This window comes from Mya arenaria, chromosome 4 (genome assembly GCF_026914265.1).
Source record: "Mya arenaria isolate MELC-2E11 chromosome 4, ASM2691426v1".
Classification (NCBI taxonomy): domain Eukaryota; kingdom Metazoa; phylum Mollusca; class Bivalvia; order Myida; family Myidae; genus Mya; species Mya arenaria.
In genome coordinates, this window is record NC_069125.1 from 32,278,782 (window position 1) to 32,417,397 (window position 138,616).

The window sequence follows — 138,616 nt, forward strand, 5'->3', positions numbered from 1 at the left end:
GTCATCAGCTATACAATGTCTGCAACTAAGAGAACCGTGTTTGGAGCAGATATTTTTTTTTACTTTATTGAAATGGCTCGGGCAGTGTTCAGATAATCCTATTTTTAAATGCGTTGGTAGGAGAGTTTAAACAGATGGCATGCCATCACCACTGAGTACAAATGGTCTTGGGTGACCTTAAGATGTTTATGGATTATTATGACACAGCTTGAGCAGAGATATTCTTTGCAGTTGATACAGAAGCCTTTCACGGGAACGCTACCGCCGCTTTTTAACAGGGGCAACAGTAGATTGTCGCATCAGCCGACGAATTCTCAATATCATCTTTATGGTCAATACCCTTGAGTTCCATTATTAAAGCAGAAATAAATCATACTTCGAAATGCGTTTTCTCTGAAAAGTGCAACCAATTCAAGTATAATGTATACAATAGCCATTTGATCGCAGTACATGTCACATAGAACTTGTTTGATTTGTTTTTCTAAAATATTAATAAGATAAAGGCTTCCATATTTGCAGTTAAATTTATATCTTATATCAGGTTGTTATAACATTTAGTTTAAACTAAACATTCCATTTACAAGTGGTTGCAATGTCACATTCAGAGTGCGTGTTTTGAATTAATAATCAGTAATTACTTTATGGAAAAGAGTAATACATGTATTTGAACTTCCGTGTTTGTATTCAACTAGTTTTTATAATTATGTTTGACATGCAAACTTGTCCTTTATAGGTCTATGTTCTTCACTTTGAATGTATACAGACATAACTATTAGGTCATATTTTTTCTATACACTCATATGTTAAAAATCTAGCTTTTGTGCCCGCCTTCTTCAACAAGAAATACTATTAAATTTTAATACAACTAAAAATTGGAATGCAAAAAAACACTATATAAGTTAATGTCACTGAATAGAAGTTAAAATATGTTGTGGGACTAATGTAAGATAGCGTGCTTTACGAGAGAGTAAACATATATTAAAACATCATACTGAGTTTTAGACTGAATTTGTATTATTTATTTGTTATTTATGTAATTTATACACTACTATACATTTCTAATCTATAACTGCTTATATAAATACTTAATGATGTCCTTAATGGAAGGAACAGTAAGTATGTGGGATAAATGTTAATATCTTTAAAAAATCATGGATAAATCCTGGACTTTGCGTTACAGGTAGTGCGACACATTCCCACATTAGACCCCAGACACCGTAAAGCAGTGTTTCATTATGCCCACAAAATATCAATTGGTCTTACCTTTTTATGTTTAGGTAATTTTTCTTGTGATTTTCATGTGGTGAACTTTTTTCAATATGTGTGTTGTTAGTTGTTGAAAAACAACAACAGGAGACGAGCGTTTGCGTGCAATTTTTATGGGTTTTTTGTTTATAGACATTTTGGTGACTTTCAGGTCAGGTTTTTGCGATAGTTATGTGTAAAAATCGGATAATGTTGATTTCTAGGTCAAGGCCAATCATTGATGTGAACAGAGTGAAAAGTTCTCGTCAATATTTATGCAAAAAGCTAAGAGGCCGATAACTTTTGATATATTGCTGGTACGTTATTACGAATAACTACCCTTTGGTATGAGAACTGTGATAAATAAGGGCATGTTTCGTGTCATGATATCTTCTTTGTCGTTGACCATTTTATTGTAATATGATTTGAATAAACAAAAACACAAAACATCTGTTGAATAAATTGTTAAATCTTTCATTTCTGTTTTTTTTCTTTCTAACTCCGTAGTAAAGATATCAATAAAGGTATATCGAAGTAAAGGTATGTAGTTTGTTATAATTTTATGTGAGCAGCTGTAGCCTTTTAGTGCATATAACACTCAAATCCATTTCCCGATTTGAAACCTGTTCCTGCAAGGATACGAGAAGGGCTTTGCATTCTTGCATTCTTCTTTGCATTTTTATGTTCTTTGTCAATTGAAAAATTGACCAATCGCATTTTAATTTTACCAGACCGGCCTGGTGGACCAGAGCTTTGGGATTTTTGGTACTAGTTTGACTAAGAATGTGTCCATGAATAGTCTGTATTAATATTATAGACTGATTGAATGCCCATCAAGGTAGAGAAAAGTGAGGGTATACATATATAGTAATTGACGCCTGATCCCTTCAAGTCACCGGTATTAGCACAGTAACAATGTTAACAAGTTCAATGTTGGTGAATTTCTTCATCTAAACACATTGATTGAATTTTACAACATATACACCTTTTTTCTTTTTGCGATTTTCGGAACTAAATATAAATTTCCACATGCCTTATTACATAACTTCTCGATGTTATCTAGAGCTATCACCGGATGTGTTTAATATCCCCACTACACAACCTCCTTGTAATAAGAAGTATCACATGGAATGACGTTTGTTCATAAAACATACAATTTACAAGATATACGATATAAGAATCTTTATTTAAAGTCGAGTATATGTTACACCTTTAACTGCTTACTAAATATTACATTTATGAAAAAAAATATTAATTACTGATAACAAGATGGCAGCCGTGAATTTAATAGCTGAAAAGGCAAAATATTAAATGATTGGTGAATGCTAAGAGATTTAATTTGATCTACTATCGTCTCATAAGGTAGAAATACTGTGTTTTCTGCACCTTTCTTTCAAATTAAACACAGTATCCTTCATAAGAACCATTTTTTTTAACATTTATTAATCCTTTTTGGTAAATTAAAACAATTGTATTAAATATGGTAAATCTTATTTGGGAGTAATAGTGCATCTTTAAGTATATTGAATTGTATTATTTCTTTAACAGACTTTGAGCCAACTGAAATAACTTGAAATATGTTTTGATTTGTTTGGAAAGAAACCAATTTACCAAAATGTTTCTTTCGTCTTCAAGAATGCCCTATGAAGATAATGGCTACTAGAATAAGAAACTACTAACATCTGTGGAATAATGCATGAATCTTCCTTTTTTGCTTTTCACAGCATAGCACAGTTTTTAACTGAGTTGACTGTTATAATAAAACAAATTGCACAGTACTCCTCCTGAACACAATCAATATGTGTACGAAGTTAAAAGTCAATACCGAGAATGTTATGAAGTTATGGAGTGAAGAAAAATAAACGTGCAAAAAATACCATACATGAAATAATGTTTCTTATGCACAGCACTTCAGCTTAACACGGTTAATATGTGTACAAAGTTTTTATGAATATGTATGCAAAAAACTACAGAAACAAGCTCAGTAGCAAAAAGTTAAAACATAAACATAAACGCCAAAGACATAAAACATAAAAACAAAAAAATACAAGCAAGAAACATGGAAAAATAGCCAATACCTAAAAAACATATTTAGTTTTAATATGGAGAAAAGTAGACTTGTCCCGATGTCCCAGGACGGACAGAAAGAAGGACCGACGGACGTACGGGACAAGGTGATTCGTATATAGCCCCAAATGGTAAGGGCATAATAATGACATGTTAATGACTAAAAAACTGATTAAAATGTTTAATTCAAATCTAAGATGTTCATGTCATACAATAACTTAAAACGGAGTATCAACAAAGTATATATAGTATACATTGTTTAGGATTTACTTTAGTATAGAATAAAAATACATACAGAAGAACAAGCTATAAATGTTTACACAATCACAATGAATTATGAAAAACAAATTTTAAAGCGTCTGTTTTTTAGGTCAAGCGATTGTCTATGGACTGGCAGAAGGGTCCGAATTCCAGACGTGTATTGCTTATGTTAAGTTTGTTGTCGAACATTTGCCAATTAATTACCATAAGCAAACGCAACACCGGACATATTAATATTAACATTTTCAACACCACCACCAGAAACATTAATCCGCACTACAATACCACCACCAGAAATATTAATCAGCATTATCAATACCACCATCAGAAATATTATTCCGCCTTATCAACACCACCACCAGAAACATTTATCCGCACTATCAATACCACCACCAGAAATATTAATCAGCATTATCAACACCACAACCAGATATATAACTACTATTAGTAACACCACCACCAAAAAAATGAATAACTATTATCGACACCACGACCAGAGATATAAATTAGCATTATCAACACCACCACAAGAAATATTAATCAGCATTATCAATACCACCACCAGAAATATTAATCAGCATTATCAACACCACAGCCAGATATATAACTACTATTAGCAACACCACCACCAAAAAATGAATAACTATTATCGACACCACGACCAGAGATATAAATTAGCATTATCAACACCACCACAAGAACTATAGATAACTATTAGCAGCACCAACCCCAGAAATATTAATCAGCATTATCAACCTCACCATGCAGGTTCGACATATCAATGAACATTATCAACAGCACAACCCGAAATATTAATCAGCATTATCAATCTCACCATGCAGGTTCGACATATCAATGAACATTATCAACAGCACAACCCGAAATATTAATCAGCAATATCAACACAACATCCATAACGTATCACATGTCTACTTTTAAATGTTAATAATTACCTGTACATGTGAGAAAATAAACTGACTAATGGTTATTGATAAATTCATACAGACATACTTAATACATTCCAAATTAAAGTCTTGGATGGTATTCAAAATTGGTCTCAACTGGATCTAAAAACGATATACTAGCTAATTGGATTGTGTCATGTAAATAACGGACCTAAACAGTGACTGAAACTAATGATGTATGACCATAATGTCATAAGTAGCATATTGAATAGCATCCCTTTTGTGCACATTTTATACAAAACACAACAACAAATCTTCAACAAGGTATGGTGTGATGATTTCCATTTATCTAGAAAAAAAGTAACGACATTGTTTCACACAAAAGTGGAGACCATTTTGTAAAGTGTATCACAAAAACGAACATTGTTATTTTGCTTTTTATTTTCGTAACAACTCGACCATTTCCGACAAACTTCGAGATAGACCTCGTAAATACAATGGTAACAACTCGGCCATCTCCGACAAACTTCGAGATAGACCTCGTATATACAATGCTAACAACTCGACCATCTCCGACAAACTTCGAGATAGACCTCGTAAATACAATGGTAACAACTCTGCCGCCCATCTCCGAGGTGTTTCGATTCATTTTTTGTGTAAGGAACTAATATAAAATAACATTATCTGGTAATATTTCTTGATTTTATGATAGTTTATTGAAGCAATATTATGCTTTAACCCGGAATTCCGGTCGGAATAACTACCCACTTTTGGTACAAAACAAATTGTACGTGAAGGATTTGCCATATCAAAAATAGTAAAAAAATCCGTCAACCTTCAATTATTTTGACTATGTTGTCATCGTGCTAACAATGCAACACTCTGTGAAGTGTCGTCTCTGGGAAAAGCTACATAGCTTTGAATGTTAATGTCTTAATATGATCATGCCCATTGCCTCCAACGAACAAGTTCTGCTGACTCCGGGAGAAGCAAACACTAAATGGGTTATCCAATCTACTGGTTTGTGCAATCCAACCTTTGAACCCAGCAGTGTTAGTTAACTCACATACACACACGCACGCACGCACGCACGCACGACCCACACACAGCTAGTTGGCTGTTCCCTAACACATCCTGTTTGGCCATGCGGAAACATCACAATAGGGTCTTGATGTTTAGCCCGAAAATTTAATACACGAGAGGAAGTAATCTCTGTTCTGGCTAGTTAATTTGTTTATAACTTTATATGGACCATAAAATATATGAATATCAGTTGAATTCTTTCTGCTGATATATTCTCTTTACCCTACTGACGAAGCTTTCCTCTAAAGCCTATTCAATTATTCGTTCGAATGTAAATATCTTGACATAGTTACCCTTCTTGCTTCCAACGAACATTTTCTGCTGACTACGTAAGAAACACACGCTGATCGGTTTTTCTAATCCATCATTTGCACCAAGCAGTGTTTTCATCGTACCTGCTGCAGTGTCGATGAGAACAATATTGTTGGTATCTCTCCCGCAAACAGCAATGTCACCATTCCCTATCAAGTCTAGACCATGTGGACATTTCAAAATGGGGTCTTGATATTTAGCCAGAACACCCAACGCAAGACTAAGCTTAATTACTGTGTGGCTTTCTCTGTCAACAACAAAGACACATGGTGACTTCTCTTTCACGATTCTTACATTCAATGGACCCATAAATAACTCGTTTCCAACTGATTTGTTGTCAATTTTATGGATCATGCTTCCTTCGAGGCTCATGGCTTCGATTTTCTTAGCATTTTTGAAACAAACATAAAGCTTCTTATCGTGATAATCCACGCCTCTGCAATCTCCATCTAGCTTGATTTCTCCCTGGATGGCAAGTGCATCGCCATTGATTTCTACAAATTGAATTGTTGCTTTTCTAGGCAATGTGACTGCAGCTTTAGTTGGGGTCACAAGGCATAACTGCCATGGATAGGAATCCATTTGCAATTGAGAAACAGTTCTATTTCTCTTCGTGTCCAATATTTTTACAGAACAACTCCCGAACCCATAATCAGCGATAAGTATATTGTCTTCTGACAGAATCTTCAGTCCACTCACCCAGCAGGGGTAGAATGCGCTATCTTGGGAGGACCATGCAACGATTTCAGCTGATGAGGCCTTTCTGAATGGGAAACCTGTGGAATACAGTAACATACAATTGCGTATCGCACATTAAAATTTACTTGAAATGATGGGTAACAAGAGCGTTCTTATACAGAGAATCTGTTCCGTTCTCGACTAATATTTACGTGCATGTTTTATTCTTATATTTATGCTTAGCAATGGCTTTTGAGGTACTAGTAATTGACTTACACAATTATACGAAGCATTGAATTAAGATGTCACAACTGAAGATATAATGTACTTGTAAAATACTAGTATAATATTAGAAACTATTGTGATGCATCATTTCAAATGCGTATACCTACAAAAAATAAGCTTATTAGGTTCTTTACCTTAATATAATGAACAAAATAACAAACTATTTCAAAGTATAATTTGATCAAATATCCTTGTAAACTTCAGTAAAACATGCTTTTATGGCAATTAACAGACAAACCTTTCATTGTTTGCTTTTGTAGTGGCATTCTCTTGGTTTCCTTAATAGTCCCTAAGGCTGTTGTTGCATAGTCCCCAACGAAATTGGAAGTCAGCATTGACATATTTGAGTTTATGTCATCCAAGGTTGTTTCGATTTTCTCCAGCTGACGTTTGGACTGTTTAGCCACAATAAATAACTGATTAATGTTATTTTCATGTGATTCTAGACTGGATTTGATTGCGTTCATTTTATCTTTTGCAACCTGGCATTTCTTTTTAAAAGATCGAATATTTTCATCATTGCTTTTCTTGATATCATTCACCTTGGCTAGCAGCTCTTTTTCTCTCATGTCGAGAAATGCAACCAATTCCTCTCTGAGCGCTCTTATTTGGTCGAGTTCTTCGGTTACCTCTTCATCTACAGTTTTCAGACATGTTTCAATCAGTTTACCACATTTTTTTAAGTCGCGGTCCACTTTTGCAATGTTGGTATTTAGCCTTTCAAAGCCCTTGCCCTGCACAAAGTCTTTAGCGATGTTTGGTATGTTGTCAGTTTTGCATGAGTTATGGTCATCAGCAATACAATATCTGCAACTAAGGGAATCGTGTTTGGAGCAGAAAAATTTGATAACTTCATTAGAATGATTCGGACAGTGTTCGGTTAATCCAGTTAATCTTTTCTTACCATCTGTCCTGATAGAAGAATAAAAAGAGGGCATGCCATTATCACTGACTACAACATGGTCTTGTTGATGGACTTTGAGACAGCTTAAGCAGAGGTGTTCTTTACAGTTGTTACAGAAGCCATTCGCGGGAACGCTACCACCCCCTTTTTCACAGGGACTACAGTAGATGGTGGCATCAGCCGACGAATTCTCAACATTATATGTATGGTCAATACCCTGGAGTGCCATAATTAAAGCTGAAATCAAGCATATTAATTCAAATAACGTTATCACTTGAAATGAGAACATGAAAAGTTTGGCCAAAATATGATAAAATATTAAAAGTAAGTCATGCAATGTAATGCTTAGAGGTCTTAAAAAGGTCTAAATACATACATGTACAATAATTGAATGATAAAAAGGTATAAAAAATAGCAATTTAATAGACTTTGTAGGTTGTTTATGCCATAAAAAGCATATGTCTCCTCCTCTGCCAACGGTTCAGGCGATTTGGTGCAAAATATTGTCATATTAAAGTCATATAACCTTTGACCTCTGAGTATGACCTAAAATCATTCAAACGGCTTACGAGATATGGAGCGGACTCCAATTGTAGGCATATGACCTTTGACCACTTATTGTGACCTTGAACTGAGTTGGTTGTAACATGCGCTCTGTACTTCATCTCAATATGGTGAACATTATTTCATAACCCTTCAAGCGGTTTAAAAGAAATGGAGCGAATAAGATTTGTGATGGATGGACGGACAGACAGACAACTCGAGCAATAACAATATATCGCCTCATCTATGGGGGAGGCATACATATCATACAAGTATGGAAAAAATCAAATTGCACTTACCTATTTCAAATGATATGTTTTCGCTGTGCGCATTGTTATATGAAGATAACCTTGAGAGTGCGGTGTTTTGAATCCTTGATTTGTAATAGCATCACTTTTAAACTTCCTTGTTTGTTCTTTCAGTATTCAACCAATATATACAATTATGTCCGTGTATTCAAGTGGATGTCTAGAAGATTTTTTTCTTTACACCCGAAAGCTTAAACATCTAACTTTTGTCAACCAAGCACAATAGGTGCTGCTGGCCGTCTGTTTCTGCAATAAAATAATATAAATTCTATTCACAGCATTAACACAATGCGAAAAAACAATTTTGTTTATTACAGTTATACAAATTTAATGTAATACATTATTTCATATATTCAGTAATCAAATGCCTCATTTGCCATCATCAAGCAAGTAATTATTAGATCAATGCAACAACTTTGTCCTTGATCCATAAAAATGTAATTAACAAATTAAACAACACATGTCGACTATGCAGGCGTAACAAGTTGTGAAACTGACCTTGCGTTGTTCAAAAACCGTAGCAAGGTTGTACAAAAATCGTAGCAGCGCTCGCTAGACTAACTTTTATAATAATTAAGGTAGCACACCCCTTATGGGCAACATTTCGAACTGTGATCAGCTTGATAATTTCTTAATGTATATCATTTCCTGGATTCAAAAACAAAATTTAAACAAAAATTACCGTCAAGTAACAATTTTAATTAAATTTGAATTACCCTACCTCCATTTCAGAATTGTCGATAAAAACGACATCACCTGAGAGACAAGAACAATCCTTTATTTTATTTATTTTTCAACATTTTGGTAATAAGTTGGTAGCAGAGTAACAAGAAATATATTATTATTGATCACATCACCAACAAATATAATCATTTTATACTGAAATAGACATATGGTATTTCAATTTAAACATACTGTTTTGACCGCGTAAAATTGGAACATCGATGTTTAAAAGCAAAAATAACAAGTTCTAGAAATACTCATTACCTGTTCTTTATTAATAATTATCTTTAATCTTTTAGGAACATTATGCCAAATAATCAAAATGTTTTTAATTTAAGATCTCTAATAAAGGGTTTGAAATGTATTCAATGTGGCAATTAAAATATCTGAAGTATCATCACCAGGGGGTGAAAAGACTGAGGGATTGAAAGTCTTCATTTTGATAAGGGGTTGAAAAATTGTGGGGATCGACGAAAGTCCGACAGCCAGCATTGCGATAAGGGGGGTCGATAAGGTCAATTTTTCGAAATTTCTTAAGTATTTTATTCCATTTAGCAGTATTACTTACATAAATATGATTGTATGAAACAACAATTAAGTAGTTTAACTAGTTTATCTGAAATAGTTTTCCTTTAAACAAACTCAAAACTCCTTAAAAAGAGAATATTACACAATTAGTACCAAACCAAAATAGTGTACTGAGCTTGATCCTGTTACAAGGGATTTAAGATGTTTCGAGAAATATGTTTCTATACATGTCAATGGCTTGATAAAAAGGCCAAGGTTTCATAAAAATAATCCTCTTGACTGTCAAAAATTGCTGTGGGTTATTTCTTTAGTATTATACTAAGGGTTGAAATATTTTTAAGATGAAAACGAAAAGAAGAAAAGTCTGACAGCCAGCATTGCAATATGGGAGGTTGATAGAACCATGTCTACGGCTCGATATACATGATATATATAGACATGGTTTCATCATCCTCTCACATAAATATGATTATCTACCGTCAATGGCCGTTTGAATCCGATTAAGCAAACGCCGTGTTGACTAAATTGGGTATTCCGGAGTCGATGCTATTTATAGTTTTGAGATAAAAATAGAACAAAACAGGTAAGGGTACTCGGAAATGAGTTGCATTCTGTCGCACGTGAAAAACAAAACATAAATAAAAACAAAGTACTGAAAATAAAGTGATTTGTGGTGTTTTAGGTCGTTTAGTATCAAAATTTACGACCAATAGAGACAGAAATGTGAATTTTTAAATTCGTTTTTAAAGGAGACTCCCCTATATTCTAAATTTATCAACATACAAAACACGAATCGGGTGTGAACGACAGCAGAACGAGGTCAGCTGGTTTGGAATGATTAACTCAGCCAAGAAATTTTGTTTGTTTTATTTACCTTGAATTTTCTAGACTTGCTTGACATTACCGGAAGCACGAATGACGGAATACAAACTTGTAGTCGTTGGAGGTAATTAATTGATTATGCTTTAGTACCTTGCATTAGTTATAAGTTTTGACAGACAGTTGTTAATTGGTTACCCCACCCACCAATTTGACATTATAAATTACAGTATTTTTCACATTTAGCTCGTTTGTTTTTCTTAGGACACATTTCTGGAACAGAGTAGGTACACTTACTTCAATTAATGTCAAATCTGTTTTGTATTTCTTGCAAAATCTATTGTGATTGGTTGATAGCGGTTTGACAATTCCAAAATTTCTGCTGATCAAATGACAAACTTCATAATAATGGCTTGTGAAATTTTTACTTAATGAAGAAAATATTTATTATGAATAATAATTTCTATTTGCATTTGCAACGGTCTTAACAATGCATCTTTCTAGTTAACTATAATTCAACAGTAATTCTTTCGCATTACGGAGGTTTCGTCGACTCTCCAGTTCGTCACACTTGTTCTATATAATAAATTGCCAAGATGTTTCGTCACACCTATACGCAGTTTCGTCAACTTAATTGTTTAGAACTAGTTCACACATTTATGCTAAACCAATTAGCTTAAACATTTGAAGACCTAATTGACCGCACATGTCAGCGATGTGTCTGAACGTTGGCAACATCGTAAATGCAATTCAGGTGTATCTGCTCAGCAGTACCAACAGATGGTAAAAAATGAGCTAAATCTGGCATGCAGATGTGATGAATGCTAAATGGATGTCGACGATCAGTTCATTCTACGGCATCGATAGTTATAACTAAACCGGCTATGAACATCAGTGCATCGCTGATACGCCTGATGTCTACAACATTTGTCATCAGAGCAGCCAACGAAGTAGCAGACGACGACGCTGATCACGAAGTAGCCGAAGAAGGAGCAGACGACAAAGCCAACGCAGTAGCCGCCGCCGAAGAAGTAGCAGACGATGCCATCAGCACCAACGCCGCTGATGGTATCCTGGAAGACCGGTTTGACATCTCGAACAGGACCTTCGATCGACCCCATCATCCACTGGATGAGTCGCTACCCGACAGACCCCTAGAGGTTCCTGCTGATGTACCGGTGCAAGCGAGGTGGCCAGAAGCTCGTCAGTAGTGCCAGATACACATACACAGCTCGCCGTAACAAGGGTGGTCGGACTTACTGGACGTGCAGTATAAGAAGCAAGAAGATGACTTGCCACGCAAGCGTCAAGCAATTAGGTGATATGTTCACTCCAAGCCTCGTCGGCCATGTCCAACTGGCCGATCCTGGTGCATCATTTATTAACAATGCTATTTTAGCCACAGTCATGTATCACATAGATAAATAAAACATATGCAAAAACACTGTTTTGAGTAATAAACGATTCCACACACTCCGCTTGTCAACATACACATCAAAAGGTAAAATATTCAATAAAATGGTCTACTGAAATATTCCTTTCTTCCTAAATTGGTGTTTGCTCACACCTAATAAATTGGACATAATAGTTGCATTAATTACCAATTATAATAAGGTTGACGAACTGTAAAAATATGTTGATGAAACAACTACCCATTTTGTATTATAAAATAAGGTAAACGAACTGGTAAGGTGACAAAACATCTGGTACCCATTCTTTTCTATCAGGTTGTTTGATCGAAAATTATTTAAGACAAAGATGGCCTATCAAAGAAAGTTATATTATATACTGGATTGCAAAAAGCAACAAATCGCAAGTTTTTGCGCACCAACATAAGTTGATAGACCTTTTATGATAACCTTCGTAAGATTGTTTGCCTAAATGTCAGACCATTACTGTCTCATTTCACTTTTTTCATTACCGCTATCCTCTCAAGTTTTTGTCAAAATTAGGACTCCCTTTGATGTAAATGATATACATGTGAATATTTGATTATCGATCGTTGATAAGTTTAATTCATCTGATAAACAGTAGTATAATGGTCTGATTTTCAATACTATAATTATGTTTAACATATTCTTCTACTATCACTATCTATCTATTTCTTATAGGTTTTGTCAATTTTGGGAGAAAAAGATTGTCAGATACTGATCAAAGCAAATTTCCTTAAGGTGAACCTTGACCACAGTCTTAACCTGGTTAAAAAATCTCAGAGTTGTTATGATGCCTTTAAATTTAATTGATGTATGACTGTAAGAATGTTGTTAACTCTTCAGTGTTTGTCTTTATTTTTACAGCGGGTGGTGTTGGCAAAAGTGCACTGACCATACAGCTTATACAAAACCAGTAAGTTATTCAAAGCACAACCTTAAGTGTTTGTCTTATTTATTACAGCGGGTGGCGTTGGCAAAAGTGCACTGACCATACAGCTGATTCAAAACCAGTAAGTCATTCAAAGCACGGCCTTTAGTGTTTGTCTTATTTATTACAGCAGGTGGCGTTGGCAAAAGTGCTCTGACCATACAGCTTATACAGAACCTGTAAGTCCTGCAGTGCTCAGCCTTAACATGCTCCGGCAGCATCTATATACATTTAATATTACAACTGACTCCATTATGGAGTTGCTGTCCTCTGGGAAAAAACTGATGATCGAGTATTGTTAAAAATTGATAGTTTAAAATTGAGTTCAGAAATAATCGTTTGCATAATCTTGGAATGTAGTATTGCAGTGTCTGTGTGCTGTTGTAATTTCTCTGAAAAAATATGGTATAACACCATGACTTATTCGTTGTTCGTTTAAAAAAGCTCAAGCTGTCCAAATAACAAAAATATAGCTTATTAATAAGTTCATTTAAATATAACAGTGTTATTGTTGTTTTAAACCACTTAAGTGAAAGAAATGACTTGACCATTATTTTTTGATGATAGATTTAAAAGTGGCCGTCAAAACATTACACCTCCCCAAAATAATTTCAGCACTTCAGCTGCACGGTGGGGTTTCTTTTTGGGTATTTTGACCGATTCTGGTACTTAAAAAATGTTTGACCAAAAACTTTTAAAAATGAAGCTTAGTCCTCTGTTAACATTGTAACACATTGCCACTGTCAGGGTAAGGGAAAAGTCAGGGAATTTTTAAATTAGTCAGTGAAATTTTGGAATAGGAAAAATTCAAGGAAATTTGAAACCTAAGATCGATGGCCGTGGAAACAATTTGTAAATAGCAGTAAGAAGAAAATAAGGCAAAGGCAGTTTCTTACTTCCTTGCTGAAAAAAGCTAATACACTCCATAAGAAGAAAAGGTATTAAGGGTTGGCTGATGGGGAGGATGGAAGCCAACATTATTAATTATGCTCATTGATGACCTACAATGTATTAAGCTCGCATGATCGAACACCGATAGTTTGGTCAGGGAAAAGTAAGATTTGGTCAGGGAAAAGGCTCAGATTTTATTTATTTATGATTTGCGGGAACTCTGTGTAATGACAAACAAATTGTTTCCTGTTGACATCTTGTGTATAATCCACAGTAGTAAGTCTTGGACACCACTTTATTGTATTATTAAAGTGTTTTTTCCCCCTTCTTAGGGAATGGTGATGGGGTTCATCAATAGTTAGAAAATAGTTTCATTATGGCGTAAAGGGGAAAACTGCTAACATGATTCATCTAATGTTCAACTTTTGTTCAAACCTTTTGTTTAAAAGGGAATAATACTAACATGATTCATCTAATGTTCATCTTGTTTTCAAACCTTTGTTCAACAAACATATGGTAATATTCATGAATGGGAATATATTGCTGCTATTGCTAAATGTTGACAGGTCAATGCTCTTCAAAAAAAGAGTATACTTTTTCCGGAGGGAAATTGGGCCCGAAAAAGGGTAGAAAAATAACACAGTTTTGTAAACAACTATATTTTGGTTCATAATTAGTGTGCAAGGGTTTAAAGTTTAACACACACACCTTTGCATCAGTCTGTTTATTTGATAACTGAAGTTACTGAGTACATGTATATTAAGATATTAAATCAAAGTTGTTGGTTTTTAAAAGCAGATAACAAAAAATTAGTAAACATACATATAAAGCATTTAAATTGTGCTACTGCAAATAAAGGTATAATTTTCTCTTTTCAGCTTCGTGGAAGAATATGACCCTACAATAGGTATGTTAACTATTAAAGTGCGTTAAAATATGATAGATTTGAAAATGGTTTGTAATATTGTAAGGCCAAAAAAATTGGTTTGGTTACGTTTACCATACATCTTTTCCACAAAGGGTAGGTAGGCTTTTTATTTATTTTTGGTAGGCTTTATGTAAGGACGTTATTGTCAGCGTTGGGGTATGGCGTTAAAGTAATATTTTGTTTAAAACTTCAGAGGTTTTTAAACAAAATAGTAAAAGACAAAATAAAAAGATTTTTTTGATATTTTTTTTCCAACAGACTTTAAAAATGGTAGGGTTGGCTACTATTTCGTAGGGTAGGGTCGGGTAACCGGAATCAAAGTTGTTGGTTTTTAGGCCTTATGATACACAATATGATTTAATGAAAAGTAAAATCAAAGCAACCTGTATGTGAATACATACATATTATTGATATTCACAGCACTGCAGTTTTTATGAATGGTATAACGGCATTGTATGTGGAACAAGTCGAATAACTGATTGAAATAGTTTTCATTGAGTAAAGCCTATTGATTCAATAAGAAAACAGATGAGCATTGGCACCTTTCTCTCCAGTTTATGGTTGAAAGACACCCAGACTTAAAACTTGTCTGGTTAAAATCAGAAATTGTCTGAGGGCGTCGTTGTGCAAAAATGTTTGCTTCAACTCTCTCAGTATTCAAGATATTAAACTGAAACTTGGTACACATGAAGTCCCAGAACACTGGCTTTATTATTGTTGAGTTATGCCCCTTGGTTAAATGGTGGTCGTTTTGTTATCATTGAACCAACTCATTACCAGGAACAGTTCTTTTAGGGAATAGATTAGTTTCAAAGGCTGAACAATTTCTTAAGTGACTTATTCCAACTTCAGACATAGGGGTAAAATAACCCTCAAGGGTGTTTTTGTTTTATATGGGCATTAGGCCGATTATTGAGCCATATATTGTGTGCCTCTGTGGGCATATTTACCCATTGGGTAATTCTCGTCATATTAAAGCTGCACTCTCACAGATATACCATTTTTACAACTTTTATATTTTTTCTCCTGGAAAGAGCAAATTTTTGAGTAAATATCTGTCAACCAATGATATAATGTTTCTGACAAAAAATCAGATCGTAATTTTTCATATATCCATTCGAATTAAATGTTTTATGGCTATTAAGGTTTAAGAAAAATGCATTAAACATCAATTTTTGAACTTAAATATAAAAAAAAAATTGTTAGCAGTCTTATATAACTGGTTGCCATGGATTTTTGCAAAAGACGGCTCGTTCCAAGACAAAAAATTAAAAAGTTGTCAAAACGTTCAATCTGTGAGAGTGCAGCTTTAACATGTAAGCATGAATATTTAACTACAGTGAAGTCCACATGAATAGGAAATTTTGTCTCTCTCTATATATATTTATACATTAGTTTGGCAATATACCTTTCAGTAATAATCTAGACGAGTTTGTTTTGGCACAGGTAACTGCATTGTTTGATGGTCGAAGTAGGTTGACAGCTGCCTTATCTCACCTGTTTCAAGTTTGTTCATAGAAACTTGATAATGTTTCCCAAGACAAATGAGTTTCTCTCACTCTGATTAAAATCATATCCTGAATACTCTTTGCATGAGGAAGACTGAATACTTTTAATAGTCGGATTGGAGCAGCACTTTCTTTCACCACTTTAAACTGTGTCTTTATATCAATTTGTTGGAGAATAGTATTTTTTTTTGTTTCATCATCTTTGAACAAATTACTGGGTGGTTACAATCTTCAAATAGCAGTATGGTTTAAATTAAATTTCATGCACTGATGGATAAATGTTTCATCTTTAAAAAAAAAGAAAAACACTATTAGTTCAAAGCAACTTGTCCTCCATAGTAATCTAACTGTCAGGTAATAAAGCAATTACAAAGTAATTTTTCTTCAATTACCAGCTGTATATAGGTATATTTAAAACCATTGATTTTTTTGCAAAACAATGTTAAGTCTGGAATATGGCATGTTTTTGTGGGAAAATCTCAGTCAAGGACGCTATGATCAATAGGTTTCCAGGCCCTGCTGTTCGAACAGATACAGGACATTCCCCAGTCATGATTCACATATAACACACATGCATTCAACAGGCGGCTGGTTTATTTCGGTTGATGTACTTAAAATGTAGGAAATTAAGTCAAGATATATAACAATAACAGCTTGACAAAAATAACAAAGAGCATGTTACTGTTAATACTTAGTTTGCAAGTTTTTTATTGCTATAACACTCAAGATCTGAGTGTGGTAAAGCGAAACAATTGATTTTTCGTGATATGATGTAAAAATTACCCTGGCAAGTCCTAGAAACCTTTTGAAATCTCTTGCCATGAATGGCTTTCTGTTTAAGTAAGAGTCTAATTCCCACCGTTGTAGAATTGTACTGCCTCAGGTCAGCTGAGAGGTTAGAGTTTGATATAAAAAATATAGTATTTGCATAAAGAAAAATTAAATACACACAGCCTTGGCATTGAAGTTAGGCTTATAAAAAACTTATGGATTGGGTTACCCAACCCTACCAACACAATAGGCACCGACGCTACTTTTTTATAGTCTGTTAGTTAGTGGTTATTTTTGGTTAGTGCATATTTAATATGTAGTTATGCCCCCACAAAGTGGCGGCATATAGGGTTGCCCTTGTCCGTACGTACGTCTGTCTGTCTGTACGTACGTACGTCCCGAAGATTGTTTCCGATCTAATTCTTGAAAACCGTTTGTCCAATCCTCACCAAACTTTAAACACATGTTTGTGACCATAATATCTTGATCATGTTCGATAGTCATGGAAATCGCTTTAGTCATTTAGGAATTACGGCCCTTTTTTGCCAAAAATACTTCAAAAATATATGTTTCCAATCTAATTCTTGAAAAGTATGTGTCCAATCCTCACCAAACTTTACATACATGATTGTGACCATAATATCTTGATCAAGTTCGATAGCCATGGAAATCGCTTTTGTCATTTAGGAGTTACGGCCCTTTATTTGCAAAAAAAGACTTGAAAAATACGTCCCGAAGATTGTTTCCGATCTAATTCTTGAAAACTGTTTGTCCAATCCTCACCAAACTTTTAACACATGTTTGTGACCATAATACCTTGATCAAGTTCGATAGCCATGGAAATCGCTTTAATCATTTAGGAGTTAGGGCCCTTTATTTCCCAACAATACTTAAAAAATATCTTATCCGATCTAATTTTTGAAAAGGATTTGCCCTTGTGCAGATTATCCTGAATAATCATTATGGCTTATTTTCTGTGACAAAAAATCGAAGTGGGGGCATCCGTGTCCTATGGACACATTTCTAGTTAAAAAAAAGGTTTATAATGAAGATTACTTTATCGCAATTCCCCAATGATGACAATTATATTCTTCATAAAGCTTAATAAAAAATAAAATAATAAAAGCCCACCCACCCTACCTTTTTTTGGACAAGATGTACCCCTAACCACACAATTATTTTGTTTGGCCATAGAAGAAATAAAAAGAGTTTTGCTGGTTGTTTATATCGAGGAGTAAAAAGTGAAGGACTCTATCTGCCTCATTATTTTATGTCAGTTAGAACTTTTCTGCTAGCTCCCCTTGCTACATAATATGTTAATGAAATCTGAAACCAATCTGTAATACAATAACCCTTAATGGTTGTAAAATAGTTTACATCAATGCTTGAAGAGTATTGATGTTGAACTAAAGTTACATCTAGTAATGCGAATACAATAACTAGCAAATGACATGCAAAGTGAATGAAGAAATTGACGATTTAATACTTGCGAGCGTCTTTATGGTATCCGTAAAGGCGATATATAAGTCACGCTGGAAACTATAGTAGGGGCTAGCTTTCCATACAGATTAAAATTGGATATGGGAGTTACAGAAAGTGATGAAAAGAGGCTGAAACCTTCAATAACCTGTTTCAATAAGATATTTTAACCGTAAACATTACTCTGCCTAAGAGTGCTCAGGTACACCTGTAGAGTTATGGGAAGAATCTTGGCAATAAATTTCCTTAAAGATGTTTTTTATTGAAACGCAGTTTATGCCCAAAACCAGGTTACGCCTAGAAATGAAAAACAATCTTGGGCCTTATGATCTTTTATTAACTGGGGGCTTGGTGCTTTTCTTTACACTGGACTAGAGAGGGTGGAAGCAACAGACAGAAACTAAAATTTCTCTAAAGGTATATAAATTGAAAAAATATATGCAGGATTCATGCTAATTTTTTTTTATTTGTATCACACTGGGGATCCTTCTGGGTTTGGAAAGATGTCGCCATTTTTTCAAGGAGGTTGAGGTGGCTCCAGGCAGCACCCTTGTGAGGGATCAGAGGAGGCAAAGCTTGTATATTCATGTTTATATGAGACAATTTGGAACTATATCTGACTAAAAATAGGAATATCATTAACACTTTATTGTATGAATAGCACATTTTATTCACCTATTGTCATGCAATTGCATATTTTTTTTTAATAAATGGCATATTTTATTAGCATATTGTGATTTAATTTCATATCCATTTCTATATCGACATAATATATGGGTAGATATAGTCAATTAATTCAGAATTTCTAGGACCTGCTTCAGAAAGTACACTTATCGTGACCACACTTACTTTCTGTCACTTTCTCGATTGTCTGTATGTAACACTTTTGCTACTAAGTTTACAAGCATTAAAGGATGTCATTGTTAAACAAAATCCATAAAATTACAAGGAAATCAACCAAGTCGTGACTGCACGCCCCAATTATCGGATATGTCACAACAGTGGCTCGATTTATTTTCTGCAGAGACTGAATCGATTATCATTTAATAATGAATTATGAAAAATCATTGTCACCAAATTTGAAAAATTGCCGACATTTTGTTGCAAAATGGCGACAATGGCACTCGCCCTCATGAACCCTGCTTGGTCAGATACAACCTCGAAAATAAAGTTAGTTTGTGTTACAGGTACTTTTTTTTGACACTTTTAATTTACAACTTCTGTGCTACAATATGTGGCTTAATCCAAGTTGTTTTAGTAGACTCTGTTACACCCCCATCCCCATCCCCCCTTATGGTTTTGCCATATGTTGCTTTAAGCTTACAAGAGGTCATGCCCACCTGAGACCACCAAGCTTACACCGCTGGGGCCCGTTTAAATAAAGATCATAAGGCTTAATATCGTAAATTTCCAGTCGTAACTTCGTTTTGGGCGTTAACTTTTTTTCAAAATATATATCGTAAGGACATTTATCGCAAAGATGTCCGTAACTTTAAGGGTGAACATGTACTTTTAAGCAGAGTAAGGTTCCCTACTAAAATATCTTTCTGCGAAGGGTGCCCTGGGGCCCATTTCATTAAAGTTTTAAGTTGTTAAGTGAAATTTTAGTGTCATGTTTTTGTTATTTTGCTACATATTGCAATGTGTAAGTCAGTCTTCAAGTTGAAAACATTCTTGCGGAAGATATTTTTTTTTTATTTATTGCCATTTGTGATGATCTTATAGATTTAAGATTTGTGTACAGTAGAAACTCACTAAACAGAACAAGGTACGGACTGGGCAAAATTTCCGGTTTAGTGAGGATTCCGGTTTAGTGAGGATTTGATGTACGGAGTAAGAATTTTGTCCTCTAGGGACAGTTCAATATTCTTTGACGTTTAGACGGAAGTTGAGACATGATAAAAGCACATGCAAAAGTGATAAACATAATTAAACATTTCATCTTTTTTCCAAGTCTTAAAATAAAATAACTCGCGGAAATGACCACTTCATCACCAATCAAAGTTCTTGATTTGAGTAACAAACAAACAAATTATCCGATTATCTGTAATTTAATGCTTGTAAAGTATGTTTGATAGTTTAATTAACGCACAGCTCTAATTTGATTCAATCATAGAAGTCTTTAGATAAAACAACCCTCCAAAATGATCACTTAATAACCGTTTCTAGTTCTTTATTTTCGCAATCATCATTATCGATTATCGTTAACACAACATCACAGGTGCAATATTTAAAGGCGAACCGGCTGTCAAAACAAAGTGACACGCAATTCGCGAATTCCTCATACACAAAATCATTTTGACATGTTGGAACAAATATATGTCCGGTTTTGTGAGGTAAAATTACGTTGACTACTAACAAATTTTCTCGAATTTTTTTGTTTGGTATCCGGAATTCCGGGGTTCCGGTTTTGTAGGGATTTTTTTACATTGAAAATAGAAGGGGAAAACTGGGACTCTGAAAAAAGTCCAGTATACCGAGGATTCCGGTTTTGTGGAGTTGCAGTTTAGTGAGTTTTTACTGTAGTTACAACTTAGATTATTAAATGAAATGTGCCCTATATATTCATTATGAACATCATCACGGGTACAAGTTTTTACCTCCCCTGGTTGGAAACCGACACAAAAGTGAAGATGTAATGCTACTGAATTCCATTATGAGTTGTAACAGGAGGGTTGATTGAAGCTAATGTGTATGTTGTCATTACAGAGGACTCGTACAGAAAGCAGGTTGTGATAGATGGGGAGACATGTCTACTGGACATCCTTGATACGGCCGGGCAGGAAGAATATAGGTTAGTAGTCATTGACCACTTACTGGGTATACAAATACCAGTCCTAAGGAACAAGTTGAAATAATCCTTGTCATATGACTTTAAAGCACAGCTTAAACAATGAAACATTGAAGGGCAATGTAGTTTTTTTACCATACATTACTTCATGACTAGAAAGTTTGGGCCTTTGTGATTTCAAGCTGACTGCAATAATAATATGAGATGATTTATTAATTATGTTCATTGATGCTCTGGTCTTTGTAGAATATCAATTACAGACAAAACTTTTTTGTTCTTATTTACTGATTAATAAAGTTGACCATACTTTAAGAGTGCTTCAAACTTAAGAAGAGCCCTCAAATGAGCTTTTGAAATTCCCTCTGCGGCGGAATACTTGACCCTCTTTGACCCTCCATCCCCTTTGACCCTCCACCCCCTTTGACACCTATTGGGGGCCTAAAGAGTGCCACCCAAACCCATCACCAAAATGGTTTTATCCCTTCAGCTGATTGATGATATCCCTGTTAGTGCCAAGGGTTGTACACACAGTGCTATAACAGTGTCATAGTCAATCTTAAGAGAAAGAGAATTGTCAAAGCCTGGGTGTCACTGTGCAAAGTCTTATTCTTTGGCCATAACTCTTAAAATTATTCATAGTATTCAAATAAAACTTAGTACACATGTTGCCAGAGACAATACACACATGTTTATCAATGCTTAACTCTGGCATTACTAATTGTCAAGTTGTTCCCCTTGTTTGATCGAGAAACAACATATGATAAGAGCATTGGTGTTCGTTCCACTGTGCTCTTTGTTTAGTTATCTATTTGCACTTTATTTAAGCAATCTACTGGTATAAGGAAAATATATTTATCGTATTACCACTCCATAGTTACTGTTAAGAAACTGCTGTGATAATAAGCATACCTGTGAATTGTGAAATATCAGGGTTCAAACTGCCAAGCCACAATACCAATTCTTTCACGGTTGCTGGAAACAAATTGCCATATTAATGATTCGCTATTGATTTTCACAATGTTTTTTCGCAGTCTGACCAATGCCATGTATATCAGTCATTGTTATTTAGGATTGATGCTGTATGTGAAAATTGTCTGTGAAACTTGCGTGAAGTTACACTGGTCTTATCTATTTCTATAAACCTGTGAATCCATCATATCGACCACTTGAACATACTTGTATATTATTTTATATGTTATTATTGATAAATTATTTTGTTAAAATGTTGCAGTTTACCATATTTTGGTATAAACAATGATTTAAATTATAGGTTCAATGCTAAACAAATACTACCAGAATGTGAAACTGTTCTTGTGCGAACTATTTTTTTAATTCATAAACTGATACACCTAACCGAATGCTGGAACGCCTTAGGATGAATTTTCATTATGTTCATTTCAAGCAATGTCAGCTGATTTATGTGTACCATATAAGTCTGAGACATAACTGCTTGTATTAAACTTTCAAAAGATTTATTGTTCGTATATGTTTGACAGATCGTTTGACATGATCATACCACATATGTTGTAAGATTAACTGCTTCTTCAATAGTGACTGTATCATTCACAAAACCAAAGCGTACCTGTCATTTCAACATTGAATCTCTTTCAGTGCAATGCGAGATCAGTACATGCGGACGGGAGAGGGGTTTCTCTGCGTGTTCGCTGTAAACAACGCCAAATCATTCGAGGACATAAACCAGTACAGGGAGCAGGTACTGTTCCAGTTATCATCTTTGGTGTCAACAAGCCCAAAATTCAAACATTACTACCTGACTTGAAAAAACTTTGCGTTCAAGGCCCCCATTTTAATAAAGATCTTCAGTAGTAACATCTTAGATCTGTAGTCAGTGGCAGATCCAGGATAACTGGGGGTGGGGGTGGGGGGGGGGCAAAACCGTCAAACCAACTAAAAAAATGATTCACTGAGGTATTGAAATGACAAATTTAAAATCGTTGATGCATTTCAACACTTCATTTAAGAAAACTTTTAAACATGTTATATTGTGGACATGATACTGTAATAAAAATAATGTTATGTATAAATATCAGCATTTTAATAGTATCAATTTAAGGTTAAAATTAGGTGTTTTTAGGGTTCATATGCTGGCAAACTGGGGGGCTAGTTCCATTAATTGTAGAGTTTGAGCTGTAGAGTAATAGGATAGGGCTGCACGCTGCCCTTTTTTTTGGTAGCACCTTTCTGCTCTCTGTGTGACCAGCATGTGCACCCTTTTGCCATCACAGAATTTAAGGCTCTATTATCATGAAATAGTTCCTATGTTTGCTGGATCATATTAATATTATTATTTTTGAAACTGATATTTATTTTTGTAAAACAAAAAGATGATTTTGTAATTTGATTAAAGTGCCTTTCTAAGTCTGAACACGAACTTGAGACTGTTCATAATCATGGCCTTTGGTGACCCAATATCATTTTAACAATCCAGGGATGTGATTTCGCGGAATTCTGCCGACATAATGGCCCCAGGGACCCCCCCCCCCCCAAAAAAAAATAAATAAAATAAAATAAAATATATATATATATTTTTTTTTAGCTGATTTATAAAGTTTATAGAGTGCTTTTGGTTGTAAGTGTTGATGTTCCAGTTTGCTTCTACTTTGAAGTCAGAAGAACCTTCAAAAGAGCTTCTAAAAAGCGAGTTTTTCTTATACGGCAGTGTGCTTTTGACCCCAAAAGTACTCCCAAGAACCCATGGCCAAATGGTTTCAGCCCTCCAGTTGCCAGGTCAATCACATCCCTGCAATCACAATTTTATATTTAAGTTACTGGAGCTATTAGAGAATAAGCTTATTTGTGGTTAAGTTCTGATAAATCCACTCCCTATACAAGTAATTGTTACCATTTAACTTGTTCTTCTCTGCAGATCAAGCGAGTAAAAGATGCAGATGAAGTACCCATGGTCTGTAAGTAAAACATTCTTGTCTTAGTTTTCAACTTGTTTACAATCATTTGATCTGTAATCAAAATTCACATGTATGTAAAAAACGTCTTTGAAAGAGATCCAACTCTTAACTTTTTACAAATTAATATATGTGCATTTGAATTGGATACGTAACATTTTTGTACATACACTAGATTTATATTTTATAATAGAAACGAAAAGGTCCCATAAGATGTTATCTCATTAAAATTAAAGTTTTAGGGATTGTGGGCCATCTTATCTACCAAAGTATTGTAGTATGATCGCTTCTCAAAATCAATATTTCTGAATAGTTAAAATATCAATGTCTTAACTAAGAGCTTTATCGGTCAGATTAGACTTAATGTAAATCTGTAAATGAATCTGAATTTGTGATACTTCCTTAATATTCAATAGAACTTTGTCATCTTAACGATATTTTATTGATCGCTTAGTGATGAGATGGTCCTATTGTTTATAAAAATATACAGTTGAACACTGTTAATCCGAAATGTTAGGGACCCAAAAAAGTATTTCGGAATAGCGATAATTCGGATTAACAATTTTTAGAAAATGACAGCGATTGCGAACTTAGTCATAAAGGTGACGTGAAATACTAAGTCGTGAAGATTGCAATGTCGGTTACACGCTACCATAAGATACATTCGGTTTGAGTGATTTTTCATTTACAAAAATACAATTTATTTAATAAATGACAAATAATTTGTTATTAAACTTCTTTATTAAAACAACATAAAACATTTAAAACAAAATGACAGCACATGTTTGCATTCGGAACATAGCACGGATTTTCAGTAGCGGGTCGAGTGAACAATGTAGCAATGGAATCTGATGAGACTTTTTTGTATGATATTCAAGTGTTAACCAGCAATTATATACACACTACATCACCCAGATGAATCGTTCATTTTCTGACATTGATGTTTGTAACATACACATGCTCAACGTCATTCTTTAACAAGCACTAACTGTGCTCCATTGTCACCTCAAGCCGTTTGCCAAGTGCATTAAAATATGCATTCACAGTATGGTGTGAATAACCATGACATGATCAACTTCAAAATAAGAATTGATAAAAAGGTGTTAAATAACAAATCAGGACCTTAATTTTTACTTCGAAATAGGGATTATTTCGTTAAACAAAGAGGGAGTAAAATTGGGACCGAAAATAATTTCGAAATGGCGATAAATTCGGATAAAAAGTGTTCGTAATAGCGGTGTTCAACTGTATATGACAATTGTGAACATATATATGATACTGCCAGGATTTTAAGTAACCCCATATGTGCACTTGCAGTGGTAGGAAACAAAGTGGACCTGCAATCACGATCTGTGGACACACGGCAAGCGAAGCAGGTTGCGGACAGCTATAACATCCCTTACGTTGAGACCTCGGCAAAGACGAGGCAGGGTGTGGATGATGCCTTCTACACCCTTGTTAGGGAAATCAGGAAATTTGTAAGTCTTGTTTGTGTATTTTATATTTTTCAATAGACAAAAATGGGGATGTGATGTGCTTGTGGCTTTCCGTGGATCTAAAAAATAAATAAAGTTAACTGGATGCTTTTGATTGTTTTGTTTTATTTGTTGTAATTATTGACACTCCAGTTTGCTAGTAAAGCCCTTAAAAAGCTTCTAGAAAGCCAGTTTTGATTTTGCGGCAGGGTTTTTCAAATCCTATTTTGGGCCTAAAGAGTCCCCCAAACCCATCGTTAAAAATGGTGTCAGCCCATCAGCTGCCAGGTTTATCACATCTCTGATTTTATATGTAACATTTCACAAGACAAACCTAAATGGATTTACAAGACAACAAGCTTATTGGTTGAAAAATAACAGATTTCTTTTGTATACCTGTGTTTTAAAAGCAATGTTACATATTCAGTTTAGAAGAGTTAAATTGTTTTTGTTTGTGATAATTGAACGCAACCAAATATGTGTAAAAGCTACATGTACAATTGTTTTTTGGTCTAGATTAAAAATGTTTTAGTCATTTTGATTACAATACATGATTTGAAATGATTCATAAACTTGAAATATTCAAATGACTATTACCTAAAACTGGAACCTTGCTCAGCTAATAAGTCATAATAAGCTGAGTCATGATGTGTTTTTAGCTTGTCTATTTCTCGAAGTAGAAAAAATCAAGGTATTATCATAGCCTTGCCGTCATTAGCAGCATCAGAATGCAAAACCTTTAACTTTGGCCATTATTATAAACCCTATGAGCAGCACTCTTGTTTAATGTTGTATGCTGATTCTATTGAAGTACACTATGCACTATTTCAAATTTACATGATCTCTTTCATGTTTACAGAGAGACAAAAAGGGCAAGTATTTACATGATCTCTTTCATTGTTTACAGAAAGACAAGAAGGGCAAGTCTAAGAAGAAGCCGAAGCGAGCATGCGCCATGTTGTAACACTTGTATTCTGCTCTCGTCAATCTCTCCCCATTTTTTTTTATGCCTTCCTCGTACATTCTCTCTCTATTTTGGACGTTTAGCTCCTCGTGTGAATGTGTAAAGACACCTTGTGACCTGACCTAGCACTTTGTGTACATTTTATACATGTTAAAGGGCTTAGTGTTGTTTTCAGATCTTTGTTAAAGGTAACAACGTTGTTAACGTCATCGTTGTTAATTTCCAAATCTTTATTGCCCTAGAGCCTTTATGTGCACTTTTGTGATCTACAGTAGTTCTAAAAAGTTTTGACAACTGTTTTCACTGTACATGTTTTATTTTAAATGTGTGAGCATATGATAAAATAGTTCATCTCTACAAGTTAACAATGAAGCTGTTAAGTACGTTGTTAAATTTAAAAACATTCTGGACACTCCGCCCAATATGTAATTTCCAATTTCTTAGAGAAAATTTTATCAATGTGAAAACAATATTAAAATCAAAAAAAAAATCACAATATAAGGTGTTTTAATTTATCATAAGATATATCGGAGAGTGAACCCATACTGCCGAAATATCAATACTGGATTTATATCAGAGAGATTGGTGGTTTTGATATATGTCTTTCATATACTGTAGTCATGTTATCAATTGTATATGCTTATATTTTATTTCATGCAATCTGTACTTTTAATAAATAGTATATTGTATTCTATTTGTAGTTAACTATGTAAATTATTCTTATTACGGCTCAACGGTGTTTTAGGATTTATTTGTGTTTTCGGTCGAGTAATGAAATAATTTTGTTAGATATATTTCTTTTTTAGAAAAATTATATTTTGTGCTGATTACGTTAAATTTTTATTATATTTAGTGCTGAATGAATTGTTTTGCTTTGCAATTAGATTATACTTATTTCGTAATCCGCATCAATATGAACAGGGTGAAAGTGGTCTAGTGGTATGGGTGTCCGCTTTCTCGCCTAAGAGGTTGTGGGTATGAGCCCCAACAGCGGTACTTTATCGTGGCCTCTCAAAAAGGACACAGTACTGGTTTCTGCCCAGGAAACAAACTCGAGAGTGATTTTATATCAGGGTTCAGCTGCCAACATAATCAAGCAAAAAATAAATTAGTACAAATCAATATAAATTTTCTATATTTATGATTTTTACCCAGTGATTAGTGAAGATATAAATTGTATTTTCATTGCATTTAGGCTAAACATATAGAAATGTTTGTTTCCGATTCCAGACCAACCCTAAATTTTTACGCCTGATCTTACTGTTTTTTACTTGCTACAGAACGTTTTTATCGACCAGCAGCAGCCAATCATATTTAAGTTTGATAAGTTCTCCATTCTTGCATTAGAAAGATGAGAAAAGTAGTGTCCTTTTTTATAAAGTGAAATCGGAAGCAAACAATTCTTTTTTTGGGCCTAATGGATAATTTGTATCCATTAGGTAACATCTGTCTCTTTCTTTACATGAAAATTTCTAACATAGGCCAAACACACCTTTTATATTTGTGATAAAAACTTCTGTATGTTAGTTTTTAAAATCTTTTTTTTTTCTAACTGAGAACTAGGAGTTGTTAAATACACATTAAATCTTTGCTTAAATTCCAGTTTTGAATACGCTATTAACTGTAATGTTATACATGAATAAATACAAAACAATGGCATTCCAAGGTTTATCTCACATTTTGCTGCATGAAGATGTCATCGCAAAACATGACCTTGTAACATCGAATATGTTCAGTTAAATAGGGCTTTTCTAACAAACTGTGTCGCACATTCATCATAGTATGGAGATTTTGGTTATTTGTGACTTTTTTTAACAACCCTGTCCAAGTCTTGCTTTGCCCTTTTGAGGGATGGCCAGTGGTATTTGCTCACTCATGGCTGCGTAATTCCATACACATGTATTATAAGCTCGCCTGTTATTTCGAAGAAAAAAAGTCGAGGTATTGTCATAGCCTTGGTGTTGTTGTCGCCAATGTTGTTATTGAAACACTTCAACCTTTGCCATAACTTGAACCGTTTGAAATATTTCCGTAAAACTTGGTACACATGTTGCTGCAGTCAAAAGAAACATGGACAGCAAGGCCCATTACTCTGGCTTAAATGAGAGTGGAGTTATGCTCCTTTTTAGACTGTAAAATAAGCAGACGGGCGCTGGCGTTTGCTTTGCCTCTCTTTTTGTTTGTATATTTGTAGGCATATGGTTATTGTTCATTATCGTAATTGTGTTTTATCTATCACCTACATGTGTTTGTACGTTTTCTTATGAAAATTATAAGAATTTTATACATGTATTTTATATTAAAAAATCTTTTTTCATTAACAGTATACCGTACAATAAAATATATATTTCATGCTTGGTGGCTTGTTGAAAAAAAAGTGGTGTATTATATCTGATAAACATGCCGTTTGGATTTGTGGGTTTATCAAAATATAACTTATACTTAAAAAAAAACAAATGTTTACGCATACGTTGCTGTGAAGAAAAATTAGTGACATCAGGTATGAGGTCAAAATTTGTTGGGATTTTCCAATTAAATATTAGTTATTATTTTTGTTGAATGATAAGCATGAAATATAAAGAAACATTGATTGTTTTAAAGATTGCAATATATTTCGTGCAGCATTTAAACATTTTTCCTCTGTGTAGTAAATTATTGTTCGAAATGAAAATGTAATTTGAAATATATATGTATTTCCAGTAAACAAATATTACAAAGTTTGGTTAGAATATTCCAGTTCTGCCTTCGGCTTTTCAATCCAGTACCATTCTGCAAATGCAGTGATCTCCCTTGAATCTGCAGTATTTGTATAATCAAATGGATTACTTTGACCATACCTCATACAAACAGCCTCCGGCACACGACCGAACAGAGCAAGGCTTCCATTTGACTACATATTTTAAGTAATTATCTTTTCTATTTAAATGAACATTCACATTTTTGCTTCATTAGACCTACCACCGTACTTGAATAAACTAGTTCCAGTTAAAACGTTGCATAATTTATTATAATCTATGTTTAATCTGGAATCATAGTTGAACAAGCTTTATACATGAAAACATATGATGTATGTTCCAACTCGTACATGCAGCCAAATGTTTATGCTGTTTCCACTCTTTGTTTCTCAATTGTAGACGTTACATATGTTGTACATGTTTAGTTGGTCTCGAAAAAAGTATTTGTACTAAATGTGGTTCTGGGCCAGTCTTTATCAAACTTTTTAAGTCATTTCCTTACTTAAAGTCAACTTTTTTTTCTTTTTTTTTATTATCAAATTTAAAGAAATTTTGTTACATTCTTTTAACATAAATGTGTTGATTTTGAATGAAGTCTTATTGAAATAAAGTATTTCAGAAACTTTAAAGTCATGATTTCATATAAGTGAGATACTTAAATAAGGGAAATTATTTTAGTTTGGCAATGATTGAGATGCTTAATGAATATCGGCCCTGACTTATCATTACAAATATGGGGAATACATAGTAACATCCCTTTTATATTTCATGCAAATTTCTTCATTTTCATTCTTTGACAATTTGGATTAATAAAACATTAAATAATTACGTGTGTTATGTTTTCATATTGAAGCTTTGAAAATAATTCTTTTACCTATGTACATCGATGTGAAATTTTAATTTCTGGAGACCCCATATTATTCTGGTATCATTTGAAAGGTTTCGATGTGTAGAGACTAGTTATGTAAAAAATATGCTGGAAGCAATATTTTACAAACAAGCTTTTTTGGCCTCGAACACCTGCAAAATAGGTCATTTCAAGTTCAATTTCTATTCTAAACTTCTATTTTTACTCGCATAAAAATGTTGAACTGGGGTCTGTATTTGTGCATCGGTCCGGTACTGTCGGGGAACAGATTTAATTCCTACCAGCCGGTGTTGATGTAAACATTCTCATGTAAAAAGGAGGAATTGTTCCGATGGTGTTCATGGTATGCCAGAAACACATTTTTATGGTCCATTAAGCAATAAGGAAGAGCGTGAACACCATTCAATGTTGATACAGACATCTAAGAAAAAAAAAGGCGGGAATTCGAACCTGGGTAGCCTTGGTGAGATGTGAGTGGGCTAACCTGACAACCATAAATATTATGCCCATTGCCATCGTTACACACTTTCTCAAGACAAAAGCGTTTTTGCCAATAATGATAGAGTATTTTCCCCCACATTATAACATGCCTCAAAGACTTACCAGGCCTCTTATAAGCCCATGCACATTTGAACGTGGTATACATCTGGGGCTGTAGTCAATGTCATTCTTATCCTTGTCCTAAGACCAGGGATGATAAAATTCCGGATTAATCAGGAATTCCGGATTTAAGGCCTCACGGATTGATTTTGAGATTAATGTAAATCCGCTGAGTTTTTTTCTAGGGAGGAGGGGTACAGGGAGCGAATCGAGCTCAGTTCGAACAATATGGGTACGAAAGGTGAGTTTGAACATTTGCAAGCATGATAATCGATATGTTGTTCATTATTATAAATCAAACATCCCACAGTGTAGACTGTTCATACACAGGCATTTGATCATAGCCAGTTGAGTTTTATGGGAAGTGGACAACTGAACCAAAATGTCAGGTACATGTCTAATGCCTGTGACTTAAGGTAAAAAAAGTAAATTTAACACTGTTTAAAGACAAAGGTGTTAAACTTCACTGCTAAGATTCCTGATAATTGTTCTGATTGTGGATGTCTCTTGTTGAACATAATTATATCTACCAAACCGAAAGATGTACTCCATGAACACTATTCTAAGGCAAAAAAGGGTATTAGAATCCCTGAAATACGGAAAGCTTCGGGGGGCTTTGCCCCCCTTGTCCCCTCACCAGGGCTTTGCCCTGGACCCATCGGGGGCCTTGGGGGGGCCCCTGAACCCCACACAGACATTTTCAGGATTGGCAACTTGGCTCTGCTATCATCCCTATAAGACACACCTCAGTGTTCCATTCTGTCCATTGGTCAGTTATTTTTACAGTCCAATCAAAACATATGGAATCTAATTTTGAAATTAAGTAAAATCTAAGGTGGTTGATCATTGAATACAGACCCAGACATCATTTTTATGACATCAACAGTGTATTAACTTTTACAAGAAGTGGCTGCCGCAATGCAACACTGTTTCCACAAATATTGACAATTTTATTATTGAATAATCTGCTGAAAAGTATAGACATACTACAGAGTCAGTCAATGTTCAAATACTTGTAAAAATATTTAAAAAAGTGGGTGGAGCATGGGAGACTGTTTACTCTGCTTTAAAATAGTTTAACTGCCTTGAAGCGAGCCTAAACAGCTTGACAAATGGATTTATTTCATTATTAAGGTACAGTATCATTTTATTTTTACATCAGTCAATTATTGTCATGGACAATACTGGATTTGGGTTTTTCCTTGATTTTGTAACAACAGAAACTGAACATATGAAACTTTGAAATCTGAACATCTTTAAATCTTTGTGTTTTAATACTGCCGAAAATCATGACACAATAGCTATTGCAAAATCTCACATTTTCACCAAAAAAAGAGGATATTATAGTCATCACTACTTCATGTGTGAATGTGTATGTTTGACGGGGAATGATAGGGAATATATATTCAATTCAACCATAAAAGCTATCGCATTTCATCTGTTATAGGGGCTAGACACCAGATGGTCAAAAAATTGGCAAATGCAGTACTCCATCATAACAACCTTAGAATTGTCGATGCAAGCTACTAGGCTAATGAAACATCACTTTACATGCTTAAAATAATAATATTTACACCTCAACTTCCATTCCTTAAATGAACGTCATTTCGGCAATTGCGTTCATCAATCGATGAACGCAACATCTTCGGATATGTTCGGATCGCAATTCATTGCATAACAATATACATGAAAAATATTTATCTTGTTATTGTTTGTATTGCGCAGAAGGTCCCGTAAAATATAAATCAACATTTTAGAAAGTGTTAGGTTTTTTTTTAATTTTAAATGTGTAGTTGCCATAACTGTTTGAATTTTACGTTTAAAAGTGATTTCAAGTGGTTGATCTTTTCCTGCGATATTGTGACGTCATTTGAAAAAAATGCTTCCGGTTAGAGTCGGGTCGTTCTATTTACAGAATGGGTAGGAATGGGTTACTGAAAAGGTTTTTTTTTTAAATGAAATTAAGTTTTTTTAACAATTCTTGAATGAAATAATGAATTATTGTGTAAATATAAGTAATGAATTGCGGGCTTGATGTCATTATCGGGGATATGAAAGCAATTGGGCTGGTCAAAGTACTTGTGGAGTCCTTCGGACTCCACACACTTTGACCAGCCCAATTGCGTTCATACCCCGATAATGACATCAAGCCCGCAATTCATTCCTTAAAATGCAACACTCACGTTGCTGTCTCATCTGCGTTTCCCTGTTAAAAATAGCGCTTTATGGTTTTCCAGTTTAAATTATATCTGTTTATAAGTACAGATAAATATGCAGACATTATTTTTAAACTTATGGGATTTAGGTGGTAGACAACCATGGTAAATTTAGAATTGGAAAAATGCTCAAAATATGTTTAAGATGCATGTTTCGTAAGCGATGTGATACATCAGTAAGATTCAATGCAATGTACACAACGATGTCAATTTTATGTAAGTTTTTGACAATTTTCTTTAATACATGCAATTGTATCATCTTTGTTTCTAGTCCCTTTCACACTGCTTGTGCACCACAAACAGATAATGTTAAACAATATGTACACATAAATGATTTTTACCAATTTATTGGCGTTCATTCTCAAACAACATAATACATATAACTGAATGTCTAACAATATCAATTGAGGGGCATTTGCCTCTTTCTGTGACAAAAATTCTAAATATTGTAGTAATTGGATGAGTGTAAATAAATAACGGAGGTGAGTTAAATATATGCTTGTCTTTAAAGACTCCTGAAGAAGTAAAATTTAACATGAATACAAAACAAACTGGTCAGTTAAGTATTTTTCCACGTTTACTGCTCAACATTTCTCTCACAGCAAACATTGTGAATATTACATTAAAATCAAAATTTGATATAGGACTAAAAAGTGAATAGTTAAGACTCTAACATTAAAGTTTTCATATATGGAGTCATATTGTCACCCAATCTTTTAACAAGTCCATCATACTTATTCAAAGATTGAGACTGCTTTTGTTTCTTTAAATGCAATTGTTTAGATTTAGAAATATTTACTAAAGGGATAGATGTCTGTTCACACTGACTGGTAGTGTTTTGTTCTGTACTGGGGCCAGTGTTCGTCATTGCCTTTGAGGTTATGTTGGTATATGCCATGCTGGGCCTGGGTCGGTTGCCGGGCAGACTGGGCTTCTGTTGCCATGGTTTTACTGCAGAGACAAAAACGCTCGGCCGCTTCGGCATCCTCTTCCTTCTCCTTCGTTTCTCCTCCTCGAGCAGCATAGAAATAAACTCTGCATCTACATTACCTAAAGTTTCTTTTCTCTTTGGATTTTTCTGTGTATTTGGACTAGAATTATCTCTATTCTCCCATTCAACTGCATGAATAACATCAGTGTCAGGGATTTGTTCAACCGGTACATGTGTCTCCGCCTCAACTTCATCTATAGCACTCTCAGTTCCACTATCTTTAACACTGTCCTGCTCTTCCTTAACATTCGGCACCTTTGGTTTGTTCCCATGAATGTGGTTCTCCCAGAACTTGGCCTCTGAGATACTCTCCAACAGTGTGATCTTGCCCATGCTTCCCACATGCACAGTGCGTGGCTTGCTGTGCTCCATATACGGTGTTGGCGCTATGTCTTCCACTTCCTCTATTTGGCCTCTATCACCCGGAGCTGACTTGGACCTTGGATGCTCTTCTCCACCATTTTCAGCAATGTTTTCATTCTTTAGAGTTTCTTCTTGTCTGTCGTCATGTGCTGAATATGGTCTAGGTTTATTCACACTTGTTACAACTTTGTTTCGTTGATCCAGAGACAGATTTTTAATCTTATCACTGATTGAGGTACTAGATGTATCATAGGAGTAATTCATGTTTTCAACACCTGAATCCGGACTTCTAGAATATTTACTGCTACTCCTACTTCTTCCAGCACTTCCAGTACTCCCACTGATCCTACTCATGTCTGCTCTATCATTGTCCATATATTCTTGATCACCTTCCTCCACCTCCTCCTCATCCTCTTCAGTTGGCACAAGTATTTCAGTGACCTTCCCTATTGTAACATGATCAGAGTGGTCTCCCTTCCTCATTATAGACTGGTTTTCCTGTATGGACATAACTGCTGGAGCGGTGACTGGTCGCTTATCAGTCTCACCTGCCTTTGTCTGTCTGTAGAGGAAGTGACTGTGCAGTTTCTTGATTTGAGCATCAGACAAGTTCATCATTTTCCTGAATAGCTCGCCCTTGGGTGTGTTGGCTAGAAACTGGGAAATGAGGATGTAGTGGGACCCTCGCTTTGAGCGGACATCATACCAGCCTCTGAATCTGGGAAAGACATATGAATTATTATAAATTAATTTTATATAAAGTAATAAATACATATAAATATTTAAACAAATACAAGTAACTTTGAAGACCATTCTTTTTGACTGACTTACTTTCTGTAATGGAATTACTGTTAGATTATATAGAGACTGTTTTAAAGGGACACACTCACAGATTTGATGTTGGCAATGATTTTTTTAAACTTTGTTAAAAATTAGTTAATTTACTAACTTTTATGAACAAACACTAAACAGGAACTGGCAGATATTTATATGAAAAGAATAGTGTAAATCCCAGGTTTTATTTAATCTTTAATACTACATTACTAAAATTTCTGTCATATTTTCAAATAAAAATTATCAAAAAATGAGTTCTTATTTTACACATAAACATTTTTATGTCTAATCCTTTAAACATGAATGAGTCCCTTGAGAAAGTCTATAGAGAGTATAGTTATTATTTCATCTCAAGATTTGTCTACATTTAAGGTCAAATTATCGTATTATTACGACTTAGTCTATATCTCACTAAAAAAAATTTAAGTTCTAACTTGAACAACAGAAAGAGCAAAACATTACAACAATTGCGGCAAAGACAACTTAACGACATAATTGCAAAATGGTTACGTATGCAAAGCTTGTGAAACATATAAGGAAACACTTTGAAATTACAAGAATATGATGATCAATAATTACATTAAGAACCCACTTTCCATCTCATTTCTGTGGAGACATTTTAATAAAGGTGGGAAAAGATAGCAATACGATCTCTGAACTACGGTAATAGAATTTGTTTAAGAAAGAGGCTGAGATGAAAACTATAAAGACATCGAGATTGGGAATTCTAATAAGAAAGCAATGTTAAAACTGATTTAACATCTAATAAAAGTATGAAGATAAGGGATAATATAAAAAAACAAAATATCTCTTTGGTATAAATAGTTTAGATCACTTGACAGTTGTGTCTGCACTTAAGTCTATTTGGAGCACTTTGATGGCTGATTTCTGCCATTTTGTGTTTTTGTAAAAGAGAAACAATTACTCATTTTCAGCCTTCCAATTGTGGCAGATTTACCACACAAAAAGGCAGAAATTGGCCACCAAAATGAAACCCCTCAATAGATGTCTTTGACAAAGAAGCCACAATATAAAACTGGCGGGTTTAACTGGGATAAAGAAAACTTTTGCAAAGATTTAGTACTAAATCCTTCCCTCATTTTAGTTTTCAACACCATCTAATTTACATGGACTGTTAGAAATAATCTGACAAAGACATGAACTCTTGGTAAATAAAATCAAAAAGCTAAATTAGATGTTAAAACTACAATAACTTATAAAACACCTTATTGTGTGGCCTATGCTCATTTTGTCTGGTGTTGTCATCATTGTCAGCATGGTCATCTACATCATTGTCACCTTATTGTTTTGTTTTAGATGATCCCTATTAATTTTGAGGTCAATAGGTCATGATTGCCTTTACTAGAAACACTATGAGCACTTTTGTCACAGACCATTACTTTTGAATGATTTGGTTTAGAACCATCAAACTTGACATGCGCTTGGTCATGGTCAGAAGATGACCACTACTGAGTTTGGGGTCAATAGGTCAGATGTCAAATCATTAATTTTGAACAACTTGGTATGGATTCTTCAAACTTGGTATGCACATTGGTCATGGTCTGTATATGACCCCTATTTATTTTGAGATCAGTATATCAAAGTCAAGGTCATGGTGACCTTTACTAGACAAATTATTTATGTTTCTCACAAGCAACACATTTGGAAATGATTTTGGGGCATTAACTATCAGTTATTTCCTACACTACATATGCATATTTGTATTGTCTTTTAAGGAGATGATTTTGTTTATGAAAGACTGCTCAAAGAAGTTTTCAAACTAGACTGTGCCCACTTCACCTGCTACTTACATATTTTGAAGACGCCGCTGACTTTCTCTAAAGTATTTTTAATTTATATTTCCAATTAATTTTAACAGAAATGCTAACAACATAACTTCCAATATAGTATTTGTGCATGTAGTTGTTTAAGATATAGGAGATACAACTAAAATAATACAACAATTCACTAAGAAAATAAAGCATGAAATTGATCACAAATACACTGATGTTTCTGGTCAAAGTTAAGAACAATAGGGAGATCTTATCAACGAGCATAATTATCGTACAAGCAACTTTCAAACCATTTATTTTTGGTGGTAATGATGAATAAAAATGGAAAAAAACTGTTAAGCTGGAAATGTTGCAGTAGGTTTATTCAAGAATTGTTCACAATTTTTCTTGTGTATAATGCTGTATGAATGCAGTAAGGCAAGCGAGCAAACTCCATTGATTGCGTCATTACGCCTTGCGTGTTAAACAATATAAAAGTCAATCTAGACAAAGGACTAGGCGAATGTAAACATTTGAATTTGCAAGTTAAAACTTATTTTTATTTCTGACTACAGCTTAAGCATTCAACAGAATTTTAAGATCTTATGATATTTTGTGGCCCGTTGGTAAGATGACCCTGAAGTCAGTTTTGTGCATAAAGACGGATTAAATTTTAATAGTAAGAATCAGAATTTTGCATGCAATTATATCAATATTAATAACTGGTTGTTTTTTTTTGCTATATGGACAAGGGAATTCCTCAACGATTCCTTATTGAATACAAGAGTCATTTGTGATGGAGTGAATGCCAATGCCAGTCTGTTGTTGATTTGTCAATCAAAAAAGGGCATAACTCAACAACAATTCAAGCCAGAGTTATGGGTATTGCTATGCATGTGTGTACTGTCACTGGTAACATAGGTGCCAAGTTTCATATGAATATCTAGAACAGTTTTTTAGTTACTGCATGCCAAAGCAGCCGATGCATAGAATGACAACAAGGCTATGACAATAATACGACTATTTATTTTTGAAAATGATACAAGCTCATAAGAACCAATTGAGTAGCCAGCCATAAAACATATTTGAAACGGTCTATTGTGAGAGAATTCTCATACCTGGCATCACATTTCCTAGCATGGCTTGGTGGCAAGCGAGGGACGGGGTATGCAAGACTATCAACAGCGAAGTTTGGGTCTCGGTACTTTTTGTGTGGTCGGCTGGGTGGTGGGTTTTCCCGCCAGGCAGAGGCTGAAAAAGAAATTTTAAAACTTGTAAATGATTGTACTTGTTTATATGTGAAATTTGGCCAATTGTCCAGAACTTGGTAAAAGTTAATAAGTGATTAACAAAATCGTTAACATTTCAACTTGAAATATTTTACGATGTGCTCATATATTTGAATAAAACAAGTACAGCTGCAACAGCTGCCTCAAATCTTGTAAGAAATACTGCAGATCACAAGGGTATCCATTAAATTTCAAGAGCAGTAAAGATTTGAAAGGTTTGAAATTTGAAAGGTTTGAATTTAAATGGTGACGTTATCAATGGTGATAATTATGGTTGTGAACAATCGGCCAAATGTTGTTGTTTTTTACTATATATTGTTTTTTGTTTGTTTTAAGAGAGTGCTTCTTGGTAAAACTTTATTTAAAGTCACTTTTCTCATTCACCCCTCGATACATAACTCAACTATGTATTTTGAATTTTATTTAACATTTGAACTGTCAAGGTTTATAATAACAATGTTAACATCATCGTAACGGTTGTTAACTTTCAAAGTAAATGCCAACTGTTTCATCTTTGCTTGTTTATATTTAACTATATAATCACATCATCAAATACAGTAAATGACATCATTAACTTTAACAAAGTTCTGAACAATATGCCAATTGTTGACTGCTGCTCAGTTATTAATTCTCACAAATTTTTCACAATTCATTTTCTAACTATTTAACTAGATACAATTTTTAACATCTAATGGAAACTAAATCACTGCAATTTTGTTTACCAACAATGCAAATTATACCACTTGACATACCTTTCCGTATATTCTCCAGGTCCTTCTTGACCTTGTATTTGGGAATGTAGCCCTCCATCTCCGTGTCACGATTTATCTCATGTCTTCCAGCCTAAATGCAATACTAGTAACTGTCAGTTATTCCACTTAATTGACAGATTTTACACAAAAACTCTTGAGTAAGCAATAAGGAAATTTTCATATTAATGTTTTTTGTTGATTCTCCAATTATTTCAAGTTTCTTTATCTACTTAAAAATATCATTGAAATTTTTTCAAACAAAATCTAATCTCATGTATCAATAGTTCATAGTTTCTAAAACAATATTTATTTCACTTATTTTCAAACAAGTTCTTTGTTAATCGCCAGAAGTCTGCTGTACACAACAGTCCTTGACTAAGTCACCTTCAAAACTGAAGGCAGAGAAGTTTTTATAGGAGGCCTTCTAGTATAGGCCATGCAAATTGATTCTATGCTTAGTGTATTTTAACAGGTAGGATTTGGCCTTTTGAAAAATAAAATAAAAAATAATCAAAAATTGAGCCCAAATGACCATATTTAGGAGCTAGTAATAAAAAAGGAGTCAAGAATTATAGAACTTACTATAAGAAGTTAACTATCTTGTCAGACATGGCTTTCAAATGTTTATGACTTTATCATTTAGTTTAAATGCAGGCTCTTCAGTAATGTTGCATAGAAAGTAGGAATAAAATAAAAAAAATAAACCTTTTATGGCAAAATAATAGGCGATGTTGTTTTTTCAAGACTCTATGTTTTATTCTAATAGGTAGGAAGGTGTTTAAATAACAACCTGAAACCAAACACATAATAAATACGGTACGGCCTTATACATCAATATTTATGAACTTGTATCATATAACCTCATTAAGATCGTATCAAAGGCTTTCATAATATAACAGCGGGAGAAACCTTTCCTAATTGTTGTTAATAAATAAGTCTTTGACATGAAACAAGATATAAATCAATACAAAAAAGTCAATAAAAGACAAATCACTAATAAATGCTATTTATCAATACACAAATCATGAAGCAGTTTTTCAAAAGGGAAAAAAAGAAAACATTTTAATGAATTCGGTCACGTTTCTCTTTGAAAGTATAAAACATTAAATTAACTGAATTCATGAAATTGGTCAATAATGAAACTTGAAAACTGTGTCAATGTCGAATTGCAACCTTCAATTTTGTAATTTATCAATAACATGAACATGGCATTCATGGAAATTTGTGTTATAAAGAAAGAAATTATAGAAGAAGGGATCTCTTGAACTCTTGTGTATTCATCTTAATAAATTATTTTTCCATCCTGTATTTTTGTTGACAAATAAACAAGAGCACCTTGGCATCAACATCAACAATTATTAAAATGAGAGTTAAGAGCCTGTGTGTTAAGTTTGTTCATGTGTGTTTATTGTCCCATGCAACATGTGTACTAAGTTTCATTTCAATATCTTTATAGATACAGTTGAAACACATTGGCTTGATAACCAAGGGACTGATCAAAATACTTCAAACCTAACGAATATCAAGCCAAACGGGAATGCTTACAAAGAGCAAAACAAAATTGATCGTTTATATCCTGTTCAAGCCAACAAGAAAATCAAGCCAAGCGATATCAAGCCAACGGGTTTTGACTGAACTATTTTTTTAGTAATGGCCAAGGTTAATATATTTGAACGTCAATGCTCCCAACAACGACGCAAAGGCTATGACAATACCTAAAATAGGTCATTTGCAATGTCTTAAGTAATCTCCCTACTGCTATTCCACCAACCTCCCCACTCACCTCAGTTTCAATGTCAAAGAGCAGTCTCTCGAGATATCTCTGAGTTTCGTCCAGTTCCGTTTCCGTGACAACCTGGGGTGTCTCCGTCCTCTGGATCCCAGTTATCTGTGGACGGTCTGTCAGGTCCACTGGCTTGATGTCCCCATCTGGTACCATGAAACAGTGTTCTTTGTTTAATGGAGAAAGTCATAATAACTAACATGTAAATGTTTCCATTATCCTGACCTTTTTTTTCCGACCTTTTATTTCATTATTGCCATTTAGACAATTTTTTCTGATTAAAATATTTTCTCCTTTGGATATTGGAACCAACTTTTCCGATAGTTTCTTGCTTTGAAAAGGCGCATCAAAGCATTATTTTTATAGATTTCTCTAGTTAATATTAATCCAGACCAAATGCCGCCAGTTTTGAAGTGTCAATGATATTCAGACACACTTAACCTAAAAATGTATTCCGGCTAATCAGAGAATAAGTATGCCACTGAAATGAATTAAAGTGTAAAATTAATTTGTTCCTTATGTGTAAAAAAAACAACATCATACATGGCAGTACAGCAAATCCTAAACATAACATTTATAATGTCAACATGCTTATGTTTTTGTGGTTTTAGACCAATGGTCTTACCCAGATAATGTAAGATCAAGAAGATTAGTTAAATATTGTTGAATTGAAAGTTTTATTTGAAAATTCAAACTACTTTCGTCTTATGTAATAAATAAAAAAATATTACTTTTTAAATTTTTCAAACTAGCTGTGTCTTATGTAACCAATAAAAACATTTGTTTCAAAATAAAAAAATAAAAATTACCTCTTAAATTTTTCAAACTATCTGCGATATATTAACAGTAGAACTTTTGTTTAAAAAAAATAAATACTAGAAGGGTCTCAAAGCCTAACATTGATTCTGGAGATGTCATGTCTTAAGTTCCTACACAGAAGTTTTCTAAAGTATGTATACAACCCAATAGTGCGACCTCACCCTTGTCTTTGGTGTAGACCCTCTGTAGAAGACTGTCAAGCCTCATAGAGAGGGCAGTCTGGGCTCGCGCCGACTCCCGTCTCTTCATCTCCTCAAGAGTCCGGGTGTTGTAGCGTCCAAGGTTTGGGGCCGTCACAGGCCGCTCCCGCACGTACCCACCCTTCACGCAGTGGACCGTCTTCTCAGAGCGGACGACTTCCGAACGCAGGTCTCGGTAACTCTTCTTTTGGTAACACGCCTGGAGAGGTAAATACAAGAAAGTGTAAAGCAAAGACTTATGACAGACATTATATTGTAAAAAGAAATCTTAATCCTAAGAAATAAAAACCAAATAAAAAAGTTCAAATAATATTTCCAATAGGAGCAGTTAGATATACAAAAGTGCCGCGGAGTATGTCTGTTGTTTTTTCAGTTCAAAAAGGGGAATAACTGAACAATTACTCAGAGTTATGGGCCTTGTATGATTGTGTATTGTGTCTGGCAACATTTTAATATTTTGTATGTTTTCTTGTGTTATGGCCATGTTTAAAGTGGACACTGCTTGCGACAATGTCACTAAGGCTATGACCATAACTTGGCCATGACAAGCTTACAAGTAGACAAAGTCATCAAATCAAAATTGTCATCAGCATTTGGAACAAAGTGATAAATAAAACACAAAGAAGTGTCAATTAGCATTCTGCTGCAACAGAATATTGATCAATAAATGATCTATTTTCAAACAGAAACACATTAATATAAATCAAGCAATCAAAAAAGCATCACAGTTTTACTAGCCACAAATACTTGTAAAATATTCATTATTTCAAACAGAATCAACATTAAATATGAGCCACGACCCATGATTTTTGGTCTTTCGACAAAATTTTCTTAAACCAATTTTAATAAATATTTATGTTTATTTATATTTCAGGAAATATATGACAAAATGAACATGATAGGCTGTTGTTAAACAGAAGACATGATTTGACGCCTCCAGTATGATGCTGCAGCTGAAATGAATTTCTATTTGCAATCTTGTAATTGAATAATATTTCTCTTGAACTAGTTTTAGCTGAATCAGATTCTTTTTTTAAATATCATAAAAGACGTGACCATGATGCAATAATGTCATTATATTTTATTGGTGTAATTATTATCCAAAAGTGTGATGCTATTTCATTAATACATGTAGATAACACTGAAAATGGCCGCTCTTTATAGCAACATTATGTATTTAGCGCTATAAACTGGCACAGAAGTATTTATTATATTAATAGAATCTCTTATTTATGGTCATTCAATACGAAACTTATTATACTCATTTTAATACTTAAATTTAAGAAAAGCTCGCCATGGCTATTTTGTTTATCTATTTTACAAAACTTGTTAAATAAATTATGTATGAAATGACCACACTTCAATCTATCATCTATATGCAATGTCAAATAAGACATTGTCAATATGCTTCTTTTTATTATAAAATTCAAACTGCTTTTATATGCTAAGTTGGAAATTTAAGCAAAATAGTGTCTGATTTAATTATTCATTGCTATGCAAACAAATTTAATGACTATCAATTAAATTATGCCAAAAGACTGTACTATATTCACTAAACAAATGGTTGAACATAAAATTGAATGAATACAAAACCATCATATTTCTACATTTATTCAATTGAACTTAATTTAAAACGTTAACAATTTTGTCTGAAGACAAAAACATGTGTCGTGGCCCATATAATGCCATTCATTCAAAGTTCAAACTATTAAATATTTCTACAGGAAATGTTTACTGTTAGAGTAAAGGCAATAACACTTTTAGCAAAATGCATGATCAAAATACAAGATACAAGAATCTTTATTCAAAGTTGGTTGTATGGTACTGGTAACAAAAGGACTTTCATCTGTTCTTAGTACATTGGATGCTCAAAGGTTTTTGGTCGAAATCCTACCCTTCTAATGGGACAAGATATTGATAGGTAAATTAGTCTATGTCACATAAATTTTTAGCAGTCATAATAATGCTTGACCAATTGGTTTGGAGAAAAGTCAACTCAAATAGGACTATTGAAGAAGTGATGAACACTCCAATAACATGACTGTACACTGGAATGGTATTTTTCAAACCATCTTTAATAAGTCAAGGGCCATAACTCTTGTAAGAATAAGTAAAATGTCACACAAATTGCAGGTTCTCAGTTTCCCATGCTGACCACCTTTCCTGTGAAGTTTCATGAATAATTTTAAAAGAACACATGGGTTTTTGGGGGTGGGACGGGATGTGACAGAATCAACTAATGAATAGCCCTCAGTTACTTTCTTAGGGTATAATGAATTTGATTTCCTCTCTTTAAATTTCCAAGTCATAACTTTTGTTGTATTAAGGTACCAAATAACAGAATACAATAAAGTTACCAGAGATAATCATTGTATTTTTAGTTATATTTTATCTAGCAATATGTGACACACAAGCAGCCATACCACAGAATTCTTCCGATGCAAATAATAATCTGACAAGCATGTATCCTGTGAACAAAGCATTTCATATTGAGGCAATGTTATTAAAGGGACTGGACACCAGATGGTCCCAAAATCGGCAAAGACAGCATTTCCTAAAAACAGCCTAGAATTGCCAATACAAGCTAGTATGAGGCCGATCATACATCACTTTACATGATTAAACGTGATTTTGTTGCTGTCTCAGCTGAGTTTACCCATTTAAAAATAGCGCAAATAACAAATTCCCAGTTTATAGTGTATATAATTATTCAGCATGTGAAAGTTACTTGATAAGTACAGATACATATACTGATGCTATTTTTAAATTTACTGTTATTTACATGGAAGACACCCAATGTATATTTCAAATTGGAAAAATACGCAAAAACTGCGAAAGATGCATGAGACGTTATACGTTATATGTAGATGTAATACATCAGTAAGAAAGATTCAATGGGGTCATCACAATGATATCAATTTTATGTAAGTTTTTGACAATTTTCTTTTTTTCCGTGCAATTCCATCCTCTGGTGTCTAGTCCCTTTAAAGATGGTATGAACAAGATGGAGTTTCTGATAATAACTGGGGATGAAGGTTTACATTAAAAGCAGAATGGTATTTACAGGAACCAATGTTGAAAACATGCTTATGTATATTCAGTAGTAGAATTCAACAGATTTTAAAGCTTTAAATAAATAAGCGCGCTGCGGAGTGAACGCCAACACTCGTCTGTGTTGTTTTTCATTCGAACGATAGGGAATTACTCGACAATAATTAAAACTTGATGAGCTTTGCTGTACAGATGCTTATTGTCTCTGGCAACATTTGTACCAAGTTCCATTCAAATATCTTGAACAGTTGCCAAAGTTAAAGATTTTGCAGTACGACACCAAGGCTATCACAAAACACACACTGTTTTCTTCAAAAAACCCAGACAAGCTTATACTTTTTGCAAGCTCATCCGGCACTCAAAACATTAAAACAACAAACATACCGTCTCCACCCTGGAGTCCCCACAGACAACTGTGGTGTCATTGAACTTTCTGTTCCGGCTGACCTTCGTCTCAGGAAATTCCCATTCTTCATGCAAGTACTGGGCATCCAGGCGCTTGGCCATGCGCTCATCATGGTGCGACAGGAGCTTGTCAAAGTCTGTTAGCTGGTGGATAGAAAATGAACAAATATTTAAATTAGACACTCTAATGTCCTTATATCCTCGAAAACTGTCAAAATCGACTATTAGTGCATACTTGAAATGACAAAATTTTATAATTTTTATATTCCTAATGAATAAATGTCAACATTGAAATAATTGGTACAAATGATATTTTTATATTACATAATAATGCGACGTTATATGTATATCATGTATAAACAAAATATTCTCAGCTTTGTTGACTTATAGACCCATCGGGTCGGATGCAACCTTTGGTAAATATGTATTGTAATTGCACATGTTACAATAATAAACAGCTTACTTACTTACTTACTAACTTGCTTACTTAATTAAAATAAACAAGAAACGCAGCAATGCGACGAAACCAGGTTTTCAATGATTGACAGAAGAACTTCAGCCTGTGTCTGTTTTTCTATTTTAAGTAAAAGTAACCTTTACCATAGGGACCCCAAAAGCAATCCCATGAAAGTTATCCATAAACTCTTTCTATAGACCAAGTTTGGTCAAGATATGTCAACCCTAACTAAAGTTATTCAGTGTCAACCGTTTTTCTATTTTTAGTAAAGTGACCTTGGCCTTGATTCTAGGGACCCCAAACACAATCCCATGAAAGGTATCCATAAACTCTTCCTATAGACCAAGTTTGGTCAAGATATGTCAACCCTTACTAAAATTATTCAGTTTCATAGGTGAGTTTGACGCCGCCCGGTCACCCGCCCGCCCAAACAACAACGTTTGTCATTCTTATAAAATATGGTTGTTTGGATAGCAATGGGAGGACTAAGCAAAATATCTATAAAACAAGTTTAACAAAAGCACTGCAAGTTGATGCCAATATTCGTCTGTTTTTATCGGTCTATCACAAGACAAATGTATTATTGAGCCAGAATTATGACTTAAAAGTAAACTTTTGGGCTTATATTGTGAAAGTGGATGTATGTACCAGTTTTTATGCCAATATCTTTAAATTATTAATGGTAACTAAACTATGACTAATAACCATAACATTTCTGCACTCACTACCCACATACAATGACACTATGACATACCTCCACAATTCAGCTGACTTATTATTACAATGACTTAAATTCTTTCTAATGATGTTTCAATTCAGAAAATCTTAGTCGTAAATTGAAATTATCTTAGAGTCATATTTTCGTTATCTTGCAACATATTTGTGTTATTTTAACTTTTATCCAGTTATTAAAATGAACACAGAAGATATGAAGCAAATGTGTTGCCATTTTCATAAATTAAAGAAGTAAAAACAACAACTTTTTTTTAAAATAAGGTCAATGAAAACATTGAGTTTTAAAAATTCTTTATTTGAAATTTAACATGACTAAAGGGATACTTGAATAAGGAAAGTGACTTAAGTTCTGAAATGACTTAAGAAGCTTTATGAATACCGCCCCACACCCCTGGGATTTACAATATGACCCACCTGATGGGTTGGTACATCCAAAGTAAGATTTGTAGGAATTCTCTGCTCATATGTATTAACGACACATTTTTGTTTTATTCCTCGTATCGAATTCTTTGACTTGGCACTCATTTTAAATCTCAAATGGATTTAAAAAAATACATTAAAAAACCCATCTGTCCCATTCCTATTTCAGTGCTTGCTTTATATCCGAAAGTCCCTTCTATTTTTTGGTCCAACATTTCAATTATGTGAACTTTTCATTTTAATAACACAGTAAAACACAGACTTTTAGCCTTTCACGCCTAAATTTCGGCAAAGGTATCAATTATATTTAATACAACATTTGTAAATTTTGAACAAATTTTTCAGAGCAAATATTTATATGAAAAGGACACAGCCCAATTTATTTATCTTGCTCAGTTTGTGGCTTCGTTCCCTGTAATTATCTGTTCTAAATTCTTAAGGCAAAGTGTTTGAACTATTAAATCAGTTTTTCAAACATAATATCATATTTTGTGCAAACAAATGTTGAAAGGTGCACTATTTATCAATTGTGGAAAAAAGTCTTCTACAGCTGAATAAAATGTTAGCTAATTATATCCAAATTAATTTAAATACCACATTGCCATTAAACAACTCGGTTTTCTAAAACATAAAAATTTACAATGACTTTATTAAACATTGTATTGACGAGTGTCCAATATTTTGATCATGAATTAATATATCTATTGTCAAAATATACGGGGTATATGATACTGTACAAAAGGTCACAGATGTAGCAGTAACTCCAATCAATATGATCAGTTATTTGTATTTTATATATACTTTTATCTGCCAAATCTATCTACACAGCATTATTGTTGTATCAATACTATTTTAAACTACTGGATATAATTGAACATTAACAGACTATCATTTTAAAATTTACCCGTAAGTATAACAATGATATACCGGTAGTTCTCAAAACAGAATCGGAGCATGGTATAAATTCTATTTAAAGCTGCACTCTCACAGATTGATCATTTTGACAGCTTGTTTTAATTTTGTTATCTTTAAAAGAGCCAATTTTTGCGTAATTGACTGGAAACCAGTGATATAAGACTGCTGACAAAAGAGCTAATTGCAGTTTATCAATTTTACGGTTGATGTTCTATGGCTAAAGGCGTAACTAACAGTTGGCTAAAGGCGTTACTAACAGTCTGAAGAAAAATGATAGTTTCGGCAATTTCCCAAACAATTGAGATCTGTTCTATTGTGAGTTATCTAATATGACTTAATCGAAGGCAGTGATACCAAAAAAAGCCGATGCTGTGACAAAAAAAATAAAAGAGTCAAAGCTGACAATCTGTGACAGTGCAGCTTTAAAGAAATACAATAAAAATCAAAATTCATTACAACAACAAATGAATTTGCTACGATTTATATCAACACCAAAGAAATTTGCAATCACAGAGAAATCAGTAGATTATACAAAGATTACAAAAAAAACACAACCTCTTCTGTGAGAGGCCAACACCCAGTTACTAGGGAGGGACTGTATTGGCAAATCATATTGTGGTATATCACGATATTCATCAGTGCCTATGGTATACCACGTTATAAAGTTTGAAACTAAAAACAGATAATGCATGAAAATTGACTAATTTGTTTCCAATATGAGAACCTTTTTAATATGATATATAGTGAAATATTATTTTCCTAGTTTGAGTTAGCGAATCAGGGAAAAATTTATTTCCCTTGTTAATTTTAGTCTCCGACAGGTCTCGGGGTAATTTGTGCATGTAGTAGAATTTTAGTGGTAAAGTCTGTGTGGAAGGCATTCAGCTTTTGGACTTTGACGAGCCTAGATCATAAATTTTCAATTTTTCATTTCAGTTCAAGGTTGGCAAAGCTTTTTAAATGCAACAAAGTACTCATTTAATCGTATGAATATTATATGTTTGTAACATATGTATGTCACAGCTGGTTGTTCTCAGATGCTATACCAAAAGCTGTATTTATATCAATGTGTTGTTTTTGTATAGTTGTAATGAAGACAAATAGTTAAAGTGAATCTACATATTCTTCCATGATGACATTGCATTTTTATAATGTTGTACATTTATCTACAATTATGATGAAGACCATAATTACTGAAAAGATTTATTGTAATCATATACTCAATACAAAATGATCATTTTGTGACATAATAACCAAAACATATCTATCAGGAAGAATTTAAATAGATTCAAAACAGGCAAAAATTGTGTCATATAATTTGGAGAAAATATTGATATAATTGCGAAATATATTGGTTAATTTATAATATCGCACATCCCTTCTAGATACCACTACCCTACTCTCTAAGATCACTCCCATCCTTTCAATATGTTTTTGATTTTGCAGTTTTAATTAGTTATTAAATGGCCACAACATCCCGTGGGTTAATGCAAAAACATTCTTTTAATTATATTCAGATCACAAACTGCGATCACTCGAGGACGCCGGGGACCGAGCAAAAACCTTGAGGGAACCGATGTTTCAAACGACCCGAATTTCAATTTTCCAGTCTGTTATGAAATATCTTTCAGTGTATTTTAAGTTTGAAGTCTTCAAACCGACTGTTTACTAAGACACTGATTATGTGTTGCGTTGTGGAAATAATCGCTCATATGTTCAATGTCGTATACTAAATCAAAGTAAAAGAAATATCAATAAATGAAAAAAAGAAATGTTTATTTTTACAAAATTGCCATATTGCAAAGCAAAGTGACAAGAAGGAATTCTTTTTCAGAGATTCCGATGTTGGGTCGATATGGTAGTGTTTATTCATACTTTATTTACTCATTTTCATTTCTCACAATTAACTTCTCATAACTTTCTTCTCAAATGCCTTTATCAACTACTAGCGGTTATGCGTAAACAGTGATAAACGTTTTTTCACACCTTCAAATTGACTTATAACTGTCATTGCATTTTTTACAATTTGCGAAAATTTTAACACCAAGCAATTGTTTGTTATTTTGGAACATGCGTTCGGGGAAAAAGTGTGAAATTATGACCTTGAGGAAGCCATAAGGTTTTGTGCATGATTTGTGTATTTGGGACCAAGTATATTGCTCGACTCCTCGACATATTTAGGTTTCGATGCAGCGTAGGTATATTTTATATGAAAATAGAAGGGAAAATGTTCGGGACCAAGCTCCGACCTCGAGGGACCGCCAGTTCTCGAACAACCACTTGTTCGAATGACCGCAGTTTTACAGTAGCATAATAATGTTTAACTCATTTGATTTAAATGTTCAAAACAAAAAAATCAGACGATTTGTGTGCAAATAACATAATATCAGCAATATCTTAGGCAACTTTTAATTTCTGAATTTGTAGTCATGTAACTATTAATTTCAAAACAAATATATAAAGGCTATTATTTTTTTATCTGTTTACCTTAATCAACCTTTTTTGTGCCCCTTAAAGGACTGTGAACAAAATCATTGTCTACCTTGAAGAGTTGGTTTTCCATTTCAAAGTGACCATATGTTCCCTCTGGGACGTAACTTTTGTACATCTCTGCCCTAAAATAAAGGGATATGAGACCGGTAACCATGGTATCTGTACTGTTGATTTGGCAAAATTGTATAAAGTCAAAATATTAAAATTATATGCGACATCATTTGTCTTTCTTTCCACTGCTGACTAGAGTTTAAATGTAAGGTGTATGGAGATATAGATGTCAAAATGATGCGATACCTACAACATACAAAATTGTATAAATTATATTTAAAAACTAAATATTTTTTTCTACAACTAACAATCAATGTCTTTATTGCCAGTTTTGAAACACTGACCTACTAGCTAATAAACTAATTCAGTTGTTTTTTAATCAGTGACAGCCATACTATCTGAAATATATTCTTATATGTTTAACAAAATATTGTAAATAAGGGAGGTAACTTAAAAGTTTAAAGACTGAAAGTACCAAACCACTTTTCTTGTTATCTCCCTTGCATGTTGCAACCGAAATCCATCATAAGGAACATTATGCACTTTTTTCCTACACATATATATGACTTTAAGTACAAATGCCCATACAAAAATTACCAATACTTTTTACTAAAAGCTTAAAAACAACAACACTTCTAAAAACAGGCTGAATCAAAGCATGTGCCAAATGTTCAGAACTTTGTTAAATTTAACTGCTCATATATTTAAACAGCTGAAACAGATGTCTCAAATCTCGTTTGAAATACTGCAGATCACTTGTGTACTTATTAATCTTTCAGTTCGGTAAAGATTTGAAAGTTAAAAATGACGATGTTAACAAGGCTGTTTACTTTAACAAAGCCCTGAACAACTGGCATACTGTTTCACAAATGTACTAGAAAGATGAATTATGAATGAATAAAAAATATACCATAGAACCAGATCGATGAATTCATACAGCTGGATTCTCCCTGGTTCGTCAAAGCTGTCCCGGCTGTGTTTGATCCTGTGCATCAGCTTCAGGGGCGATATCGTTAAGTTGCACATCTACAATATACACAAACCATAATAGTAAATTGCAGAATCTAATAGAAGCCTGAAAAGATTGACAGTTTGGAAATCTTGGGTCGTTTTAATAAAGAATTTTGATAATGTTAAGTATGTCAAAACGTCACAAATGACAATACATTCTTTTTTTCCCCTCAAATTTGTGTTTATTTTTAATACTGGCTATGGTTCAAATCACTCAAATGTGTGGCAAAATAATGAAACTATGATACTAAGATTAGGATAATATTGACAGTATGATAATATAATACTAAAGTGCTTACTGAAACAGTCACCTGACCTTTTTTTAAAACACTACTAAAGCAGCAACATCCTAAAACAGACATTTTGAATAACCTAACAGATATATGTCTACATGTATGTAAAATATAATGATAATCTGTAAAATTATTATCTGTCTAATGAAAGCAAATGATTTTTAGAAAAAAGGGATTTGTTATATATTTTAAAAAAAACAGCAGAACAAGATGAGTTACACTGAAACACATTGCCTGATTCGAACCTTGAGGGCCCTGATGAGTGTGTGTTGGTGTATGACCATGCCCTTCATGTCGCCCGCCTCATAGGTCTGGTAGCCCAGACGCACATTGTACAGCTCCTCATACCTGCAACACACATAATTCTATTTGTTATACCAGTTATCAATATACACGCAATGTATGTGTAAGTCATATTTCCTACACAATGCACTCATGTCAGTCATGTTTCTGACACATTGCCTTGTACTGCATCTTCCGGCTATATGATATACCTAAGGGCCTTGTGTTGGAGGCGAGGGGCTGCCCAGCGTATCACACAGTTATTCCAGCTGGCTGTGTGGAAAGTCAAGGTGTGATGAACATCCGTGTACAACAGCTCCTGGCTTAGTGACTTACCTAAGGGCCTTGTGTTGAAGGACAGTGACAGCCCGGCGTATCATACATGTATTCCAGTCGGCAGTGTGGGAGTTCAAGGTGTGATGAACAACCGTGTACAACAGCTCCTGGCTTAGTGACTTACCTAAGGGCCTTGTGTTGAAGGACAGTGACAGCCCGGCGTATCACACAGGTATTCCAGTCGGCAGTGTGGGAGTTCAAGGTGTGATGAACAACCGTGTACAACAGTTCCTGGCTTAGGGACTTACCTAAGGGCCTTGTGTTGAAGGACAGTGACAGCCCGGCGTATCACACAGGTATTCCAGTCGGCAGTGTGGGAGTTCAGGGTGTGATGAACAACCGTGTACAACAGCTCCTGGCTAAGTGACTTACCTAAGGGCCTTGTGTTGAAGGACAGCTGCTGCCCGGCGTATCACACAGTATGTATTCCAGTTGGCAGTGTGGGAGTTGAGGGTGTGATGAACAAGCTTGTACAACAGCTCATGACTTAGTGACTTACCTAAGGGCCTTGTGTTGGAGGACAGCGGCTGCCCGGCGTATCACACAGGTATTCCAGTCGGCAGTGTGGGAGTTCAGGGTGTGATGAAGGGCCTTGTATATCAGCTCCTGACTAAGTGACTTACCTAAGGGCCTTGTGTTGGAGGACAGCGGCTGCCCGGCGTATCACACATGTATTCCAGTCGGCAGTGTGGGAGTTCAGGGTGTGATGAAGGGCCTTGTATAGCAGTTTGTACTCCAGCATCTTTTGTAGCTCCTACACAAGTAAGAATGTCAGTAACTAGCATCTTATTCCTAAATCTTAATCAAATAAATTCTATAGTGATACATTTTAAATGCTTCTTAAATGCTGGATTATGTATAAATAAAGGTTTACCATTGGAATTTTTTTTTGACTTACCAGTAATTTTCGTAAAATTATTTTTATATAGTAACCATTAACCATTGGTATATAAAAAAATAAAATCAAAACCAATAAATTATTTTTACAAGGTAACCACAGACAGAAGTAATCATTTAAACAACAAAATCATGGACTGACATTACCTGTACAGTAAGGCCATTTTCCTCCACTTGAATCTCATCTGTCACGTTGTCTCTGAACAGGCTGATTGGGAACTGGAAGAAACAGTATAAATACATGTATATATATATATTGTACAATCATGCAAGTAGGTGATTTTCTTAACAATGATATGAAACATAGAAACAAGTACACTGTTAAATGTATGCAAACGACAGTTTTTTCTGCTAATTTCTTTTAGCATGATTGTGACGAAAGCTGATAGCTTATAGAATCCCCCTCAAGTCTGTTTCCTGGATAGAAATCAGTACAGTTTCCCTTCTTCTGAAATTTTTTCCTGGCCTGGATCGCCCAACAACCTCTTGAGTGACAGATATACACCTATACCACTAGACCTGATGGGTGAGAGGTGGACACCTATACCACTAGACCTGTTGGGTGAGAGATGGACACCTATACCACTAGACCTCTTGGATGAGAGATGGACACCTATACCACTAGACCTGTTAGATGAGAGGCGGACACCTATACCACCAGACCTGTTAGATGAGAGGCGGACACCTATACCACTAGACCTGTTGGATGAGAGAGGGACACCTATACCACCAGACCTGTTGGATGAGAGATGGACACCTATACCACTAGACCTGTTAGATGAGAGATGGACACCTATACCACCAGACCTGTTGGATGAGAGATGGACACCTATACCACCAGACCTGTTGGATGAGAGATGGGCACCTATACCAATAGACCTGTTGGATGAGAGATGGACACCTATACCAATAGACCTGTTGGATGAGAGGCGGACACCTATACCACTCGACCTGTTAGATGAGAGATGGATACCTATACCACCAGACCCGTTGGATGATAGGCGGACACCTATACCACTAGACCTGTTGGATGAGAGATGGACACCTATACCACTAGACCTGTTAGATGAGAGGCGGACACCTATACCACCAGACCTGTTGGATGAGAGATGGACACCTATACCACCAGACCTGTTGGATGAGAGATGGACACCTATACCACCAGACCTGTTGGATGAGAGATGGGCACCTATACCAATAGACCTGTTGGATGAGAGATGGACACCTATACCAATAGACCTGTTGGATGAGAGATGGACACCTATACCAATAGACCTGTTGGATGAGAGGCGGACACCTATACCACCAGACCTGTTGGATGAGAGATGGATACCTATACCACCAGACCCGTTGGATGAGAGATGGACACCTATACCACCAGACCTGTTGGATGAGAGATGGGCACCTATACCAATAGACCTGTTAGATGAGAGGCGGACACCTATACCACCAGACCTGTTGGATGAGAGATGGACACCTATACCACCAGACCTGTTGGATGAGAGATGGACACCTATACCACTAGACCTGTTGGATGAGAGATGGACACCTATACCAATAGACCTGTTGGATGAGAGATGGACACCTATACCAATAGACCTGTTAGATGAGAGGCGGACACCTATACCACCAGACCTGTTGGATGAGAGATGGACACCTATACCACTAGACCTGTTGGATGAGAGATGGACACCTATACCACCAGACCTGTTGGATGAGAGATGAACACCTATACCACCAGACCTGTTGGATGAGAGATGGGCACCTATACCAATAGACCTGTTGGATGAGAGATGGACACCTATACCAATAGACCTGTTAGATGAGAGGCGGACACCTATACCACCAGACCTGTTGGATGAGAGATGGACACCTATACCACCAGACCTGTTGGATGAGAGATGGGCACCTATACCAATAGACCTGTTGGATGAGAGATGGGCACCTATACCAATAGACCTGTTGGATGAGAGATGGGCACCTATACCACTAGACCTGTTAGATGAGAGATGGACACCTATACCACTAGACCTGTTAGATGAGAGATGGGCACCTATACCACTAGACCTGTTAGATGAGAGATGGACACCTATACCACTAGACCTGTTAGATGAGAGATGGGCACCTATACCACTAGACCTGTTAGATGAGAGATGGACACCTATACCACTAGACCTGTTGGATGAGAGATGGGCACCTATACCACTAGACCTGTTGGATGAGAGATGGGCACCTATACCACTAGACCTGTTGGATGAGAGATGGGCACCTATACCACTAGACCTGTTGGATGAGAGATGGGCACCTATACCACTAGACCTGTTGGATGAGAGATGGGCACCTATACCACTAGACCTGTTGGATGAGAGATGGGCACCTATACCACTAGACCTGTTGGATGAGAGATGGGCACCTATACCACTAGACCTGTTGGATGAGAGATGGGCACCTATACCACTAGACCTGTTAGATGAGAGATGGACACCTATACCACTAGACCTGTTGGATGAGAGATGGACACCTATACCAATAGACCTGTTGGATGAGAGATGGACACCTATACCAATAGACCTGTTGGATGAGAGATGGACACCTATACCACCAGACCTGTTGGATGAGAGATGGACACCTATACCACCAGACCTGTTGGATGAGAGATGGACACCTATACCACCAGACCTGTTGGATGAGAGATGGACACCTATACCAATAGACCTGTTGGATGAGAGATGGACACCTATACCACTAGACCTGTTAGATGAGAGATGGACACCTATACCACCAGACCTGTTGGATGAGAGATGGGCACCTATACCAATAGACCTGTTGGATGAGAGATGGGCACCTATACCACTAGACCTGTTAGATGAGAGGCGGACACCTATACCACTAGACCTGTTGGATGAGAGGCGGACACCTATACCAATAGACCTGTTGGATGAGAGATGGACACCTATACCACCAGACCTGTTGGATGAGAGATGGGCACCTATACCAATAGACCTGTTGGATGAGAGATGGACACCTATACCAATAGACCTGTTGGATGAGAGGCGGACACCTATACCACTAGACCTGTTGGATGAGAGATGGACACCTATACCACTAGACCTGTTAGATGAGAGGCGGACACCTATACCACCAGACCTGTTGGATGAGAGATGGACACCTATACCAATAGACCTGTTGGATGAGAGGCGGACACCTATACCACCAGACCTGTTGGATGAGAGATGGACACCTATACCAATAGACCTGTTGGATGAGAGGCGGACACCTAAACCACTAGACCTGTTGGATGAGAGGCGGACACCTATACCACCAGACCTGCTGGATGAGAGATGAACACCTATACCAATAGACCTGTTGGATGAGAGATGGACACCTATACCAATAGACCTGTTTGATGAGAGGCGAACACCTAAACCACTAGATCACTCCCATCGAACCCACAACCTTTTGTGCAAGAGATGCACTACCTATACCACTAGTCTACTCTCATCTTGAGCCTAGGCTCAAGTATGTAGCAAAATTTGAAGCAATTAACGGCTGTCATTGAAGAGAAATACTCATTCAAAAACATGAGTTCATCAACTAATTTTGATGAATATGTCACTCTCCTTTAGATTCAATAGACTGCAAAAATAGACATAGACTTTTTGTATATTCATTTAAATGCATTTTTAAAGTCAATTAGATACATAAAGATATGGGCATTACTCTATTCAATGATTAAATACAAAATTCTACAGCTTTTCAGGACATTTCCATTTCAATACAATTTAAAATGTTACAGCATAGAAAATAAACCCCAGTTTTGGTCTTATGTAAATATCTCAAAGACGACATTATAATGAACATTGAATGATTGATTGATTTAAGGATATAAGACTCAAAGTCAGGGGCGAATCCAAGATTTATGTAAGAGCCCGCAACACAAACTATGTTAAAGTATTGCAGCCCATACTTTGGGGTATCCAAGTAAGGGCATGACCCCTCCCCAAGGAAACAATAAAAATTGGCTCTAAACTTGGTGGGGTTGATAAACATCTCCTTCAAACATTTTGGCTACATTTAGTCTGTAACAGTGCATAATGGTCTATACTGTATATTTTGTTTGCCATAGTCACTTTGACAATTTAAGAGGTGTGCACGCCAGGTGAACCACCTCCCCCAGGGATGCACTCTAGGTGAACCCCCTCCCTAACTGTTGCCCGCCAGGTGAACCTCCTCCCCCACAGGTGTACACCAGTGAACCCCCTCCCCCACGGGTTTACCCAAAGGAACCCCCTCTCCCTGGGTTTACACCAATTAACCCCCTCCCCCACGGGTGCACACAAGGTGAACTCCCTCCCCCACGGGTTTACACCAGTGAACCCCCTACCCCACCGGTGCATGCCAGGTGAACCCCCTTCCCCACTGGTGCACACCAGGTCAACCCCTCCCCCACGGGTGCACACCAGGTGTACCCCCTTCCCCACCCCCTGGATCCACTTGTGATATTTAAGTACACATGAGATGTAACAGGCATTGTCAGGAGTGAGCAGAAAGCAAAACCCAATCCGATTATAATTAACAAATCTTAAGCAAATAAACTAAAGACATAACAATCTTGAGAATGATTAATGTGACAGAATACACTTCAGAATTGCTAGGAGCAAAATTCAAACTACTCTTTTATTATCTGTATCCAAAACCAGAACTCGTAAATTAAAAATGCAAATACCTTAACTTAACTATCTGAAAGAATTAAAGTTATCCTAACAAAAATAGCATTTATCATAATTTTAAATAAATTTGTATGAAGTTAAATTACATGTATAATGATGGCTAATACAAGGAGTTCTTCTATAATGTTAACAATATACAATTTTCAATTGTTTCCTCTGAGGTATAGTTTTCAAGCTGATGCTTCTGTATGCTATTATTTGACTGCACATCAATAAATATTAGTAAAAACTCTTGTATCTCTCTTCTGACGAAAATGACCCTTACAGCTGCACTTTTACAGATTGAACAGAAAATCTGATTGCAGGTGTTTATATTTATGATCAAAAACATCGTTTTATGCATTTTTCTTAAAGCGTTAGTAATGCTTTCAGCCATAAATATTTAATTTGGGTATGTATATATGAAAAACTGCGGTCTGATCTTTTGTCAGCAGTCTTATATCACTGGTTTTCAGATATTAATGCAAAAATTGGCTCATTCTAAGACAAAAACAAAAAAGTTGTCAAAATGGTAAATCTGTGAGAATGCAGCTTTAAATTCATTCAATTAAGTCATTATTCAGTTTTAATTAATGTGCAACATTCAGTAGTTTGCAGTACCAAGCTAATGCAGTTTTGATAGTAAAGAAAAAAAACAATGTTTAACCATTATTTGATCACAATTTTTTTTTCAGCAATATACATTACTCATCATATACATGTTTGTTCATTTGATGAAAGCTTTGATATATCTAAACAAAATTGATGAGATATTGATAGCCTCGCCAAACACTGAGCTTCTTTTAAACTTTACCAAGGACTTTCAAGACATTAATGCATTAATTTAAGGTATCTGATACATAATTACCGTACATGTCCTATTAAACATGCAGGGTTTCCTTTTGAGAAACCTGCACACTAAAAAATAACCATTTTTCCCCATTCAGCATTTTTTTTAAATCCGCTAAGTGTGAGTCAAAACATAAAATAACAATCAATATCCACTGCATAGTAGTGCTAAAAAATCAATAAAATGGTCCACTGAACACATAACTTTAATAATTTTATATATTAATACAAAACTTTCGGCAATTTCAACTCCCCTGTCAATATGTACAATTGGGTATGTTTTTTTCCGTATTTGCATGATGTCAGCATGTGCTCTAAAATGGGGGCCATAGGAATGCTTTTCATCAGAATAAATTGCATTTTCTGGAGTTAAGGGTTACAGTTATCATTGTTATTAATGTCACAGAATCGGAAAATAAGACCCCCAAAAAGACCCCCGGCTTGTGTATAAAGGCATGCATGTCAATTGCTTTGCCTCAGACAAAATTGGTGTTCGTCCTAGCGAAACAGCTTCTTACGTCTGTAAGAGGACACTTTTGAAGAAAAACTTGTACTGTATCTATTGCAAACACTGCAGCTAGGGTTATGGTTATATGCACTGCACTTCTCCTCTATAAGATGTATCTGTACATGAAGTCAATACCTTCAAGACATTTGAAGTTATGCTCGCGACAAGATTCCCCAGATGCGCAAGCACACCCACATTCACATGCATACACACAAACACAAGCGCCTACCATTATTATATCCTCTCTGCCTTTTAATGGGGGATAAAATAAAGCAAGTATACAAACTCAGAAACTGTAATAACTTTATGTATAATGTACCTTTTGTCATTTAGGCCTCAAAAATACTAAAAATACAAACATTTAGTTCGGGTTACCTGACCCTACCTTTGGTATAGGCACCAACCCTCCTGTTTTTATAATCAGTTGTATAAATAGGCACCAACCCTCCTGTTTTTATAATCAGTTGTATAAATAGGCACCAACCCTACTGTTTTTATAATCAGTTGTATAAATAGGCACCAACCCTCCTGTTTTTATAATCAGTTGTATAAATAGGCACCAACCCTCCTGTTTTTATAATCAGTTGTATAAATAGGCACCAACCCTCCTGTTTTTATAATCAGTTGTATAAATAGGCACCAACCCTCCTGTTTTTATAATCAGTTGTATAAATAGGCACCAACCCTCCTGTTTTTATAATCAGTTGTATAAATAGGCACCAACCCTACTGTTTTTATAATCAGTTGTATAAATAGGCACCAACCCTACTGTTTTTATAATCAGTTGTATAAATAGGCACCAACCCTCCTGTTTTTATAATCAGTTGTATAAATAGGCACCAACCCTCCTGTTTTTATAATCAGTTGTATAAATAGGCACCAACCCTCCTGTTTTTATAATCAGTTGTATAAATAGGCACCAACCCTCCTGTTTTTATAATCAGTTGTATAAATAGGCACCAACCCTACTGTTTTTATAATCAGTTGTATAAATAGGCACCAACCCTACTGTTTTTATAATCAGTTGTATAAATAGGCACCAACCCTACTGTTTTTATAATCAGTTGTATAAATAGGCACCAACCCTACTGTTTTTATAATCAGTTGTATAAATAGGCACCAACCCTACTGTTTTTATAATCAGTTGTATAAATAGGCACCAACCCTACTGTTTTTATAATCAGTTGTATAAATAGGCACCAACCCTACTGTTTTTATAATCAGTTGTATAAATAGGCACCAACCCTACTGTTTTTATAATCAGTTGTATAAATAGGCACCAACCCTACTGTTTTTATAATCAGTTGTATAAATAGGCACCAACCCTACTGTTTTTATAATCAGTTGTATAAATAGGCACCAACCCTACTGTTTTTATAATCAGTTGTATAAAATAAACCCTAAAATAGACATCTAAATAGACCTTACCTACCATACCTGTTTTCGAAATGGATGTAACCCTAACCAAATGAAATTTGGCCTTATTTATTGAGACCCTTACCACTGATACCAAAGTTATAAGGGCTCATCAGATATCAGAATTTAACAATTCTGCTAATGAAGCTATTGGAGAACTTGAAAATGTGTGGGTTGGATCCCTTAAAACTTGTTTATTATAAATTTATGATATTCACATAAGTTTGCACAGCAATTTTCTTTTATTGATGTTGTAAAACTTGATCAATCTTGAACAGACAGTTATAACACAATCAGTCTTCCTTTGTATTTTTTATGGAAAAAAATACTCAAGAGAAAACAAACTTTACAGAAAAAATAAAAAAGAACACGTTTTCAAACACATTAAATCTTTTCTTAGCCATAGCTGCAAGAAAGCACAATCTATTGGATCATCTTGATATTTAATGGAGAAAGCAGAGTCATGCCTTATCAGACATCTTGTAAAATGAGGCAATGTTTGCATATAAGGCCACCCAAAAAGGGCTCTATGTTGATTGATTAATTAAAAAAACTCCAAATTATCCATTATGGTGAAATGATAAAATGACTTGACTCAGTCGAGGAAAGTAGTGTCTATTGCATGAACTTTCTTGCTAGAAAGACATACAAATGTATTTAGTGTTTCTGGTAATGCCTACACCAATGGACTTGCACAACTGGTTTACATTTAATCATTTCGAAGAGCTTGAGAAGAGCTCTGACAATCAAAAATCTAATAAAGAGATTGCAACCTTCAAATTTCCATTTAGTAACAGAAATAACCCTAATGGAAACAACCACCAAATTTCCATTTAGTAATGGAAACAACTGCCAAATTTCCATTTAATAATGGAAACAACTGCCAAATTTCCATTTAGTAACAGAAACAATCGCCAATTTTCATTAAGAAATCAAAACAACCGCCAAATTTCCATTTAGTAATAGAAATAACCGCCAAATTTCCATTTTGTAACAGAAACAACCGCCAAATTTCCAATAGTAATGGAAACAACCACCAAATTTCCAATAGTAATGGAAACAACCGCCAAATTTCCATAAGTAATGGAAACAACCGCCAAATTTCCATTAAGTAATGGAAACCACTGCCAAATTTCCATTTAGTAACAGAAACAGCTGCTAAATTTCCATTAGTAATGGAAACAACCGCCAAATTTCAATTTAGTAACAGAAACAACCACCAAATTTCCATTAGAAACAGAAACAACCACCAAATGTCCATTTGGTAACAGAAACAACCACCAAATTTCCATTAGTAATGGAAACAACCACCAAATATCCATTTAGGAACAGAAACAACCACCAAATTTCCATTAGTAATGGAAACAACCGCCAAATTTCCATTAATAATGGAAAAAACTGCCAAATTTCCATTAGTAATGGAAACAACTGCCAAATTTCCACTTAGAAATGGAAACAAATGCCAAATTTCCATTTAGTAACAGAAACAACCACCAAATTTCCATTAGAAACAGAAACAACCACCAAATGTCCATTAAGTAACAGAAACAACCACCAAATTTCCATAAGTAATGGAAACAACCACCAAATATCCATTTAGTAACAGAAACAACCACCAAATTTCCATTAGTAATGGAAACAACTGCCAAATTTCCATTAATAATGGAAAAAACTGCCAAATTTCCATAAGTAATGGAAACAACTGCCAAATTTCCACTTAGAAATGGAAACAAATGCCAAATTTCCATTAAGTAACAAAAACAACTGCCAAATTTCCTCTTAGTAACGAAAACAACTGCCAAATTTCCACTTACTAACGAAAACAAACGCCAAATTTCCATTTAGTAACAGAAATAACTGCCAAATTTCCATTTAGTAGCAAAAACAACTGCCATATTTCCATTTAGTTATGGAAACAAATGCAAATTTCTTTTTAGTAACAGAAACAACCACCAAATTTCCATTTAATAAGGAAAACAAACGCCAAATTTCCATCTAGTCATTTATTGGTTTTATTAAGTAAGTAATTAAGAAGCTCATGCATGCATATTCATTTCGAGCTCAACACAAAGAAAGTTAACATTTATTTTTCTTCTTTTAATCAATTGAGTCAGCCCCGGGCTGAGGCCAGCCTACGGATTTAACTGCTTAGAAGCCCTAAAAGGAAAATTTACTATAACATGGCCTTATCATAAGGTTTTTACTGTAAAATCCCATTAGCGCTTGTTGTCTAAGAAACTACAAGACAATTTTATTTTATTTTCCTACCTGGTAGGTAGGTTTTCAAATTTGAGCCCGACGCTAAACATGGAATCAATTTGGGAAGGCCTAATAAGCCAAACCCGGTCCAGAAACTTTGTTAACTCTTGAGTTAAGGGTTTCTCTTCAAGAGAACAAAAATCAGCTATTCAAATATCATTAAAGATTTATTGAACAATTTCTAATCAGCTAAAGCATACAGATTGATATATTTTTCAATCAATTTAATGCTCCTTGAATTAAATGCTTACAACATAAGGCCTAACTTGACCAATTCAGAAAGATTTCCAGCTGTAGGAATTAAGTGTGAACAGCCACGGAAAGTAACGAAATGCAAGGAAATGTCACAAATGCTGGGAAATTTCACCAAAAGTGAGCATATATTCAAGAATACACTTTTCATGACCATTTCCATTTATTTTGAATAAATGCCAAAATATACATTTATTGTGCCTCAATATGCAATTTCAAGTCATTGTTAAATGGAAGGACGGCTGTTTGTGACATTTCATGGCTCTTTGTACTTTTTTTCAAAGTTTTTTTTCACTTGAGGCATCAGGATTTCATGCATTTATTAATTTGCAATAGGTCAGATTTACAATGACGAAAAATAGCAAAATATGTTATAAATTCCATGCACAATACAAGAAGCAAAAAAACAGCTAGGGTTTAAGTAAAAGAGTTACGGAAGGGTGCTGCACCCTGTCCCTTTTTAATAGCACCCTTCTGCCCTCATGGAGACCAGCATGGGCCCTTTTCTGCCTTCATAGAATTAAATGCTTAAGGCTGTCCACTATTACTTTTGTTTTGATTAAACATATAATCAGATTATAAACATATTAAACAAACTTTACATATTTGGCTATTGAAACCATATATATATTACTTCATTTAAACACAATTGCTAACATCTTCCCCCTTGGCACCCTGTCCCTCTTCTGAAGCACCCTGCCCTTTTTAAAACATTGCTAAAACCCTATTAACACTAACAGCATGATATAAGAACACATTTGGAAAAAAAGTATTTTAATAAGAATAAACAGCAAATTATTTTCCAAAATGCACATATGCTTCAGTCTGAGGTCTCCCGTTATATTTTCATTAAATTTAAGGCGATTAAAAGGCATTCAAGATAAGATTTATTTCATCTTTAGGCAGATTAAAATTTCAATCCACTAATCAGTAAATAAATATGCTAAATCCCTGGGATACATATGCTGATGGGACCATTAATGAAATTCGATTTAACATAGAAAATGAAAGTGGCCCATTATGGCTGGATTGTACATCTTAAAGGCATGCCTGTTTGCCTGACAACATTTGATGTTAAAGCAAAAGTTTCATTACAAATCTTGTACATATCATATAGATGGGAAAACCTACATACAAATGTTAACTAAAAAACAACAACAACAGTATATTTATATTGTTCATTTAATACACTCATTGTTTAACATTATGTCAACATTTGGCCAATTATTCAGAACTGTGTTAAAGTTAACAAAGTTGTTAACGTCATCACTGTTAACCTTTGAAAATGAAATATTTTTTATGTGCTGGAAAATTTAAAAACAAAATAGCGCAGTTGAGACAGTTGTCTAAAAAAAGTACTGCAGATCACACTAGAAACTTGAAATCGCTATGAAACTTCCGAAGAAGTAAAGATTTGAGCGTAAACTTGAACATTGTTAACTTTAACAAACTTCTGTTAATTCTGAGTGCAATGATATTAAATTGTGTATGAGATAAAATTATATTTGCATGAAGTAAAAACAATAGTGATGCAGAGTGAACGCAAAACCTCCTCTGTTCTTGTTTATTTAAGTTGAAAAAGGGACATAACTCAACAATTATTAGAGCCAGAGTTATTTGTCTTGCTACACATAAGTGTATTGTCCCTTGCAACATGTGTACCAAGTTTCATTCCAATACCTCGATCAGTTTTTGAAAAAAATAAAATAAAACAGCATCAAGAAATGACAATAGTTATTGTTCATGTTGCAAAGGTCAGTGTTAAACAGGCTAACCACCGTACAGAAATTAAGTCAAATTCAAAGAAAATCATTCTAAATCCTAAACTAATATTTTAATAGCTGAAAGTCATATACGTATTAAAACCTATCAGGGTAATTCCCTTAACCGTGCTTAACCTGTCTTTAAGGGCACTGAAAGTTTAAGAAAGGCTTAACAAAAACAATTACATTTAAAAAGAAAACACAAATGACATTATGACACATGTGCTTAATAAGAGAATTGGCCCAAATAAAACCTGCTTACATCATAATGACCACTTAAAATTAAAAAGTAGGAGATATGGGTTCAATTCATATGTCCAGGGCTTCTGAAAACCAACAATTGGCTTGTCTAGACTGAATTTGATCATGCTGATCTGACTTCAGTATTGCGAATGGCTTTGATTTGTTTTACTTTTTTTATAATTTCAGTCTAAAAATGAAAAATTTTAGTACACAAACATTGTTTGTCATTTACACATCCCGAATAGACAGGGGGCATCCTTAAGGGTGATAACAATGATATGATATCACAAACAAGTTTCCACTATGAAAAATTAAGAACAGAACTATAACAAAGACAGTGTTTTCACAAAAGTCTATATAACTCAAGATGCTTCAGAGCAATGCTGTATATGCACCTATTTACTGACCAATGAGAATTGAGTGTTTTTATTCAAAGTTTTCCTCTGTTCTTTTTTCATAGAATACTAGGTGGCTGACTATATTTTGTAGAACAAATTGACTGACAAAGTCTTGATTTCATGAACCTTTAGAAAACATAATTGACAAGAGATTGAAGGTTTGATAAAAATGGAAGGAACAACAAAATGTCCCTTGTGACTCGTCATCTTGATCTTTCCCGACTGCGCTATTTATAATTACATATGCTGCTATTGACAAGTTCGCTTTAATGTCTTTCTGCCATCATTAGCCTAAAAGCGGAATGTGACACATAAATTTGAATAATTTCACATACTTTCGGCTTAATTAATTTTCATTAGAACATTAAAATTAAAAATATACACTATTATGTACAACTTTGTCTTCATCTTTATTTAATTATTACAATTTTTCAAAATTCATTTTAACATTTTCTCTGGAGGACACATATTACACCGATTAGTGAGCTAGGACACTCATTTTCAACTGTACATAAAATTAAAACACAATGAAATACAGATATCCAATTTCGCTTTTCAACAATCACGATTCATGTGTCAAATCAATTTACAAATCAATGTCGATAATAACAATAATGTGTGCTGATTAAGCTAATATTTGGTGACCAGTGAGAAAGTAGATCTTTAACTACCTTTTCCCCCAATAGAAATTATTTCATAAAGTAAAAGCAACCTGAGTACTATTGTTTGTCTAAATTTTAATAAACAAAATGATTTCTAACCAAGGCCAAAAAAAAATGGTTTGGTTAGGGTTACATCCTTTTCAAAAACAGGTAGGGTAGGTAGGCTTTTTATCTTTTTTTTTTTTTTTTTTTATTAAGCTTATTGTAAGAATGCAATTGTCATCATTGGATAATTGTGTTAAAGTAATCATCTGTATAAGGCTTTAAAGGTTTTAAACTACATATTAAAACACACACTAAAAAAATAAAAAAGTAAATATATATATATATATACCAGACCCTATCTAAGTAAATGAAGTAACATAAGGTTACATAAGTGCCCACCCTACCGTTTTTATAGTCAGTTGGCAAAAAAATGATTGATTTATTTTTCATTTTTTTACCAACTGACTATAAAAACAGTAGGGTGGGGACCTAGGGTCGGGTAAAGAGGCCTAAGGCAAAGATGGGATAATTTGAGGTTACACACACATTTTGTTCTCAAAAATCCAAGGAGCCATTCCTTACCTAGGAGAAGTTTGTAATTATGTAGTATTACTGAAATACTGAAAATCTCTCCTAGTTTCGCAATCACTCATAGACTACTTGTCGGAATGGCTCCCAGATAAGGAGTCAAAGTCCTTATAACCCCCACCCCCTTCTATTCTAAATAATGTTGATGGTAATTATCAGTATTCTGTAACTTACTATAGAGAATAAATTGTTTGTTTTGGGGTAAGATCGCAATATATTACGCCAGGTGAGCACTCGAAGCTATTTTTGAAGAGTGGTAGATTTACTTCTGATGTTCAAGAGGTGATTTATTGCCATCTTGCAGTAGCACAACAATAACATACATAAAAAGGATACAACTATTATTACATTTTACTCGTAATTGTAGAATGTTAGAAATGTGGATCAAAGTGTATGCAAACAGTGTGCATTTCAGAAATGACGTCATTTAAAACCGTGTCCCAGCCCTGTGCCCGCTCTCATTTGATTTTGAAGTTATAACGACTTAAAATTAAAAATTTCAAAACAGTGAAAAATATAAAATTGATATTCTCACTGTTTGAAATAGTAATATATCAAGTGATATTTCACTTATAAATCTCTATAAATCACAGAAAAGCATATTATAATAAAAACACTATCTACTCTTTTGGCTATTATACAATTTTGTGATGTTAAGCCATTTACGTCACATAGCAATATGTATTTAATGAAAACTAACAATTTCTTGAGACTCAAGAAGTGAATCTTTTAATCTGATAGTTTGAAAAACAAAACTATACAAAAGCTTTTATAAATGCAAACTAGGTACTCATCTTTGTACAAAGTGATGAAAACAAGATAAAGATCTGGTTTCTCTATATGAACATTGGAATTAAAATGGGCTATGTATCCATGATGAAAAATGAACATGTATTTCATGCAATGATTAAACATAGGTGGCAGAATCAGTCAGAAATGGTGAACAGATTTGTTTTTTATAATAGACAAAATTATACGTAATATTTTTTTTTATAAAAATGAGATAAAAAGAAAACGTTATATTTTCAAACATTGTTCTCGCAAAAGTGTTTGTGCATCTTACTTTTTCAAAGCTGCATGTTTGTGCTCATTTATTTTGTTTAGTTATCTTGGGATATGATTGATCAGGCAGCTAATGGGCTCAAACCATTTTGGCAATGGGTTTTGGGGCCCTTTTACCACAGAAGCAAAACTGGCTTTTTACTTCAGTTTGCTTCAAATTTGAAGTCAGGATAGCCCTCAAAAGTCAATACTAATTACAAATAAAAGAACAACAAGAAGCAACCAGTTAACTTTTTTAATCAGTTAAAAAAAAAGTGTTGTTTTTTGTTTGTTTGTTTTTTTGGTCCCTGGAGCCATTACATCAGTGGATATCTGCAAATCTGCTGACAAATCACATCACTATGAACTTGAAATCTTCAGCTCTTATTTGGCAAGGGGTAAAAACAGTCTTATTAATAATCCCATCATTAATTTTTATCGGTAAAGCATTTTTTATGCGTGTGTGGTCTTCTTGTATATGCGCATGCATTGTTTGTACGTTTTTTGTCAATTGGGCCCATATCTTGTGCATCTAAACAGGTTTTGTTTTTGAATTTTTGACAACTGGTTTTGTCACTGTAATTTCATTGTCTGATTACCGTAGATAACTTATATAATATATAATTATATCCCCAAAAAGATTCGCCTACTCCGACAGACACTGCCACCTATGCCTTCAGATCGAACATTGGGTTTTGTTGAGCTATAATATTGAGATGTTGATTAAAAAGAAAACACAATGCAGTATACAGATATCTCAATCTAATACATATTATCTAAGGCTTATTGAAGCAGTTGAAAAGGGAAAAAAACATCGGTACACTTTAAAAATTTCTTTAATGTGCTAAAACTGTATTCAGGCGAACAGAAACATTTTATTCCACAATACAATTCCAATACAATCGATCTAAGTGAAATGATGGCTCTGTTGTACAAAAAGCAATTGAATTCATTTTCTTGGGTACCAACTCAATAATTCCATTCATTTTGTTAATTTAAACACACAAGGAAATCAAAAAGTCAACACTCGAACAAAGACCATCAATTTCACATGTAAAGGCAATATTAATTTATAGTTCTCTCATTGACTTTGCATATTTACTTTTGTTGACAAATGTTGACTGTATCAATTTTAGAATTTAGCCCAGTTCAAAGTGCCAAAATTTCAATCAATCTCTTACTCAAATATTTCTATTTCTTATTTGTTTAAGCGCTGATTGTATGAAAACAAAAATTAAGCTCAAGCTTTGCCTAAGAATTAGGTGAAAAATATAAGATTTATTTCAAGATTAAAGACTAAAAAAAAAAAAAATATTACCGGTATATTTGAAAACAAAATGTTTTGCTTAAAATTCAGAGTCATCAATTTTAAATGCAACCATGAACTATCAATAAATAAAATCTTAAAATATGTTAAAACAGTATGTAAGACAGGCAAAAAATTTGAGTATGATTTAGCAAAAAGAAAACTTACCCCAAGGGTTCTCGCTAAGCAACTGAAATACAACATAAAAGAATTTAAGGCGAACATTCTTAATTAATGAAGAGATATCTTGGCATTTAACAATGTTGTGTTTGAGATGAAAAATTAAATATAAATCAGAACAAGGAAGACTATAGATTTATTACATCGCATTTAAGTAAGATATAATAGGGAATAGTAAAGTAAAGATATTTATGCATTTAACAATGTTATAATTTTAATGGATAATTAAGTATAAATCAGAACAAGGAAGACTATAGATTTATTACATCGCATTTAAGTAAGATATAATAGGGAATAGTAAAGTAAAGATATTTATGCATTTAACAATGTTATAATTTTAATGGATAATTAAGTATAAATTAGAACAATGAAGACTATAGTTTTATTACATCATATTTAAGTAAGATATAATAGAATATAGAAATGTGAATGGTTGTCCAGTTAAAGCACTCTTTTCTCACAAAGGCATCCCTGGTTTGATTCCCGGCCTGGGCGCATGAGTCTGATTGGTAGTCAACAAGCTGGACAAGTGGGTACCCGGGTTCCCCACCCACCCCACACACAACACAAAACCACACTTTCACAGCATAATATCATGCTAATGAGAGTGATTAATATAATGTTGAAATGACTTGTTTCTCAATCATTATAAAATAAATAACTTTAAACAAAAACCAAATGTAAATCTGAACCAAGAATTTTATAAAATTTAAGTACCTTCCCAAATTTTATTCATTCCAACTGAAAAATCCACAAAATTATGGATATTTCAAGTAAAACATACCACTGTGAAATAAAATCCAAACTCAAAAAACATTATACATTATTGAATTACTTACCCTAGCTCATCCCAACTGAAAAATCCACGAAATCGTGGATATTTTAAGTGAAACATATCTCTACGAAATCATGGTATTGTTTTACCCACTCTTTAATAAAAGATTTAATCCATTCACTAAGCCCATTTAATTTGAACAGAACATTCTAAATTGGCCTGCCTATACTATGTATTGATTAATTTGTAAATGAGTAGAATTTTATTATCACCCTCTTACACTAATCTCCGAACCTGTTTATCCGTTGATATGTATATTGGCTTAATACTTTCACTCGATCAATCCACAAATCAATTTGCCGCATGTTAGAGAATATAGTACAAATATATCACCTTTAAAAGTTGTATTTGCTAATGAAATCTTTCATTTGTAAACTTATTTTTCTAGCTTTCAGGTTTATAGTTGAAAAATAAACTGGCTAATTTATCCAGCAAATTTTCAAACTTAGAAAAAGGTCAAGGTCAGACTTAATAGCTTACTGACCCTTTAAGGTTAATTCTAGAAGATGACAAGGATACTCAGTTAAACTCAAAGATAAACAATAACAGCAAGTTCTTGAATAGGGTAAATCCTAAGACAACAGACTGCGAACTGCATGCATATGTCACTTACAACAGGTTTAAGCTAAGCTCACTTTTTTTGTTTATTTTCTTTATTTGTGTATTATTTTCTTCTTCAAGTTTCAAATTTTAGTAATAACATTATATGGAAAACAAGTGTATTAGAGTTTTCACACTGAAAATAGGAATTATCTTTATGATAAAAAAACAACAAGAGGCACATCAGTGCCTGTGCTCCACTGGCCAAAAGGTTCAAGCAAAGACCACCTAACGAACATTTTCGTCAAGTTTCATAGAAATACAATCATCAATTTTTGAGGAGAAGTTATTTAAAAAAATTTTTTACTTTAATAGCTCTGGCTGCCATGTTGTGCAGTGGACCGAAATGATTTGGGCAATTTGAGTAAAGGAGCACCAAACAAACATTTCTGTCAAGTTTTATCGAAAAAAGGTCATCGGTTTCGACGACAAGTCGTATAAAGTTTTTTTTATTTTTTAGCTCTGGCAGCCATGGTGTGCAGTGGACTGGAACCATTTAACAAATTTTGGTTAATGACCACCCAAGGAACATTTCTGTCAAGTTTCATCAAAATCTGATCATCGGTTTCTGAGAAGATGTTCTTTAAAGGATTTTCTATTTTTTTGCCCTGGCAGCCATGTTGTGCAGCGGACCGGAACCATTTGAGCAATTTTGGTTAAGGACCACCCAAGGAACAATTCTGTCAAGTTTCATCAAAATCTGCCTATCCGTTTCAGAGGAGATGTCGTTTAAAGATTTTGCTATTTTTAGCTGTGGCGGCCATATTGTGCAATGGACCAGAACCATTTGAGCAATTTTAATAAAGGACCACCCAAGGAACATTACTGTCAAGTTTCATCAAAATCTGCCGAACCTTTTCAGAGGAGATGTCGTTTAAAGATTTTGCTATTTTTAGCTCTGGCGGCCATATTGTGCAATGGACCGGAACCATTTGAGCAATTTTGGTAAAGGACCACCAAAGGAACATTCCTGTGAAGTTTTGTCAAAATCCGCTTATCAGTTTCAGAGGAGATGTCGTTTAAAATAAAAGTTTACGCACGCACGCACGCACGCTCGAACTCACGACGGACAATCTGTGACGACATAAGCTCCATGGCCTTCGGCCAGTGGAGCTAAAAATCATTTCTCAAAAGCAAGTTTAAGTTATATTTTTGCTAATTGAAATAAGATACTAAAGCCTGTTAATCTTAAATGATATTTAAGTAATTGGGACCAGACTTTAGGAATTGAAATATATAAAATATATGTGTACTTGTACATTTAGCAATAGGTACATGTAAACATTGCAGTTGAGTTTTAAATTCATTTGCACAATTTCATTTTTTAATTGATCGCATTTTTTCTTGCATTTATGCTTCATGAACGCAGTTGGGCATGCAGGCAAATTCCATGAGTCATTTGCTCCCTGCGTTCATATAGCATGAACACAAGACAAGAGGCACATCAGTGCCTGTGCTCCACTGGCCAAAAGGTTCAAGCAAAGACCACCTAACGAACATTTTCGTCAAGTTTCATAGAAATACAATCATCAATTTTTGAGGAGAAGTTATTTAAAAAAATTTTTTACTTTAATAGCTCTGGCTGCCATGTTGTGCAGTGGACCGAAATGATTTGGGCAATTTGAGTAAAGGAGCACCAAACAAACATTTCTGTCAAGTTTTATCGAAAAAAGGTCATCGGTTTCGACGACAAGTCGTATAAAGTTTTTTTATTTTTTAGCTCTGGCAGCCATGGTGTGCAGTGGACTGGAACCATTTAACAAATTTTGGTTAATGACCACCCAAGGAACATTTCTGTCAAGTTTCATCAAAATCTGATCATCGGTTAACATTTAATCTGAATAGATTATGAAGCAAATATCTAACCTGAACAAGAACTGACGAGATAGAATCGACTTGGTGTTTCACTTACACTTTTCGGCCATTTAAGTTACTAAAAATAGCTGTTTCATAAACTTTCAGAATGTCACTTAAACGAAAATTAATGTTCAGTCTATATATACTTTCCTATGTATAAATGTAAGGTTTTTAAATTGATCTTTTTGTGAGAACTTTATGCTTATATGTTTACTCATAAATTATTATTGTTTAAAAATTATTTAAAGATGCTATACGTGAAAAATTTAGACATTATTTTTTTTTTCTATTAAAGGGAGGTAATTCAGTAGTAAAATGTAATCAAAGCTATTAAAGCATGGCATTTCTTTTCTAACCATGTTGATATTATTACAGTCTATTCAAGCAAGATGCCTTTTGTTTTTACATAGTACCCATAGGTTCTGAAAAACAAGGAGCACTATTCCCAACAGAAGGATGTCACTGCCTATCACTGCATGAGCATCATAACAAAGAAATGTTTACTCAAACTGCAAGCTGCTCAATTGAAATAGGTATTTACCTCAAGCATACAGTTTTATAATGTGGCAAAATAGTCGGACTACTAGATTGTCATTCGGACTAGTAAAATATGCCATTATGCTAGTCCAACTGGCTAGTAGGTTAAAATGTTTTTCGTGAAGACTGCGGACGAGAAGTCCTTAAAGGTTTTTCTATTTTTAACTCTCGCAGCCATGTTGTGCAGCGGACCGGAACCATTTGGGCAATTTTGGTTAAAGGGCATCCCGATGAACATTTATGTAAAGTTTCATCAAAATCTGATAATCGGTTTCTGAGAAGATGTAGTTTAACGTTTTTTCTATTCTTAGCTCTGGTGCCCATGTTGTGCAGCAGACCAGAACTGTTTGGGCTATTTTGGTTAAGGACTACCCAAGTAACATTTCTGTCAAGTTTCATTGCAATACGATCATCGGTTTCTGAGGAGAAGTTGTTTAAAGGTTTTTCTATTTTTACCTCTGGGGGCCATCTTGTGCAGTGGACCGAAACCATTGAAGCAAATTTGATAAAGGACCATCCAAGGAACATTTCTGTTAAGTTTCATCAAAATCTGATCATCGGTTTCTGAGAAGATGTTCTTTAAAGGTTTTTCTATTTTTTTGCCCTGGCAGCCATGTTGTGCAGCGGACCAGAACCATTTGAGCAATTTTGGTTAAGGACCACCCAAGGAACAATTCTGTCAAGTTTCATCAAAATCTGCCTATCCGTTTCAGAGGAGATGTCGTTTAAAGATTTTGCTATTTTTAGCTGTGGCGGCCATATTGTGCAATGGACCAGAACCATTTGAGCAATTTTAATAAAGGACCACCCAAGGAACATTACTGTCAAGTTTCATCAAAATCTGCCGAACCTTTTCAGAGGAGATGTCGTTTAAAGATTTTGCTATTTTTAGCTCTGGCGGCCATATTGTGCAATGGACCGGAACCATTTGAGCAATTTTGGTAAAGGACCACCAAAGGAACATTCCTGTGAAGTTTTGTCAAAATCCGCTTATCAGTTTCAGAGGAGATGTTGTTTAAAGTAAAAGTTTACGCACGCACGCACGCACTCACGACGGACAATCTGTGACGACATAAGCTCCATGGCCTTCGGCCAGTGGAGCTAAAAAAGGTGATCAATACTTATATCTAGAAAAAAACATTAATAGTTTCTTCTGAAAATGAGTATTTGTTCTTAAAGAAGAGTAACTGATAAGATACATTTGTATGAAGGAATAGCTGATTTTTTAAAGATTGAATATCATTGGTTAAATGATGTCCTACTAATCCAATCGAAGCGCAGTATTGAAATAAACAATGATGTCATAACTTCTTGCGTGTTATTTAATATGACCGTCAAGTTTTATCTATAAAAAGGACTATGCAAATGTAAATATTTTGACATGTACATTTGCTGACACTCGCATGAATCACTTGTCCCTGTGATTTTGCACATTTCATTCTAAACTTGTGCAGTGCACATTGCACTCATACTTGTGGCCATGTTTACAGTGAACAGTCTCAAGTCTGAGTCTTGATTCAGTCTCAGGAAAGCACTTTTATTAAGTTACAGAGAATCAGCTTCATTCCATTTATTTTATAAAAATAATTTCATCATTAATACTCAACTAGAAGGAAAGTTACAATGAAATGAAGATTTGCAGTTCTGCCACTCCAGTCTGAATTCAGACTTGAGGCTGTTTGTAATCCTGGCCCATGGGTGACGAAGTGCAAAAGACATAGTGCACAAAAAGTAGTTCATATGTACAAGTAGCACTTCGCAACCCCCTTTAATAAAAACAAATACAGCTCCTTAATGGTAACAGATTTCTTTTTTTCAACTGACAATTGAATTGAAGGCTTACATTTAAAAAAAACTAAATGCTCTCTTTGAAAGAATGTGATTTGGTTTTTCAATATTTCCACCAATTTTTTTGTAATTGAAGTCCATGAACGCATGCTACTTTTGATCATATCTAAATAACTATTGAATCGGCATTTATAAACCATGAGATGGACCAAATCACATGCATAACAAAATAGACACTCTTTGGCCATATTAGGAACAATCATATCGTACGATCCATTTTTAAGATCCTTCATTATTATTTGTAATGGGATATATTTTGAAAAAAAAAATTGGGGGCTGAAAATATTACTCAAGGGATATTAAGATTTACAAGTTAAAATTTATATTGCTTCTGACACTGGCAAAGAATCCAATTAAAATTTGTGATCTAAAATACGATATTTTGTCGTACACACATTGAAATGATGGCTCGACTATGAGTATGTATGTTTGCTCCAAATTTAGAGAACTAAAATTTCATTCAATGTTGAGATGCATTTCAAATGAATGTACATCAAACAGAAATTGAAACACATCCAATAACAGGGGAAAATAATTTTATTCAATACAAGAATACAAGTCATTTATATATGGTATATTCCTTATATCACAAAAATATTTCTGAATAGATAATACATTATACAATAAAAAAAAAAAAAACAAGAGATGTTAGTGAAACATTTATGCCCCCTTGGGAGCCAAATTGTTAGTAGGATTTGGACACTTAAATAAAATATGGACAATCAGAAAACCTTTTTTCAGCTTACAGTCACACTGACCTTGACCTTTGACCCACTGACCTCAAAATCAATAGGGTTCATCTGCTGGTCATGACCAATAAGCCTATCTAGTATGAGGTCCCTGGGTCAAAGCGTTCTCAAGTTATTGATCGGAAACCGTTTTTCATGTTAAGGTCACACTGACCTTGACCTTTGACCCACTGACCTCAAAATCAATAGGGTTCATCTGCTGGTCATGACCAATACACCTACCAAGTATGAGGTTCCTGGGTCAAAGCGTTCTCAAGTTATTGATCGGAAACCGTTTTTCATGTAAAGGTCACACTGACCTTGACCTTTGACCCACTGACCTCAAAATCAATAGGGTTCATCTGCTGGTGATGACCAATACACATACCAAGTATGAGGTCCCTCGGTCAAAGCGTTCTCAAGTTATTGATCGGAAACCATTTGGTATTCCGACCGACCGACAGACAGACAGACCGACCGACCGACCGACCGACCGACCGACATGTGCAAAACAATATACCCCACTTTTTTCAAAAGGGGGCATAAAAATACAGGGACAAGCCCAGAAGTCAAAACATTCAAAAATAAACCCTGTTTAGGAGCACAAGGCAAGGGCCCAAACAACAATGAACTAGAGACACAAATGTTTAAACACCACATACACAGATACAATCACCAACAAACTTACACCACATACACAGATACAATCACCAACAAACTTACACCACATACACAGATACAATCACCAACAAACTTACACCACATACACAGATACAAACACCAACAAACTTACACCACATACACAGATACAAACACCAACAAACTTACACCACATACACAGATACAATCACCAACAAACTTACACCACATACACAGATACAAACACCAACAAACTTACACCACATACACAGATACAATCACCAACAAACTTACACCACATACACAGATACAAACACCATCAAACTTACACCACATACACAGATACAATCACCAACAAACTTACACCACATACACAGATACAAACACCAACAAACTTACACCACATACACAAATACAAACACCAACAAACTTACACCACATACACAGATACAATCACCAACAAACTTACACCACATACACAGATACAATCACCAACAAACTTACACCACATACACAGATACAAACACACAAACAAGCTGTATACTTGGTATATGTAAAAATCATAATAATAATTAAATAGTTGTAAGGTAATTTTTAAAATAAGGCTTGAAGCACTTTTTGAATCTTTACAACACAAAAGCAAGGAAAGTCTTATCAATATAAATGCTGGTCCAGCCAGCTTAGTGTTATAATGATATATTTATAAAATTGTTAATCAAAAACCCATGTGATATGTTAAAATTTTTTGTAACAATAGAAACCCATGTGAAACATTATAAATTTGTTAATCTAGAAACCCATGTGATACATTTATAAATTTGTTACTGTAGAATCCCATGCATTACATTTATAAACTTGTTACTTTAGAATCCCATGTGATACATTCATCAATCTGTTTCTCAAGAAACCATATGATACATTTATAAACTTGTTACTCAAGAAACCCATGTGATACATTTATAAACTTCTTACTCTAAAAACCCATGTGATACATGTGTTACTCAAGAAACCCATGTTACAAATTAATAGATTTGTAACCTTTAAACTGTTACTTTCGTAAATTACATTGTCTCTATGTTCTTATTTTGATAATATTAACTTTCCATTTTGATTATACTAAGAGCAGTCTTTTCCAACTAAAAATATAATAAAATAATACGACATATACACCCCAGGGGCCATGTTCAAAAACAACTTAGATTAAACTTAAATTGAAGATTAGAATCTGAGTGATTTAATTATACTGTAAAAATAATTAACCAATAGAGGTTCATATTAGAATCTGAGTGATTTGATTGGATTGTTAAAATACATTTGACCTATAGAGGAAATGGTATCACTGAGGCAGGTCAAAGGTTAAACATACAAACGATATTGTATACAGCCCTAGAAGCCCAAAAGAATATATCACACAGTTTACAGGCATAATAGGTTCAAGGCCTAAGGAATACTTTTCTTCCCACTGTTTGCCATTTTTTAAATGATTATACAATTTAAGCTAAGGCACAACAATTTAACACATGATAAAATTGAATTGATATGATAAAGGCCACATCCACCATTAAAATTCAAACAGAATGTAAACAAAGCAGATCTGCAAATCATATTATTATTATAAGCAGTAAACATCATTTACTGAAACTCAAACATGAGATTCATATAAAATGCATGTGATGTGAATACACAGTATGGAATGTACAAGATATCAAAATAGCAATGTATTGCCTATAAAATGTATACAGAACAAGAATGCAGCAGAGCGAAAGCCAATGCTCATCTGTTTTCCCCCAGTCAGACAAGATGCAAAACTCAATAATTATAAAAGCCAGAGTTATAGGCCATGCTGTACATGAGTGTACTGAGTCTGGCAAGATATGTACCAAGTTTCATTCCAGTATCTTTAACAGCTCATGAGTTATGGCCAAGGTGAAAAAATGCACCATGACAATGCGGTTGACGACATCAAGACTTTAAACAATCTTTGACCTTAAACTATAAAAAGTTTAGCATAATCTCAGTGATTTTTTCTTCAAAATATCACAGACTTATTACAATATGCATTGCACAATTTTACTCAATGAATTTTCACATTATAATCAGTAGTAGCTTTGATCTTGAAAGTACATTAACAACTTAGCATAACATCTATGGTAGAATCTCAAACTTAATATAGATTTTATACTAAGAAAAACCCATTTCATTATAATAAAAAGATTATAAATCTACAATAGTTCAGCCTCCATTATGTTAAATAAATGTCTAAATAAGCAACATATACATAGCATCTTTGATGCAAAACAAAACTGTATTCAGTATGACAACATTGACAACTTCACTCTCTTGAATATCATAGATTATCATTTGATAACCACATGAAAACTGCCATCAGCCTTGAAATGGCGCGTAAATCTCTCTCCGTGGTAGATGAAGGGAGGCATGGGGAGGTTGTTTTTGGTCCCGTAGATGGCACAATTCTTGAAGGGGCACGGGGACTCCTTCCAGGCATAGCGAACACCAACAAGACTCTCCAAGTCACACTGGGATGCGTAGCTTTCTGTCACATTAGCTTTAAAAACAAACAGGGTATATAAGATATAATATTTATGTTGCTAAAGTCATTTCTATTGAAAACTAGATATAACGTCAATGTCTATTTCATTGCTGCTCTCTTTAGGACAAGCGTGTTGTCATGGATATGCAAGAACACCGCAGTGAGCATTCACACTGCATTACCCACAAAAAGTACAAGTCAATCCTAAGATAAAATGCCAATGTATGTATTTTATTCAATAAAAGATTTTAGCTTAAATGACCATGATATTTGTTTAAATACATGTACAATACAAAGTCCACATGTATAGAATAAGGACCTGACATATGATTGGTTTAAAGCTTTGTATTTAATGCTTCATTTAAATGGTAAAATGAGTTCATGCAACTACACCACCCAGAGAATACAAGTGCATAAAACCTCACTCTTGCATAACAAGAGTTATAGGGTAAGTGTTACATATAATGTTGTAATATTGACACCTCAACTTCCATTCCTTAAATGAACTGCCTTTCGGCAATTGCGTTCATCAATCGATGAACGCAACATCATCGGATATGTTCGGATCGCAATTCATCGCATAACAATATACATGAAAACTATTGATCTTGTTATTGTTTGTATTGTGTCAGCAAGTCCCGTAAAGTATAAATCAACATTTTAGAAAGTGCTAAGTTATTAAAATTTTACGTTTTTGTTGCCAAAAGTGTTTCAATTTTATGTTTAAAAGCGATTTCAAGTGGTTGATCATTTCCCGTGTTATTGTGACATCATTAAAAAAAAAAAATTCCGGTAACAGTCGAGCCGTCCTATTTATAGAATGGGTAAGAAAGGAATACTGAAAGGTAATCTGAAATGAAATGAAGTATTTTTTTAACGTTTCTTGAATAAAATAATGAACTATTGGTGTAAATATAAGGAATAAATTACGGGGTTGATGTCATTATCGGGGATATGAACGCAATTGGGCTGGTCAAAGTATGCGTGGAGTCCTTTGGACTCCACACACTTAGACCAGCCCAATTGCGTTCATACCCCGATAATGACATCGACCCCGCAATTCATTCCTTAAATAACTTGTTTCACAATCAACGTAAAATAAATGAACTTTTCAAAGTATATTGCAATTGTATGTAGAAATGTCCTACCTCTGTCGTATGCCTGCATGGTCGTGGTGGGCAGCCACCAGGACTTCCCCGTCTCACACACAGCTGGACGTGCAAATGAACAGCAGATCTACAGGAAAGAGGTAACGAAGTCTGAACATTGTAAACTTGAGCATGCAAATCTATCATAAGGGATCATATAATAACAAAATTTAACAAGAGCGCAGCGAAGTAATGCCAAGACCTTAACTCAACAATTATTAAAGCCAGAGTTATAGGCCCCTATGAACATCTTAGTATTGTGTTCTACCGGTAAGTTACTTTTGAATATACAGTCAAACCCTGTTGGCTCGAAATTACTTGGCCTAAATTCTTCGTTGGCTCTAACTGGATGTAAAGGACCAATTTTTGTATCTGAGGGTAAGAATTCCCGCCTTGCTTGAATTTTTGGAGGCTCAATGCATTTTTGCCAGTCCCTGGGAGTTTGAATCAAAGGGGTTCGACAGTATTTAACTATGTTAGAGTTATGGCAAAGGTTAAAGTTTTTTGCACAACAACATCAACGCAGACAACGACACCAAGGCTATGACAATAGCTCAACTTTTTTCTTTGATTCATAGATAAGCTCATTAACAAAAGAATGTTTTGATATCAATGAAAACTCAACTTATTCTCCACTTACTTCAAATCCATCCAGCCACAGCTGGGTAAGAGCCATTGAATACTGTATCTCGACTTGTGTATAGTTGTAGGGTAGCTCCCGTGATACGTGCACCTGTACTGGGTATGGGCCTTGAAATGACACATTCCGTCCGTAACCCACCGCCAGCCCACCCAGCACCAGACGGCGAGCCACATCCTGCTTGTCTCGGGGATGAATTCTGATTTAAAAATTATTTTAAATTTTAATATCATCACTATTCTTTATCAAACAGTTTGGTTGTAAGCATTTTCAAAAAAGAGATATAAACATCATAGATAAACACCAAGTACGTAGACTATAACTGTTTAAGTGTAAGATCGTAATATATTTCCCAGAGTGAACACCGAAAGATATATTTCACAAGTGGCGTAGCCACAAAGGAATTATTCATTTTTGGTGTTCACAAGATGAAATATATTGCTATCTAACACTGTAACAAACTATTTGTCTTTATATTATATGCCCAAAATTGGTATTAAAAGTCATTTAATTACAATTTTTTAGAAAAATGTGCCAATTTGTATCATTTCAGAAATGACGTCATTGAAATTGTGTCCCAGCCCTGTGCACGCTGGCGTATGATTAGGAACTGAGAGCTGGCTAAATTTTCAAAACAGTGAAAAATATCAAATTGATATTTTCACTGTTTGAAACAATCTCTATAAACCATCAAAAAGCATATAATAAAAAGCATATCACTTATTGATTTTGTTCGCATCCCAGTACAAGGTGTTTACTACTATAAATAAGTGACCTTTACTCATAAGTATTTCATTTTATCCAGAACATTTTTAAAGTTACCATTTCAAACTGAAATGACGCTAATTATTTACAAGAATTTTTCAAAATAGTCCCTTACGCTCCTAAAGGGGATTGGAAGTCTGGCAGATCCATGGCAACAGCCATAAACACTTTGCGTAGACGGTGGTTCGGAACGTAGCCATAGTCAGCCGTTTGGTGCCACCGAATGTCCGGGAAACCTGAACTGATCGAGTAGTCTGGCCGATAGCCTGCTAGCTGAACGTACACAGGATTTCTCGATTTTTTAACACGAAAATGTATAATTATATCACGTTCACCAATAATTTGATTTTTTTCTTGAATTTTTTTATGAATGTTTTCCATTTCATTTCTTACAAGTATAAGTTTTCAATTCTATTTTTGTTATTATATAATCTTTATACAGAAGTTTTTCTAGAAGACAACACAGCTACAAGATTATTGTGGAGCAAATGCCAATGTTTGCCTGTTGTTGTGTTTTACAGTCGAACTAGCAGCAAAAAACAATAATTATTAAAGCCAAAGTTATGGCCCTTACTTTACATGTGTGTAGTGTTTTTACATGTGTACCAAGTTTTAATTGAAAAACTTAGGACAACGTTTAAGTTTTTGACAGCTACAACACCTGTGCAAAGGCAATCACCAAAAAAAAATTTTGTTCATCTACTTAAAAAAACCGACGAGCTAAAACAAATATCACAAAATCAAAATCTATTTAAAGATATGCAAACGAACACATACCTGCACAAAACCAAAAGGGAATGTAGAGTCTGTGTCACTGGAGGCATGAAACTTCTTCCTCCAGTCATCAATCATACCAGGGAACGTACAGTTATACTTGTCCATGTGATGCCCAGCCAGGGCATTGTTTTCACCTGCAACATTGAATGCCATTGTGTACCACCAATTATTTTATGTTTTGAATATTACATGTACCTAATTCTGTGATTAATGGGTATTAATGGAGAAGTGGGGGTGGTCTAGTGGTAAAGGTGTCCACGTCTCACCCAAGAGTTTGTTAGTTCAAGCCTCAACTGGGGTACTTTTGTGGCCTCTCAAAAAGGACAGGAAATGGGTCGATAGCGATTCATATCAGCTTAAAAGGTGTCCTTACAAGCGAGCAAAAATAAATTAGTATAAACGAATGTGTATTAAAATGAGCACCAAAAAGCAATGTTGGCTTAAAACTTCAAAAAAAGTATCACTTTCCTTTAAATTACCAATTTAATCAGTATCTGAGATGAATTCTCTTAACACATTTTTTTTTTGTCACTACGACTTTTTTTTATTTTAATACTGTCCACAGGAAAGAGGGAAAATTTGTGCTAGTTTACTTTTCGATTTGATAAAAATAAAAGTGATATTGTTTTTATATTTTATTACTAATTAAAAAGCAATCATCCTTCTTTAATTTCTAGTTTTATAAACTAAAAATATACCGTTTTAATAATGTTGAGCCGATAAGGTTATGGACATTTCATTGAAAACTATTGTTACAAGACTGGTTTGCAGTGTTGCCAACCATAAAGGGATGACAATTCTTTTTCCAATATATACCGGTATATAATTTTTAAAACAGCAAAACAGTGATTACACAGGTCTGAGACAGGCATATAAACCATATAAATGGTATATATTTATTGTCAGCATAATGAAAAACAACAACAAAACATTGGCCTTACAGTTTAGTTTTTTGCATTTTTAATTGTGAAATGATCAATAAGCTTTTCAATATGAGTCATACTCCAGTTCATTTTTCAAGGTTCGCCAGAACTTGTGTCCATTTTATTGAGTGGCAGCCCCTTTAGGGGCTCAAACACATGACTTCTTGAGTGACAGGCAAATACCTCCTAAACTGTAAATATCCCTTCCCAGAAATCTTTTCATGAAGAAAGAGTGGCAACTTTTTGATAAAAAACAATTCCTTCTGTAAAACCAATTTCAGAAATCTTTTCATATACAAAGAGTTGTAATTTTTTGGCAACTTTTGACAATCCTACTCACCCTGATACCAGATGGCGCCATATATTGACATGTTCAGGAGTGGGTGGATCATTGCATTCCACAGTATAGAGAACTCTTGAGGCCCTTCCAGAGGTGCAATGGTGTCATTGCTCTCATAATGGCTGAAATAGTAAGAGAATTGATTGTATAATTAGAACCATACTTTTCTTCTTCAGCCATTTTTAGGCTGTAGGCCGCTAGGCCTGCAGACTTTTATAACCGTATCTCGGAAATCGCATCGGCAGATCGACATAACATTTTTCACTATTGGCAAATTAATGCGCGCACGGGCGTATCAACCCCAGCAGGGTTAGAACTGCGGTGGTCACCGACCTAATTTACATTTACATTCACATCAAACGTAGTACCTAGTAGGCAATAGCTACGGACTGCGTTCTGCATATTAATTAGCTTGCTGTAAATAACGCTGTAATGAGTTCTCAATCTATGTTATGCGGTTAATATAGTTCGAATAAGCTGCGTTTTGCGTAATATAACGCAATTTAATTGTTCAATAAGCAATTATTTTAATATCGGCGAGTTACAGAAGGCAATATAAAAAGCAGAATCCTTTATACCTGTTTTTCGATTTTGCTTCGGCCGCAGACCGATAATATCTACATGTACATTGTAGTTTAGAATAGAATGTGGGTCATCGTATTCGGAAGGTGTACTCCCCGGAAATAAACTCTGGGAAGTCGTCAAAACCCGGAAAAACATGGATCGTATTATGATGCTGATTAGGCGTTAAATATAAATTCATAATGTTTTAAATGAATGCTTCATTTTATCCTACAATCATTTTCTTGGGGGGATTTAGTTATTTCATGAGTGTATTTTCTATGTTTTAAATTTCTTGACATTTTTTTATTGAGATTGTTAGTGTATACTTGTGTTTGTAAAATGTATGTCATATAAAACCATTCTCTTGTGTAAGTACATACTAACACCCTTTTAACCATTAATAAATGAATATATTACACTTTTACCACTCAAAATAAATGGCGTAAAACGTTGACAGGCTATCGACCTGCTACAATTTGTGTCATAGCCATGTAATGCCGAACGGAAAGTATGTGAATATTTCTCAGTTTGTCTCAGTAATTTCAGTCCAATATTTTGAGCATGTAGCATGATGCATATTTTTTTTTTTTTAAACTGATATTATCTGTTCATGTAAATCTGTTCATTTTGTCCACGAGTGATATACGTTGACGGCATAATTAAGATACATGTATGTACATCAAACATACAGGAAATAAATAGTATGTGTGTGATTCGAGCCAGAGGTATTTGGCATTGTAGAAAGAAGGCTTAAACATTAAACTAATTAATATGTCCAATGCATTTTGTTGGGATTCATTTGGTTGAGCTGGCATACCCTGGTAGTAAATTAAATACGCCCAAGTCAAGTTTCAAGTGTAGAGTAGATTCTACTAAAATTTCCTTAATGCCTTTTCCGTGGCAGTGCATTGTTCATTAAGGGTTTAATATGATATTGAGAATTACTCCATACCTTAGAAGTAACTATTTGGCGTAGTCCACATTTCAAGTGTGTTATACTGCATGATCTCATTGAGAATGAACTTTAAGTGTTTGTGAAGGAAATTATGAGCGAGCATATACTATCTTTAAATTTTTATGTTAATAATTATGTTTTACAATTACATGACTATACTCACAAAACGTTGCAGGCCGAAAGCCAATCAATGCTTTAAGCGCTTTTATTACCGTAAATGACTGGGTATTAAACGCCCCTTTTCCCCTCAGATTTCGATGCAGAAAATGCCTGCGTATAATACCCAGTGACAATTTTTTTAACTTTTTTTCTTAGGTCGATTTCAAGCCAAGAGTTTGTATAGATTTATGTAGAAAGGGATGTTACTCGTGTCATATTGATCGAGTATATACGAGTTAAAATGGCAGTTGAAGATCGGGATACAGAATATCAGAAGACGTTTAAAATTAACACAAAAATATTTTTCGATTCAAGTTATTCAATATTATTTTGAATAATAAATTGAATTGAACAATAATTAAACTTGCATATAAAAAAGCAAAGTTGGGCACTGTCTAAATATGTTTTGTCAGTTGTACGAGAAGGTGTGAAAAACTCGACTGCCTTTAACCTGTTTAACATACCAATACTACAAACTGTTGCGATAATGGTCTTGTTTTTTTCGCACTTTGTCACATTCTTTATTCTTTTCTGTAGGTGTTGACATTTTGAGAACAAACCCGTACAATATAAGGTTTTTGCATAATTCAACTTTTCATTCTCAACAGTTTATCATTGTATGGCTTTAAAGATAACCGTCGTTTTTTTTGTCACTGTCAACAAACATGGTGACCGAAAATGCCAGAGGATTTGACTATGCGTCTTTTAACCAAAAACATAGATTAAAAGTTTTTTTCTTGGACTTTTCACAGATTTCTTCCCCTGCGCCTAATACCCCCTATCGTCTTATACCCAGTCATTTACGGTACATATGAAAATTCTCTCTCTAGTACTGATAAGATTTAGCGTTTCAAGGTTTAGCAGCATTGAATAGAGGCACCCTTAACAATGATGGCCTGCTGAACAAGTTTTGGGAACATGAAAATACAGCGTATAGGTACCAAATGACATAAAAGCTGAATTTGAACTGCCAGACTGCACTGAAAGTGTAATCTAAAACAATCAGGTGTGCAACTATAATGATTGACAATTCATATCTGCCAATGCCACTTGGTGACTTCAAACGAGACTTGTTGCCTGTTTGAAATGTTGTGTCAGACTCCTCCAGTTTCGGTTCTGGGTGGTAATTGGGTAACCATAAATGACCTTGGTTGTTGCAACGTTGCTATTTTAACATGTTTTGTTTAACTGATTGTCAATCGTTCATTTGCAAACCTTACACATTTTACAACTTGTCTTACATTTTCTCAGCCGACACTCATAACTCATCTTCTAATTTCAACAGATTAACAGAATACAGCGTATATATATACCAATTCAATGCATGCTCAAAACAACATACTGTGTCAGTTGATTGGTCTGATTGGTCTGTTTCAGGCCACATTTGTTGAGGACGTCAGGAGAGGACCAGGCTTCTACAGGAGTTCCACCCCAGCTTGTTTCTACCAAACCTGCAAGCAAAGTTGGGAAGCATTCATAAATTCCAATATGTTTGATTTGCACAAACGACATACTTGACTATGCCTGTAGAAAGGGGTACAGAGATGGCAAGGTAATTATTGAGAAAATAGAATAATAATTAATGTTTCGCAGGTGAATTTTATATGTGGTTCGTGTATATTATGTAAGCTCAGTCAAGCGCGGCGTGATCCACTTATGTTACATGATATGGTTATGGATGTGGGGCCACGGTAAGTACCAACAATATTCAATTAAGGGTTTTGACTGTAATTTCTAAATTAACTTCTCTTTTTCCATATAAAATATTAACATAAGACATGCCTTCGATTGCTTTTAATGTCTTCACCATTTGTCTGGTCAAATGTTTTTAAGTTTGAAATTTTTGTTGTTGCATTAATTTTGTTTGTATTTCCCAGGTCATCAGTTACGACTTAGCCATTCCTAATTCAAGGGACATTCAGATAAATGTTTCAGGTATTTATGAATACCAATAAACCTGTTTTACTTAGATCTTGTGCTATTCTCAGATGGATATTAACATGGTCAGTTCACTGCCTATAATCATTATCGGCCATAGCCTCAGTATATTTAAGTGTGTGAAGCCTCAGTATATTTAAGTGTGTGAAATATTACTGGAATTAAGCAACTGTGACAGTAAAAATAAATACGAGCATACATAACCAAATTAAGATAACCTAGTTGTTACTGGGAAATAAATACAAAATACTGCTCCATATAAGAATACCAAAACATTCTGTGAAATATAATACACCCTTAATTCTTCATATGATCAAGTGAAAAGAAAAAAAAAATATATGACCTTTTTAGTCGAACTGGATCAAAAGCAGTTAAACATTTATTTTGCTGGTATTTGATATGAATGATGACAGTAATTTACATTATGCAGGTGCATTTTTTTTTTGTTAAGTGTGTATAAAGTTACTAGGGTTTTAACTACAGAATTATGGAAGGATGCTGCACCCTGTCCTTTTTTGGTAGCACCCAAATGTAGCAATAAAGTTTCCTTCATGAATATTCGTTGAAACATAATATAATTTTTTTTAAAAACCATTTCTAACATTTTTATCATATTTATGTTAAAGTTCTTCATAGCCCAATGCAATGTGCCCTTTACTCCCTTAGCACCATGTTCCTTTTCTGCAGCACCCTGCCCTTTTTAAAACCTGTCTAAAACCCTCATAAGGATTAAGTGAAATACTACATTTCAGTATGGTTACCATGGCAACAGAAGAACACATTGATAAAAAAGTGTTTCTTAACTCATAGTTACAAAAATATAAATTCCCAAAGTGTGCTTTATGATTAAAAACTGGCTAAAACTCTTATAGATATATAAGTTAAAACTATGTTTTAATATTGTAACCATGGCAACAAAAAACACTGATTTTTTTTTAAAGTGCTTCTATCACATAGCTACTAAAATATATCTTGCAAACATACTTTATGATTAAAATATTATCTGAACGTTAGAACCATACATCAATGAGAAAAACTAAATTTACTTAAAATCATAAACCATGGCAACCTTTTTTTGAATATCTAGAACATTTTGAAGCAATTTGCATACGGACCACAGAAGTAATCTAGATTTTAAATTGCTTGTAGGGAATAATACACATGTAGTTTATATTGCTTATGATTATATCCTTTTGTTTTCCCAAGTTTTGTATGTCTGACATGGTTTAATTCAATTTCTTAAACAAAATTGTATGTTAATGTAATACAAAACATCTTTTTGATGCAGTTTATCGTAACGTTCATTGTTAACACTGTCTTATCATTAAATAATATGATATTCTAAAAAACCACCATTTTATCTTTAATAGTTTTGCAAGCAAAATGTTTTTAGTTCTTTTAGGATGGATTTAGAAATCAGTTGCCATAGCAACATATTTTTATTGATAAATGTTTTAGTTTTTGTCATGACACTTTCAAATCTTTTTTTCCTTCAGAAGTTTGAGAGTGTTTTTAAATTATTTGTGATAAAATGTGCAACATCATTTAACTGTTTGTTTATAAATACCTCAATTTTGCAAGCAATTTCCTGTTAATTTTTATGTACTCTTGTTGAGTGAAAATTTCCATAGCAACACCAAAAAATGAGATATTCTAATTTTCTTTGCAATTGCTTCAAAGATATTACTGCTTCGGATTCAGTTAAAAATTATGATATTGCCACCTTTGGTGCCCTTTTTAAAGGAGTCGTCACTTATATATATTTCTAATGGTTGTTTGCCATGCCCGAATGGGTATGAAAGCAATGGTGAGTCTTGCAAAGACAGCGACAAAGTAAGTTATGTATATTTTTTTATATGTATTTTAAGTCTAACATATTCTAATTTTTTTTATATTATATAACAAGAGCTCCACAGAGTGAACATCAATGCTGGTCTGTTATGCTTTTTTTAGTAAAAGAAGGGTCATAACTTCACAATCGTTAAAGGCAGAGTTATGTGTCTTCTTGAACATGTGTGCAATTTTGCTGACAACATATATACCAAGTTTCATTTGAACATCATAAATCCTTTGAATGGAGTTATGAATAAGGTTAAAGATGTTGAATGCTGATGATAACAGCAAGAAGGCTATGACAATACCTCAACTTTTTTCTTCGAAAAGCAGATGAGCTAACAACAAGAGACATCAAAGAACACAAAAAATAGTGATAACCAACCTAGAGGTTTTTTCAGCTGCTGATACAGGTATTTCCCATAGAGCCAACAGACTGCGGAAAATTGGGTGAACTGCTTTCCTCCAATGGTGGCTGAAAAATAAACAAGACCAGGATGTACTCAGGAACTTGTAAGTTGTTAAAAAAATTTTTTTTATTTTTTTACATCTTTGTTCACAAGAAAGTTGTTTCCATGTTTATGAGGTGATTGGTTTGATAAATATTGAGAAAAAAAGCTATCATGGGACACCGCGCTCGACTATACGCCGCTTTGTCTTAGAAATGTATACAATAATGATGTAATGTGTGCCTGTCAAAAGCAATAAAAAAGACAGAAAAACTTCAGCCTTTATTTTGAGATTTCAATTTCAACCTTTTTTTCTATTTTTAGTAACAGTGACCTTGACCTTGACCCTAGGGGCCCCAAATGAAAGCCTATGGGAGTCCTCCATAAACTCTTCCTTCATACCAACAATTTGTCAACCCTAACTAAAGATATTCAATACCAACGAGTATTAAGGTATATTTAGTTATATTGATCTTGACCCTATTTTAAGTAACAGTGACCTTGACCTTGGCAATGCAATTCCATGAAAGGACTCCATAGACTCTTCCTATATACCATTGGCAGACAGGTCATAGAGAGCCGTGGCCTTACCCTGGAGATGGCTTGGACCATGGAAGAAGTATTCCACCATTGGCAGACAGGTCATAGAGAGCCGTGGCCTTACCCTGGAGATGGCTTGGACCATGGAAGAAGTATTCCACCATTGGTAGACAGGTCATAGAGGAGCGTGGCCTTACTTGGAGATGGCTTGGACCATCAAAGAAGTATTCCACCATTGGCAGACAAGTCAGAGAGGTTTGGCCTTACCTGCAGATGGCTTGGACCATGGAGGAAGTATTCCACCATTGGCAGACAGGTCAGAGATGTGGGTGGCCTTACCTGGAGATGGCTTGGTCCATGGAAGAAGTATTCCACCATTGGCAGAAAGGTCAGAGAGGGGCATGTTTGATGTCTTGTCATTCACAACAAACACCCGAATATCCGGGTAGTTGACAGTGTCTGCCAGCTCTGCTGTGCTGTTGAACACCTGCAAAAGTTACACTGATTTGAAAATGACTTAATGTAATAGTTTGAATAACAGATCAAAGCTTTTTTCAAAACCCACTATTCTTATAAATATTCTATAACATGCTTAAGAACATACTCGTACATGAATTCTATTTTGTTAATACTTTTCACACACAAAAAATTGAATCTTAAGAATCTATGAATATTAAATTAATAAGTAGTTAACAAAAACAATTGAACACTTAAACAAAAATCGCCCACCAAGCTCAGGCGTAAACCATTTACCTCTAATGCATTTTAATTTTTGGGTTGATCAAGTCTGACAAAAGATGACCTTACCTGTCAAGATAGCTCAAATACTGGATGGTCAGCATCCGAATCATGGAGTTCTCAGTATTGATAAAATTAAATTAAAGCAAGTCTGTGTCCAATTTAACTTAATTTAATAAAAAGTGTGTCTACCTGCTTCCAGACTGTCTTCCTCTTTGGACAACAAAATATAAAACCCATAAAAGAACAATATGCTAACATGGGTTATCCAAGATCTCAAGTATATACAAACATAACTACAAGAAAACCTATTGCTCACTTTACTCATGGGGTACTGCATGTTGGACTGACCCGAGCAGATCCACACATCTCCAAACAGGATGTCTGTTAGTGTAATCACAGAAGACTTCAGCTTGGCAGACACATTGTATGGCCCTCCAGCCTCGTAGGGACCTAAAATAAAAGCAATGGAGAATCAGAGTCAATCACATTGATTCAAAATAGTTCGAAGTTCTACAAGTTCACTTAACTATATATGTGGACAGAATAATTTGAAAATACATGTAGAACATGACCTAATTTAAGTCATTTATAATGAGAACAATCAATATTACCAGTAACTGAGTTCATTTCCAACTAAAATAAAACAAAGTACATGCCACAGGGGGCAGAAACAAATTATATTCATTTTTTCTAGCCTATTCGATATATATACTGAATAGGCTGAAGAAAAATATGTTTCTGCCACCTGTAGTACAGGCCATGTTTTTGTTGCTTATGGCCAAATGCATATTTAATGCCAACTCTGCCTTTAAACTTTAAGACCCTGTTAATAAAAAGTATACATATATATATATGAATCAAATGATGTGACTGTTGCAATTATAAGGTACCAATTGCAACACTCCATATGAGCTGTTGTGTAACAACTGTCTTGTAAGTGTGAGTGGAATTCAAAGCTGCCACAGTTAGTAAGACAGGCATCCCCTGTGTGCCATTCGCTGCATAGCCCCACACCATCGCCTTGCGTGGGGATCCTTGCAGAACCATCTGGTCATTGTAGTAGGACGCAAAGGAGAAATTTGCCTGCTTGATGATGCCTTTTGTACTTGACTGAATTTCGGCAACATCTGTGGACAAGATTTAGATTCAGATACAACACATTTGATAAGTAGATCACAAGCGTATTCCTTATAACATGATCAAAAGATTAAATCAATTATACACACACACATATATATATATATATATATATATATATATATGTATATGTATATATATAAATACAACGACAACACAATAACAAGTGACTGAAAGTAAATGCATGAAATAATAATTTGAATTGTCTCAGAAATGTGTGACAATAAACATTTCTAGTCAATCCAGAAATTGAAGTTCTAGTCCATATTAACAGCCACTTCAGAGTCATTGGCGATTTTGGTTTTGAAGAATGTCCAAAGGTAAAAAAAGTTCACTTAATGCACATTAATTATATAATGTGGCTGAGTATTCATGTTCTACCATAAAGCTTAAGAAAAATAATAATAATAAAAACTACCTACCCTACAGTACCTGTTATTAAAAAGATGTAACCCTAACCAAACCATGTTTTTTTGCTATAACAGAACACTTCAATACATCATTACATCATATCAGAATGTACCTTGAAATGGAACCAGTTTCCTTTGAAATTTTTGAACATCAATGTTGAATTCTTCAACTCGTTCTTGCAGATGACAACAAGTAAAACAAAAGCAACAAAGTATCAGAAAACAAATTATATTACTGTGCATTGTAAAAATTGTGTAAAACATATTTAATTTCCTAAAAACTTTTACTCATTGTTGCTCATATTAAATCGACAACATAAGACCGAAGAAGCGTTCCGAGTAAAGTTTATAAACACATATTATTGGTTTCCGTTATTCGGTCTCGATTTGAGTGTCGGTGCGGGGTGATACAGAATGCAGTAGAATTAACGTGAAATCCCCTAATCACTCATTTTTTAAAACTAAAAATAATAATTAGGATAAAATAATTATGGCCAAAATGTGGCACAATGTATATGTAAACCAACCACAGGGACCGACCCAGGTTTATTAAAGCTGTGTGCAACAAAGACGGTGACCACGACTTTCACGTGCCGACACATCCGCGCCTTTCACACTAAAGCGGTTAACGTGTTACATCAAATATCCGCCAAAGTTGACATAACAAACTTGACGATGTAATTAAGGAAGTTTAGTACAAGGATAGCAATTATTCAATGTCGAAAAAGAAAATGAACAGATATGATAATTATAAAACATTTTAAGTCATTGCTCTTGTTTATTACTTATGCTATATACATGTAGTGTTGGATATACGTAGCTTCCTGAATATTGAAAAAGTTACTACGTTCATGGCGCAACATATATCCATGGTCTAGTGGTAGCACACTTGACTGTCAATCCAGGGGCCGCAGGTTCGAAATCCCCTCCACATTACTAAATAAAAAACTTATCGTCTTCCGGGAGGGACGTTAAATTGGGGTCACGTTTCATGCGTGTTACAGTACCATACACTGGTGCACGTTCTAGAACAGGGTATCTCCAACCAGGTTTACATTCTGTCTGTGCACTATATATGCTCCAAAAACCTAATATGACTAACAATCATGCCCGAGTGCGATCATAAATAAGCTTACGCACCACCACGGCTAATTTTTAGTCCTGTCCTTGTACACCTGTATATCGAGTGGTGTTGTTTGTTTAGTCGAGGTTCCATTTATTGGGGCGTGTGCACTACTTTTTATATGGTGACAAATCGACAATCATGGCCTTTTCTTTAAACATTATTCCAAATGTCTGAAAATCTGAATATGCACTGTATTTACAAGCCGTTAGATAATTTAAAATAACACATTTTAATTCATAATTATTGTTTTTGTTGCAACTATAAAAAGTAGTGTTCTATTGGCCAAACTAAGTCAGAATTGAAACTTCTACATACACATGTTGCACGTATATCTAAAAGTAGACCAATGTCAAATGACAGTGAAATAACTCTTGATACCTTGCACTTCGATGCAAAAAAATATTAGAAACCTACTGGCGAAGAGTGAAATATATTGTGATGCCTTTGAAAATGATTAGCGATGGAAACTGTATGTATCACGCTGTTTCAGTGCTAATGTTATCCCCTCATTCTGCGCTTATTTACTGCAAAATAAATGATTTTAAAACCAGAAATTCTACGATAAGAACTGTGGCACAAGTAGCCATTTGACACATCCTCATGTAATGACACGTGATGTTAGTTCTTTGAGCAAAGATGTTGAAAAATTGAAGAAAAAAATGATTGCCCACATTCAGGCACTTAGAACTGCCTTAAAACGCCGATCAGGTCTCTCTACATACCTTTGCGAGACATGAAATGTCAAACGCATTGACTGGAAATGTGGTAGGTCTCTCTATATCTTCTTTTATTTTTGGTTTATTAGTTGTTGTTTTTTCATTGTTTATTAAACGAAATACATTCTCTTTCATACCAGGGAGGATCATGTCTAAACCTGACTTTGAATTTACTAAATGTTCAATGACCTTACATGGGCCCATGAAGGAATTATTTTCGACATGACCTTGCCATTTAGTATGGATTTTATATGAGGGTGTATTTGATGTGTTTATTACTGTAGTCGTCTCAATACATATGGGGGACTGATAAACGTCTGATGGTAACCGTTCACAGTTAATCCTATCCATGTCATCATCTATGATCAGGTCTATGGGAGTCTCATCATCATCTTTATCTAAACCTACTGGCGGGACGAAGTGATTTGGGGCATAAAGATCCAGGAAGGGGATGTGCTGCCCGACTCCACATAATTAGATGATCAGTAGGTTGGTCTGTAACGCCACTTCCAAAAAACCCGACGGGTACATGGGTCGGACGAAAGGTAGGAATTTACCTGTGGTGGGTCAAAAGAACCGATGCATCTTTGTAGATATGCACTAATTGCATACAGATATAATTATGAGCTCTGATTCTGTGTTAATGAAAATGGAGTTATGCACTGCCTTAGTGTAATCACTTGTGGAAAGCCGACTGTCAGTAAAAAAATCGTCATCATAATATCATTGGTTTTCTAACAATTCCAATGCTACTAAAAGTCTCGGCAAGACATGATTGTCTTGACTGCCTAGCAAGGGCATGCCCGATATAGGCACTTGCCGTCGCCAATTGTTTTCAAGGGCTTTCTTGTTTGCATCATGGCGGGCTTGGTAGTAGTACACAAGCTGATTATGATACAAGGCCAACTTTATAAACCTCTTGCAGTTTTCTTTCGTTCCGTGCCACTCTATGGGCAGTTTGTGGATGCATTGTCAACAGCGCATCGTGTAGTCTGTAATTCATAAGCTAAAAACCTATTTAAATCCCCATGATTTTAAAACTATATTGCCAGATATTGTTAGACTGCAAAAGTTCTGCGATGAAGATTTGAAGGTTGGTACCACATAGCTTAACCAAAAATACTGTATCTTTAACATATGCAAGATTATTCAGGATTAATATGTGTATACTTGGACCAATCTCAGTTATTACATGATGATGACGAACTAGACCAACCACCCAAGAAACAGAAAAAGTTTTGGGCCTATATTAAAGCTCTTCGTAAGGATAGCTGCGGCATTGCACCCTTGAAGGACAAAGGGAAACTACACAATGAGCCGATAGACAAAGCAAACATTCTGAATCAACAGTACCAGTCTGTCTTTACCCAAGAAAACAACTCAAATACACCAACACCCGATGGAGATCCATACCCATCCATGAATGACATTGAAGTAACACCAGAAGGAGTACTAGCTTTGTTAAAGAAACTTAACCCCAACAAGGCCACAGGTCCAGATATGATACCATCCAGAATCCTTAAAGAATTAGCCGACCAGTGTGCACCATACCTCAGCACGATCTTCAATAAGTGCCTACAGTCTGGGGAGGTCCCATCCATCTGGAAAACTGCCAACGTTTCTGCCATTTTCAAGAAAGGTGAACGTTTTAAGGCCAGTAATTACAGACCAGTGTCCCTAACCTGCATATGCTGCAAACTTCTTGAGCACATAGTTGTAAGCAACGTTATGAAGCACTTCGACAGTCACGATATCCTCACAGATAGCCAACATGGCTTCAGACGTAAGCGTAGCTGTGAAACCCAACTTGTAACACTGGTTGATGAACTCATATCTTCTATGAGTAAAGGAAAACAGTTTGACCTCGCCGTACTCGACTTCTCCAAAGCGTTCGACAAGGTGCCACACAGACGACTCTTGGCTAAACTAGACCACTACGGTATTCGAGGAACTACTCTGCCTTGGATTAGATCGTTTCTGTCAAACAGATCCCAGAGGGTAATTGTTGATGGCGCTACGTCCGAGCCAGCACCCGTAGTCAGCGGAGTCCCACAGGGAAGCGTACTCGGGCCCATATTATTTCTGGCGTTTATCAACGATCTGCCACTTCAGGTTTCATCCAGCACGAGACTGTTCGCCGATGACTGTGTGGTTTACAGACAGATAGACAACCAATCAGACTGCAACCAACTACAAACTGATCTACACAACCTAGCTAAATGGGAAGAAAAGTGGGGGATGTCCTTCCATCCGGAAAAGTGTAGCATCTTGCGGGTTCACAGGAAGAGATCTCCAACTGTACACGATTACAAACTTAAGGGCCATACATTAGAAACAGAAGACTGTACAAAATACCTTGGTTTGAACATCTGTACCAACCTCTCCTGGGACACTCACATCAGTAAGATCGCTAAGAAGGGCAACTCAACCTTGGGATTTCTTCGACGCAATCTACGTATCTCAAGTGAAGAAACGAAAGCCCGCGCCTACAACGCTCTAGTGCGCCCACAACTTGAGTATTGCTCAACAGTCTGGAACCCCTGCACCAAAACACACATTAGGAGGCTTGAAATGGTTCAGAGAAGAGCTGCAAGGTATGTGACAAAACGCTATCACAACACCAGTAGTGTAACATCCATGCTGGAAGATCTTGGATGGGAGACCTTAGAATCGCGTAGGACCAAGGCACAACTGACCATGATGTATAAGATCGTGAACAACCTGGTCGACATACAAGCTGATTCCTAACTCACTCCCTCCAACCGCTCCACAAGAACCTCTAACAACAGGAACTTTACACAGATATCAACTTCTACCTCTTACTACAAGTTCTCCTTCTTTCCACGGACCATCACAGAGTGGAGCAAGCTACCATCAAGCATTGTTGAAGCCCCAGACTTGGTATCCTTCAAGCAGGGGCTGTCCACCGTCTTCTCTTAAGGGTTAGGGGTCAGTTACAAGTAGCTTTCGAGGATTCTTAAGGCTGTGCCGGCAGTGGCCACCATAACCGGATTGGCTTAGGTTAAGGAGGTGAAAACGTAACTGACAATAAGTACTTTAGACTTTTTCTTCTTTTATCTATCCGCTTACTCTAATCTTTCCTATCATTTCATTCTTTTTTCTCGACCCTATACCACCCGTCACATAAAAGTCAAGCGTGACTGAGATGACGTAACATATAGATGTAGATGTAGATACATCATTTACTTCGTATGAAGTGTTAGAATAAGCAATACTGATGTCAGAGTTAAGTTAAATTCAATTGTATATTGCAGTCGTGAATGTACATCTGATCTACCTATTGATCTTTTGCAATGCTGAGTAACTATATGTACCCATTTTTTCAGGTACCATCTATTGTTCGTTTTTTCGGGAAGGGTGGAATGACCGCGGAGCGGCTAGACCTCAAACTCCTGCATGCACTCAGGGCTTTCCATTCCCACCTGGTCGTCCTTATCCTGTCGGGAAACGACGTATCAGCAATATCATCTCCAAGACGGATCGCCGGAGATGTCCTTCGTCTAAGGAATGCCATTCTGGACGATGGAGTGCAAGAGGTGTATCTCTGTGGTATCATAGAACGTGGTACCTTCCCGAGGAACGGGGACTTAACGCATAGGAGTTTAAATGCCCAGAGAAAAAAGATCAACGAAATCCTTAGAGAAAGCGGCAGATATTTGTGTGTGAAAACGATAAGATTTCCAAAACAATATTCTAAAGGTTTAGTTCATCTTAATGAGACAGGGTGGATGAAATATTTCCTCATTTATGTGGTTATGTTTTAAATTAAATGTTACTTGTTTTTATTGTTTACGAGAAATAAATTTACATCTATATCGGTGTATTTGTTTTCCCCATTCAAAATGAATTATAGCATAAAGAAATAAGAAACAGATTATGTCTGACATCTATCCGTTGTATATATATGAGTAGATTTCATTTTTCATGTGGTTTCACGTAAGTCACTGTATTCCGGTATCTGCCCATACCTCGACTTGTGCTAATTGTGTTGTATGAAAACGGGAACCAACAACAGGAAATCAATAAACTACTAGCATGGCGGCGATCGAAATCCCACTTCGGGACACTGATGAAGTATTTATACTTAATTTTCAGTTTTACAAAATGGTTTTGTTAATAACTTAAGATATTTTGGAAAATTATATAAATTCTCGCGAAAATGACATCGAAATAAAGCGTTTCAATTACAAATGGATCCAAAATAACATTGTGTTACGATATTCTTTGTGGGTGGGGTAATGATAATGGACAGTATGAAGGCATTAGGTATATGAAATGGTAATTGTCATTGTCCTGTTTGCTGATTGTTCATCCTTATTTGGTAAATTCCCGCATACCGGTAAAGACCGTGAAATACAAGTTGTTTGTTTTTTTCCTATTGTCACAGTCTTAATTATCCACTTTTCTGCTAAACAGATTGACATCTTTTTTTCAAAAGATACTCATGTACTCGACAATTGTTTAGTCTGACAATCAATTGTTTAGTCTGACAATCAATTGTTTAGTCTGACAATCAATTGTTTAGTCTAGTCTAAAATAAAAGACATGTAATATGGGATTCTTCAACGTCTAAACAGTTTGGGGGGGGGGGGTGAAAAATACTGAAATTGTATTTAGTGAAGTATTTTATGTTTAAAATGGATAATAAAGGTTTATATACATATTTTACAATGCAAGTGCAAAAAAAGCATTAAATGCATTAAAACACATGATTTACCTTCCCAATAAAACGAAACTTGACTGACACAGACAACAATTATGCCAAGCGGAACATCTCGACCCAATCATAATAACTCGGCCACCTCCGATATGCTTCGAGATAGAGATAGACCTCATAAATACAATCGTAACAACTCAGCCAAGTGTTCCGATTGTTGTAAAACTGTGAACTGCAGCCTTGCAGGTGCCCTTCATGTATTAATCGTTATATGTTTTGACAGAATGAAATGAAGAAAACTCCATCAAACTCATAATTATTCGTTGGACATTTATTTTTTGTGTACAGAATCAATATAAAATTTCATTATCTAGTAATTTTTCTTGTTTTAATGATATTCTATTGACGCAATATGCTTTAACACGGAATCCCAATCAGAATAACTACCCACTTTTGGAACAAAACAATTTGTATGTGAAGGATTTGCCATATCAAAAATCGTTAAAAAAAATCTGTCAATGTACAATTATTTGGACTATTGTTTAATCCATCCTAATTGAAAAAAATACCTCTTCATACATTTATTTGGAAGTCCAGTCATGCAGTAGTATTTAAGGCTACAACATCGGTTAGAACAAAAATAAAAATAAAAATTGTCAACAGAGAATAACAATTTAACTAATTCTTTAGAATTTCCACATATATTCAGCCTTTGTGACCCAAAATATCTCATATTTTTTCCATTGTAATGTTCATTTACACGAAATAGACTTTTTTACATTATATGTGTGTATTTGTAGAAATATACTTTTTTATATTATATGTGTGTATTTGTAGGTCATTGAGTTGGACCTTGCTCAGCTGCCTGAGGGAGAAGAGGTGTTGAGTATTTTAAGACAGGAAGTTGCCCCTCTTCATATTTGGTACACGTTAGCTGTAAGTGTCATTGAACATTATGTTTTTATCAGAAATAAATACAATTTATATGAGTGATTTAATATGTAGATCAAAAACCGTTTAAGGTTTATACAGATGATTGCTGTAACACCATTTCCCAATGATGACAATAACTTTCTTACAAAATAAAATAAAAAAAACTGCTGTATTATACTGTGTATAGGACACACTTTTTTACCCAAAATTTGTTTTCAAATTTGTTCATGACGTTATTATTATACCATGTGTTTGTAATACTTCACTAAAGGTGTTGACATGTTGAGAACATTTACATATGGCTGTTGCTTTTATGATTCGCAATGGCGTGTTATTGTTATTTTATTGTTATGTACATGTGCTGTACTGTTTTTATTAGCTCACCTGTCACGTAGTGACAAGGTGAGCTTTTGTGATCACTCTCCGTCCGTCCGTCCGTCCGTCCGTCCGTCCGTCCGTCCGTCCGTCCGTTCACAATTGCTTGTGAACACAATAGAGGTCACAATTTTGACCTAATCTTTATGAAACTTGGTCAGACTGATCATCTCTATAAAATCTAGGTCAAGTTCGATATTGGGTCATCTGGGGTCAAAAACTAGGTCACTAGGTCAATTATTAGAAAAACCTTGTGAACACAATAGAGGTCACAATTTTAGCCTAATCTCAATGCAACTTGGTCAGAATGGTCATCTCTTTAAAATCTAGGTCAAGTTCGATATTGGGTCATCCGCGGTCAATAATTAGGTCACTAGGTCAATTAGTAGAAAAACCTTGTGAACACAATAGAGGTCACAATTTTAGCCTAATCTCAATGCAACTTGGTCAGAATGATCATCTCTATAAAATGTAGGTCAAGTTCGATATTGGGTCATCCGCGGTCAACAACTAGGTCACTAGGTCAATTAGTACAAAAACCTTGTGAACACAATAGAGGTCACAATTTTAGCCTAATCTCAATGCAACTTGGTCAGAATAATCATCTCTATAAAATCTGGGTCAAGTTCGATATTGGGTCATCCGCAGTCAATAACTAGGTCACTAGGTCAATTATTAGAAAAACCTTGTGAACACAACAGAGGTCACAATTTTGACCTAATCTTTATGAAACTTGGTCAGACTGATCATCTCTATGAAATCTAGGTCAAGTTCGATATTGGGTCATCTGGGGTCAAAAACTAGGTCAGTAGGTCAATTAGTAGAAATACCTTGTGAACACATTAGAGGTCACAATTTTAGCCTAATCTCAATGCAACTTGGTCAGAATGATCATCTCTATAAAATCTAGGTCAAGTTCGATATTGGGTCATCCGCGGTCAATAACTAGGTCACTAGGTCAATTAGTAGAAAAACCTTGTGAACACAATAGAGGTCACAATTTTAGGCTTAACTCAATTCAACTTGGTCAGAATGATCATCTCTAGAAAAATATAGGTCAAGTTCGATATTGGGTTATTCGCGATCAATAACTAGGTCACTAGGTCAATTAGTATAAAAACCTTGTGAACACAATAGAGGTCACAACTTAAGCCTAATCTAAATGTAACTTGGTCAGAATGATCATCTCTATAAAATCTAGGTCAAGTTCGATATTGGGTCATTTACCGTCAATAACTAGGTCAATAGGTCAATTAGTAGAAAAACCTTGTGAACACAATAGAGGTCACAATTTTAGCCTAATGTTAATGCAACTTGGTCAGAATGATCATCTCTATAAAATCTGGGTCATGTTCGATATTGGGTCATCCGCAGTCAATAACTAGGTCACTAGGTCAGATATTAGAAAAACCTTATGAACACAATAGAGGTCACAATTTTAGCCTAATCTTTATGAAACTTGGTCAGACTGATCATCTTTATAAAATCTAGGTCAAGTTCCACATTGGGTCATCTGTGGTCAATAACTAGGTCACTAGGTCAGATAGTAAAAAAACCTTGTAAACACAATAGAGGTCACAATTTTAGCCTAATCTTAATGAAACTTGGTCAGAATGATCATCTTAACATAAGCTAGGTCAAGTTCTATATTGGGTCAGCCCAGGTCAAAAACTACAGGTGAGCGATACAGGGCCATTATGGCCCTCTTGTATAACCTTTGCCATTGTCACGATTCAGTAAAACTCGACAAATTAAATGTGTAGGCTGCTGATAGTGATTTTGACATTTTTTCACTGATTCCTATCTATGGTATTAAGGTGGGTTTTTTACACGATTTTTCTCATACTTTTTGCTGGCTTCCTATCTATAATAGCATCCTATACACAGTATAATAAGATATTTATTCTACCTGTTTTGGCAAAGGAGGAACTAACAAATACATTATATTTTTTTGTCCTTGGTTATATATTACTTTATATATAGTAATTATTAACATCATGATCTGTTATAATCTATTTGCCAGCTTGAGTACTACAAACAGAGCAAGATTGATGACTTTGTAAAGATCCTGGATGCCTCTCGCACTGATGCTGGCTTTGACTATGACAACAGTGAGAAAGACCAAATGAAAGCTCTGGACACACTGGCTGCTTACTATGTACAGAAGGCACACAGGTATAAACTACGAGTCTTGACCATGTTTCAATTAGTCATCTTAGGCGTAAACCTTACATTGCTCAAAAGTGCTTATGGACATCTGTTAAGTAAAAGGCAAAATCTATGCGATAAGTGTCCTTTTTAATGATATTTTTATTGAAACGCAACTTTTATGACAAAAATGAGGTAAAGCGTGGAAATTTACTATCATGTGGTCATAGCCTTGTGATCTTCATTGAAATGACTTGGAATTCAAATTCCATGATTTCTTATTTAATGAATTATCATATAATAATGATATCAAACCTTAGATAAAAATATATACACATTATATATTTCTGTCAAAAGTTGCTGATATTTTCCTAACTTCGCGAGTCCAGTCCAGTATTTTGCATTATTTACTTTGTTTCTTGTGCTCAGAGAGAAGAATAAGGACCGGAAGCGAGAGCTGTTCACCCAGGCCACACTGCTCTACACAACGGCTGACAAAATCATCATGTATGACCAGGTACGCTAGTTCACACAATTGTTTCACATACCATGTACGGTAATATTTTGCTGTTTAGTTCATACATAGTTTTAACATGCATAATCTTGAGCGATTGACCAAATTCAATTCAGTATGATGTATCAAATTTATGAAAATCTGTAGGATGTTACCTTACAAAGTTCAAGTCTTCAAAAGTTATCCTTTAGCCTTAAGTTGATATTCGATGTATACAAGTCTTTAAAACAGATCTATTGTGAAGATTCTATTGCTTGCATACATGAGCTCATATACACTGAATATGATTGTCATGTCTCTACATTGTTATTTCTTTTACAGAACCATTTGCTGGGGAGAGCGTACTTCTGCCTGCTGGAGGGGGACAAGATGGACCAGGCTGATGCCCAGTTTAACTTTGTCCTCGGACAGGTGGGCTTTAAATACTCAAATACAAGAAAGGTTTACGAAGAAAGAACCTTGTACTTTCGGAACTATTTTTGTTTATTCTTTCCTGAACTGTATTAAAGCTAAAAACATATTTATTTTTTCTGTTATATGTACATGGTTTGGGAGTTATACTGCTTCTGAGGATGTGTTTTCAGTCCAAAACAGTTTTCAAGTTATAGTTATATTGGCAGTAAAAGTGGGAAGAACAGGTTTGTAGATGTAACATTACTATAACCATATTCTCAATTTCTCACATAAAGCATAATCCCATTAACATTTTATATTCATATTTCAGTCTGCAAACAATATTCCATCACTCCTTGGCAAGGCGTGTATTGCCTTCAACAAGAAGGAGTTCCGCGGGGCCCTGGCCTACTATAAGAGGGCCCTGAGAACCAACCCAGACTGCCCAGCGTCTGTCAGGCTGGGCATGGGACACTGCTTCATCAAACTGAACAAGATAGACAAGGCTAGGTACTGTGAATGACCTGTACATGTCAATTTTTAAAATTGTTAATTATTGTAAGTCTTTTTGAAAACAAGAAATGGTCTGGCCGGAAACTAAGATAAAATGTACATTTGCGATCATGTCATACTTATTGACTTCAATTGGCCACTTAACTTATACAGCTTTTCATTATTGAATTGTGCAGTCAAAGTTGTCATAACTATTTACCCATCTGACCCACAAGCCATGTCTGGTAAAATTTACAATAGATAAAATATATTAAAAAAGTAGTATTAAGTTTTTGGTCTGGTAAAGGAAGGCAGATATTTCGCAATGACTGATTGTGCTTTTCAAATCTTAAAAAGTAAAGTGTTGTTGTTGTTTTCTGTGTCATTTATACGCTTTAAAATCAGTAGGCAAACAAACTATGTATTTGTGTATGTACCTTTAAACTTGCCTTTCACATACAGGATGGCATTTGAGCGAGCTCTGCAGTTGAACCACCAGTGTGTGGGAGCCCTGGTTGGGCTGGCCATTCTGGAGCTGAACGCCAAGACCCAGGAGTCCATCAAGAACGGGGTGCAGCTCCTCTCCAAAGCCTACACCATTGACTCCACAAACCCCATGGTCCTCAACCACCTCGCAAACCACTTCTTCTATAAGAAGGTAACATGAAAAACTTATCCATCAGGAGTTATAAGTTTCTTTTTAACTTCGTGCATAGAACTAAACCCGTAATGCAGCCAATAGACCCAATTAGACTGTGGAACCCCTGAAACTGTTCTTATCTAACCCATTTATTAATTAATACCAATTTCTTGAAGCTTGATTGTGATGAAAGCTGATAGCTTATAGAATCACACTAGAGTCTGTTTTCTGGGTAAAAACCAGTACTTATATCCATTTCGAGAGGCCATGAAAAGTACTGCTGGTGGGTATCAAACCCACAACCTCTTGGGTGAGAGGCAGGCACCTATACCACTAGACCACACTCACCCTCTCACCCAGTTATTGTGTTTGATATCTGAGCAGAAAATCTATAAGATATACTGGGTTAAACATCACACATTTGTCTCTAAAATACTCCTATACATAACAAAATAATATTTAGAAAAAAAAATGAAATAGAGTCCCTGAAAATTCTGTATTAAAAGCAAAAGTTATAACGAATTAATTATTTCAGTACATTGGTGATTGTTTAGTATTCTAGAGAAGAATTTGCATTGATGGATGGAGTTGAAATATTTTTTTAACAATGCACTATTGTTGTTATTTCAGGACTACCAGAAGGTTCAGCACCTGGCCCTGCACGCCTTCCACAACACTGAGAATGAAGCCATGAGGGCAGAGAGCTGTTACCAGCTTGCCAGGGCCTTCCATGTGCAGGTATGCAGTAAAATTGTACATGTATATTCTTACCGTGGCCATCCAATCCCTATGCCTTCTACAACATGGAGAATGAGGCTATGAGGGCAGAATAAGGTTAAATGTGTCCTCACCTTACCCTGAACTGCCTTTACATTACATTTAATGTGGCCATGAGAGCGGAGAGCTGCTACCAGCTGGCAAGACCTCCACCAACATCCAGGTATGACACTTCACATTGGTGATACACAGTGACAGACACTGATGAAGAGAACTCTTTGGTATACTCTTTGTACTGGTGATTTTAAAAGGATTTTTAGTTTCATCTGTAGACTATTCACTAAATATACATGAATGGAGACCATGTAGTAATTGACAATGCTTATTAATATTAAGATGGTCTATTGGTAAACATTATGCCAAACCATCCTGATAAAAAATATTCATAACTATTAAACGAATATATGCCTTAACTTGTTAAGTGGTAACACTTGACAAACAAATGCATGCTGACTTGACTCAATATAATTTTTTGGTTAATAATTAAATTATTATTTAAGTCACAATTTTATTTCCATTGTGAAAAAATATGGCCAGATAATTCTGATGAAGAATCTTAAAATGTTCATTTACCTTGAAAAAAAATCAATCGCTTAAAAATAAGTATTCTATCATGTATGTGTTTGATGGTTGCAGGAGGACTATGACCAGGCGTTTCAGTACTACTACCAGGCCACACAGTTTGCCTCGCCCAACTTTGTGCTACCCTTCTTTGGTCTCGGACAGATGTACATATACAGGGGAGATAATGAAAATGTGAGTACATGGCATAAAAAGTGAGCACATGGCATGATGTGAGTTCATGGCATAAAATGTGAGCACATGGCATAATGTGAGTTCATGGCATGAAATGTGAGCACATGGCATAAATAAGAGTTCATGGCATGAAATGTGAGCACATGGCATAAATATGAGTTCATGGCATGAAATGTGAGCACATGGCATAAAAATGAGTTCATGGCATGAAATGTGAGCACATGGCATAAATATGAGTTCATGGCATGAAATGTGAGCACATGGCATAAATATGAGTTCATGGCATGAAATGTGAGCACATGGCATAAATATGAGTTCATGGCATGACATGTGAGCACATGGCATAAATATGAGTTCATGGCATGACATGTGAGCACATGGCATAAATATGAGTTCATGACATGAAATGTGAGCACATGGCATAAATATGAGTTCATGGCATGAAATGTGAGCACATGGCATAATGTGAGTTCATGGCATGAAATGTGAGCACATGGCATAAATATGAGTTCATGACATGAAATGTGAGCACATGGCATAAATATGAGTTCATGACATGAAATGTGAGCACATGGCATAAATATGAGTTTATGGCATGAAATGTGAGCACATGGCATAAATATGAGTTCATGGCATGAAATGTGAGCACATGGCATAAATATGAGTTCATGGCATGACATGTGAGCACATGGCATAAATATGAGTTCATGGCATGAAATGTGAGCACATGGCATAAATATGAGTTCATGGCATGAAATGTGAGCACATGGCATAATGTGAGTTCATGGCATGAAATGTGAGCACATGGCATAAATATGAGTTCATGACATGAAATGTGAGCACATGGCATAAATATGAGTTCATGGCATGAAATGTGAGCACATGGCATAAATATGAGTTCATGGCATGACATGTGAGCACATGGCATAAATATGAGTTCATGGCATGACATGTGAGCACATGGCATAAATGTGAGTTCATGGCATGAAATGTGAGCACATGGCATAAATGTGAGTTCATGGCATGAAATGTGAGCACATGGCATAAAATATGAAAATATGGTTAATTTACCATTTATTATGTCAAAGTCAGAAATTATAAAAAAAAGATTTACTTAAACTTAAATCCGTTGAACTTGTTTAATCTGACTTTCAAATTTTTCAAAATATCTAAACCCTCTACTTGGAATGCGATCGTGTTGTTCATTAATGAGAGGGTGCCATGGTAACAATATTAACCTGCACTTTCAGATATCACTTTGTTACAGTGAACATGCGTTTCATTTGCGTTTATTTCTTAATCTTGGTTTTCCCAGGCTTCCCAGTGTTTTGAGAAGGTGCTGAAAGCCCAGACCAACAACTACGAGGCCATGAAGATCCTGGGATCTCTATATTCCAACTCTACAGAACATGCCAGGAAAGAAACAGCAAAGGTATGTGGTATTTACTTCTACCTGGTCATAATCTGTGCTTATTTCAAAGTGCATACTTTAATTTTGTGTTCATTTTAATTAAAGCATATGATACTCAGTTATGTCAATTTTGTGTGTACCACCACATTTCAGTACCATTTGAAAGGGTTTTATGTGTATTGAAGGAATATGTATAATTGCACTGAATATTATATATAATTATTCATTTATACCTTATTTTATCGCAAATCTCTATTTTGCCCTCGAGAGATTGAAATATAGGCAACTAGTCAACTTTGTATCAGATTTCAATTGAAACAAAAAACAAAAAAATCAAACTGCTATAACACTTACTACAATGTTTTCTCAATCTTATTATTTTTAATAATTTAATCATCATGCAATACTCAGTGCAAATTGATACCAACAGTTCAATATAATGACAAGCTTATTTGGACATTGGATACCTGAACTAAAACTTTTTGCTGACTTGACACTCAATGTCTCTTGGTTGTTAAATCTTGAATTCATAGAAAGCTACATCAGTGTTTCACAAAGCCCTTGCAGTGATTTCTCTGACAAAGAAATTTTTGCCACTGGGGACACCCATTTTTAACAGTAAACTTCAACAGTGTATAAACTGTATTATCATATTTCATATCTTGGACCCCATTAGATTAAAACGGACTCCCCACCATTTGTCTTCTAAAATGGTCCCAGGATCACCAGGTGAAAATTCCTTATGGAAAACATTGTGCTTGATTTGTTTAACATTAATCTGCATATATTCTATTTTCTGTGAAGGCTCATCTGAAGAAGGTAACAGAGCAGTTTCCAGATGACGTGGAGGCATGGATCGAGCTGGCCCAGATCCTGGAGCAGACTGACGTGCAGGGTGCCTTGTCCGCATATGGCACAGCAACACGCATACTCAAGGAGAAGGTTGAGGCAGACGTACCCCCGGAGATCCTCAACAATGTTGCCGCACTGCACTTTAGGCTAGGAAACCTGCAGGATGCCAAGGTGGGTACATTTTGCAAATGTTATGGTTTTATTGCTCATGTGAATTATGGATAACTTGTTTCAACAACATTTGTGTCTTTGGTAATGTGTATGACATGCTGTCTATTGTTATGTGAGAATTCTGTTGGAAACAAAAAGAGGAAATGGAATTATCGATTTGTTAAGTATAATTTCAAACAGTATACACTTGCCCAAGTATCTTTTCTCATTGCTTATGTCATACAGCCACGAGGTTGGCTAGGGAGGGGTTTCTCAGCTTTCTTGTTTAGATACTCTCATGATTTCTTGATTAAAAAATAACCCAATGTACAGAAACCATATCTGAATTGTACTGCCAAAACTTTGCCATTGCTGCCTACCAAAATAAACAGATTGATATTCTAACTCCATGCAGTGGTGAATTCTGTTCTGACCTTTTGTCAAACATTATTATTGTGCTGATTAAATTTACTTAAAGACTGATTATCACCCCACTGATTGTCTTTCTCTTTAGTGTTAATATTCCAACACCTTTATTACAACTTGCCTAATATCAGCACACAGTGTTATGACACTTCACATGCATCATGCATGTCACAGCAATTAAAGGGTTTTGGAGTGCTAGTTGAGCTTTTAAAGGGATGTCAGCACTGGGAAAGGTCTGATTTTGAATACTTGAAATACACCATCATTCATTGGTTTGTTACACGGGTTGCTAGCAAGTCGAAAATGTCCTTTTTCATTCATGGCGCAAATTTACTTCAGAAATTTTACACAACCTCCCTGGACCGTTCACGTGCGGAAGCTCAACACGATGAAACATACTACAGCGCCATCTCTGTCACGACAACCTACAACCTGGCACGTCTTCATGAGGCTACACACGAGTATGACGAGGCCGAAAGGCTGTATAAAACCATCCTGCGTGAACATCCTAATTATGTGGACTGTAAGTCATATCCATGCATAAGTGGTTTTTGTTTGAAAACGATCAGTAGTTCTCGAGTTTTTCACAGATTTTTTCCTGCGTCCTATATACGCAAGCGTCTTATAATCAGTGATTAACGGTATTTGAATTAATATTTGCTGCAATTTTGATGTAAACAAGTATGAAATATATCTGAATATTTGAAAATATTATCTATTGTTTCAAATGTACTGTATATTGACACTTTCAGGTTACCTTCGCCTTGGCTGCATGGCTCGTGATCGTGGGCAGATCTATGAAGCCTCTGATTGGTTCAAGGAGGCTCTGCAAATCAACCAGGTAACGTGAAATTTTTAATCAGTGTTAGACACAAGAGGTTTTTTGCGCAGGCATTCGTCGAGCTACCCACTTAGAAATTGTTGATACTGAGTCAAAGTCATCAAATCCATAAGTGAAGCGCATTAAAAAAACTATTGTCATTCAAGTTTTGAAGTGTTAAGAAACTTGCAAGAATATTCGTAGATCCAAAAGAGCATTCACTGTTACTTTCTTCTTTTGTCTGAATCTGGCAGACTCCCAAGCTCCAAAAAGTAGGTTGTTACTATATACGGACCGTCTGTAGTGTCGAACCCTGTTGATTCCGTTTTCTCGTTCATTTCAATTATGTATGATAATATTGTATGTGAACAAAATATTTTGTTTCAAAGTTAGTATGTGAACAAAATATTTTGTTTCAAAGTTAGAATGTGAACAAAATATTTTGTTTCAAAGTTAATTTGATATAGAGAATCCAATTCGCATTTGATTGAATAAGATGATTTGTAGGGAATATTATATTTGTCTTATGATCTGTAGAGGTTGAATGGCTTGCATTAAGTCCTTATTACACGATTCCAAATTTTGACTGTGATGTACCTTTACCCAAATAATTAGGAGTTATATCATTCCACAGCTCAACTGACTGACGTAGTGTTTCTTTGAAGTCATACCTTTAAAGTGTTTTTGTAGCAAAACAACTGACAAACAAACTTAGTATTGTGGAAGTAGACTTGCGCCCATGCCCAGACAACTGTGCAGTACAGATTTTGAATACACAGTGACAAACAGGATTTCTTTCCGGATATCCATATTTTATGTTTTAATCATACAATTTTTAAGGCTATATGAAATGAAATGAAATATTTCAATAACGGATATTGTAATTGCAGGACCACCCTGATGCCTGGTCGCTGATTGGAAATCTCCATCTTGCGAAGCAGGAGTGGGGTCCGGGACAGAAAAAGTTTGAGCGTATCCTTGCCCGCCCCAGCACCAAGGATGATGCTTACTCCCTCATAGCCCTGGGTAATGTCTGGCTCCAGACGCTACACCAGCCCATGAAGGACAAAGACAAGGTACTGCGGGTCACTTGGAGTGTTTTTCACCTGGGTCCTGTGGCCAACAAGATTTATAAATTGCAATTCCTTCCAACAATTGACTTAATGGTTCTAGGCTATTCACGAAAACTATAGATTGGACTTTAGGTTAGAATAATTCAGCAGTGAAGCATTTCCTTTAAAAGAAGAAAAAAACAAAAACATTTTACATGAGGTAATACACAGTTCAGCCAGGAACAGGTAGTAAATAAGTTATTTGTGTGTTATTTAAGCTGCTCCTAACCTGTTCTTATTTCCACCCCAGCAAAAACGCCACCAGGACCGAGCCCTGGCCATGTACAAGAATGTGCTCCGGAACGATGACCGAAACATCTGGGCAGCTAATGGAATAGGTAAGAAGTAAGGACAGTTCTGTTACAGGGATTGAGATTTGAAAAGGCACTTCGGTCTATGAGTGCATTTACAAAAAATAATATCTTCAAGCTTGTCTGTTTTTGAAGAAAAAGGTCAAGGTATTGTGATATCCAGGGTATTGTTATTTTTGGCATTGTCACTTGTGTAAAAGTTGTACCTTGGCCATGATTCAAAAACCATTTGAGAAAATCATATAGAACTTGGTACACATGTTGCCAGTGGCAATAGGAAACATTTCCTGTTCTAGTCTGGCAAAGTAAAAATCAGTCCAGACTGGCAAATTGTCGGTTTTTAAAAGCCCTTTTGTAACTTTTACTTTAATAATTGTTGCACCATGCCCAATTTCAATAAAAAAATGTATGAAAAACTTACTTTGGCCATAACTCAAAAAGTGTTTTAGATATTCAAAGGAAATTTGGTACATATGTTACCAGAGACAATATGTACATGAATAGCTTGGCCAATAACTCCAACTTTAATATTTTTTCCAGTTATACTATTTTTTTTAAAAACAACAGATGTGCATTCATTGTTCACTCCACTGTTGTTGGAATAAATAATAGTTTACATTGTTATTATACATAAGAGATATTTCAATCAATGATATTGATCAACAGGATGTGTGCTGGCACACAAGGGCTGTATCAATGAGGCCCGTGATGTGTTTGCCCAGGTTCGTGAGGCTACTGCGGACTTCTGTGATGTGTGGCTGAACATTGCACACATCTATGTGGAGCAGAAACAATATGTAGCTGCTGTACAGATGGTAGGTTTCTTGATTTGTTATTTTAAGGTAAAAAAAAAATTATATGAATTTTATACATTGGAAATTCTTTTTCCTAGTCTGATATCCCAAATTTCTTGATACCTCAAACTTTTACCAATCCCTTTTTTCACCCTTGTTTTTTCATCTAAAACAGTTCTGGTTTAATCAAAATTAATTGTTAATTGAAATTTTGATATGTCAGAAATGCTATTTCAGCTTCAGTTTCATCATCTTGAAATATTTCTCAGGGCCCTAACTACTTCAAGCTAATGAATTTTGTCTCCCCCATTAATGGGGAGACATATTGTTTGCTCGAGTTGTCTGTCCGTCTGTCTGTCACAAATTGTGTCCCCTCCATAATTCTTCAACCGCTTGAAGAAATTGAAATAACTCACCACAAATGAAATAACTCACCACAAATGAGCCGCGTCGCGCAATTTTGGGCCTTCGGACATATATTTGCTATTACAATGTTTTAAGGTATTTGAATGAAATTATATTTCAGGAAGATATTCTGAAAGTTTCATGATGATATCACTTAAATTGCGTAAGATACCTGCTTACAAGTAAGACCATGTATTGCACATTTTGAATACTAAATTTAACGTCATTCTAATGACGTCATTACGAAAGCACTTTATTCATATGACGTGCAAAATTAACGTATCAATATCAAATTTAGCTTATAATTTAAATTCTTTTCTTATCATAGAATCTTCAATGACCATAAATTAAGATAAAAATAGTGTATCAGTTTTGTATTTTTAATACATTTGGCAGTTTTAAACACAGACTATTAATGCAGGCAAAATATGTTGGGACGAAATCCATGGTTGCTATGGAAACATGAGTAAACCAATGCTCATAAATTGTGGAGAAAATGACGCACCAATGACAAAGCTTAAAAAGAAAGAAGTTTGGAAGAAATTGATTAACATAGAAAAATCGTTATTTTTGGCATGTTTTTATCAATGATTATTTCATTTTTGTGTCGCCTGAAAAGACGACATATAGGGGTTACTTTTGTCGGCGGCGGTGGCGGCGGCGCGTCCGCGTCCCATTTTCGCTTGTCCGGGGTATATCTCCTTAACTATTAGTGTTATCAACTTGAAATTTCATATGTAGATAGATCTAATTGAGGGCAAGTGCAGTGCACAAGAACTGTTGCTCTTGCTTCCATATTTTTAGAGTTATTGCCCTTTGTTATTTTTCATGCTTAAAGTTTTGTCCGGGGCATATCTTGTAGAATATAAGAGTTATCAACTTGAAACATCATATGTAGATAGATCTCATGGAGGGCAAGTGCAGTGCACAATAACAGTAACTCTTGCTGCCATATTTTTAGAGTTATTGCCCTTTGTAAATGTTCATGCTTAAAGTTTTGTCCGGGGCATATCTTGAAGAATATAAGAGGTATCAACTTGAAACTTCATAGCTAGATAGATCTCATTGAGGGCAAGTGCAGTGCACAAGAACCGTAACTCTTGCTTTCTTAGTTTTAAAGTTATTGCCCTTTGTTAATTTTCATGCTTAAAGTTTTGTCCGGGGCATATCTTGAAGAATATAAGAGGTATCAACTTGAAACTTCATAGCTAGATAGATCTCATTGAGGGCAAGTGCAGTGCACAAGAACCGTAACTCTTGCTGCCATATTTTTAGAGTTATTGCCCTTTGTTAATTTTCTTGCTTAAAGTTTTGTCCGGGGCATATCTTGAAGAATATAAGATAGCTAGATAGATCTCATTGAGGGCAAGTGCAGTGCACAATAACAGTAACTCTTGCTTTCTTAGTTTTAAAGTTATTGCCCTTTGTTAATTTTCATGCTTAAAGTTTTGTCCGGGGCATATCTTGAAGAATATAAGAGGTATCAACTTGAAACTTCATAGCTAGATAGATCTCATTGAGGGCAAGTGCAGTGCACAAGAACTGTAACTCTTGCTGCCATATTTTTAGAGTTATTGCCCTTTGTTAGTTTTGTCCGGGGCATATCTTGAAGAATATAAGAGGTATCAACTTGAAACTTCATAGCTAGATAGATCTCATTGAGGGCAAGTGCAGTACACAAGAACCGTTACTCTTGCTGCCATATTTTTAGAGTTATTGCCCTTTGTTAATTTTCTTGCTTAGGTTTTGTCCGTGGCATATCTCGTAAACTATCAAATGCCACCTACACTTGAAAGTTAAATGGCAACATCATTGTCTATGAATGAATAAAATGCCAATCTAACAGCTATAATGTCGACAGTAAATAATTCGTCAGACGACACATCCGACTCGCGGAGTTCTAGTTAATATTTATGTCCGAAGGCCCAAAATTGCGCGATGCGGCTCAAATGTTCCCAATATTGAAATTATATGCATTGCATATGTTACAACCAGCTTTGGTCAAGGTGGTCAAAGTCATGATTACATTTTGTGTCTGCTCCATATCTCTTAACCCTCGTGAAGGATTGGAAATAACTTGCCACAAATGTTCACCATTTTGAGACAACATTAGTTTTTGATTACAAAAACAAGTGACCTGTTTCCACTGGAATGATAAAAGTCAAGATTAATACTGAAATGAGGAACTTTCAATGTCAGACTTATTAGACTATCTTACAGCTGTAAAGTATATTTTATTATGGGTATTTGCATTAAAAACAGTTTGAAGTACCTTGGAATTGATATAAATAGCTCTCAGAACAATATCGACAAGGTTCTAAGCCCCTAAACCTTGCTTGTGGCCTGAATCCCTCATACTGTGGTCTGTTACCATCCCTATGAAAGCTTTTATACTTTTATTCTGCCAGAATGTGTATCCTATTGTGTTGCTACTGTGTTTCAGTACGAAAACTGCTTGAAGAAATTCTTCAAATACCACAACACTGAGGTGATGGTCTACCTGGCTCGAGCCTACTACAAGTGTGGCAAGCTGCGGGAATGCAAAAACATACTGCTTAAGGTAATTGTGTAATTGTGTTAGGAGCACATAACTTTTACCATTCTAACTTGATAGAATTTGCAATGAAACTTTTAAAGCAACTGTGCACCAGATGATCAATTTGCAAGAAAAAAAGAAAATTGTCGAAAAACTGTCATAAACTTGGTATTAATGTGTACAATGCATTGAAACTTACTAACTGAAGTACCACATAGTTTACAATTTATTTAAGTTTAGCAGTTATTTCTTACTTTTCCATTAAAAAAGATTACTGGGTATGTCTACCTAGTAGAATTCCATGATTGGCTAGTCGGTGTTATCACGTGATATTACCGAGTTAGGTGTATAGCTTAATTATGTCACCCGATAAGAGTAAGCCTTCGTAGCTCAGTGGATACGACGCTGGACAGCAATTTTGGCGACAAGGGTTCGAACCCGGTCTCCGACAAATTTTCTTTACATTTTGGTACTTTTTTTTACAATTATGATATCAAAGCGTAACACATTCTATTAAATAATTGTCCTGAGACTCGTTACAGAAAAAAACTTTTTATGGTGCCAATCTGGTGTACAGTACCTTTAAATTCACAGAAAGTGACTTCGCATTTAAGCATGCATATTTAAAATCCAAATGTATCTTGGATGCTAAATGTGGAATGTGTGATGATTACTACAAAAGCAATGAACAAGACAAGGGGTGGTATTAATGAAACTTTTTATGTCATTTCCTAAATTAAGTCACTGTTCTAATTTTAGTATCTCTTAATTCATATGAATAAAAAAAAAAAGAATTTTCAAAATGCATTATTCTCATTGCCCTTATTGAAAAAAACATACATTAATGTTAAAAGCACTTATACATTTCTTTGAATTTGACTATGGAAATGTTTTTTTTATTTTACATATAAATATATATATATATATATATATATATATATATATATATATATATATATATATATATATATATATATATTATAATGTTCAAATGTTCATTTTATATATCTAGTTATCAAGAAGCACTGGCCTTTCAAATGACAACCAAGTTATTTGAGGTAAACCAGGCTTCATCATTTGACATTATTTATAATATAATGACTCAAGGAAATGACGAGGGGGCGCCGACTTTATTTGTTATTGTCCAAAATGTAGCTTAAACTTTTGATATTTTATACGTTGCACGATTAAATGTTAAGTACAGCGAGTTTTAAAAAAAATGTACTTGAATTGATAATAGTGTCTTAAATTATAACGGTCTTGAATAATTTTATTTTTTATGTCCCCGAAGGTGGGCATATTAAAATCGCACCGTCTGTCCGTCCGTCTGTCCGTCCGTCCGTCCGGCCGTCCGGCCGGCTCTGTAACTTTCCCTTGTATGGACAGATTTTAAAATAACTTGCCACATGTGTTCCACATACCAAGACGACGTGTGGCGTGCTAGACTCGTGTCCCTACCTCAAAGGTCAAGGTCACGCTTAGTGTTTATTCACAATGGAGTGCTGCATATAACGACATAGAGTATAGGTTGTCGTGTCCGGGCTGTAACTTTCTCTTGTATGGACAGATTTTAAAATAACTTGCCACATGTGTTCCACATACCAAGACGACGTGTCGCGTGCTAGACCCGTGTTCTACCTCAAAGGTCAAGGTCACACTTTGTGTTTATTCACAATGGAGTGCTGCATGTAAGGACATAGAGTACAGGTTGTTGTGTCCGGGCTGTAACTTTCCCTTGTATGGACAGATTTTAAAATAACTTGCCACATGTGTTCCACATACCAAGACGACGTGTTGCGTGCAAGAACCGTGTCCCTACCTCAAAGGTCAAGGTCACACTTAGTGTTTATTCACAATGGAGTGCTGCATATAAGGACATAGAGTATAGGTTGTCGTGTCCGGGCTGTAACTTTCTCTTGTTTGGACAGATTTTAAAATAACTTGCCACATGTGTTCCACATACCAAGACGACATGTATCGCGTGCAAGACCCGTGTCCCTACCTCAAAGGTCAAGGTCACACTTTGTGTTTATTTACAATGGAGTGCTGCATATAAGGACATAGAGTATAGGTTGTCGTGTCAGGGCTGTAACTTTCCCTTGCATGGACAGATTTTAAAATAACTTGCCAAATGTGTTCCACATACCAAGACGACGTGTCGCGTGCAAAACCCGTGTCCCTACCTCAAAGGTCAAGGTCACACTTAGTGTTTATTCACAATGGAGTGCTGCATATAAGGACATAGAGTATAGGTTGTCGTGTCCGGGCTGTAACTTTCTCTTGTATGGACAGATTTTAAAATAACTTGCCACATGTGTTCCACATACCAAGACGACGTGTCGTGTGCAAGACCCGTGTCCCTGCCTCAAAGGTCAAGGTCACACATAGTGTTTATTCACAATGGAGTGCTGCATATAAGGACATAGAGTATAGGTTGTCGTGTCCGGGCTGTAACTTTCCCTTGTATGGACAGATTATAAAATAACTTGATACATGTGTTCCACATACCAAGACGACGTGTCGCGTGCAAGACCCGTGTCCCTACCTCAAAGGTCAAGGTCACACTTAGTGTTTATTCACAATGGAGTGCTGCATATAAGGACATAGAGTATAGGTTGTCGTGTCCGGGCTGTAACTTCCTCTTGTATGGACAGATTTTAAAAATAACTTGCCACATGTGTTCCACATACCAAGACGACGTGTCGTGTGCAAGACCCGTGTCCCTGCCTCAAAGGTCAAGGTCACACATAGTGTTTATTCACAATGGAGTGCTGCATATAAGGACATAGAGTATAGGTTGTCGTGTCCGGGCTGTAACTTTCCCTTGTATGGACAGATTATAAAATAACTTGCCACATGTGTTCCACATACCAAGACGACGTGTCGCCTGCAAGACCCGTGTCCTACCTCAAAGTTCAAGGTCACACTTAGTGTTTATTCACAATGGAGTGCTGCATATAAGGACATAGAGTATAGGTTGTCGTGTCCGGGCTGTAACTTTCTCTTGTATGGACAGATTTTAAAATAACTTGCCACATGTGTTCCACATACCAAGACGACGTGTCGTGTGCAAGACCCGTGTCCCTGCCTCAAAGGTCAAGGTCACACATAGTGTTTATTCACAATGGAGTGCTGCATATAAGGACATAGAGTATAGGTTGTCGTGTCCGGGCTGTAACTTTCCCTTGTATGGACAGATTATAAAATAACTTGATACATGTGTTCCACATACCAAGACGACATGTATCGCGTGCAAGACCCGTGTCCCTACCTCAAAGGTCAAGGTCACACTTAGTGTTTATTCACAATGGAGTGCTGCATATAAGGACATAGAGTTTAGGTTGTCGTGTCCGGGCTGTAACTTCCTCTTGTATGGACAGATTTTAAAAATAACTTGCCACATGTGTTCCACATACCAAGACGACGTGTCGTGTGCAAGACCCGTGTCCCTGCCTCAAAGGTCAAGGTCACACATAGTGTTTATTCACAATGGAGTGCTGCATATAAGGACATAGAGTATAGGTTGTCGTGTCCGGGCTGTAACTTTCCCTTGTATGGACAGATTTTAAAAAAACTTGATACATGTGTTCCACATACCAAGACGACGTGTCGCGTGCAAGACCCGTGTCCCTACCTCAAAGGTCAGGGTCACACTTAGTGTTTATTCACAATGGAGTGCTGCATATAAGGACATAGAGTATAGGTTGTCTTGTCCGGGCTGTAACTTTCTCTTGTATGGACAGATTTTAAAATAACTTGCCACATGTGTTCCACATACCAAGACGACGTGTCCGGTGCAAGACCCGTGTCCCTACCTCAAAGGTCAAGGTCTTACTTAGTGTTTATTTACAATGGAGTGCTGCATATAAGGACATAGATAGAGTACAGGTTGTCGTGTCCGGGCTGTAACTTTCCCTTGTATGGACAGATTTTAAAATAACTTGCCAAATGTGTTCCACATACCAAGACGACGTGTCGTGTGCAAGTCCCATGTCCCTACCTCTAAGGTGAAAGATACACTAAGTGTTTATTCACAAGGGAATTCTGAATATAAGGACATAACAGTGTAGGTTGTCAAGTATGGGTGGTATTTTTTTATGTTCAGAGGCAATTTAAAATAACTTGCCATATGTATTTGACACGTAAAGGCAAGATAAACTTTTCATGTACTGACCTTGTTCGTAGGTCAATGTCACATTCGGGGGCATTCGTCACATACTGTGACAGCTCTTGTTTTAAATATTGATTTTAGATACCATTTAGATACCAACCTTTCCCCAAATAGATGAAGGTAACAAGGTACTATAGGATTTTTTTTATATGTTTCTCAATCTTTCTTGGAGAGCAACAACAAAGATAGTTTTGCAAAACTAACAAACTTTTTGTTCTGCATATGTCATTCAAAAGAATAAATTCCTGATTATTCCCTCATAATGTTTAGTCTTTTTTATTCCCGTTCAATTTACTCATAACAGTAAAGTGTATTCAAAAAAACAAATACAGTTGTTATGGTATTATCAGCAATAATGTCTTTCAAACATATGTATACTTATCATGTTCTCATTGATGTAATAACAACATTTACCAGAGTACTAGTAATTTACATGCATGTTTTTTTGTTGTTTTTTTTAAGCACGCCAACTTGACGCTATGCATAAAACAATTGTTTGTATTTTATACCTTTAATGTCAAGAGGCTTCAAGGTGAAATATATTCAAGATGAATAACTCCGGTGTTATTGAGAAATTATGTTGAATGAGTTGTCGACCCTTTCGTACTGTAGTGGAGAGTCTTTAATCTAGATCAGAGGCATCTTTTCATAATGCATCTTTGGGAACATTTTCAACTTACTGTTATGTTCTTTCCATCAAATCTATTCATAGCCACATATATTTTTTAGACCATTTTCTTGCTTATTTTCATATTTTTAGTTTACAAAATTATGCAACAGTGAGAAATATGACCTTGATTTATTGATGTTGATGTTTGGATAGAGAAAGCTGTGTCTGTGAATATTACACAAGCATTATAAAGCCTATACAACCTTTACTGCAAGTGTCAGGTTTATATTTCCGTAACAAAATATGTTGAGTGAAATGAAGGAGAGAAAGTTCAAATTTTGTCCTCTTTCGTTGCATTTGTTCTAAACTTGTATTATAGGGGCTAGACACCAAATGATACTATTGCAAGAAAAAAAAAGAAAATACTCAAAAACCTGGTATTGTTGTGTATAACGCATTGTATCTTATTTTCTGATTTATCGCAATTCTTACAACACAAGTATCTTTGGCTGTTTTTGTATTGAAGAAAAAGGCGTGAAATTATGCAACAATGAGAAATATGACCTTGATTTATGATGTTTGGCTAAAAAAAGCTGTGTCTGTGAATATTACACAAGCATTATAAAGCCTAACAACCTTTACTGCAAGTGTCAGGTTTATATTTCCATAAAAAATATGTCAAGTGAAATGAAGGAGAGAAAGTTCAAATTTTTCAGAGAATTTTGTCCTCTTTCGTTGCGGTTGTTGTAAACTTGTATTAAAGGAGCTAGACACCAGATGATACTATTGCAAGAAAAAAAGAAAATACTCAAAAACTTACATAAAGTTGATATTGTTGTGTACAACGTATTGTATTTTATTTACTGATGTATCACAGTGCAGACACATGTAACTTTTGCTGTTTTTGTGTTTTATTACGATTCGAAATTTACTAGGTTTGTCTACCTGGTAAATCCCAGTAAATTTAAAAATAGTGTCGGTATATTTATATGTACTAATCACCTGATTTCACAAGCTTTAAATACACACTATACACTGGGAAACCATTATGGGCTGTCTTTAAACAGTTAAAGACAGCTGAGAGAGCGACAAAATATTATTTTGATAATGTAAATTAATGTATTAACGGCATCATATTAGCTCATATTGACAATTCTAGACTTGATATGAGGAAATACTGTATTTACTGATTTTTGTATCATTTGGTGTCTCGCCCCTTTAAGGTAGAATAACTTGCCAATGGTATGTTAAAAACATCCAAAAAAGACTTTTTATAATTTATTGCAGTATTGTTTTATTTTGTTCTTTATTTTAACTGAAGTCTGATGTAAAATGATAAAAGCTTCTTTTTTTTCTCTCTTTTTTTGTCTAATATTTAGGTCAAAGAGCACAAAGAGCTCAAGGTGAGCTATTGTGATCAGTCTATGTCTGGCGTCTGGTGTCAACATTTTCTTATAAACTTCGTCTCCCTGTATACAGAAATGTACACAATCCTATATCTTGCTTGGATGGGTTTTGCATATTATATAAACATGAATTTAATGAAGTGTCTTGGTTCATATTTATTTGAATAGCTGGAAGGCTTTTAAATTATTTAAAGATAATGATTCATTTGACTTTATTTTATTATATACAATTAAAGACAGTTTTTTTTTATGCTTTAATCAATTCATAAATAGTTTAAATTAGTATAAGAACTTTGAAAAATCTTCTTGTCTGATTGTGAGAGTCCATATGCTTAGAAATCATTACTATTTCCACCATTTGTACAGTTTTGAAAAAAAAATCATTATTGTTGTTATACGATATTTTTTAATGAGTTTCGCAATTGACTTATGTAGGGAAAACCTTGAAGATTCTCTTGTGTAAGCTGCACATCAATGAAATTCAAACACTGTGATGGCATCTTTAGCAACGACATGCTTTAAATTATGTCAGAGTGCAGGCAACTGTATGAAGTCTTTTCAGTGCGCAGGCATCTGTATTAAATCCAGCAGGCAACTAAACAAGTCTTGTCAGGTGTAGGCAATTGAACAAAGTTCTTTCAGTGAGCAGACAATTAAACAAGATCATGTCAGTGTGCAGGCAATTTGTACAAGCAACTGCACAAAGAACTGTCAGTTGCAGACAAATGAACAAAGTCCTGTCAGTTTGCAGACAATTTAACAGAGTCCTGTCAGTTTGCAGACAAATGAACAAAGTCGTGTCAGTGTGCAGGCAATTTAACAGTCTTGTCAGTTTGCAGACAAATAAACAAAGTCTTGTCAGTGTGCAGGCAATTAAACAGAGTCCTGTCAGTTTGCAGACAAATGAACAAAGTCCTGTCAGTGTGCAGGCAATTTAACAGTCTTGTCAGTTTGCAGACACATGGACAAAGTCCTGTCAGTGTGCAGGCAATTAAACATGGTCATGTCAGGGTGCAGACAAATGAACAAAAGTCCTGTCAGTGTGCAGGCAATTAAACAGGGTCCTGTCAGTGTGCAGGCAATTAAACAAGGTCCTGTCAGGGTGCAGACAAATGAACAAAAGTCCTGTCAGTGTGCAGGCAATTAAACAGGGTCCTGTCAGTGTGCAGGCAATTAAACAGGGTCCTGTCAGGGCGCAGACAAATGAACAAAAGTCCTGTCAGTGTGCAGGCAATTAAACAGGGTCCTGTCAGTGTGCAGGCAATTAAACAGGGTCCTGTCAGGGCGCAGACAAATGAACAAAAGTCCTGTCAGTGTGCAGGCAATTAAACAGGGTCCTGTCAGTGTGCAGACAAATGAACAAAAGTTCTGTCAGGGTGCAGGCAAATGAACAAAAGTCCTGTCAGTGTGCAGGCAATTAAACAGGGTCTTGTCAGGGTGCAGACAAATGAACAAAAGTCCTGTCAGTTTACAGACAAATAAACAAAAGTCCTGTCAGTGTGCAGGCAATTAAACAGGGTCCTGTCAGTGTGCAGGCAATTAAACAAGGTCCTGTCAGGGTGCAGACAAATGAACAAAAGTCCTGTCAGTGTGCAGGCAATTAAACAGGGTCCTGTCAGTGTGCAGGCAATTAAACAGGGTCCTGTCAGGGTGCAGACAAATGAACAAAAGTCCTGTCAGTTTGCAGACAAATGAACAAAAGTCCTTTCAGTGTACGCCAATTTAACAGAGTCCTGTCAGTGTGCAGACAAATGATCAAAGTCCTGTCAGTGTGCAGGCAATTAAACAGAGTCTTGTCAGTGTGCAGACAAATGTACAAAGTCCTGTCAGTGTGCAGGCAATTATACAGAGTCATGTCAGTGTGCAGACAAATGAACAGAAGTCCTGTCAGTGTGCAGGCAATTTAACATAGTCCTGTCAGTGTGTAGACAAATAAACAAAGTCTGGTCATTGTACAGGCAAATGAACAAAGTCCTGTCAGTGTACAGGCAATTGAACAAAGTCCTGTCAGTGAACAGGCAACTGCACAAAGTCCTGTCAGTCTGCAGGCCCTGTCTCAAATGCTGCCGGTGTGCAGGCAAGTTATTAAGTCCTGTCAGTGTGCAGGCAACTGTATCAAGTCCTGTCAGTGACTATGCAGGCAATATGTCTGATCAGTATGCATGCAAGAAGTTTTTCATCATTCTGACAACATGACAAGTTCTGTCAGTGTGCAGGCAGGAACTCCTGTCAGGGTGCAGGCAAAAGTCCTGTCAAAGTGCAGGCAAAAGTCCTGTCAAAGTGCTGTCAATGAGTCCTGTCAGGGTGCAGGCAAAAGTCCTGTCGAAGTGCAGGCATGGAGTCCTGTCACGATGCAGGCGAGAAGTTCTGTCAGGGTGCAGTCAAAAAGTATGCAGTCCAATACAAGCAGACATTGCATGACTATGATTGTAATAATTATTTATTTTGACCATAGATGATAATAGTCCATTACATCACTGTGAAATATATTTGCTAAATAATGCTGTACATAATGTATGATTTTATGAATTATCAGATGAATGTATGATTTTTTCAGAAGATAAAAATTTGACATGTTTGTTGATATTAATCCCAAATTGCATTACCATAAACCATCAAACTCATTCATTGTCATAAAAAAACACAGGTTTAAAACTTTCACTCTGGTGAGCAATTTAGGGCCATCATGGCCCTCTTGTTTACATTTTCTTTCTGTATACATTAACGCCTTTCAAATGATACCAGAATAATATGAGGTCATCAGGCATCCAAAAGTCATATACCAGCAGACCCGGAATTCCAGCAGCATGGACTCTTGTGTTTGTGAAACCTGGCTGACCAACCAGTCTGGTCTGGTAAAACTAAGTGTCAGACTGGTTTTACAAAAGACATAAAACAATCCAGTTGAAATTAGTTTATCAATTCGGTAAAAGCCAGCAATGGCTTGCAATCTAATTGTATCACGTTAACCTTTAGCAGTTTATGGAAACGTTTAGCAGTTGAGTCCTCTGCTTATTAACAAATTCATGGTTTTCCTGTTGAAAAAAATTCACAGTTTTCCTTACCACCTTTATTGCAGGCCCGGCATGTCTCTCCGAGTGATACTGTTCTGCTGTACAATATCGCTCTTGTCCAGCAGAAACTGGCTACATCCATCCTTAAGGATGAGAAGAGCAGTCTGAAAACTGTCCTTTCTGCTGTACGTGACCTCGAACTAGCTCACAGGTGAGTCACAATCCCATCTTCCTGCATCATTTTTCCATTCATTGTCTTAAGAACAAATATTCTGTTGGAATGTTGTCAGAACATTCTCTTACTATGGAAGAGCATGTTTTAGCCTTGAAAGAAGAGCTTTTATTTTAAAATATATTAAGAATTGTAAATAGTCCTACAATAAATTTAATTTAACAAATTTATATATATGTAAAATAGCAGCAATAAAAGAGTTTTTTGTCCAGCTTGCTTGTGATGAGCATGACTTAATTGCCACAGCTTGCGGCAAGCTCGACTTACTTTCCACAGTTGCATTAAGTTGAGTGCTTGTTAGTGCGATGTGTCTGCTGAGTGTTACTCCGTTTGTTTGGCCAATGATGGCTTGGTCGTAGCTGTATACTAGGGTATTTAAAATAATTTGATTTGATGTCTGAAACTGGCTTAGTATTCACATGAATTTCTTGATCTTACTATGTCGTTGTTAACATGGCCCCATATTGTTTACCTACCAATACTATTAACATCAATCTTACATTGTCTCATTATGTATTGCAGGTACTTTTCCTACCTGAGTCATCATGGAGACAGAATGAAGTTTGACCTTGCACAGGCTGCTACAGAGGCTAGGTATAAATTTTTTCGGGAAAGTAAGATTCTGGATTAAAGGGACTCGCTCACGATTTGGCACCCCAAATTTTTTTTTTGGTAATGCATCTGAAAACACTCACAACCTCTTGGGTGAGAGGCAGACACCTAAACCACTAGACCATTCCTACACTGGTTGGGATCAAACTCACAATCTCTTTGGTGAGAGGCGGACACATATTGTACTTGATCACTCCCACACTGGTTAAATCTAGCCCTCAACTTGATTGAGAGGCAGACACATATACCACTAGTCCACTCCAACCCTGTTGGGGGTCAAATCCTCAACTTGACAGTGGAGGGGCAGACACATATTCCACTAGACCACTCCTACCCTGTTGGGGATCAAACCCACAACTTCTCTCCGTTGAGGGGCTGACACGTATTCCACTAGACCACTCCTTCCCTCACCAGTTGTTTAGGCGAGCATCTTACAAGTACATTAGATTATAAAGGCGCATCTTATTTAGTGATGTCAAGAGCCTGATTTCAGCTGTATGTTTAGCAGCATTTACCCAATTGAGAATTAAATGCATAATAATTATGTTTAATGTATGGTTCGTGTGTAGATTCCCAATTTAAAACAAATATCACAATTTAATGGGTTTTTTCCAGCCAATTTTGATAACATTTTAATGATTAAAAACCTTGGTTCTGCTGTAATTGCACAAAATGCTTTGTAATGCACAACAATGAGATTTTGAAACTGTATAAATAACTGAGAGTATGCATGTTCTTCCCGCAATTTCCAGGCAGTGTTCCGATCTGTTGTCCCAAGCCCAGTACCACGTGGCTCGGGCCCGGAAGATTGACGAGGAGGAACAGGAACTTCGTAAGCACAGGGACGAAGAACGTGCGGCTGTCCGGCAGAGATTTAACGAGGAGAAGGAGGCTCGTAGAAGGAAGAAGGAGGAACAGGAGAAACTCATGATGGAACGCAGACAGGTGTTCGTAGATAAGGCAAAGACAATGGTCTTCGAAGCTGAGCCTGAGGAGCGCAAGTCTTCCAAATCAAAGGTAAAGGCAATCCTAAAATTATTATTTATAAAGTTTTTGAAGGTATTGGATTCAGCTGTTGTTCAAGTTTGCATTTGAATAATCAAGGTGAGGTAAGATGTACACATTGTAGATATGTGTTTTAAAAGCCCTATATATGACAAATAAATTAAGATTAAGATAATAAGTTTTTGCTTATTCTACTAAAAAACATAAATATTAAAGTTACCAGGTATGTATTTTTTTCCTTACAGAGTACATCTGTTTGACTCTTAAATTTGAATTTTGGGCCAAAAAAATTTGAATTTTGGGCCTAAAGGCCTTTATCAGAATATATACGAAGAAATTCTGGTTAACTTTTTGATGTTATCTCCTGTATAAAGTAATTTCAGGTATTACATATGCCATGTAAAGGCAAAAATGTGACCAGAATTTCTTTGTTGACATTTAAATAAAGGCCTGTTATATTAAAGAGTAAAATTGAGTTGTACATGTATGCAATAGTTTTTAAGCTTTACTAGTAACTATTGTTCTTAGTAGTATTCACATTAAATAATGGCTTCAGAATCGCCGACGTGATGACGGGGAAATATTGTCGGAGAACAGCGAAGATGAAAGACCACGCAAGAAGAAACGAGGCAAGAAGGGAGGCCGGGAAGAAGACTCGGACAGTGGAAGTGACGAGAACGCAGCACGTAAATCATCACGCAAACCACGCAAGTATGGAAACTTTGACGTTAGAGGCATTGTTATAAATTGTGTTTAGAACAAAGTTTGCAATAATTTGAAACCAGTTTGGAGACAGTTTCCATATGCTGTGTGTTATAAGGACTGCTTATCAGTAAGTTGGCTATTGGCTAGGAGGTCTAATATGGACACTTGCCGATGTGCTGAAGGGTTATTAAAAGTGAAGAGATCATATAAAGATGTATTAATCAAATGAACCTGAATATTCAGTTATTTGTGAAAAGATTGCCATTAACCTTATGATATCTAATATTTTCGAAATTTGGATGCCTGGTAAAATTGAACCTCTTTTATATCATTCGAAAAGGTTTAATTTTTTTTTTTTGATATTACAATAATGTTTTAGTGCATTGCAAGATTACGAAAGATTTAATTTCTTCCCTGATTTCAATTGAAATAAAGAACAAAATTAATATCATTATTATTATTATTATTATTAAATAATTTCGGACATATATAACCCCAATTAATGTCTTATCTAATTGTACCAACATTATGTTTGGCCAGTAGACATTAACATCTAACAGAACTGCAAATTGGTTGATGAATTCAGGGGTTTTAAAGTTCTGACCTCAGGATTGAGAGCTTTAAAGCTGAACTCTCACAGATTTACCGTTTTTACAACTTTTTTTATTTTTTTGTCTAGGAAAGAACAAATTTTTGCGTAAATATAACTAATGATAAAAGATTGCTGACAAAAGATCAGATCGCAGATTTTCATATTTTCGTTCGTAAATTAATGTTTTATGGCTTAAACCGTTACTAACAGTTTAAGAAAAATGCATAAAACATTATTTTTTTAACTTAAATATAAAAATATGCGATCTAATTTTTGTCAGCAGTCTTACATCACTGGTATCAATGGATTTTCGCAAAAATTGGCAAGACAAAAATAAAAAAGTTGTCAAAATGTTCAATCTGTGAGAGTGCAGCTTTAAACTTCAGAAAATTGTACAGTTTTAAACATTTGGTTTTGCTCGGACATTTGCATCAAAAACTGTAGGAAAAACCTGGCAGTAAATACAATAGTCTTTACAATTTCCAATTTTAGGAATCTATGCCTTTTACCCTGCTTTGGGCATGAATCCTCAGAACAGACCCCCAGCTGTTTTTCAGGATTGATAAATATAAGCACCCTGTTAAATGTACATTAGAAACCTTATACTGAATACTTAATTTGTGAAGACAGACGAAACAGATAAATGACAGAATTTTTTTACATATTCACCTAGTAGGTTTTTGTTGCAGTATTTGCGAAAAATGACCTCTTTCCTTGTAGGAGAGAAAATTGTGATTTATCACAAAATAGGAAACTTTTGGTTCACATTTATGTAGGTTGGAAATCCTCAAATACTCTTTTTCTTAACCATTTATTTGTGTGCTTTATTAACCTCAACAACAAGAAACTAGTTTTTAAAACAAAACTTCTTGATTTTTTTTTTCGAATTTTAATCATCACTTAGGGAAAAAAAGAACAGGAAAAAAAACCCCATACCTTTTGGCATTTGGGAACCAAATATTGGCCACTAAAATTGCCAAAAAGCAACAACACTTGCAAAAGCATCATTGCTGTAAACTTTCAGGGAGAGGGGCAAGAAGAAGGAGCCTAAGGACAAGAAGAAGAAAAAGGTGTTGGATGACGACGGACTGTCGGCCAAACAGCGTCGTAAGATTGTCTCCAAGGCCATGATATCTTCCAGCGAGGGCTCAGAGTCGGAGGGGGAGAAACTTAAAATTGATGTCGGAGCGTAAGTATATTCCTGTAATGGAGCTAATGGAAATTGTTGTAATTTTTTTCTCTTTTGATGTCTCACAAAAATGAAGTACTTGACCTTTAACCTTGGCCATATTTCAAAAGCCATTCAAGATATTCATTTTTAAATTGGTATACTTGTAACCAGGGAGAATATGCGCATGTTAAGCAAGGCCCATAACTGTGTAATTAATTACTATTGAGTTATGCCCCCATTTTGACTGAAAATCAATGGGTTCACAATGCTCTTGTTAGCCGGTAATTCTGATATTTCTAGGGAAAAGGTTATTTTAGGGGAAAGGTTTTATTGCCAAATATATTATTTTCAAAATGAGCAACTATTTTTTAGAACCGTATACGAGGGCCTTTATTCACTTACATCCTGAATCTGCATTTGAGGCTCAAAAAGCTAAATTTCAATTTTGTATGTAAAAAAAGATATTATAGGAGCACAGATGGTAAAAAATGATGTATGTGTTGCATATCATCTGTTCTACAATAAGTGACACGTCTTTTGTTCAAATTTGTTATATTATAGATATTTTGAAACATTTAAGAATTCAGTTTTTGGAGCTTGAGTCTGGAACTCAGACTCAAGATGTTAGTGAATATGGACAAAGTATTTTTTTTGCATGCTCTGTGTCTTTGATTAGGGACAATACCATTTGAGTTCCCATATACCTGATGTGTGCAAAAGCCTGTCCAAGACATCTGCCGCTAGGTCATGTAATGCAATGAAACATTGATAAAAACAACTAATTGTTGAGAATGGATTTTCCTTTGTCTGCTTTGTTTTCAATTAATATATCTGAATTCAGTACAATTATCTGGATTATGAGAAGATTAAAGCTAGAGTACTTAGTTGGAATATGTCTGGTTAGCAGCCATACCAAGCTTATTTTCTCTTTTGGTTATGCATGTCTTTAGAGTGAAAATTTGTGTGCGTTTCTACTGATTTAATTCTAAAAAATATTAGTATAGTGTGTAATATTTCATGGTACCTTAGAACTTGTCCATTCACTTTCAGGGACAGTGGCAGTGATGAAGGTGGCAATGTGGGCAAGAGGAGGAGAATCATGTCCTCTGACAGTGAAGGTGATGGTGGCTCGGTGCACCGCTCAAGGTCAAGGTCACAGAGCGGAAGTAGGTCAGGGTCAGCCAGCCGCTCTAGAAGTAGGTCAGGCAGTAGATCTGGGGGTGTCAGTCGCTCAAGGTCACGCAGTGGGTCACGATCAGGGTCTGCAAGGTCGAGGTCAGTTTCAAGGTCAAGATCACGGTCAAAGTCTGGGAGCAGGTCAAGGTCGGGAAGCCCTGCTGGGTCACCAAGGTCACCTGCAGGTTCAGGCAGTGGGCGGTCAAGGTCACCAAGCCCAAACAGGTCAAGGTCAGGTAGTCCGGCTGGCTCACCTACAGAATGACAGTAGACAAATGTGAGTTACAGTCAATGTCAGATGGCTCTCAACTGGGCCCTTCTTTTTCTGAATATGTTCTCTCATCGTCACAGTTTTATAGTGCCATCATGAAGTTCATGAGTAATATATGTAAGGCATACAGACATAGTGTCCAACAAGTGCTTCTCCCAGAGCTCAAGGTTTATAAAATAATATGTTGGGCTGCCAAAACTTCAAGGATAACTTGCTTGTTATCGCTATGTTCAAGTTTTATAGTGCTGAATGTTTGTTTACACAGTTAAGGTACACACACATCTAGTATCACCCGAAATTCAGCCTGAATTGTTTTATAAATTGTACTTATTACTCTGCTCTGGTTGTATTTTCTATTGCGTATCAAAACCAGCTGTATGGAGATGTTTTGAGTTCAGCTGTATAGAGATGTTTTGAGTTCATCTGTATAGAGATGTTTTGAGTTCAGCTGTATAGAGATGTTTTGATTTCAGCTGTATAGAGATGTTTTGAGTTCAGCTGTATAGAGATGGTTTGTGTTCAGCTGTATAGAGATGTTTTGTGTTCAGCTGTATAGAGATGTTTTGTGTTGGAAATGTCTATTTATCTTTGACAGTTAAGTGTTCCATGGCTCGACATGTCTTTTGATAAAACAGCAACAACATGGGTAGATACTAATTGTTCATAACTGTTAAAGTTAACAACTCGATTAACGACATTGTTGTTAACTTTTCAAGAGGAACTATTTAATGATGTGCTCATTTTATTCAAATAAAGAAAAAACAGCTAAAACAGTTATCTATAATCCTGTTAGAAATGCTGCAGATCACAAGTGTGTCCATTAAGCTTCCAATGGAAAAAGGATTTGAAAGTTAACAATCATTACATTAATAACGTTGTTATTTTTAACATAGTTTTGAACAATCTGCCCAATGTGTACTATTATGCATATGGGTTTATTATACTTTAAGTACTGATATGTTAAAGTTCCTTTCCATAATTGTATTTTCGTATTTCATAACTATAAAATGCTCCAGTTTATTACAGAGAATGCCCTACTTGTACTGTACTGGTATAATTTCTAGGTCTGCAGAAATGATGTGACATTCCTTGGCTTCGTGTCTGACTTCTCATGTTACCATGATATTATGGTGAAAAAATTGTTTTTATCAGGAGTAATTCAGAAACCTTGAGGCATAAACGTCCTATTATTACTGTGAAAAATGTTGCTTTTCAGCCAATGATGTTGAAAGAAACTAAAATAGCTGTATATATGTTTTGAATTCTTCTCATGTACAGTTCTAGAACCATTATTATGAACAGTCTAGACACATACTCCGTAAAGAATTCTTTTTGAATGAACAAAAACTCATTATTTTATCGTTTTCTTTTACAAAAGCAGTTGTAAAATTAAATTGAACATTAAATTTGAAATATTAATGGTAATATTAATCAGTAAATTTTACCATCAATGCTTTGCCAGAAGGAAAGTTAAAATGAAGATTTGCAAAGGCGAGTCTTGAATCTGAACTTGGGACTGTTCGTAATAACTGCCCAAAGTTTTCATTAAAGTAATATTATTTTATTTTATTTTTCTACTTCTTTTCACACCATTCTTGCTTCCAATGAAACACCGGCCCCAATTTTTTGGACCTTTTTAAACTGACCTTATTTCAATTAGCTGAAATACATTCTCTAAATTAATTTTCATGAATGAAAAATGGATAATTCCTAATTTAAATCTAAAACTATAAAAAAAAGAAGAAAAAAGAGAGTAAATTTTACACGATTAATAGAACAAAAAGTGAACTTAGGATGTTTTTTTCTACCTTTCCATTCCTGCTCTCCATTTCAATAAAGATCGAAAGGCTTTAGATCATAACTTTTTAGGCGTAACTCTGTTTTTGGATTAAGCTGCATTTTAATAAAAATGTTGTAAGGACATTTATCAGACTGATCCTGCCCTTAACTTAACAGTTGAACACAAGCACTCTTTAAGCTGTTTAAGGTTTGCGATTAAGATATGGTATTGACACGTGCTTTTGGACACTGCATATGTTATAATAAACATTCACATGTTGTGTACTTTATCTCAATACGATATGGTTAAAACTATGAAGCATTTAAGCCGAAAAGCTGTTTATGATCTAAACTTTTGAAAAAGAGGTATTTTGAATTTTGTATATATTTTGCATGGTGTCTTTGACATTGTGTAGCGAAGAAGATGTTAAATATACAATGTATATACATGTATGTCTAAACTTTGTAAATAGGATCTTTTCTTTTCTTTTGTATTTGTTGGAATTTCTCAAAAAATCTTTCATTGCACAATAATGTTAAATAAAAATCCCTGTTGTGCTTAATTGTTTTGATTTCCATCATTTTTGATTACCATCATTTTTGATAAATGTTTTGTTCTGTGTTAAGGTGTTAAGTTCACTCAATTAAGACAACATATTTTTCCGAAGAATGATCAGTTTATCAACCGTATAGTTGTCTGTTCTGTTAAAGCTGCACTCTCACAGATTGACTGTTTTGACATCGTTTTTATTTTTTTGTTTTTGAATGAGCCAATTCTGCATAAATATCTTGACACCAGTGATATAAGACTGCTGACAAAAGATCAGATCGCTATTGTTCATAATTATGTTAAAGAAAATGTTTTTAATGGCTAAAAGCATTACTAACGCTTTAAAAAAAGTGAAACTTTCGGCATTTTACCAACCAGTTAAGATCTGTTCTATTGTGATTTATCTTATATGACTGAATTAAAAGCATTGATGCCAAAATCAGCCAATTCTGAGGCAAAAAAAAAGAATGTCAAAACTGACATTCTGTGAGAGTGCAGCTTGAAGAGAACAAATACTTTTGGAAACATTCTGGATTTTAAGGCTGTAAAAAATAGCTGTATTGAACAATAGTACTTATTAAATACAAGTTATGCTCTGGAAATTTTCCTTGTCTTTGTCAAAATGTTATATTCAATGGTATTACTTACAGCATCTGTTTTATTGGTATTATTCAAAGCTGCTTTCTCACAGATGACCACTTTGACAACTTTTATATTTTCTGTCTTTGAATGAACCAATTTTGGCATAAATATTTGGAAACCAGTGATATAATGCTGGTGACATAATTTTAGATCAAAGTTTTTAACATTTACATTCGAAAGTTTTATGGCTAAAAGCATTATTAACACTAAAAAAATACAGTTTTTTTGCACAAAATATCCATTGTAATTATGAAAAAACTGTGATCTGATCTTTTGACAGCAGTCTTATATCACTGGATTTCCAAACCTTCATGCAAAAATTGGCTCTTTCCAAGACAAAAAATATGTCCAAAGGTTCCATCTGTGAGATGGCAGCTCTAAGACTTGTCTCTGAAATGTATTGTACCGTATATTATGGTAAGTCATTGATTTTCTTATGGAGATGTGTTAACTTTGAATGGTGATTGATATGACAATAAAAGAATTCCACCAAAATAACTGTTAGTGGTTTTATTCCTGTCTGAAATATTGACTTTGTAAATGTAATGTTAAATATCGAGTCTACTGTTCTTGTGTTTTAAGCAGCCAAAAATTGCTTCGACTGAACAAGGTTTTGTGAATAAGTTCAGGAAGAGAAATTTTTGTGCACATAAGTAACATTTTATGTTATTTTTTTAGCTCACCTGAGCACAAAGTGCTTGAGGTAAAGTGATGATGGATGGAACATTTTGGTCAGATTTTGTGTACTTCAATGCTAAAGGATGTAAAAGCAGATGTCAGAGTGCTCTTGGTTTGAACTGAAATGAAAACAAAATAACATCTTAAACTTGATTGGTAATACCATGGTAACCTGCCAAAAGTAGACATTGAGAAAATACATGCACTGGGCAGTTGCCTAATTCTAATGCTCTAAAGCATCAAGAAATCTTAAAAGTAATCGAGCAAAAATCTATTATAAAATGTTGTTTCATTAGAATCTATGAAATTCTGTTTTTATTTTGCATTGCTGGAAGCCTTTTGAATTCTTCAAATATAAATATAATATTTTTATATATTGACCAATTATTAAATAGTATAAAAAAATTGGAAAAAATATTTTTACTGTTATTTTCATGAAAGATTTCAACTGAAAGCTAAATTTAATTAAATTGAAGCATATTTCTTTTATTTTTTATATATTGACCAATTATTAAATACAGTAGTATAAAAAAAGGAACAAAAAATTTACTCTGAAAGCTAAATTTAATTAAATTGAAGCATATAAAGGGATGTTCTAAGACCATTGGCGTTTTATATTTATATTATATGGAACAACATGGTATTTTTTAATTCCAGTAATCTTTCATCACATTTATTAAAAAAAAGACCGGAACTGTTTTTTCATTATGTGATATTTCATAAAAAATATTTAGTTTTTCTCCAGTTTCTCCTGTGAAAAAGCACAGACCATTTAAGGGTCCAGATGCATGTACGTAGGAGATTGACAAATAAATTGTAATGGTACCGTGTAACCTTCAGCTATTTAGGGAAAAGTTGGAAAAATTTGGCGGATACCCAACAAATGTTTATAAGAAGTGTTTTTGTTTATATATCTCAGGTGAGTGAACCAGGGCCATCATGGCCCTCTTGTTTATATATCAGCCCTGTCTTAAAAACAGCTAGAAGCAGATATTAATCAATCTGACAATGTCGTGTCTCGTTTCCAGGCAAGTATAAGTAACTTAAACTGGTAACATCAGAGAGGTCTTGAGAAACAAGGATGATAAAATTTAGGATTGAGAGCTTTCTATTTCAGGCTATTGTACATTATTTTCCTGGACGTTTGCATTAGAAATTGCCTTGTACCTTGAAAGTACCTTGAGCGTGATATGAACGGCTTTAAAAACAATATCAAGAGGGGTTTAAGCCATCTTAACCTGCTTGATGCCAGAATCCTTCATTTTCAAAATAAATATTTCAGGATAGGGATTTTCATTCTGTTATCTGTTTTATTGGTATTATTCAAAGCTGCACGTGTATGAAAGTACCGTGGGTCATGTTGTTTAAACCCGCGAATTTTCTTCAAATGAGTGAGGCAGACATCTTGACCAAAAGACCCCCACTCCCAACCCCAATTTAAATATGCATTGACGTTTTGGGAAGATCCATGGCTAGTGCACACACACTTGACTATCAATCCAGGGGTCACAGGTTCGATTCCCCGTCGCATCACTTAAAATACTAATCGTTTTCCGTGAGGGGCGTTAAATGGGGGTCCCGTGTGACAGTGCTATACACTGGTGCACGTTAAAGAACCAGGGTAGCTCTAACCAGGGTTACATTCTTAACGGAGCACTCGACAAATGGGCAAGGCCCGAGTGCGAGTATAAATGAGCTTACACACACACACGGGTCAGTTTCATTAAAGGTTCTTAGTTGTAACTCCAATAATTTAAAATCTGCATACAAGTCAAGTTATTATTTGTTTATTAAAAAAAGTGACCCTGACCTTTAATCTTCAGATCTAGACCTTTAATATTCAGGCCTGCTTTGAGTACAGGATAACTATCCACATATTCTGGCTGCCTAGGAATTACTTTTATCAGATCATTAATGTATTTGCCTTGTAGGACCTCCCGGCCACTGGCAATATACGCATGACCAGTGACCTTGACCTTTAATATGAAGGCTGTCTTAAGTACAGGATAATCACTCAGCTATTCTAGTCCACTGAGAATGACTTGTATCAGCTAATTAATGTCTGTGCCTTGTATAGAACCTTATGGCCAATGGAAATAAGCACATTTAATCAGTGACCTTGACCTTCAATATGTAGATGGGTCTTGGGAACAGGACAATTATCCAGATATCCTGGCTACCTGGGAAGGACTTGTATGGGCTCATCAATGTCTGTGCCATGTAAAGCCTCCAGACCACTGGAAATGTGCACATGTTATCATGCAGTGACCTTGACCTTTACAGGCGTGTTTTGAGTACAGGATAGTCATTCAGATATCCTGACTCCCTGCGAAGGTCTTGTTTAAGCTTATCAATGGATTTGCCTTGTAGAACCTACAGACCACAGGAAGTATACACATACAATCATGCAGTGATGTTGACCTTTGATCTGCATGCGTAATTCGAGTACAGGATAGTCATTCATATATCCTGGCTCCCTGGGAAGGGCTTGTATAAGCCTATCAATGGATTTACCTTGTAGAAACTCAATATCACTGGAAATATAACCGTAGAATGAGTGTTGTAATAAACCAATTAGTTGAATCTACTATTTACAATCATGCATGCTAGGAAGTGTATCATTTATCAAGACTATAATCAGACTCGTAATTTGCAAACAGAAAAAGGCATATTCCAATCTGATTTCCATAGTTTTTCATGTCATTGCCTTTATGAATTAAGCCTATATAAAAGACTAATAAACTGTTAAATACAGTATGTCTCAATCCTTGTTTTATGGCGGTATGTGATAAATGGTAATTGACGACCTTGCGATTCATGTCCTCTTGCTGCTGACCACTGAAACTGGATATAAACTGGTGAGAGCACGTTTTTTCTTACATAGAATTGAGACAAATCAGAGAAGACTTCAAGCATCTTCCATAACCGATCCATCCCATCCCCATGAACCCGAGCGTATGGAAACGCGGTCTATCGAGTTTCCGCAGAACAATGCGTAAGTGAATGATTTTACACGAGCGGTCACGGTAGATGCTTTTTTTCTCCCACCTTAGTGTAACAAAATGTACATGTCGTAAAACATGTATTTTTACGCTGGAACTGTTGTGCGAAGTGAAAAAAAGACAGTCGAATCCCATTGGCTCGAACTCACAGGGACCGGTGGATACCTCGGGCCTCATGGAATTCGAGCCAGGCGGGACTGCTTACCTTCTGTATAAAGATATCGGTCCTTAACATCCAGTTCGAGCTAACGAGGCAATCGAGTTCGAGCCAACGGGGTTCGACTGTAGTTCTATACGGGTATAGTTTTATATTTGCCACCAGCGTAGAGAAGTGTGTGTATGAGGTGGGGGTATTAGGGGGTGGGTGCTTGTATATAGAAAACTATAGATCGCGGGTTATCGTGACCGGCGGGGTTTTGACAGGCCCGATGAGATCGACCGTCACCCAGGAAATAAACATGGCCGGATGTTCGCTGATTGGAACATCCCCGACCCGACGGATTTGACAATTTCATGGGTGCGATTAAGGCAATTTGTTTAAATCCACCTGTGTGAGCAGTTTTCTTTTATTTGTGTATGTTATATCACTATCAGACCTTAACGCATTTTGTTCAATCAAGTTACTAATGCTATTCAAAATCGTGTATTACAAGATAATGTAAGCATATATCAACATTTGTTTAAGGAATCAAGCCGTCAGTATCTTAGTTTTAACTATCCAAATGATTTGTCACACTTTATTCCGTCATACAAAAAGTGCTTTCAAGAAACTTTGTTGTTTGGTCTTGAAAAGGAAAATGTCATTATGACAATCACTTTTAGTTATATTTGTTGAGTAAAATCAAGCCTGATTTAAGTGAAAATTTGGCTTGTTTAATCCTGAATGCTTTAGTACTTTCGAGCAATTGGCCCTGTAACTGAAATGATCAATCAAAGATTTCGGCAAATACCTCGCGCGATTTGGCGACCGTCGAATGACGTCAAAATGTTTAAATGAGGTTTCCACGTCAGCGGCGACGTCGCGACATATATCAATAGCAGACGAGCGCTGGGGAAAAAGGGGGGTTAGTTTTTTTTTCTAAATATTTAAAAATGGCTAAAGCGGTTCGTCCGTATCAGCCGGTGACGCCAGCAAACAACAAATACCTGGCGAAGATGTGGGACCAGGAGGCGTTCAATACACACAGGACGAAAGTCGCCACAGGTAATCCGATTTAAAAGTTTTTCAAAGCTGTTAACAATCAGGGACTGACACAGTGTCATTGATATACTCAATAATTATTTTTGAAAGAAAATATTTGTATCTTTCAAGGTTGCATGGATATTATTTATTCTTTTCTTTTTTTCTTAAAAAAAACTTATGAAAATCGTGTTTCAAAAGGTTTTATAACTTGTACTATAAATGTGTTATGGCTAGTATTCAATATTAGCCTTAATCGAATCTAAGAACGATGTAGCTAATCGGATAACGTGTTAATATTATCTGATAAATAGAGTAAATATAGTCAATGATACATGTCTATACGATTATCTTAAGTCAAATATTGAAAGCCATCCATTATTGTTTGCCTATTTCAGCGCGCCCAGTGATTGACAACAATCCGCCTCGCGTCCACATGCACCTTCACATCAAGCTGAAAAAGCTCCAGGTAAGATAATAATGCAAATTATGGTAATTTTGGTTTCCATTTCAACAATAATATCAACTGCCTCAAAAAAGATATTAAAATGTCGATGAGAAACTATGGCGCTTTTCTCATTCCTACTTAAAGCAGGTCCAAACCAGTGAAAACGCGGGTAAAGTTCAAATAACAACCAGTATTACTAGTCATGTTTGTGCATGATTATATTTTGGTACATGAGCACTTCTACACTTCACAAAACATCCGAGTAAACCCTTTAATATTGGTTATAAAATGCATAATTACTAGATACTTGTTATTCAAACGGAATTTATGCAGTATACAGATTAATAATATCTGTCATGTGTTTCCGTTAACGGACACACATGATAGATATTTTTCTAGCATACATTAAATAACATTTTTTGTGAAGAACATATATAAAAAAGGCGCATTTTTGTACATATCACCAAATAGCGCGTGCGATGATGTTTACTGACGTAGTAATTTGTATTCACTGGCACTGCATACGTCAATAAGTTCCTTCGACATTACGTTTTTTAAGGGTTATTTTGTTTTGTTTTTTTTAAAGTTTATTTTTGTAAAGTTAATGTTAATG

At 35.2% G+C, this 138,616-nt stretch overlaps 6 protein-coding genes and 1 pseudogene across 9 annotated transcripts in view; 4 read left to right on the forward strand and 3 right to left on the reverse strand.

The window, feature by feature from the left end:
- Positions 1-2,287: 2,287 nt before the first annotated feature.
- Positions 2,288-9,069, reverse strand: LOC128231924 (uncharacterized). The gene is made up of 4 exons (XM_052945178.1): positions 9,007-9,069; positions 8,583-8,837; positions 7,075-7,977; positions 2,288-6,649 (listed from the first exon to the last, which is right to left on the reverse strand). Exons 3-4 carry the CDS (start codon positions 7,967-7,969, stop codon positions 5,811-5,813), a joined length of 1,734 nt encoding a protein of 577 aa, XP_052801138.1. The 5' UTR covers positions 7,970-7,977; positions 8,583-8,837; positions 9,007-9,069; the 3' UTR covers positions 2,288-5,810.
- A 1,559-nt stretch (positions 9,070-10,628) lies between these two features.
- LOC128231683 (GTPase HRas) lies at positions 10,629-30,314 on the forward strand. 3 transcript variants are annotated; one of them, XM_052944755.1, is made up of 8 exons: positions 10,629-10,788; positions 12,959-13,007; positions 14,792-14,820; positions 21,309-21,393; positions 23,002-23,104; positions 24,278-24,317; positions 25,632-25,792; positions 26,697-30,314. In XM_052944755.1, exons 1-8 carry the CDS (start codon positions 10,758-10,760, stop codon positions 26,751-26,753), a joined length of 555 nt encoding a protein of 184 aa, XP_052800715.1. In that variant the 5' UTR covers positions 10,629-10,757; the 3' UTR covers positions 26,754-30,314. The 3 variants fall into 3 exon arrangements, with proteins under 3 accessions (XP_052800715.1, XP_052800716.1, XP_052800717.1); XM_052944756.1 differs by lacking the exon at positions 12,959-13,007 and adding an exon at positions 13,056-13,104; XM_052944757.1 differs by lacking the exon at positions 12,959-13,007 and adding an exon at positions 13,153-13,201 and having other exon boundaries at positions 10,644-10,788.
- A 3,218-nt stretch (positions 30,315-33,532) lies between these two features.
- LOC128230255 (uncharacterized) lies at positions 33,533-70,204 on the reverse strand. Its single transcript, XM_052942365.1, has 15 exons — positions 70,198-70,204; positions 69,469-69,490; positions 53,469-53,540; positions 53,048-53,178; positions 52,052-52,154; positions 51,413-51,528; positions 50,501-50,573; positions 45,411-45,575; positions 44,399-44,443; positions 41,937-42,174; positions 40,957-41,102; positions 39,174-39,264; positions 38,251-38,383; positions 37,172-37,198; positions 33,533-35,244 (listed from the first exon to the last, which is right to left on the reverse strand). The coding sequence occupies exons 4-15, from the start codon at positions 53,164-53,166 to the stop codon at positions 33,834-33,836; spliced, it is 2,667 nt and encodes an 888-aa protein (XP_052798325.1). The 5' UTR covers positions 53,167-53,178; positions 53,469-53,540; positions 69,469-69,490; positions 70,198-70,204; the 3' UTR covers positions 33,533-33,833.
- Positions 70,205-75,676: 5,472 nt separating this feature from the next.
- Positions 75,677-92,742, reverse strand: LOC128232644 (sialate O-acetylesterase-like). 2 transcript variants are annotated; one of them, XM_052946320.1, is made up of 12 exons: positions 92,508-92,742; positions 91,738-91,974; positions 91,164-91,297; positions 90,446-90,593; positions 89,503-89,592; positions 86,689-86,797; positions 83,669-83,790; positions 82,406-82,539; positions 81,744-81,901; positions 80,864-81,062; positions 80,224-80,311; positions 75,677-79,090 (listed from the first exon to the last, which is right to left on the reverse strand). In XM_052946320.1, exons 1-12 carry the CDS (start codon positions 92,656-92,658, stop codon positions 78,882-78,884), a joined length of 1,779 nt encoding a protein of 592 aa, XP_052802280.1. In that variant the 5' UTR covers positions 92,659-92,742; the 3' UTR covers positions 75,677-78,881. The 2 variants fall into 2 exon arrangements, with proteins under 2 accessions (XP_052802280.1, XP_052802279.1); XM_052946319.1 differs by having other exon boundaries at positions 90,374-90,593.
- Positions 92,743-96,087: 3,345 nt separating this feature from the next.
- Positions 96,088-98,021, forward strand: LOC128230754 (uncharacterized; annotated as a pseudogene).
- Positions 98,022-98,283: 262 nt separating this feature from the next.
- On the forward strand, positions 98,284-133,183 carry LOC128231589 (RNA polymerase-associated protein CTR9 homolog). The gene is made up of 23 exons (XM_052944607.1): positions 98,284-98,331; positions 99,752-99,850; positions 102,246-102,397; positions 102,800-102,887; positions 103,206-103,295; positions 103,609-103,787; positions 104,232-104,427; positions 105,040-105,147; positions 105,823-105,942; positions 107,258-107,374; positions 108,158-108,376; positions 109,121-109,304; positions 109,534-109,622; positions 110,492-110,677; positions 110,964-111,051; positions 111,691-111,839; positions 114,667-114,783; positions 124,026-124,171; positions 124,715-124,786; positions 125,557-125,821; positions 126,366-126,520; positions 128,131-128,295; positions 129,328-133,183. Exons 1-23 carry the CDS (start codon positions 98,293-98,295, stop codon positions 129,716-129,718), a joined length of 3,414 nt encoding a protein of 1,137 aa, XP_052800567.1. The 5' UTR covers positions 98,284-98,292; the 3' UTR covers positions 129,719-133,183.
- A 4,284-nt stretch (positions 133,184-137,467) lies between these two features.
- Positions 137,468-138,616, forward strand: part of LOC128230755 (sperm axonemal maintenance protein CFAP97D1-like) — a 7,940-nt gene continuing 6,791 nt past the window's right edge. The window contains exons 1-2 of the mRNA XM_052943195.1: positions 137,468-137,579; positions 137,954-138,024. Coding sequence (XP_052799155.1) covers positions 137,468-137,579; positions 137,954-138,024 — 183 coding nt within the window. The remainder of the gene's footprint in view (positions 137,580-137,953; positions 138,025-138,616) is intronic.

Bases quoted from the DNA above. Each gene is read 5' to 3' on its own strand.
- LOC128231683 (XM_052944755.1), top strand. From the start codon at position 10,758: ATGACGGAATACAAACTTGTAGTCGTTGGAG. The intron at 23,105-24,277 runs GTACTGTTCCAG...TCTTCTCTGCAG, and splicing joins TAAACCAGTACAGGGAGCAG to ATCAAGCGAGTAAAAGATGC. The intron at 25,793-26,696 runs GTAAGTCTTGTT...CATTGTTTACAG, and splicing joins TTAGGGAAATCAGGAAATTT to AAAGACAAGAAGGGCAAGTC.
- LOC128231589 (XM_052944607.1), top strand. From the start codon at position 98,293: ATGGCGGCGATCGAAATCCCACTTCGGGACACTGATGAA. The intron at 107,375-108,157 runs GTATGTGGTATT...TTTTCTGTGAAG, and splicing joins CCAGGAAAGAAACAGCAAAG to GCTCATCTGAAGAAGGTAAC. The intron at 128,296-129,327 runs GTAAGTATATTC...ATTCACTTTCAG, and splicing joins CTTAAAATTGATGTCGGAGC to GGACAGTGGCAGTGATGAAG.
- LOC128232644 (XM_052946319.1), bottom strand. From the start codon at position 92,658: ATGTTTTACACAATTTTTACAATGCACAGTAATATAATTTGTTTTCTG. The intron at 81,902-82,405 runs GTATGTGTTCGT...GTGTACGTTCAG, and splicing joins TCCCTTTTGGTTTTGTGCAG to CTAGCAGGCTATCGGCCAGA. The intron at 81,063-81,743 runs GTAAGGGACTAT...TTTTTAAATCAG, and splicing joins TTCCAATCCCCTTTAGGAGC to AATTCATCCCCGAGACAAGC.
- LOC128231924 (XM_052945178.1), bottom strand. From the start codon at position 7,969: ATGGCACTCCAGGGTATTGACCATACATATAATGTTGAGAATTCGTCG. The intron at 6,650-7,074 runs GTTTGTCTGTTA...TGTATTCCACAG, and splicing joins ACAAAAGCAAACAATGAAAG to GTTTCCCATTCAGAAAGGCC.
- LOC128230255 (XM_052942365.1), bottom strand. From the start codon at position 53,166: ATGCTGGAGTACAAACTGCTATACAAGGCCCTTCATCACACCCTGAAC. The intron at 39,265-40,956 runs GTGAGTGGGGAG...TATTGCATTTAG, and splicing joins TCTTTGACATTGAAACTGAG to GCTGGAAGACATGAGATAAA. The intron at 38,384-39,173 runs GTATGTCAAGTG...TTTCTTTTTCAG, and splicing joins CCTGGAGAATATACGGAAAG to CCTCTGCCTGGCGGGAAAAC.